At 47.9% G+C, this 144,179-nt stretch overlaps 1 protein-coding gene across 3 annotated transcripts; it reads right to left on the reverse strand.

Annotated features, from left to right (window-relative positions):
• Positions 1-33,760: 33,760 nt before the first annotated feature.
• LOC149327080 (uncharacterized) lies at positions 33,761-93,702 on the reverse strand. Of its 3 annotated transcripts, XM_089565133.1 has the most exons (12): positions 93,566-93,702; positions 82,901-83,043; positions 76,218-76,369; positions 70,456-70,883; positions 68,626-68,686; positions 65,437-65,524; positions 65,001-65,349; positions 53,597-53,748; positions 48,329-48,600; positions 39,512-39,927; positions 38,416-38,476; positions 33,761-33,934 (listed from the first exon to the last, which is right to left on the reverse strand). In XM_089565133.1, the coding sequence occupies exons 5-7, from the start codon at positions 68,682-68,684 to the stop codon at positions 65,257-65,259; spliced, it is 240 nt and encodes a 79-aa protein (XP_089421259.1). In that variant the 5' UTR covers positions 68,685-68,686; positions 70,456-70,883; positions 76,218-76,369; positions 82,901-83,043; positions 93,566-93,702; the 3' UTR covers positions 33,761-33,934; positions 38,416-38,476; positions 39,512-39,927; positions 48,329-48,600; positions 53,597-53,748; positions 65,001-65,256. The 3 variants fall into 3 exon arrangements, 2 of the variants coding, with proteins under 2 accessions (XP_089421259.1, XP_089421257.1); XR_016286592.1 differs by lacking the exon at positions 38,416-38,476 and having other exon boundaries at positions 65,001-65,524; XM_089565131.1 differs by lacking the exons at positions 53,597-53,748; positions 65,001-65,349; positions 65,437-65,524; ... (3 more) ...; positions 82,901-83,043; positions 93,566-93,702 and having other exon boundaries at positions 48,329-48,710.
• Positions 93,703-144,179: the final 50,477 nt, after the last annotated feature.

Below are 144,179 nucleotides of genomic sequence, written 5' to 3' on the forward strand. Positions count from 1 at the left end.
TTCTAGAGGCCCGTGTACTGTGCGATGTCAGTGCTCGTTAAAGAACCCCAGGTGGTCGAAATTTCCGGAGTCCATCACTACGGCGTATCCGATTGCCTGAGTCGCTTTGGAACGTTAAATCCCATAAACAAAACACAACCAAGCCGAGCTGAGCGCGAGGAACAGCGTTAGTAGTAAGCAGCAGGCTCAATGATAGCCCTGCTCAGGGCGTCACTTCTGTGAGTGTCATCTGTTTCGCTCAGCGGGCCGCAGATTATTAAGGCAAAAGCCTTTATTAGCTCATGCTCGCGGTGTCCGTCCATGCTCACGGTGTCCGTCCGCGCGCTGGAATCGTGCCAACTGTGACCTCCCCTCCGCGCAGCGGCACAGCCTCCTACGTAATTTCCTTTCCTCAAATTCATTTTCTTCATCCCTGCTCCTCTTTACTCTTTTACTCCCACTTCCTCCCTTCCTCCACAAACGGATGACGGGTGACCATCGAGATATGCGAGACAGTTACTCCGGAATTTCCTGTCCTCAAATGCAATTTTCATTTTCATCACTACGGACCCTCTTTGTCTTTCTTCTTTCACACCCACATCTTCCCATCCTGTACGGTGCGGCTCGGGTGTCCACCGCGACGCTTTCTAGGCACCGGCTCATACGGCGGCATCAACAACAAAACAGCGCGATTCAGGCGTCCACTGACCCAGGGAGCCAGTTTGGCACTTCCGTTCTTTATAAGGATCTGAGTGTAAAACGTCAACGCCAACGCCAATGAACACAATGACCGCCGAACGGGCAACGGCGACGGCTGCGCCGCGAAACAGGCGACAAAGAGCTGCGCACTCAAACAATACAATAAAAAAAAAATTGGCGGGGGCTTAGCTTTTCTTAAGCCTAGTAGGTTGCGAAAGCAAAACCGCGGTGCCTCCAACTGAAGGAATGCAGTGCGCCGCGTCTACAGGTCACGCGTGGCTAGCGGGCGCCGCTGCGCGACGATTCCAGGCGTGTTCGGTAATTTTATTAAGGCGTAAGCCTTTAATGCCTCTTACTGTCGTTAGCAGACGCTGTCGGCAGCCGTGTCGACAGACGCGTCGGCAGATTTGTCCGCCTTTTGGCGTCACTGCTTAAAAAGAAACTGCGCCGAGGGACGGAATCGAACCAGAGCCTTTGGCATTTGAAGCGGAGACGCTAACACTTCGCCACGAAGGCTTTTTTTTTTCTTCAGCATGGTATTTATTACAGTGATGTTATGTTCTATGTACATGAACTATATACAAGGCATTATGAAAACAGTGGTAATCAATACATATTCAAAAGACATACACTAGAAAAGGGGCAATGCAGAGCACATCACTAACAGTGAGTGCCACTCCGGTTCGTACTCAGTCTGGGCATGCACGTCTCTTAAATGAACAACCATTCGACTGAAGTGATCCTTTATAGACACAACAGGTTCACAGTGTCTGTCCATCATGCGGGTTTTCCAGAGGCTGTGCAGTCCAATCAGAAAGAACATGTCCAGGGGTTCATCAACAAATGGCAGCGCAGTGAGATAGCGAACAGAATGTGGAGTCAGATGAATTCTTTTTTTAAATGTGCGTTGCAGGATATCCCAGAAGAGTACTGCATCTTTCCAACTAATGAAACAATGCCCAATTGTTTCTGGTTCATCAGAAAGGCGGCGATTAACGGTAGACACAAAAATGCCCTTTTTATCTAGCCATGTTCAAACGGGCAACGTACCGGTGTGTAACTTAAAGAAAAAGGTCTTTGTACACGGCGAGACTGGCATCTTACGTACTCTTTTGAGTACGTCATGCCCCGGTAAACCAACATACAGAGAGCGGTACATGGGCGGAGGGAAGAGCATACTAATCAAATCCTTATACAACTTTTTCCTCGACACTAAAAAAAGGAACTCAGGAGAAAAACGAACAAGTAGGAAACGGACAGCCAAATACACCTCTTGCATTATGCCCCACAAACACAGACGGTCACAAACATTGTAAGACACAATGAGGTTGGGTAAAACATGAACTAAATTTGTTTGCAGGAATGAACGTACTATTGGGTGTGTAGTGTCCCGGAAAAACATGAAACGTGACACTATCTGTCGGACATACAGGTGACCTAGACGAAGGCCGCCAGCGCTTACAGGCCGAAAAAGGTTATCACGCCTCATGGATTCAAAAGACGAATCCCACACAAAAGTAGCGAAAACCTTTGAAAACACTGGATAGGAAGTCTTGCGCAATTAATAATTTGCAGTACATAATATATTTTAGTGGCGAGAAACAGATTACAGGCGGTCGCCCTGCTAAAAATTGAGAGGCCATGGGGGACAAACGTTTGAGCATAGCGCTGAAGAAATGACACGCGATCTTTCCAATAATGTGCGCTATGCTTATAGGCACTCAGAGGGACGCCAAGGTACTTTGGTGGCCTGCATGTCCATGTTATACCAGCATATTCAGCAGGTGTCGAACCCCAGCTACCAAACCAAAGACCGCAACTCTTAGAGCGATTAATCCGACTTCCTGACACCGAACCAAAGTCCTCCATTAAACGAATAACCTCATCGATGCTTGGCTTATCAGTACAAAAAAACGCAAGGTCATCTGCATAAGCCAATACCTTCAGTTCATGGCCCATTATTCGGAAACCATTGACAGGTCTACTGTTTATAACACTTATGCAAAGTGGCTCCAAGTATAATGCGAACAGGAGCGGAGACAGTGGGCACCCTTGTTTCCCCGAAGACTGAATTGGGACTGGTTGCGAGAGACAGCCATTAACAACCAAGCGCGTGGTACAGGATGTAACAGAGGCGTATGCCAGTAGAAAGTATTGAACCGAGATTGACGTGATTTAAAAGTGCGAAAAGAAATGAATGGTACGCTCGATCAGATGTCTTTGCCAGGTCAATTTGCAGCATTGCTACTTGTTCTTGAGCGTCACTGCAATACTGCAACACCGTACGCGCTACATGTAGATTAGATTGTATTGATCGTCCGCGCAAGCCACATGTTTGATGAGGCCCAATCAAAGTAGACATTGCAAGCTGCAGCCGATTTGAGAGTACTTTAGCAAAAATCTTATAATGTACATTAGAAAGCGTGATTGGTCTGTAGCCATCTACAAATCGAAGTTTTTCCTTATCCTCGGTTTTTGGTATAAAGACAATATGACTTTTCGTAAATGACTGAGGCAGAAATTAAACATAAATATTTGTCTCAAAAATTTGGAGCAGGACAGAGGCTAGAACGGATTTAAATGCCTTGTAAAATTCTCCTGAGAGGCCGTCAGGCCCCGGAGATTTCGAGAGCGGCAATTGATCAATTGCATCTTGCAATTCACCCAAGCTTAAAGAGCCACTTATTGCCTTGCACTCATCCTCATTGAGTGGGTTAATCATGGACACCAATCGCGCTATATGATCATCATCAGCAGTGCTAAACGTGGCAGCAAATAGAGAGCTATAGTGGTTTTCAAACTCGGTAACTATGACATCTGTACTTGTGACCAGGGCACCACCACAGTAGAGCTCAGAAATTCGCTTGGCAGCCACGTGACGACGCTCATCTAGCAAGGCCTGTCTAGTAGGCTCCTCAGAGTGCAGAGCACGGTTGCTGCGGGATCGTACACGGGCCGCACGATAGCGTTCTGCATCAAACTTCTGAAGGTTGCACTTAACAGCACCAATTTCCTCTGTGTACAATCCAGGAGCCTCACATTCAAGCGCATGCAGATTATTAAGACTCTGAAGTAACCGTTTCTCCTCACCATACTTAAGATAAGACTTCACGGAGCCGATCTCAATAGCTATGCTACGAACTTCTAGCTTAAACATCTCCCAAGCTGCAAATAATGAGACATCCATGACCAAGGAAGATTCCAAAGCTGTCATCACTCGCTGCTGAAAATACTCATCATTTAGAAGCTCGGAATTAAGCTTCCACAGTTCCCACTGCGGCTGAAATTTGGGACGGGCGCATTCTCCAATCCGCGCAATGACCATAGCATGATCTGAGAAAGAAACAGGCTTGACATCACATGAAATGTGCCGTTTAAGGAGATCTACGGAAACGTAAATGCGATCAAGGCGTGAATGTGAGGCTCCTCTGATGTATGTGAAGGCGGATGGCAATCCGGCATCAATTAAACCTGCGTTTTCGGTAATAGACAATAATATACCAGAGCTCTTATCGGCGTTTTGGTTAGGACCTGTGCGATCGCGTGGGTCGCACACACAGTTGAAGTCACTCATGAAAACGACATAACGATCACATCCTAGGAGAGTTGCAATGGCATGAAAAAAAAAACTGCTCGTTGCACCGGATTATTTGAAGCATACACATTGATAACCCTCCACGACTCGCCATGCAGTCGAAAGTCACAACATATCAGACGCCCTTCTATGTCAACCTGGTACTTAAAGTCAGAAATATGTAGACTCTTCTTTAAGAAAAGAAAGCAACCTGCCGAAAGACCCACTGAGTGCGACACACAGACGTTGTAATCTGTTAGGAAAGGTCGCAGGGCTATCTCTGTATCCACTTCACTTTCTATCTTAGTTTCTTGAATAGCGACAATGTCTAGCCGATTGCCCCAAAGCAATCGGCGTAACAGTACCTGTTTCTGCCTTGAACGGAGTCCACATATGTTGAGTGTTGCGACAGTCAACTGCTGGTTAGACGCCATGGTGGCTAACTGGCGCTTCAATCAGGCATCCACGGTGTCTGGGGGCATCACTCCGGAAGGTGAGACCTCCCTAGAGTTGACGCCCTTTGTCCTTGATCTGGAGCGCCGAGGAGGTTTCTTATTCTTTGAATTTCGACGGCGGGACTTGTGCTTGGCGGGGACATTGTCCTCCTCAAAGGAGGCAGAACTCGGAGACACACCGCGCTTCGAGGCCGCCCTTAAAATTTGCTCATCGGCATCACAGTTGCCGTCGAGGAGTGAAGTGCCAGGTTGGCACTCTGTTACCTGTGTGGCACACCCGGCAGGAGCCTCAGAAGATGTAGCAGTGCAGACACTCGGCACCGGAGCCACAGCGTCGTCCTTGTCTTCCTCTGGCCCACGCACAGCACAGGCACGTGCGCCAAGAGCGCCATCACTGACACTACATATAGCTGGAGCCTGCTCCGCCAGGCATCGACGCTCATCATCTGCAGACAGCTGATCCATCTGTGAAGGCTGGGTAGGCTAATGCTGCACAGCAGGAACGGGGCCAGACAGCGGGTCAGTAGTCGCTGAGTCAATGGGCGCAACGGCTGGCGTGCCACCAGCAGCATCCAAAACTTCTGTTGTGTCCATCAAGTGCTCCTGCAATGCGTCGTCCATGGCACGGGTGCCACCGCGTAGCTTATCAGCATACGACACTACGCACTCCTCTGTAGTATGGCCGAAATGCCGACAATAATCACACCGAGGAGTGCGGCAATGACGACGTATATGGCCAACCTTGTGGCAACGGAGACACAGTGGTGGCCTTCCTGGCACTAAAACCAGACATAGTACACCGCAAATTGTCAAAATTTGAGGCACGTCATTGACAGTGACGCCATCAGCAAGAGTCAAGGCAACGTCTCGATTCAAGGTGCGCATACCCTCCATTTCTGGAACCCTCCAGTGCTCCACTGTGATGGACGTAATCGTCCCGCAAGGGCGAAAGGCGTCCCGAATGTAGAAATCTTCAAGATGTTCAGGGAGCCAAAGTATCTTGAGCTTTACTGTCTTCGGTTCCGGGTCAATCACTAGACAACGACGGTTTTTCACTTGTAACTCCTGAGTGCTCACGAGCTTAGCTTTCGCTAACGCTGTCTTGCATGTTATCATCCATACGTGACACATCTGAAACTGTCCGATAGAGCTGATGTCACAGAGGTCAACGACACCCCGTAAGGCATCTCTGAAATCCTGGGCACGATAGGGACGGCCAGCAAGGTCCGCATGCAGAAATACGGAGTTAAAAACCAGCTTACCAGCAGGCAGACGGGGAAGAACAGTACGGTAAGTATTACTGGCAGAAGAAGCCGCAACAGTACCTCGGCCTAGGGCCGATTTATCCATTTCTGCGGAGAGCATCAAAAAACGCGACCGTTCGGAACGCCGTCTTCGTCTTTCTCCTCCGCCATGCCAGCTCGATCGCTTGGAATCTCCGCCACGAAGGCTCAAGGTTCGAGCGTGAATAAAGGCACATCTAGTGAATGCATGGGTTTCATAATTAAAATAAAAGGAATAAAGTGAAGGAAAGGAAAAATAAAAATAAGAAAGTAAACAAAAATAAAATCAAAATAACGATAAGATATGAAAATTAAAAAAAAAACAATAAAAATCAGAAAAAGAACAAAAATTAAATGAAAAACATAATATGAAAAATAAAAAAAAAACAAAGAGAACCAAAGTGCCCCCTGAATTTTTTATATTTTAAGGCGAAAGCCTTTAATGCCTCATACTGTCGTTAGCAGCCGTGTCGACAGCCGTGTCGGCAGATGTGTCCGCGTTTTAAGGTGAAAGCCTTTAATGGCTCATGCTGTCGTGACCAAGGCGTGTTAGCAAATTTGTCCGCGTTTCAGATTGGTCGAAATGGTCGTGACGTCACTGCGCGCGAATTTCGACCGGAGTCCACCGAAATATGTGAGACAGCCACTGTGCAATTTCCTTTCCTCAAATACAATTTTCGACTGCTCTCCACCGAGATATGTGAGATGGTTACTGCGTAATTTCCTTTTTTCAAATACAATTTTCATTTTTTTCATAACGGCCCCTCTTTCTTTCTTCTTTCACTCCGACTTCCTGTACGGTACGGTTCGGGAGTCCACCGAGATGGCAGAAAATTTCCTTTCCTCAAAAAGCGTTGCGTTCAAAGGGAAGGCATCGCGCGGAACGGGTGGTGGCGTTCCTCCATTCCTGTATGGAGCAGTTCGGGTGTCCACCGAGATGACAGAGAATTACTGCGTAATTTCCTTTTCTCAAAAAGCGTCGCGTTCAAAAAGCAAGGCATCGCGCCCAACGGGTGGTGGAGTTCCATGGACCGCCTGGCATCGCGACAACAGGCTGTCGCGTTCCACTCCTAAAAGCGAAGCTTAAGCGTCATTAATTAGCACTTAATTAGTATATAGTCATTAATCAGTAATTAGTCAATAATTAGTAATTTCCATTACTTCGTCATCAATTTTGCGTGACGTCTTCCAGTGGTGACGTCACCAGTGTGACATAGGCAAAGTGGTGCGGAAAACGCTTTCTCCTCTACGCACTTTAGACAAAGTGCGCCTGAATTTTTGTTTTTGGTATTGTTGCGAGTGAGAAAAAAATGGCTGAGGCTTAGCTAAGGTTAAGCCTAGTCAGATGCGAAGCATATTGATGGCTAGGCTTGGTAATACATGGCTTTCCTTGGTTGACGTTCATCCCGCTCTTGATCGGTCTCTGTGGCACGCTGAACCTTTCGCTTCCGTTCAAACCAGCCCTGCTTCTAGGCGGCATCCCAACACCTGGCCGCCTCGTAAGTGCCCGGAGATGTTGTTGTTGTGACTGAGAGAAGAATGAAAAGGAAATTGCACGGGCCTGCCTACTGGCTCGATCCGAGCCACCATCGCTGCGACATGAAGACAGAGGAGAGTTAAAAGATCAGAGGAAAGAGAAAAAGGAAAGAAAAGACGCGCGTCGCAGCAACAACTGCATCCGCCGGAGCGGACGCTCCTCAAAAAACAGATAAGCGGCCGAAGCCGCGCTCGCCGAAGCGAGAACAGATACTGCTTGCGTGCCCGGAGAGTGAGGCAAGCTCAGCTTTATACCGCTGCTGTAGCGTCACGTGGTCAGCTGCAGCGCCTCTGATGTGGAGCCTACACCGCCGCGGCCGACCGCGCGAGCCGGCAGCCCATCTCTCCTCTGCTGTGATGTCATGTTGTCACGTGGTCAGCCGCCGCGCCTCTGATGTGGAGCCTCCACCGCCGCGGCCGACTGCGCGAGCCGGCAGCCCATCTCTCCTCTGCTGTGACGTCATGTTGTCACGTGGTGTCACGTGGTCACGCTAAAAGTCAATGGTAGCTCCACCGCCGCGCTCGACGGGCTGTAGTGTAGCTCTAGTAATATGCTTCGCATAAAAGAAAACATAATTTACAGCTGGTATGACGTCACAGCGCGAGTAGCGCCACAGGCGCGCGGCGCGGCAAACACACACCGTAACTGCAGCCGTGCTCTCTGAAGGAGCGAGTTGGTCGCCCATAATCTACAGCTGGTATGACGTCAGAGCGGCAGTAGCACCACAGGTGCGCGGCGCGGCGTAACTGCAGCCGGGCTATCTGAAGGAGCGAGTTGGTCGCCCATATTCACTCCACTAAAGGTCAAACGTAACTGCGGCCGGGTCACGCGAAGGCTTTTTGATAGTGCGAGTAGTATTGCTTTCGCAATAAAATTCAGAGGGGCACTTTGTTGACCTAAATTGCGGTGAGGCGAAAACCTTAAGCGTGGTGTTGCTTGCTTGTGTGACTGATGTGTGGTTAAGATGCTAAGCTTCGCCTCAAAGAGTGGAAAGCGACAGCGTCATGCAACGCTGCCAGGGAGTCCACAGAACGCCATCTCCCATTCGGCTGTACGCCATGCTCATTCGGAAAATTGGTTTTTGAGGAAAGAAAATGTGTCTGTCTCGCATATCTGAGTGGACACCTGGACCTCGCCGGAACGGGAAGGGAGGAAGATGGGAGTGAACGAAAACACCGTATTCATTAGGCGCGCCTTTGTTCATTCCAAATCATCGAGCTGGCATGGCGGAGTCGTAAGCGTGCTTGTCTCGCACTACGGTGACCCTGGTTCGATTCCCCAACTCGACCAATTTCCTGCTTGGTTTTATTTATTTATCCGGTCTAACTAGAAAGGTTAGTTAGGCTAATTGCTTAACTATTATTACTCAATTAGTCATTAATTATCATGCAATTATTATTAAGTATCGATTAAGAAATGATTGGCATATGACTATATAAGACACGTAACCGAAACGAGGGCACATCTGCCGACACGGGTGCTAACGAAAGTATGGGGTATTAAAGGCTTTCGCCTTAAAAACGCGATCGCTGGCTCCAAAGACAACGATAAACTCACATGCGGAAAGCCCGCCACGCGCCAAGCTGTTCGAAGCAAGCGGCAGTGGGTTCTCCACAAGGCTTTCGCCAAGCACACTTAGAATTTCCTCCCTTTGGTAACTTTCTTTGTCCACACACCCTGTATTTGTGTCTAGGTTTTGTATGCACACGTGGCTGCAATGCTGTCAATAAAATTATATATAAACTCTGACTAAAAAAAGTGCCAGCGGTGCCAATTGCTGTCTTATTGTCTTGAGCACGTGAGGTTTAGCCGATGGAAATCAAATGTGTAGTAGTGAAATAATCCATACGCAACAAAGACAGAAAAGGTAGCGAGAAAATAGTCTCCAGTAAAGATTCTCCTTCATTCTTCAGCCCCCGGCATCTTCCTACAAGCAGCGCATCATATCACATCCAGTCATTGCCTCCCGTGAGCTTTTTGCGAATAACTGTATTGTTAGTAAACTTATGAGTGTGTAAAACACGGAAGTAAATAATCATATGAAACAAGCCGGTAATTTGCGGTAAAATAATTTATTATGCTTTCCCGGAACTACTGCGCAACTACGGGTAAATCAGTTCTTAAGGGTGGATGATGAGCTGCAAAAGCTGCACCACAACCTCTTATTTCTCTTGAACAGCTTATGGTTGAACAAATATGAAAAAAAAAGTTTGCAAATTCATGTATGTTATTTTCATTGCATACTTGCAGCATGTTTCCCTGAAAACGGGCTGTGAACACCGTTACCGGCACTTTGAGCCCTTTTGTACACGGCCCTGAACGCCCTCATTCTGAAAATATACCGTACGATAGACTAAGCTCGTGGACATGGCAGAACTCGTGGAACCGCAATGGGTAATTAATAAGCTCCAGGTAAAATGCTTAATAGAGTCTAATGTGGTTATGATAAAGCAGGTTGTAAAAAGAAGGAGGCACTCTACGAGCGGACAGCTGCAAGCTGGTCATTAGCGAAAAATCATGTGCATGCGCTGAGATGGAAGGATTGCAATTGAATTCTTAATTTGTTAAGGTACCTAAAGTAGCAGAAAAAATCAATGATATCTTGCGCAACACGAATAAGCAGGATGCCAGCGATAAAGTTGGTCGTTGAGATGAGTTCTACATTGCAGACTTAATGAAAGTGCAAGTAAAGAAAGCTTTGGAAGCAATGCAAAGGATTCGTTTATTGGTTTATTGGGGTTTAACGTCCCAAAGCGACTCAGGCTATGAGGGACGCCGTAGTGAAGGGCTCCGGAAATTTCGACCACCTGGGGTTCATTAACTTGCACTGACATCGCACAGTGCACGGGCCTCTAGAATTTTGCCTTCATCGAATTTCAGCCGCCGCGACCGGGATCGAACCCGCGTCTTTCGGGTCAGCAGGCTAGTGCCATAACCACTGAGCCACCGCGGCGGGGCCCAATGCAAGGGGGAAAAGCGTCAGGGGCAGGTAATTAGGCGTCCGCAAATTTTTTCCTGAAGAGCGGGAACATTGTGGTAGAAAAACTCGTTACTTTGTGGACCGAGTGCCATCCCGCGTCGACAGAACGTGAATATTGGAAGACCACAAGCATCACTGGAATCCACAAGGAAGGGACCTTCTGAAAAAACAACACATCAGCTTACTGGTCGGTGCTTAAAATGTTTTTACTAACATTGCACGTCCTGAAAACACGAGGCCAGTTCATCTGTGTATCGCGCTGGCCGAAAAAGAATAAAGTAAGGATGCTCGATAAGGTAGCTGTTATACCAGCCGGAAAAAAATGTAACCCTCCGACTGCGCAGGTGCACGAATTCACGGGGGAAAAAAGTGTGATCATAACGCACAAGGAAATAGATTTAGGAAACGCATTGAGCTCTGGCGTTCTGGGCACAAATGCGTGAGGCACGATCATCACGCCTGATAACCATGACCTGCGCATTTTATTTTTTTCTGCGCATATGCAAGTGCTGCTCTTAAGATAACCACGCTCGTTTCTTTCATAAGCTAACATCGGAACCATACAAAAACGAGGACAGCAGGCGTTTCCATATTACTGTTAGGGCAGCGTTCTCGGCTAAGGGTTTCGTGCGCGTCTTAAAACCACATATTTTACAAATGCGGCACTCTTGGGAAAAGGCATCTCGGCAACAGTGTTCGGAATTTCTCTTCAGATAGAAACCTTCAAAGCCTCCGGGCCAGCAGGCTGAGACGAAAACAACCGTGGCAGTGAACGCCTCATTTCTCGGGCCGCTTTGAACGGGGTGTGTATATTTCCACGCATCGACGAACGCAGTCTGAGGATCATCGCATCAGCATCGCAACTGTGCTTCTCCATGGCGTCTACGGCAGTGACTAGACAGACGCTCAGTCTTCGTTCTCTGCTTCGCAGTATCCCACCAGCGAATCTGCGACGCCTGGACGAAGAGTGTATTGCGTGGCTGCCGCGGCTGGAGCAAATGCCACTCTACGACATCCTGAGAAGCATCTGTCTAGGTGTACAGATGGCTGAGGATAACGAACGCTGCCTGCGGCGGATTGCTTCGCTGCGCTGCAGGCTGTTGCCTTTGCAGCGCCTCGGGGGGTTGCGGATCCACGTCCTGACTGATTCGCTTGCCTCGGACGAGTGTCTCGAGTTGCCGGAGCAAATGGCGTATCTGCTTCGGCTTGGAGACCACGAAGCAACGCTCGGTTGGAGAGTGTACAGAACAGCACTCATTGCCTGTCTGCTAACAGAACAGCAGGATCACCGTTCCCGGGACGAAAGCGCCGTGTACGTGGTCCTGTGGCCGGAGCGGCATTTCCTGGCAGTCCACTACGTGGGGTTCCACATCAGCAGCGAGTGCAAGCCGCTCTGAGTGAAACGTTGGGTTACAATCCTCGGCCAATAGACAGCGTAGATGTCAACATCGACGAGACCTTCCCCATCATTGACGACCTCGAGCGCGAGCATTTTGGCGCAGCAAGAGCATGAGATTCGTTTCCGAAACCCAAGACATATTCGTACGGATTCTCTCGGTGGAACTTGGGTGGCTGGTTTGCCGCAAGAAGGCAAGTACACCTTCGTCGCTTTCCCTTTATTCTTCTCATGAATGTTTGTGAATTGAAAAACATATCCGGGGAAAAAAGACTGACCATCGTCCCGCTTCTTCTGAGGTACGTTCTGTAGTAGAGTGTCGATCCACGATCACAAAATGTCAACGCAGTTTGCGAGTAAATGTTTTGTACGAGTCAGATACATCAATGCTAATTGCTTAATCCTAGTCAAGGCGATAGGTTTTCATTCGTTTCATCTAAAAATGCAATCGTGATGCCGTTATTTAGTGGCCTAAAACATTTTTTCTGAGGCACTGTGAGATTTTCTGTATGTTCTCTTTAGCAGGAAAATGAGCGTAATATCTGGGAGCAATTTGAAAAATTGCATTACCTGTCAGACCTTGTGGGCTTCCGATCAGTGCTCGTCAGCCGCGAAAGCAGCAGAAGTTTTTCAGAAGCTTAGGACAGAATGGGGGAAAACAGCAAAGCCCGGCTCAACATGGTTGACCGAAGTTACTCCAGCGAAAGCGGGGTTATATTTGGTTCGGCTTGGTCTTGCTTGACAAACTTGAATTACATGTCTAAACCTGGGTATGCCAAGCGAGTTGTCATATGAGGCTACACATCATAGCATGACGTCGCTGTGAGATGTGCGGATTCCAATTGAAGGTAAAGTGGCCACTGGTGATTGTCATGGCCAGTCATAGCTTTCCTAGGCATACGATGGTCACGCATGGCGTTACATATTCATACATTGCTAAACTTGCCTATGCTTGACCGTCCCTGTGAGTTCAAGGTCATACCGTGTGTACCCAGGCGAAACTCGGAGAAACCTAGCGTAGTAACGCTTCTGCTCTAAAACATTTTTAGAGCTTTTCAAACTCTAATGTATGTCGTCGTTTACCAGGTGGTATCATATTTATTCCGGCGCACGAAAACCTATGAGAAAAACAATAAGCAGGAGGGGCCAAACATTTGTTGTGCGAACTATTATGTTGCTGTTTCTATCCACACAGGATAGCCTTCTACTCGGGTTTCTCTGCATTTTTTGCGCATTGTGAAATACTCATTTTAAACAACCGGAAAAAAAAGATATTCACGTATTTGTACTTTGTGCCTTCTGCATCTTGCACTTCTTGTAAACACGCCCTGAGTGTGAGAGCAGGCATCTGTTCTTTCCCATGCTTGTACGAAACCAATCCAGTGCAGTGAAAGTAGTGCAACTTCTTCAGGACATTCTGGAATAACGATTACTGTTTCGTGATTGTTCCCATTACAGAGGCTGGCGCTTACACCTGCCTCAAGTCCGAGTGTTGTTTCTCATCACTTCAAAAACGGGACTGGCATGTGTGGCACGAACAAGCCTAGATGCAAGTGCACCAGCAGCGTTACATCGCTCGGAAGGACTTCTCTTAGCCATGGACCGTACAGACGAGCTCCGGCAGTTCAGGGGACAATTATTAGATGTCGAGCTCGTCTTCCAGCAGCTTTTATTTCTCCCGACACGACGATGATGTTTATCAAATAAAGAAGTTTTTAGCAAACCTTTCTGTCTATACGAATGTCGACTGTTTCTAAAATGCATGAAGGCCGCGGGGATCAGTAATTTTTTCCAACTAAATTACGCACGGCACTAGCGGGTCGTTCTGAAACCGCGCCTTTATTTATATGGCTGCACTGGCAGAGAAAGAAAAGAAAAATAGTCTTAAAAGTGTGGGTACACACGCTCGCTCCGCGCATGCACGCTGGTCTGTGCAAAATGGGGTGTGTGTTTAATGAGCTCTGGGCACGCTGGGTACAATACCGCTTAGCAGTAAAAAAGAATTACGCACTCTCACGGACAGATATTTAGGGCCATGATTTTCTCAGTCCAACGTAATATTAGTGCAGTTCAGGGCCACTCTCTATAGTAACAGAAAAATCCCCTGCAATTCATTGCATTTTTGCTCTGTTCAATTGCAGCGGGTAGAGACTGACCTCGTGCTTTTCTCGTGAGACAGCTGTGGTTGGGCGTTTTACGACAGCCATTGTACCGGTGCAGGAACAGTGGCATTCCTACCGTGCTTCGTCATTTTCTTCTGTGCAGCTTCGTACTCTCTCATGATTCTGAAGGGCACATGTTTCCAGCATGCTTTCTGCATTTGAAGGCATAACCGCGATCCGTTATGTTTCAGCAGATCTAAAAGACGCGACATAGATGATGGCTGACACTATCAAGAATGACTCTCAACTGGTGGCTTCTTTTATGGCGGGAGGTGATATGGCTTTGAATAGCTGCAAAGGAGGCAAGCAGAGTCATATAGGTTTTTGGGAGCCCTACGCAGCGATAGGAGAAGGACGCACAGAGAGAAAAGGAATGAATATCTGCTTGCTTTCCGAAAATCGCTTAACCACTCCCTCGATTGCCGCGGAGAACGCAACTAAGGGTTACGCAAGAACTAAACACGAGGCCAAGGGGATGACATTCGCAAGAGGCAAAAACAAACGAGTAAAAGAACACATATATCTGCCACATTTTGATAACAATTCAGACAGCACTTGAAGCATGCTTATCGTTATGAAGGGAAACGAAGTGCTTAAGTTTAAGCGCCTGTCCTAAACATAGCTATAATTTGTCGCTAAAAGGCGTGACATAAAACACGCCAGAAAGCTTTAAAATATATTCTCTTTTACGAGAGTATTCGCGATCAATTCGTATAAAGTAAACAGGTCACACGGAAATAAGATAATCCAGTAATGGTAAACTTAATAATGCTAAGCTTAAGTAGCTGGAGTACAGGTTATGAAGACGGTAGAAAGATGTGTCAGGATTGACGGAACACCAAATGTAAAGCGAGGCTCGTGAGAATGTAGGCATTACGAAAAAACCCTGCAATTACCAGGCCTGCAAAATAAAATACAAAAAAAGATCAAATCCGCACCGTCAAAATGGTGTAGGTATAAAAAGCGCACGCTCGTTTTCTTGACGTTGTGCATGTGTTCTCGGTATGGTAAAGGGAACAGAGCCATTCCGGCAATTGATGCCGAGCGCTGAGACTGCAAAATTTGCCGAGTCAGTTTTTCTTTAGCCCCGAAAAAAGTGAGAGCCGAACTTAAAAAAAAAAACGTTTTTGAAACAGGGTTTCCAGGCTGACACAATCAGGATACCCGCAAGGTCTCTGTTCTCTTCACAGAAAAAGATGTCAGAAAGCACCTAGCTCGACAAAAGCGACGCCTTAGCTCAAGTGCGACACCGAAACGCAAAGCCAGTCCTTTCTCCGCAAGCGCAGAGTGTTTCGTCGAATCTTAACCAAAACTAGAAACACAGAGATAAAATTGACATTTTCAGCCAGTCATGGAGTGCCTTTTCTCTTCCGGATTGTAAACGAGCATAAGAAGCAAAAAAGAGACACTATCGCGCAGCGCGGCAACAAAATCCCTTTGCCACATGCACGTAAGGCGTGCTCTATTCTAAATCACTATCGCATGGCAAGGCGTACATCGTCCAAACAAGTTTATAAAAACAAAAAGTCAGAGGAGCTTGATAAAGAACGAAAAAGCCCAGAACTGAGGAACTTCCGTGATGATCACATAAAATATAGCCGTGATCAACTTTTCGCCCCAATTATCACAGAGAACACAGATTTGAAAAAAAAAATGCCGGAATAGGTGGGCGCGCGTAAAGATTAAAGCTGCTAACATATCGAGTCTCTGAGCAGAATGCTTCAGCACGCCATCTATTTCGCTTTCAGGTAAAGCGACTGCTTTCCCTTCAGGTAGCATACGACTTTACGTTTTTTCTCTCGTTCACAAGCCCCTAGCTTCCTTTTTTAAATCATCACCTGCCTGTATAGCTATTTGATTGGTTTGGTTTATGGGGTTTAACGTCCCAAAGCGACTAAGGCTATGCGAGAAGCCGTAGTGGAGGGCTCCGGAAATTTCGACCACCCGGGGTTCTTTAACGTGCACTGACAACGCACAGTACACGGGCCTCTATAATTTCTCCTCCAAAGAAATTCAACCGCCACGGCCGGGATTGAGCCCGCGTCTTTCGGGTGGTGGTGGTGGTGAAAACATTTATTACGAATGAGCAGGAGGTATGTTTGGATCAGCCCGTAAGGGACCGATCCTTACAAACACTAGGTGGAGATCCCTAGTATGGGACCCCAGTGGCGGTTGCCGCCGCCCGGGCGTGCCCGACTAAGGCTTGTTGGGCCTGGAAGTCGTGGCAGCCGAGCAGGGTCGCCTCCCAGTCCTCCCGGGTTGGGTTGGGGATGGGGGGAATAGCCGGGTTGGAGGGGCAGGCCCACACCATGTGATAAGTGTCAGAAGGCACTCCGAAGAAATGGTTTCTTGGAAAAGGTCAAGTGATAACGCTGCAGGCTTGATCAAACTTATTCTTTTTCACGAATGTACACGGGAACAAGACTTAGAAATACAACGTATGATAGTACTGCATGATTTGCCAAGCTTGCGGATATCGGCAAGCTCTCCAGCACGCCACTGGATCTTGTTTTGGAGGGACTCACTGGTCTCTTGCTCGGCCACGGTGATGACACCGCGGCACACGTCTCCAGTGAGTTTCAACTGGCCGTACATAGAGAGCTGGCCCTTCGGTGATGTTAGTTGAAAATCCCGCAGAAGCTTGTCCGCGACGTGCGGCTCTCTGGTGCCTGCGACGATGAGGTTTTGCTCCCATGTGGGGAGCAGGCTGAGGGATGCTGCGGCCTTGGCGCCCAGGTAGGCCGCGAACGCTGCTCCCAGCTCGCCATGTTGGTAGACATCCCTCAGAGCGACGGTCACCCGGGGCTTCAGGATGATCACGATGTCTTCTGGATGAAGACGCGGCAGTGGCTTTGGTTTCAAGAGGGTCCCGTCTTAGACTGGGCCCCTCCGTGAAGCGCTGCAGCGCGCGCAGCAGCGTTGACCCGTGTTGAGCGGCCTGCCGACGTGGCGTCCGCTTTCTTCGAGGCGGCGTCCCGCTTGCGGGAGCGGCGTTCCACTAGTTTTAAGAGCCTCGGGTTCTCGATGGGCGCAGAATCCGGACTCTCAGGCGTTGGAGCTGAGGGAACCTCGGACCAGGCCATGGCGTCCGGGTCGTAGCCGCGTTGTACTTTTTGGGCAGCCATCTTGACACGGGTGGGCGACTCACTCACGGCCGAGCGTCGGTGTAGGCGTTAGGCCTAGCGCCGTCGCCACGAAACGCAAGTGAGGATCGGCCCTAAAATGCGTAAATGTTGCCCCACCTGTGTGTGAGTAGTGTCCACAGGTAGCTGTCGACTTCGCGAAGACAGACGCGGCTGCGTTGACGGGGTTCAGGCCGAGGAACCGTGGCTCCAGCCAGAAGTTGGCGGAGACGATGCGCTGTACGTCCACTCGCTCCGCGCGCTCACTGCGCCCCCGAAATTTCTGGACTCTTTCGGGTCAGCAGCCGAGCACCATAGCCACTGAGCCACCGCGGCGGCTGTATAGCTATTTGAGTATTTATACCTGCACAGTTCGGCTCTTGTTGTTGTGAACATTTGGTTATTCTGCAGCTTTCTTTATTACCGGGTTTTAATTTCCTCATTTTCAGACTCTCGAGCGCATTCCTTTCCCGTTTTTACTCTATGAGACCTAATTCTGCCCACTTGATATTTTGTGTTCAACACCCTTTGAATGTTTTTTCCAACCAACTTGAATATATAGATCTGTAAACATGCAGTACTATCATACGTTGTATTTCTAAGTCTTGTTCCCGTGTACATTCGTGAAAAAGAATAAGTTTGATCAAGCCTGCAGCGTTATCACTTGACCTTTTCCAAGAAACCATTTCTTCGGAGTGCCGCCGCGGTGGCTCAGTGGCTATGGTGCTCGCCTGCTGGCCCGAAAGACGCGGGTTCGATCCCGGTCGTGGCGGCTGAATTTCTTTGGAGGAGAAATTCGAGGCCCGTGTACTGTGTGATGTCAGTACACGTTAAAGAACCCCAGGTGGTCGAAATTTCCGGAGCCCTCCACTACGGCGTCTCTCATAGCCTTAGTCGCTTAGGGACGTTAAACCCCATAAACCAACTAACCATTTCTTCGGAGTTCAGGACTAGCATTTTTGCTCCGGCTTAGCAGCCTTTACCACTCGGTTGTTTTACAAAATGGTAAGTGGCATTCTCTAGTTACCTGTACTGATGTGGAGTTCTGGCGGAATATTTTCTGCTTTTTTTCATTTGTTTTTCGGCCATCCCTGGGCCCTTGCATCAGCCTCTTTAGAACCAGTAAGGAAACTTTTAGTGAGTATTTCAGCTTTCATTCGATAGTTTTCAAATATAAAGATGAAATAAAACGTGTGCGCTCCTGCATCGCCCTCCTAATGCTACCGCGGCTAAAATTTCTGGACAAAACAACAAAACCAAAACATTGTTCTTTTAAATGCAGATGGGAAGAGTGAGGAATGACACTGCCATAACTCAGCGAAGTTCGATTCGAGGCGGAAAATACAGGCTTATATCGGGAATACCTATAAACTAGATGCGCAAAAAGTAACCCACAAGAAGGGGCTGAAATATTCCCTGCCGCCTCCCGGCTAAACGAAGCAAAATTGCCCAGCATGTACTAACAAAACAGTCTGGGTGCATCCAAAATAGTTTGGAACGCACCACGAAAGCGCTGATCAGAAGTCAGTGGTCAACCTATGCGCATTATTTCTGAAACAAAGTGAGGTAACGCATGGTAATAAATGTTTACATGTAACTGTCACAAAATATCTGCCAATCAGATGCGCTTGCTGCGCAGAATATTTTCCGCTATAGCAGTCAAGCCCACATTCACTGAAAAATATGTTTGTAGCTGTCTCTGGTTAACAGGCACCTATGACCTGCCCCGGAGGGCAGGCAGCAATCACAACACATGTTCACGTGTCCGTGGTGGAAGGCGGGAGACTTACTTTTATGCGAAGCATACTACTTTAGCTACCACTTCAGCCCTTCGCCGTGGTTATGCGCCTCCAAATCACGTGACACGATGATGCCACACCACGTGACACGATGACGTCACGGCAGTGGAGAAACGGGGGCCCACCTCGCGCCGTCGCTGTGGTTGTGCGCCTCCAAATCACGTGATACATGACGTCACACCACGTGACACGGTGACGTCACGACAGTGGAGAAACAGGGGCCCACCTCGCGCCGTCGCTGTGGTTGTGCGCCTCCAAATCACGTGATACATGACGTCACACCACGTGACACGATGACGTCACGACAGTGGAGAAACTGGGGCCCACCTCGCGCCGTCGCTGTGGTTGTGCGCCTCCAGATTACGCGACACGATGATGCTTCGAATTCTCCAGGCTTAACCAAGTTAAGCCTCAGACGTTTTCTGCTCACAACGCCGCCACCGCCAACGAAACAGGGTTTTCTGCTGAATGGGAGCCGCGACTGATGTGCAGGCATAGAACGACGCTAACGTACAATGTGTCATGTATCTACTGCACTTCGTACATGCCACGCAATCACACAACACACAGAATACAGGTATACTTGATGCACCAAGTAAATTTTCACAGGTTTTTCTTCCTCCTTCCTCGCACCAGAGGTGCCCCGCCAGAGACGGTCTGTTTAACTCGAAGACTGAAGCTTACTTCTTCGCACCAGGGGTGCCCCGTCAGAGACGGTCTCAAGATGAGTTACCACGCAGGGATAGAGGAAATTCTTGAAGGTTTATATACAGATATTTACAGCATAAACAAGTTAAAGGCACTCGAGACAAATTAAACGGCACAAAGATACACAACAACAAAAAGGTGGAACTGGCTAACACTAGGGGAGGCCCCTACTCGGCATAGCCGAAGATGCATCCCTTAGCGAAAAAGAGGATGTGCTAAAAATGCATTTCAAACGTATTGTATTAATTTCATATTTATTTCGCATTTTTCTGTCCCGAATGCTTTCTAAGTATACTAGGAATAATATTTTAAACGTTCTTAAAAATGCGTGAAAAGTACATTTTTGCCCGCTTAGCATATTTATAATGCATTAAAAATATAATAAAAATATACATTAGAAATATACTAAAAATATACATTTAATACATTAAAAATGTGTTTACTCGGGCTTAAAAGTCTACTGGGCGGCTCCATGGAATGACACGGGTTAATTCTTCAACTGGAGAACAAATCGTACACGGATATTTATCATTAATCAACAGGAGTCTGACATTATAAGGTAACGTGATTGAATGGGAACGGCAGATACCTACACACAGCATACCAAGACGACAGTGACAGAGCAAACAACAAATCCTACGACAAGCGCTATTCTTGGCTTACCGTATATATACCCAGCGAAAGCGACGCACTATTTTGCACGGTGAGGCCTTTTTTTGCGCAAATACTGTGGGCTGCCAAATTATCGCAGAAGTACCCTACTGGTCGCGTTCGAATCTGGCGTTAACTGAGAACGGAATTGCTAGTTTAAACTTGCGTCAGGCACAGGTCAGGAGTCGAACTGTCAACCAACAGATACAAGGGTGTCTAAGGGAGCCGGTCTGCCCTGCCAGACGGGGTCCTTTCCGCTGGCTTATTCGGACCCAGAAGTAGCCAAGGCGCTTTTGCTGGTGTAATGCTATCACGTTCTCACACGGAAATGTTCGAATGACATTGAGTGGAATGACATTCGAGAATAGGAATGACATTCGGGCTCGACGGACTGCCGCGGTGCTGCACGACACTTTCGAAACGCATTCGAAAGCCTCAGCTCGTTTTCAGTGTACAGCGACGACGACGACGGCGGTCACACTAGTCCGACAACGACAGTATATATCACGCTGAACAACAGCATGGAATTATAGTGAAATATCTAGTTTACTATAATATGATTCTAGAGGGACACGTTTTTCAGGCCAACGACACCGACAAATCCGGTCGGCGGACGGTCAGCCTTGCCGGCGGCTGAGCGAGAGCACGGTGATGAGGCGGCGGTGTGTATATGCTCGCGCTTCTAAATGAGCGAAACGAACGGCTATATTTCACGTGTGCACACCTGAACACTCACCAGCGATAAGCGCTTGCCAAATAAATTTCAATCGACGACGGCTCTGTTCCCTTCCGCGACGACTACACTGTAAAAAAATTCCGTGACTTTACGGAGACTTACTACGTGGAAAAAAAGGACCATTTGCATTTTTAGAAAACACGGAGGAGGAGACCGTACTTCAGTTCAATAACGGAGGAATCGTCATTATTCACCCGTAGACGTTGCAGGGAAGGAAACTTGAACATTCTGTTAGGCAGCAAAGCTTAACACTACACAGCGGTTGACTCCTTCGGCACTGTGTTACCGCCAAACACATTAATAACTTAATTAACGACAACAGAAACAGAGCAAAGGTTGTCATGATTTGACGCCGCTGCTTACTTTCATGCCTGCATGATCAATAATAATTTGTTATTGGAAAGGGGGCAATATCTGTCTCACTGTTTCGGTGGGCCCCTGAGCCGTCCCAGCTAATACGGGAACCATCACAGCAGCGTTACGTTTTTCTTTTGGTCAAACGTTAATGACATTGCTGTTAAATTCTTTTTTAGAGCATTTGTCAAACGCTGCAAATGAGCGGAGAGAAGTCACTGGCGCGCTTTTTTAATATTCGCTTCGGTTCAGGGCTGCCCACAGAGCCGAAATACTCCAGGCCGTAGCATCTACTAAGACTTTTGAAAAGTGGTGTTTGGGTTACAACACATTCAATTCAATTTCAATTCTATTTTGCAAATGCAATATTGCCTCTGAAATCGATAATTATAACTTGAAGCATTTTTGTTAACTGAGAGCCTTTTTTTGCACGGTGCCACATTTCCAGGGGTTGCCAAGCGCTACGGTCTGACAGCAGGCGTGAAAATGGGCTTACGCAGCACCCTTTCTTTGCAAAATTGGTGCTGAAAAAAAATTGCATGTCTGCTACATTTGCGATCTCTGGGAACGAAATGGGGGAGGCCAGGGGCATGTGCGCAGCCAAGCAAGTTGTGCTGGTGCTCATACACCCTTCATCCCACTCCCTCCTCCTCCCCCGAAATTTTAGAGATACTCGCTTTGAACTCGGTAGGTGCCTTGGGGTCACCTTTATACCCCTACGCCACTGAGTGCGCTGCTGTGGTGGCGGCTCCACTTTGCTTCTCTTTTCAACGACAATTTGCGTTCTTGTAGACGCAGTGGCGCAAGTACGCTTTGACGCACGGAAGACCGATGTGTGAAAGGTAAGTGTGATTTCACTGCTCTGCATCAAACGATTTGTCGTGCCGGAGTCGTATTTCACCTTTCGCTGCGAAGACAGGCGCTGTCTCAAGCGCGCACAGCTCGGTGTTCCTGCGTAAACGACATTCCAGGTCCCAGGTATGCAAAAGCGTTGTCACTAGCCCACAAGAATCTCGCGTTCATTTAGTCATAGCCTCCTCTATTTTTTTCATGCCCGCTCAATCGCGGGAAACGCCGTTGTTAGGCGCCGTTCGTGCTAGTACGCGAAGCTGCCGACGAGTGGCGCGCGCAGCCCAGGATGGAGCAGACGACGCGGCAGGAGTTACACGCAGCGTAAAAGACGGCGCGTAATTCTGCTACTGTGTATACTACTCTCCGTTTAGTAAGATTGATGTGCGGACACGATCGTTAAAGTGCTAAATTGTTTTTGTCAAGCCATGTGCACATGTACTTTAGTAAAAGCTGCTCATCAAGGAAAATATGAAATCGGCGGCCGGGCATACATATCGAACGTTGCTCCAGTACCGAGATGAATGTCTAAGTTTACAGCTATATCGACGGTAATTGTTACTGTGCCTCTTTGTACAAAACACGTATTCTTAGCATAGGTCGTATCTGACCCAATATATAAGCAGAAACATTAAGGAAGCATTTTTGTGAGCGATGAGTGAATGGAAAAATTTTTACTGTCGTATATAGAATAAAACATACATGCAAAAATGTTTTCACAACTTCAAAATCTTTCTAGATAGAGGCTTTGATATCAGCGGTTTCACTACATCGTTCCTGTCCGTCACCGATAAGGCATAGTTCGCAAAAACAGGACGGAAAAACTTTCCGCAGATGAGTTTCAGAAGCTGGCTGTGGTGGTCATTGGACGCAAGCTCACATTTCAGTGCTCCATGTTCTGCAAGAGCCTCAACTGCATTGTTGACTGCAGCTTGCAGGGTTTTGATAAGAACCGTCTTTTGTTGAGCAACACCTTGACGTAGCTCTTGAGGGCGTACAGAATATACAAAAACTGCGTTGAAGGATAAAGGAGGCCTCCTCTGTCCTGAAGACGGATCAAACTGTCACTGGGCGCAGATGAGGCTCGTCGCGTGAGAAGAGCATTGCAGCTGCTGCAATCAATTTTTTCTTGAACGACGCGAGCCAAATAACCTCCTAACATCGCAAGTGCTGCAGTGTCTGGCGCTGGCAGCAACGTTTTCTGTGTCCTGAGAAGGTCTTCAAGGAGACTTTTCGCCTCCGGTGGAAAGTCGTCCGCGCGCTGGGTGACTGCAAGTTTCTGTGCACTGTTCAGTGCTCCAAGTGCTTGCCTTTCCGTTTCTATTACGTTGCTGTGTTGGGAAGCAGACACTAACACAGTTTTTAAGGCCTTCTCTACGCCAGCGAGTACCGCTGTAGCATCTGTCTGATCATTGCTTCCTGCAGACCGCCTTAACCAGCCAAATAACGACTCTATGGGGTCCGAAGAAAACTTTCTGGTTAGAACAAACTTGAACCCCTATTTAGCAATGAGGTATTTGACGCATTCAACGTTTGATTTTGTCGTCATCACAAGCGCTTGTGTTGTTGTTTTTCTTCGGCGCCTTGTGCAGGCCGTCTGCTTCTGTCACCGGCCGGGCTTCATTCAGCTAATTCGAAATCTGTTTTTAGCGCCGCTTTATTCCGGATTGCTGCGCATTTCAGTGCACAAGGATTAGGCGCGTTTTTGCTAACTTGTTCCGGCTCTGAGTGTGCTGGTTTCGTCGATGTTGATTGTGTATCTTAGGAATGTTCGGTTAGAGGACTGCATGCGCGCTTTCTTGCATAGTTGCGGACGTCGTTTTTGTGTTGCCGAATGTTTGCTTTTATATACTTTTGGTAATGTCTTAGGACGAGTTGGTCGTTTGTGGAGTAGGCAAAGGCCACATTTATTCCGCGGCCGCCGAAGCCCATGCAGCCGGCCGCAACTACGCGCACGCCCATCCATCCTGGGCTGGCAGCGCCGCCCCGCGGAGAAACACGGCGGAGTCAGACGGCGCTTCAGCAGCCTTTGACCAGGCACAGAAAAAATAGAGGAGGCTATGATTTAGTGCTTACTACGGAATGCCCTAATGCGTGGCTAGATTACCGAGCAGAGTGCAGCAGCTTCCAGCAACCTTCGAAAAAACGACCTTTTTTTTCGTAACGCAAAGATGTTTCGTTCGCTTTAGGTCAATTTTAAATACGGCTGAACTTTAACAAACTGATTTAATTAACGCATTGGAAAACAAGAAAGCAGTACGCAGAGAATTGCTCACTACAACTGCTCTTTGAGCGCGTCTCGCAGTAGTTGCATGCTACTGCTTTGGAGGGTGCGCGTCCAGTTCCGTTCTGCTTCTCCTTGGGTAAAGCTTTCTTTTTTCGCAGAGGTAGAGGCAGCAGAAAGGGAGGAATGGGCCCATTGTGAAAAGGAACCTTTCCTACCAGCGTTGAGGGAGCACGCCGCGCCGTTCGGGAGAGGGCATCCTCCTCTCAACCTCGGCGTCAATGTCCGCGGTGTTTTTTTTTTTTCCTTCCCCCTGCATTCCAAGGTTGTTGTCGACTGTCGCGTTCGTTGAACAAGCCAAGCTAAGCCAAGCACTGTATATGTTTGGCTGGCGGTGGACGGTGGTTGATTTCGGGCGGTGTGGACCACGCCGGCGTACGTCAGCCATTGCGCCACTTTCGTCGTTCCAGTCTTCGTTCCACGCGCAACCCGAGTAACCCTCAGCTGTTTTTGCGCGCGTCTTACGCCGACAACGTTTCACCGCAGCTCCTGTAGTGGCCCGAGTGGCTCTTCCTGCCGGGTGTCCGGCTGCCCGACACAACGTCGGCCATGGCGGTACGTCTCTCGAAGCGCTCGCCTCCCTCCCCATGCCTCTGCCGCGGTTCTTCTTCTTCTCTCTTCTCGACATGTTCTGAGCGCGCCCTTCTGCGTCGTCGGATTGTGTCCGTGCTGTGCTCCGCGCGCACCTTAGCGTGCCAGCTCGAGCTTCTGCCTGCTTCAGCCATCGTCGCCTGGATTATCGCCGTGCTGTATTGTTTTCAGCAGGGACCTTTGGCGTGCGCGCCTTTCGCGTTTCTTTCCATTTCACGCGCGCCTTAGTGCGCCCGTTTTCATAATCTAGGTTGCTCATCGGCTGCTGCATGTGCTTGGCTACATCTGCTTTGCGCTCACTTGGATACACTGCTTGCTCGTGTTTTTTGGTCGCGTCGCACACTCGGTGCAACCTATAATGTACCGCATCAAGGCAGTACGTGATCGAAGAGTTGGCGTTGACTGGCGGCCTGGTGCAGAGCGCGTGTGAATCGTTTACGTTATAATGACGACGTGGTAAATTAACTCTTATATCGTTGGCATTCGAACCTCCGTGTATTTGTGTCGCTGCACTGGCGGGGAGGCTTGCATTCCAAATGCATTAAAGGCTGTCTTCGTAAAAGGAATGACGAGAGGCTGCATGACTGGCATTGCTTATTTCATTGTTTGCTCAGAGAAAGCGTTTGTTGTAAGTGAGCAGTAGCCGCTATTTTTCATTGTTAAAGTAGCAACATCAGCCAGCATGCATTATCATTTTTACACTTGAATGACTGAAAGAGTATCACAGCATTGCCTTCATTTTTTGTTCTTGTTGCTTGCACAGCATGAATTGTTGTGCCTACAGATTGGACTTTTGCATGCGTTTCGCATTTTCGCGAGCAAATTTTAGGCAAGAAGTTTCAAAGGCACCGTGTATTGACCCGAAGTGCTCGCTATTAATGTGGCAGTATTTGCCGTGCTGAATATCAAATCTACATACTTCAAAGCGTGTTTAGCATCTTGTCTGCATAGACTCTTGCCTTCAAGGAGGGCTTGGAGGTTTCACTTATCTGCTTAGTGTTGGAAGTAACAGCCATCACTGATAATACTACTTATTACAGACATGTTCTGCGTGTACATTCAGGGCGGAAGGAAATGCAAACACATATATGTCGTACTTTTCTACTTTACAGCGAGATATTCATTTAGAAAAGGCTTGTAAATGAGTACTTCAGTAGATTCTTTACCCTGAAACATGAATTAGGCTAGCTGTATACTGCAGTTGAAAGCACACAGGCAAAATAATTTGTCTTGTTCATCCGCGTGGCTGATATTTCATTCCAGCCTGACTGTACACTACTCTCCCAGCAGGTACCCCAACTGAAGCATGCACTGTCTTGTGAAAAATGCTGCACATATGTTTTAGAAGGGTGCGTGAAACAATGTGCAGCTGCTGATATTGAACTATTAGTATCTGAGACCTGATATTCAACTGAATCATCAATCTGTCTCCTGCTAGGAAGGCACAAGCATCACGCCCATGGCTAATTCACTGCCCTTCACCCCTGTATTGGTTTCACTCCTTGAGTTATGGTATTAATAATTACCAATTTTACTACAAGGATATATGACAGCACATTGTGAGCTAAATATGGTTAATGAAAGTCTTCCACTCTGTACAGTGATGTGGTTGGTCTTGTACATCTTTACTAATGTCTTAATTTTGCTTTATGCAAGCCTTGCCTTCCTATTGTATCCTATGTCCTCCTATGCTATCTGCCTTCCTCCTGGTCCTCTCTTCGGCCATTTCTCCTGTTTCCTTTGCACTGGCTATTGGTCTGGCGCCTGCTGTGAAAATGACAGCCAACACTAAGTCCCTTCCTTTATTTCCATGAAATCTTCACTGCTACTACTAATGCTGATAGCACTATATCAGTATTTTTCTGATAATAATGTACAAGATAGTAGCTAAGCCAATGGTAGCTGAGTTGAATGTCATGCATATCTTGCATGCGATATATTAATATTCACTATTACAATACCCTCAATTTCTTTCAGTTCAGACATTTGGCCATAGATATTTTATGCTTTTTTTTCTAGTTTAGTCCACTCAAACAAACTTTGCTTTTTGCGTTGCAGGTAGAATCTACAATGAGTGCCGCCCTGTCTTATGAGCAGGAAGCAGTATTTATGGATCCTTTTCTTGGAAATGACAAACCTTCTGTCGCCTTATTATGTGCTGAGCCTTCACCATGGGGGAAGCAAATGTCATGACTTGGATTTCTACAGAGGTGAGACATCACACCCAGCCTCATTTTTTCTGCGACATGCTTAGGGGATTAGCAAACCTTCGTTTAGTACTTCTTTCACCTTTTTTCAGTGCTCCGGCATGGTGAATAGATATGGTACTGTGGCTATAACATAATGATATATGGCCACATTATAAAGGCGTATGAATTGCTGCACTTATACTATTTTGCATGGCCCTCTTTTAATGCTTTTTCAGCCTTGGTTTGTTGAAACAAGTAGCAAAAGTGAACACAAGAACGAGAAAGAACTAGGACTTTCTATATTTTACACACATTTTCTGGCTTCAGCGAATTAATGCCAAATAGCCCAGTTCTGCACAATAGTTCTTTCAGTTAAGCACAGCTGTATCTGTATTAACAATTTTATGCAGGGACAAAAGGCATTTTGCATTTATATTCTGTACCTCCTCAGTAGCTCAGGCAATATGAAAAATTAATTTCATTTTTTTTTGTTTTATACTACAAGACGTCATATAGAGAGCAAAGCTATCAAAACTGAATGCAAAATGTGCACAGTTCGCGTGTACTTGCAGAGGCTTGTGAACATTTATGCAGAATGGAAGGTTGAAAATTTTTTTGCATGATTAGATCGTGATTGGAGCATGAAGTTACATGTTAGAAGATGAAACCTGCCATATTGTACAGGGTCGTCCACTCTTAGTGCGAACACGCGAGCGCATGGCTGTGCTCTTTGAAAGGCTCATTGGAAGCCCATCGAAACGAAGTGGCAGATGAGGCGAAACACCACATTCAGCTCCTTCTCGAGCGCCACACTGCTGCGATGAGTGGCTGTGTCACTTGCAGTGGCTGTCTGAAAAGAGCGGCCATGTGTTCGCAGTAAGAGTGGATGACCCTTTACATTTTGTATGCTAGAGTGCCGACACTTGCATCCATCTAAAAACATTCATGCAGGTTATCTGGTTAGCCTCCTTCCTTGATACCACATTTCTAGAAATGATACTTAACTATGTCAGCTTTATTTTGATCAGAATTTATAAGAATGTATCACATACACCAAATTTTGTGATCATATATGACAAAATTCAAAAGGTGATTCATGATTGGTATTGTTTAGTCTAGGGCAGTAAAATGCCATGTACCTAGTGCAAAGTAAAATTAAATATGACCAGTCTAACAAAACGAACTGCTTTTTTTTAGAGGGAAATCTTTCGACCGAAATGCTGGAGTGGCTTGACGTGATGAAGACATTGACAGGAGTGCACTCAAAAGTACCCATATTTGGGATGGAACGAGAACTGGCAGACAGCTCTTCAAGCAATTGGTGAGTACCTTGGTGCTCTGCTTCTGCTGTTTCGTATGTGACCAGCTTTTGTTTTTCACCTAATAAGAGTGCGTATCCTTAAAAATATCAGCACAAATTGAAGAGAATTTCGATATTCTTGCATGAGATGCCACTGCGAGAACTTGCAAATAATGATATCTCGCATGTACACTTCACTGCTGAATACAGTAAGCACTGTTTGATAGCTAAGTGCCTCTGACGTATGAGAAAATAGATAGGTTGCTGCACAACATGTGGAACTGGCCTGTCGAGCACTTTGTCTTCAGGAAGTGGAGGATTAAGTAGTAATTTCTGAAAGAATTTCTAGAAAATAGCACAAACCACACGACCGGGAAGAAATAGCTGATGCAACACACTGACTCGAATGACACCATGTGCATGAAGGACCTTATGGAGTTGCCTGCTATGTTGCACGAGAAGGTCACGCAGGATGGGTGTCAAAGACGAGCTGATTCAGGTGCCTTCTTTCTGTCCCTAGTACTCACTGCAGAACTCAATGAACAAGCAGCAAAGGTTACAGCTGAGCATGGCCAGACTCTTGCACTTCCCTCCACAAGCAAGCTGGAAGCACAGTCCTTCGATACCTTTAATGCTTTTGCTCACAACATACATTGTTGCAGCACGTGGCGAGGAAAGGTACACATCCTTGATTTTAGTGCCAGTGCACTCACAGGCCCCAGTAACAGATCATTGAGGTATCCTGTCATATCAACAGGCATCTCATGAGGAATGAATTCTCAGGCTTCAGAACTTATAGTGCTCTTTGCAGAAAATGTCCCAAAGTTTTTTGCCACATGGACCTTTTAGAAATAATGGCCCAGAAAGGCGAGCCTTCCTTATGTATTTTGTGAAAAAATGCCTAAGACGTGGGTATTTCTGCTTCTTCATGGGTGCTGAAATGTTTGTGAGGGAGATGTTTTGCTGATATAGAACGGTTTTGCAAAAAGACAAAGAGACTTTGAGGCTGTGCGAAGCAGCAGGAATAAAGAACATTTCACAGCTGATGAAGAAGCAGAAAGACTCACGTTTTAGCCCTTTTTTGCACCAGACACATGAGGACACTTCATCTTTTTGGGTCATTTCGGTAAGATCCACATGGCAACAGCATTTGGTTAGATTAATGCAAAGAGCCCATTCTGAAAGCATGAGGATATGCTCCTTGTAAGGCGTACTGCAGGCTTATGAATACCTCAATGGGCAGTGACCGGTATCTATGACTGCATTTTTATTCGAAATCGGAGATCTGTACATTTTCTTGCCCGTGCTGAGATAATGGAAGCGGTGAGCGAGCATAAGACTTGGGGAAGTGCACTTGCACATTGCTTGTGGGCAAGTTTTCGGCCATACTAAGATGTTGCCATTGTTCCGTGCTCACTAAGATTTGCAGAGTACTATGGACAGCAAGACGGTATCTGCATTGAATTGTTTTTGGCACCCATCCTGAGCTACCTTCTTTTCGGCAGCTCAGGGCATTCATGCACACAGTGTTGTCCAGGTAAGCACGTTGTGTGTTTTTTCCTGGTCCTGTGGATTTTACTTTCTTTCCTATAAAGAAAAAGTGTATTTGGTCAATGAAACGTAATGGTTTGGTTCTCATTAAATATTTTTGCAAGACCCTACAAAAGCCAGTTGGTCAATAGTGAATAGTTTGATTGTGTTTGCTAAGTGAGGTCTCTTTCTTATGCTTTTCAGATGAATCTGACAGCAATATGCAGACGTACAATGTATGCAATTTGTCATGAAAATAAAACGTATGTGCCTTTACTCACCCAAACACTCTTCTTTCATTCTAAGCCACATGCTTTGTATGTATGCAATGCACAACATGCATAAAGGAAGAGCTTGTGTGTAATAGTACTTCATTTCTTCTGCACCTGGCCTGCTATTGTACATGATTGAACGTGAGTCAAGACATGTTGATCAGTTACACAAATTAAGAATCTGGATGCGGTTGACAGCTTATATTCAACTTAACACTCCACGCCATCATTCTGGCCGCACCATGCATCAGCAGTGTCAGTATGACTTCAGAGGGCTTGCCAGTATGGTCATCTGGCTTTAATGTTTTGTTCAAGCCATTGGCGACAAGCCGCATCACTTGAGTACACGGAAAAAGGTCCAAGAGAGGTTAAACGTAAGAATACGTAAACAAATTTTTTACGGTTGGCTTACGTATGAGTACACAGAGAAGGGTCCGAAAGAGTTAAACGTAGGAATACGTAAGCTAATTTCTTTTTACGGTTGATGTACGTACTGAGTCCTTCTTAAGGACTTGCCGTGTTTCTCAAAGTGTCCGTTTATGAATTGCGGAAAGTGCTCGGCAACGCATTGCCTCCAGGTTTCTACGTAAACTTGAGCAAATTTTTTTACAGTGTAGGCCCAGCGAGTTCGCAGGGTTGGATCTGTGATTTCGGCGGCTGTGAAGAGCGAATCACAAGCTTTAGCGAATGCAAATGGTCACCAGGTGTAGTTTTGGCAACAGTGACCTGAAATCAACTATTGCTTACATCGCATGGCACGCGTACGATGAACGGGAATCGCCGGTGTGACCCAGACTGCCGAGCCGTGCTTTACGGCCAGCAGCAGTCGTCGCCGTCGCTAGCTTGTGGATATCAAGTTAGGCCGTTTCAGTTAAAACGAAGAGTCGCCAAACATACTTCTGGATAAAGTAGTTTAAAAAAAAGTATTGGTCACGTCGGAGAAAGCCGGGACAAGAAGCGAGAAGCGCCAGTCCTGCGCGATGCCCTTTCTCAGGCGTGCGATCGCTTCATCGCTTCCCACATATTGTCGCACTGCGTAAACAAGCACGAACGAGTACAACCAGTAAAACAGAAAACAGATTGTTTAATATAACGAAAGCGCAGATTGCATTTTATGTTATGTAAACAAGCGATGTAAACAACAGTATGAGTGCAGTCGTCCTCATCGGCGCATTCCCGGGGAAATTTCATGCTGACGCGGTTAATATTTATTGGCGCAATATTATCTTCAAGCACTCTCTTAGACAGAACACGTGTAGCATCGTTCGATGACATTCGGCTGGAAGGCATTCGAAGCGCCCGTGTAGCAGGGGTATAAGTGGTGATCACCTTCCTGCTAGAAGTTACCATAAACGAAAGGATGACAAGAAAGGGAAAGTTTTCACTCTTCGCTGAAACGTCATTTCGAGCCCTAGGTTGTTCCACGGTAGCTTGAAGTGTAATGCAAATATGTTTACGCGGACAACCCATTTGTTAGAATTTAAATACACTTCATACGGATTAATTGCGTATTTACGAAACTACACTTCAAATACATTGACGACACGCAAGTGCCATTTCCCGAAACGCGATTTCGAGCACTCGACTGTTCAACGGCAGCTAGAAGTGTGCAAAGACGTTTAAAAGGACTGCCCGTTTGTTAGAATTGAAGTATATTTCGGATGAATTAATTTCATATTTACGAAAGTTCACTTTTAATACATTGACAAGATGCTAAAACTGCATACATATAAGTTTACAAGGGCTGCCCGTTTTCTAGAATTGAAGTATACTTTCGATGAATTAATTTGATATTTCCGAAAATACACTTTTAATACACTGACAAGATGCTGAAACTGCATACATATTTTTTCACGTATTTGAAAAGTGCTCGAAGTATGCTTTAAGTGAGGTATTTTTGGCACATTTTAAAAATATATTTCGAATACCAAGCATGAAATTTCAGAAACGTATTTCCTACATATTTTTAGTGCATTCATGAATACAAAATATGTTTAAAATACATTTTAAATAGCCCACCGTATATTCCAAACGTATAAGTTTTTGCTAAGGGATAGCACCTGACCTTAGCTCAGAACCCCGCTTCCGGCTCCGGGACCCGGTTTTAAAGCCCTAAAGGCCCGGCCCACATTCCGTAGCTTCCAATCATGTTGCCGTCTTAGCATCATTGGCTCATCCAGGGCATAGCCAGCCCTCCAGCTTCCGTAAGGTAGAGCACTCTCTCCACCACAAAATAAAGACAAACACAAATAGACATTCGTGCCAGCACGTGCGCGAATCGGTACCGCGGGGCGGGGTGGACACCCGTACTTCTTGGCGCGTTCGCGAGCCGCCGCGTTCCAAATAGGAGACGTTTCGCTTTGAGCGCCCCCAGCCGCGTTCCGATGACCCTGCGTACATTAAGCCGGTTGTGGCGTATACTAACGATCCCTTACACACCACTTCAATCACATAATATCGCGCACAGCAAAAAATAGCCACGGTAAAAAATCCGAAACAACCAGTACCACAGTATTAGCGCACCTACTTCGCATTTGATCTAACCATGAATACTGACATTAATTCCTTCCTCTACCTCGCGTTTCTTCAACGCTGAGAAGCACTCATAATCACTGTACAGAATACAAAGATGAGAGCCTTCTTTTGGGTTTCAGTAGAGATGTGGTCAAGCAAACTATCAATTCTTGATCTATCGGTTTGTAACACTAACCACTCGCCGGAAGGACATCTGTGCAGTAAACAGCTTTCTCCTATTTTGCACGGCGTTGCTTGTTGCTTGCCACACCGTGCGCATGTAATTACACACAAATAGCGTACGCACCCAAGAAGTCTTAAAGCGTGGGGGGGGGGGGGGGGGGGGGGGTTGCAGTAGTGCCATTTTGATAAGGAATGCAATTGACCTAACTCGACCAGATCAGCCGGGATCCAACTACGAAGTGAACAGGAGGGATGGTCGCTTAGAGCCGGGCTTTCTCGGGTCGCAATGCAGATAATGGTCCGGACTCAGAGGCTCACAAAACTACCAATATTACACAACAGACAGGCGATACAGATCAATTAAACTTCACGCATAAGAACATATGCAGAGTTGAGTGCGAGAGGGATTGCAATACACTGAGAGAAACCTTACAACAGTGAACTAGCCTTCCAGTGACACATACGTTCAGCTATCGACAAAAATCTGCAAATTATTGCTTGCGTATCTAGAAGTTTCTATTTCACAAAAAAAGCATGAAAGGCAAAAAAAGTTTCGGCATACGCGCATGCCGCACTCGCCCAGTTTCACAGAGATGCTTCCTAATACTTCGAACACATTTATGCGTAAATATTTATTTTCCTTAACATTCAAAGCATTTTTGAAGCAGCCAGTAATGTTGGCGGATGCCGTTCTGCCGCGCCGGGCAAGGCGTGTGTGTGTGTGACGAGACAGTTTCTCGACACCGATGGCCCCTCGGTCGGTCGTTCGCTCTATATGCACGTGAACCTGCAGGGATAGAAAAGATCGCATATTCATCGTCGTCTATAGGTGTAAGAAATATTGAAATTTCCTTTGATGCTACTGACGCGCCTGCGCAACAAAAAAATTCGCTGTGGCTTAGCTTGGTTAAGCCCGGTAATTCCACAAGAAATATCAGTACCTATGCCATGGTACAGCTGGTAGTGTAGCAGGTGGTGGTGCTTGTGGTTAGACTTGTGATGTTACAATCCAAACCTATCGGTTATACAATCCAAACCAATGCAGTTCAATCCAAACCAATCTAATCCAATCCCATCCAATCTAATCCAATCCATTACAATGCAATCCAATTCAATCCAATCCACTCCAATCCAATTCAATCCAGTGCAATCCAATCCACTTCAATCCAATCCAATGTAGTCTACTGTAATGTAATGTAATCTAATCCAATACAATACAATTTAATCAAATACACTCAAATCCAATCCAATTCAGTCCACTTCAATTCAATCCACTCCAATCAAATCCAGTCCAGTCCAGTCCAATCCAGTCAAATCTAATCCAATCTAATCCAATCCAGTCCAATCTAATTCAATCTAATTCATTGTAATCCAATCCAATCACATCCAATCCAATGCATTCTAATGCAATCCAATCCAATCCATTCCAATGCAATACAATTCATTCCACTCCAATCGAATCCAATCCATTCCATTCCAATCCACTGCTATCCAATCCACTCATCCAATCCAATCCAATCTAATGTAATCCAATCTAATGTAATCAAGGTCAAATGAAGGTGCCCCTGGTGCCCTCCATTTAACGATAAACAATGTAGACAAGTCTGTTTAGCGTTCAACAGCTCAAGGTCAAATAAAGGTCAATGGTGGTCACCGCCGCGGCACGATGGTGGTCACCCATCAAAGTGCAAGTAGTGTTGCTTTCGCAATAAAAAAAATCTAACGATAAAGCATGCACAGGTATACAAGACCTCCTGTTCGAAGTGCCCGGCGTCATATATTGGCGAAACCAAGCACATCGCCGAAGAAATGTAGTAGCGCAAAGCCGATGTCAAACAAATGATCAGGAACGGACTGCTGTGGCGGAGCACTGGGAGGCACGTGAGACCACAAGATCGACTTCGAGAGAACTATTATACTGGACACTAACCCGGGCCCGCACAGAAGGCTCTTACCTGAGTCATCACCTATTCAGCAAACGCGGGGCGATGTTAAGCGCTCCCCAGGAACCCCCTCTCCCTCCCACCCTTCCCCATGGTCTACGTCCACTGATCCGGTGAATGACTAAGAAGGCTTGAAAGAGGCGAAGAGCAACTCGCCCACTCTCGCACCAGATTAAGGAAGGAAGTGGATAACGAAATGTTGTGTTTTCAGGTTTTTCGTATCTTCATTTATGGTTGGCGTTCTTTGTAACTTAAATTCTTGTGCCAACCCGATAGACCTGTGTCGAATGTTTTCTTCTAAACCTTGGCGAAGAATGTGAGGGCAAAGCAGAACAGAAGACAGGTTGCGGGTGAGAGGTGGAGTCGGGTGGTAGATCTTTATTCCTAACAATGCCACAGAAATTACAATAAAGCTTCGCCCTTGCCCCTGCTTTGAACTGTACGCAGAATGGAGACAATGAAAATGCGCGGCTGCTGGTAGTTCCAGCAAGAAAATTGCAGGCAAGCTTTCACTGTCTGTGTGCAAAGCACCGTCTTTTGTTTGCATGCTCCGATTCCGATAATTGCTTTTGATCTCTTTTCTGCAACGCCTGAGGAAACTTCTGACCACTGAAAAGAAAATCGTCGCTTTGCCACTTTCAGTCCAGGAGAGCAGCCAAAGGCAGTGCGAATGAGGAAGAGCCTAAGTAAGACAATTTTAATTTTGCAGTTCTATTGTTACGTTCTGGGCGCGCCGAGTGAGACGCGCGCCGGCGTTCTGGGCCAGTGGAGCGACACGCGCGCCGGCGTTCTGGGGATGCTATATTGTTACGTGACGGCAAGCGATGAAGAAAGGACGGCATGACCGATGGCGATGATATGATTTATTGTCTGCGAGCCTAGCACGAGCGCTCCTGCCAAAGCCACTGCCCGCTTCGTCGTCTTCTAGACCATCACATGACTCGGGGCCACGAAGCGATCGTCCCGATGGCGCGAACTAGAAGAATGCCACAGACGATGACAAGCAGGACGTGACGATGGGCGTGGCAGAACGTATGAACAGAGAAGAAAAGATGAAGGGCTTGCCGTCACGATGAAAGCGATGATGAGCGCGTGAAGCCAGGTCCACGAAGACTGAGGAGCCACCGGTTTCTGGAAGTCAACGTCGAGGCCCGTGGACGCACCCAACGGCAGGGGCTGGGGTACTTGTTTCTCGTGTGAGTGTCGGTGGTCAATGGGTTGTCTGGTCAGTGGCGGCGGTCTCGGTTCAGTGGGGTCGTAGGTCGTTGGGTCTTCTGGGTTCTCATGTGGGTTCTCATGTAGGCGGTGAGTGGGGTGACAGGGCAGTTGCGGCGGTCGTTGTGTCGTCGTGTCTTCTGGTCGGGGCTTGGGGCGGGGCGGTGAAGAGCGGCGGCGTAGGGGCATTCCTGGCAGGCTGGGGAAGCGCCGGAAGGTGCGAAGCCGTGAGCTCTCCACAGAAGACCTCGGTGTACAGCAGGCTCCTAAGCTCCGGGACCGGGATGAAGAAGGTACCCCGCACCTTACACCAAATGTTACGTGACGGCAAGCGATGAAGAAAGGACGGCATGACCGATGGCGATGATATGATTTAATGTCTGCGAGCCTAGCACGAGCGCTCCTGCCAATGCCACTGCTCGCTTCGTCGTCTTCTAGTCCGTCACAATATGAACGCCACGGCAGACCGCTGCGTCGCTCTTTCCTTCCCGGCTGCCCAGATGGAATAAAGGCATTCCAGACAACCTTCGGTGTCGCCGCTTGCTCGTCGTTCGTCGAACCGCCAGAAACGTAACATGCTTCATGAAGGAATCCCGTTCGACGTTGCTTTTTGACGGCTTCCTGTGCAACTTGTGATACCCTCAAAACCGCGTTCAGCCGCTGTCATCCGACAGGATACAGATATATACTAGCTAGTATATTATATATATGTACTATTAGCTCATATTTTGCAATGAAAACTTTGAAACTTGAACAATATCGATTTTATTGAGAAATGTCCTCTGAATTGTTGGTGTAAACTTGACTTAAACTAAGTTGAAGTACTTCATAAATCAAGCGTAGAGGTAAAAGGCTTTCAGGCGCTTATTTTTGTCCTCATCTTTCTTTCAGAAGCAACATCCTTCGGCGTCGTGCTTTGTAACCAGCGATGTATGGGATGCTTTCATGTTGAAAGAAAAGGTTTTCAAGGTGCCCTCCTTGCTTGCAATTGTGGCATCTTTAGTTTGATTCCTTTGGGTAATTCAAATTGAATACCCACTGAGAGCGGGACTGAAGGCACTCAGCTTATTTTCTACAGGGGGCGAAGGCGTTGGTTCCTTTAAACATCTAAGCGAGCTGCCGACACTTCCCTCGAAAGCTTGGTACCCAACAAAAATATTTTTCGAAATGAGTCCGTAATGTAATTGATGCATTTATTCTAGGATACAATACTCTTCAGTTAGTCTTCCATAGGAGTACTGCATTTGAAATGGTCTTGCTCATCAAGTGAGATATACTCTACTGGGCAATAGCTGCCACCTCACAGTCAGCAAAATGGTTCCAAAAAGTTCCTATCAAAATAACCTAAAAAGAAGGGGCACGTACTCCTGAAATATATTATAAGGTCCGCTGCAAATGAGTATACAATACGTCTATTGCTTACCATGTTCACTACATTGTGAGCCGAACATTTACTCCAAGACTAAGTGCGCTTTCTTAGAGTGCTCCATTTACTTTTCCTCCGATGGTACATGTGAAGGATTAGCTAACAATCACTGAAACAAAGAAAAATATACGGGAACTTATATAATGGTCCAGTAAGTTGTGTAATCATTGCACAGAAAATTTTACAGAAAGTAGGAAAAAATGATGACGTGCCATCGGTGGCATCCAAACTTATCCTCAAGTAACATATGGTGCCCTAGGAACTGAGCTAGTGCGATGGCTGCCTCACGTTCTCCTTTCGCTGCCCATAACCTAAACGCGCGCGTTTCCCACCACGACGCCGCGAACATGTCAGGGTTGGCTAAGCATCGGTTGCGACGCCGCGCACATTGGACAGGCATCGAGTGTCGCCGAAACTACCCCCTTGGCTAGGAACTTAAACTGTTGTGACCGGTGCATATGTGCGTAAATTCCTATTTTTCACAAACGGTAGGCGCCACATCTACGCTCACACGCAGAAGGCTCGCGTTAATAAAGAGCCTGGGAGTCATAGCTCGAGCTCAAACTTAGGTGACATCAATGCCGAAATAATCCAGCATGTCACTTCTACCAGTAGCCGACATCACGTCTCACCATGAGGCTGAGGTTGATTCGAGGCTGATGTTGACCTCGTGCGACTACCTACCTGCTTCTCTTCGTCATCTCTGCCAAGCCCTTCCTCCGCACTACACGCGAGCTCCACACCACTGCGAAGAAGAGAGAGCACACGCCGTTGGCGGGCGGACACGCCGACGCTGCCACGTACCAAACACTGAAGGAACATTAGGCAGCACTAGAGCAGTGTACGCATGCTTATGCACGGGGCGCTTATGTAAGACACGCTTGGTGTGTCACGTGCTATTGCAGACGCAACGAACACATCAACATAGTGGCGCCACCCGAGTTTTAGAAGGAAAACATTTTTCTCAAGAAACCGACGCTCCTCTTCGGGCTAGTAGCGGCATAATCGTCGCTCGAAGTAAAAAAAATAAAGCAAATTTATCGCTCATCGCTTTTGTGGTGGGTGAGACGAGACACAACGAAAGCCCGATACTTCATTGAAGACCAGTGAACAACGAAGTTACAAAGACGAATTCACTGCGAAGCGAGGGATCCAGTTTCGAAGTGCACCGCCATATTGGAAAAGCTGCGTACTTGATAGTCGCGTACTCTAAACTCAGGAAGTGAAGTACGTAATGCGAGCGTACGTTATGGCTCCATTTGAAGTAGCGTTTGGCGCGTGCGCAGTATAAAGAGAGCTTTACAATATGTTCATTTGCCTTTTTTATACTTGCACTGCATTCAGCAGCGTCAGAATGTCGCCTCTGAGCATATTGCAGCCTTGGTACCGCTACGACCAACTACTGAGATGGAGTATACTGGAAGTACTGCATTTACGATAATGAGTACAGGCTTACCATTCATCATGGATACAGGGAATGACCGCTGAAGGCGCCAAGCAGCAACGCGAATGACGATGGAATAGAATTTAAACGGCTGGACACTTGCTGAGAAGGTCTCACATTGTTTTAGACTACTGTAGTTCTAGTTTTAGTTATACTTTTAGTTACACTTATAGTTTGCTTGTTATATTTATAGTTTGTTTTATTTTTAACTTCAGGGCAGTGGGAGGCCGTGCTGCTCAGCTCCGACCCGAAGATCCAACAACGGGCAGTGGAGTGACCAACGAGGTTTACCGCAGGCCACGGGGTGACGGCCATCTAGCGCGACCAAGACCTCACCTTGAACCACTTTTTGCTGCTGAATCAATGTTTTCCAATCCAATGCCGGTAGACCGGTCGCAGGGGGCGCTGTGTTGGCGAGCTCCGGCTCCAGCGCTGCGATGGTCTCAAAGAGCTCCTCCTCCGTTTCGGCTGGGTTTAATGCGCCTTTGCCTGCGTCGGCTTGCGAGGAGTGGTCCTGGCTTTGGCGTCGCCTCCCCTGCCGCGGGTGAACCAAGCCTTGGTGAGGCGGCGAGCAGATCTGCGGCAGGGTTCCTGGAGCGACATAAGCGGCTCCAGCGGGGCCTGCCTTGCTCAAGGATGTGGCCGAGAATTTAATCGCGTTCACTGACTCCTCGAATCTTGATACTATCAACAGGCGAGATCTCCGTGAGCAGGGCCACTTCTGCACACGTCGCAAAGTACAGCTGGCTGACCTGCACACACACCGGAAGAGGTAACCCGATGATTCATTGTACCACCCAGCTCGGCCAAATTAAGGTGAATAAATAGAGCTTAGCGCAAATGTAAATAACTTACATAATGAGATACATGGCGTTTCTTCATTGAAAGCTGTTGCGGATAAAAGCACAACATTTATGCATACGCATATCTTAGCTGTGGAAGATTACCCAACGATAAGTGCTGCTGCCTCCGTTTGTCTGATAAAGTGCTGTACTAACAGCTGCTTGTAGCGTATCGCAGGGTAGATTCATTTTACAACTATTAACAACACCGGGCTCTCTTACGTAGTGACTTCTTTCTGACAGCCTTTCTGGCGTAGGCCCTTGCAGTTTTAGGGTCTGGCTTGGTGCGATGAGGGTGAGGGAGGATAAGCATCGTGAGAAGAGGGTGAGGGTAGAAGACGGAGTAATACACCGCGGCAGCTTTTATGGGTAATGTACAGCCAGGGCTATAAGGCGAGGTGCAACGTCTCGGAGATCACAACGCTGCGGAATACGTTCCCTGGTTTTATTTTATTTATTTATTTATTCATTTTTAGGCAATACAAGTATTGCCCACGAGGCAAGACAAAAGGAGACTATTGGTCTCCTGACTAGGTCTTGGCCTCGCCGGGCGCAGCAGAGGCAGTAGTACATAACATATCGCCATAATCATACATCCTAATCACGATCAGATCAGATGATTATATAATTCTACATGCAATATACACAAGCACAATCTGCGAGAAATAAATGGCACTTTGCTTAATAGCGACATGAAGAAACATAGGAATATTTAATAAAAACAAAACAAAAAGACAAACCAGAACATCAATGACACAATAAGGCACGTGCTCTTTGCCTAAACTGATGTACAGATGTAACATTTTTTGCAGTAGCTATTATATCTGGATAGGAATTGCAGAACTTTGAAATTTGATATTCGATAGTTTGAGTACCATAATTTGTTCTTGGCCTTTCTGTCAGTAAAGTAGTATGGCGCAATGAATAACCGGTATCTCTATCAAGGTACTGACTACAAAACGCCGCAGAATTTGTTGTCATCTCTTTATATATATACAGACTCAGTTTCAGGTGATATGAATACATGAAATACGGTAGATTGTGGCGGATCATAAGCTCAGAAGCACTAGCTTGTCCATTTGCTGGCTGAAATAAACGTGTAGCTTTCCGAATGAGCACACATAGTCTTTCGCGATCAGTTTTTGTGGTAGTTCCCCATACCAACAGACAATAATTTATATGAGATTGAACAAGAGAAAAATACAGTCGCTTCTTGAGCCAAACGGGCAACAGATTACGAAGCCTGTATAGAATGCCAACTGATTTTGCAATCTTGATGCGGACATTATTAACATGATATGACCAACTAAGCTTCCTGTCAAAAGTAACTCCTAAAAACGAAAGATTTTCAACCTGTTCAATCTCAGAAGTTCGAAACGACAGTCGCATAACATGGGATATGGGCTTATTTTTTGCACAAAACAACATAAACTTCGTTTTATTTGTATTTAATTCAAGTTCATTTAGGAAAAGCCATGTGCTGAGTTCCAGTAGCCAAGTGTTAGAAATAATTTCAAGTTGTTTAAGATTTTCACCATGAAAGAAAACGTTAGTATCATCGGCATATAAAATTATATCATTGGTTAAAGGAATGTTTACTATATCATTAATGTAAATAATGAAAAGTAAAGGACCTAGTATAGATCCCTGTGGAACTCCGTATTTTATAACACTCATTGCGGATGAAACACCGTGCACTGATGTAAACTGCAGTCTCGACTGAAGATAACTACGCATTAGTTGGTGTGCAATACCTCTTATTCCATATAACTCAAGTTTTCGTAATAAAATGTTGCACTTATTTTTCCCCTAAAACGCGTTACAATAGTTATACTTGTTGGTTGCGGCGAATTTCTAACAAGGCTGGAAATTGACGGTTGAGCGTCATGGGAAAGACAGCTTTATAATTATTAGAACGTTCTTGCTGACTAGTTGGTTAATTTCCTTAAAGGGTAACTCTGTGCGAATGAGACAAGGACAGTGGACATAGGAACAAAAAAACTGCGCTGATGGTGTCTTTTTCGGTCCTACGTCTACTGGTCTTGTATCATTCACGCAGTTTATACATTTCAATGAAAGTTAGCTTCTTTGGTTATCTACGCTTTGTACGCTTACATTTCAAAGCTTACATCCGTCGTGGGTATGTGACACCCCGGCCCGGCTGAGGGAGTCTTTTCTCCACACTGAATGAACCGTCCCTTAAGGAAGAATAAAATGTATTCATGGAACGACAGAAGTGTGCGAAGGAAGGCAAGGTCGGTGTACACTGTTGCGGAGCCGTGGGTATGTATTACGAGCGATGAGTGTGAGAAAATAAAGTCATGTGGCTATACGTACTCATCTCAAGATGTTGCTTCGCGGTGCCATGGCCTCGCGATGTGTACGCAAAAGTTCTTTCGCTGTAAGGATTCTTCTTTTACATGGAGGAGAACGTTCCGGTTTGAAAGCTCTCGGTGAAGCACGCATTCTGCACTGGAGCTTGGATACAAGTTTAATGAAATGGCATGAGGAAGCCCAATATGTTTCGCTATATTTAAGCAAAACATCATAACCACATGCCTGTGTGATTGGCCGGGAAAGGCTGAGGAGGACACCGAGTGGGTGGACCAAGCGACACTGCGTGAACGTCGAGTGCGCATTGATGAAGAAATCTCTGGGAACATCAGTGCTCGTCCCGTTCCCTCAGTCCGTGTTCGTATTTTTTTTGCGCCCTTGTGTCTTTCCTGAATGTGCACCGACATGCCCAGCTACGAGTTCTTCTCGGTGATTACAACGTTGCGAAAGTTACTTTAGCGATATATACCCCAATCCAATTAAATTTTAGATGAAAGTTAAAAACGTAGATGGGTTTAAAATTTCCAGTCTATAGCGGTGAAGGTAGGGTGTCTCGCATTGCTATTACGTTTGTTGGATGGCAGCGCCGTCAGTTCGGTCGCCTCGTTATCCGAAACGTCCCCCAATTCGGTCCTTTGAATGGGAGGTGTGCCTACGTGCGATTGACTGTCGAGTATAAGTAAGAAAATTACTCCTTAAAAATAATTACATTACTAATCATGACTTTAAATCGCGAAAAAGTAATTTTGTTGTAAATTATAATACAGATTACTGCTTACGAACGGAATGACATAACGTTACAAATACACGCGAAAAGTAAAGCAGATACGTTGAAATTACTTTTCCATTTTCATGCATGTGAAAATGCAAGCTGGTCACCGCGCCTACAAGCATTTCAAGCTCCTTAATTTACTGCATCACAGAAGCAAGTAAGCATCAAGGGGGGCGTCGAAATTTTTGCCCTGATTTGAAAAAATCAGCTGCTGTTCTGTAACTGACAAAAAACCTTTCTCAACTTTTGTAAAACTAAAAAGGCGCAAAATCATGAGTCGGTGTCTCTATGTTCGTATCAAGCGCCAGAAGCTATGTAGCTTTCCCTTTTCCCAGCGCAAAGGCGGCTTCAACTTATCTGGCTTGCTGCCCCCGGCTTTCCGCATCTTTTCGCGTGTTGCTGCTGCTTTCTAGGCGCCCGAACCGAGACCGAGAGACCAAAGCTTTGACTACATAATCGCAGCGGTGCGTATCAAAAAACTTCAAAACAGTTTGATCGGTTTTGCTGCAGAACAGACGATACGCGAAACTGTACGGTAGTCTGGCAACAGCGCCTTCCCAGCATACGGTGGCGTTCTTCGGCTGAGCTGGCGCATTGTTTGCTAAGCGTGCTTTCTTGATACCGATGATTTTGCCATGAATGCACATCCGCGAGCTTCAACGTTACCGATACAGAGATCGGCGCAGTAGCAAATGTTGGTCTTCACTAGCATCTTGCGCCACAAGTCAAACGGGATGAAAGACGCCCCTTGAGTCGACATTCCACGTTATTAGTAACTGTAGACAAGTGGGAATGCAGGCGCATATCTAAAATGTTGATTTTATATCTCTTACCTTGCGGTATCGTCGATAGCTTCCTTGCTGCCAGAAAAATGCTCTTTATGAGAGAGAGCCCACAGAAGTCGCTGTACGGGCTTGATACGCACGGTAGAGCCGTGTGAGCAGATGTAAGGCTCTCCTGCTTTGGTCGGTTCCGACGCTTCATTGCGTCGCTCCAAAAGCTGGACAAAACTTAGCGATTTGGTCTCGGAGAAAGCTGTGTCTGCTTTTTATAACGATCATAAAATATGACGCAATAAAACGTTTTCAAAGACTGGTGTACGTAGTAACTTTGAACTGTATCTCACCGACACGAAAAATAGCTACAGTGTGCATTTTTTTGAACCAGCTTTGATCGCATGGATGTCGGCCGTAGTAATTCGTAAAAAAAAAAAAAATATTCGCACGCCAGGTCTTATACACTCCGTATGTTATTTCAAAATTGTTCCTTAACGCGCATAACGGCTGGCGCGATCGCCCATTAGAGGAATACGGTGTGTGTCACCTTGCGACAACGGCACGGAGAAGATGGTCTCGCTATGGACCTACAAAAATAAACGAACGCGAAAAAAAACAGCTGAATGCGTTAAGAACTAGTCTGCAATGAGCTGATAAATCTTTGAGTGCAGTGTAGTTCGCCATGGCTCGAGCGATATAGGTCTGTAGCTGAACTGAAGCGCAATGGACACGATTTGGCGCTAAATTAACGAGTAGCTGCTAGCTTAAAAACATACCCGAATCAATTTTGTCACTCAATCAGGTGTCGACATGCTAATATCTGACCGACCACGGGCGATATGGGCGGTTTCAGCCAGTTCGCAGCATATACTCTCAGAAGAAATTACCTTGGGCCCCTCCCGAAAGGCATTCCTGGCTACGTAGCCGACGTGGTGAAAACTGCGAATAAAACTGGACCAGGAAGTAGACTGTCTAATTTCCTTCAAGCAAGCGGGCCCTATGTGCCGGGAATGATTGGAAAGGGCAGTCTGTGATACGGGACGACGCCCTGAATCGCGCGTGCGTCTGGTCTTTTCTAGTGCCATCCTGCATTCCACCCGCAAGCAATGCTATTGCAGTAACGTCTGCGGCAACCGCGTTTGAACGTTCCCGCCCCCCCCCCCCTTTTTTGTCATCGCTTGGTTCAGGTGTCTATCGACAAAATGAGCCTGTTATGCGCCCTTCTTTTACTAAAACCTTATCTAAAACCGCAAGCTTGACAATGAAAAAGGTTAGATTGTGAACTGGACAGTCTTATTTGCTTCGTGCAAGCGGACCGTCGAGCCCGTGAAGTGTGCAGGGAACGCGATCGAACCGATAGCGCAAGCAGAAAACAGAGTATACGCTCGTCAGAGAAAATAAAAAAATTTCCACTGACTCCAATGCATGTGAGCGTAAGGGCGCCAATCGGACAGACGCCTGTTAAGCGTTTAAGCGGGACCTCCAGCTCCAGAACTCTCGGTCGCTAATGCCAATCAGATTTCGCTGATGAATGCGCTAAGCCGGCAAGCTTAGTTCCACTAACTTTTTCTTTGTTCTTGGGGCTAAAGACAGAAATGTTGTGATTAATATTTTCCAAACCAAACCAAACCAAACTTTATTTTATTTTACAAATGTGCATACAGTCTTTAGGATGAGCCACAGGCCAAAAGCTAAAGAAAATAGCTTGAAAATGCCTGTGGCTCATCTAAGAGCCATTACAAAATAATAAAATAAACACATGCATACAACGGTGGCAGATCGCATACGAGCACACTGTAGAAAGAATTTATAATATTTACGATTGAACTGATGGGTACACAGAGATGTAGTTTGAAACTAGAAAAAAAAACAATTAAAACTGAACAAATGCATTTGAAAGTTATACACTGCTGGGCTGATTACAAAGGGGAAAAGGACACCGATACATACACAAACTACAATATATGAAAAGAAGTTATGGAATATTATTTACAAAGTACACTTTTAAATCATGTGGTCGGAGGTTATACATGCTCAGCTGGTTAGATTCGTAGCTGTTTAGAACATTAGGTATAAGGAAGTTAAGTGCTTGTTTACCATAGTTAGTTCTAGCTCGTGGAAGTGTCCATTTTGCAGTTGATCGGGTTTGAACATACTTTTCTATGGGCTTTAACAATGCGATATTAAGCAAAAAATTACATATTGATGGTGAAGAAAATTTGAGATAGTATAATAGGCGGTACTCAAGAAAAACATTGACACGAATTACTTCATACTTAGTAAACAATTCAGCCGTATGGGCAGTAAAACTGGCACCTGCGATAATCCTGATAGCTTTCTTTTGGAGAATTAGAATTTTCTGTAGATTTGTTTTGGATGTGGTAGCCCAAACTATGTGTCAATAGTTAATGTGTGATTGGAATAGGGCATGATAAATCATTCGTTTTATACAGGGAGGAAATTCAGTGCGGTACCGAGCAAGAAAACCAACGGAAGGAGCTAATTTCTTGCGAAGATGTGTTGCGTGTGCGGTCCAGCTCATACAGGCGTCAAAAATTACACCGAGTGATTTGAAGGTGTCCACGATTTCTATTTTATGATTCCCAAGTTGAAGATCATCGTTTAAGTTAATTTTGACGTTTTTAGGCCTGAAGAAAACAGCTTTAGATTTATTGGTATTAATAGACAACCCATTTTGAACGGACCACGCATGCAAAGTTTTAAGAACAGCATTACCGCGATTTAATAACTGATCTGTTGAGGAGCCCGTTAAGAAAATACTGGTGTCATCTGCGTACAGAATGAATTTAACGTTACTGTCAATGTTTACGAGATCATTTATGTATACGTTAAAGAGAAAAGGACCTAAAAGGCTGCCCTTAGGCACTCCACAGTTTATAGCCTGAAGAGTGGATCCATGTCCATCACAGAAAACAGCCTGTTTTCGATCAGTGAGGTGCTGTCCTGATTCTGACGTACAATTATTGCTTATAATTGTCGCCATAACTGCTTCTCCGTTGAGTTATAGATATTTTTGGCGTATGTTATTATTCCCTTTTGTTCACACGACTATCAATGTGGTGACTAACTTTCGCGGTGCGCACAGGTAACTACGGAATATTATAATTTTAAAGCACACGTTTGCATGCAGCGCATGCCAGAAGATCCGGAGAGTGATATTCCCCGGCGTAACACGAAATTGCCCGGTTGTTTGGCATGCTTAATACTTTTATCATTCATTATCAGCACATGTCGGCAATGAAACCCGCCGCGGTTGTTCAGTGGTTATGGCACTCGGCTGTTGACCCAAAAGACGCAGGTTCGATCCCGGCCGCGCCGGTCGAATTTCTACGGAGGCACAATTGTAGAGGCCAGTGTGCTGTGCGATGTCAGTGCACGTTCAAGAAGCCAAGGTGGTCGAAATTGCCGGAGCCTTTCGCTACGGCGTCCCTCATAGTTGAAGTCGCATTAGGATGTTAAATCCCCATAAACCAAACCAAACATGTCGGCAATGAGGAAAAATAACTCGAATATTAAAACTGCTGAATGTGAGGGTGAGGATGGGTAAGGGTCCACTGGTGCATGGGCAATGGTGGAACAGAAAGCTTTTCAAAAGCGAGGGTGACGGCGAGGAAGGGTGAAGAATTTAATGGTGAGGGTGAGAGTTCTATGGAAAAAATAGGGCATCTTGCCACCTCTGAACACTAGTGATACGACTCGAACGTGCATTACCTTCCCCGCCGCGCAGCCTGTGCTCTTCGATGCTCTTCAATGTAAGCGTACGTGACACCGACCCCTCCAGTCTGCGACAAACACTCAAAAGGTGAAACGCAGCTCTGCAAAAAAGTGCATAGTCCGCGAAGGTGCATTAGTAGAGAAATTTCCTCTGTATGGGGCAGTAAGGCATCCGTAACTGACTGCATCTACAAGCATCTCTTCCTAAAATTTCCAAGTCACTGGAGGTCACCCAGGATCAGGGCTCGGCGAAGCATGTGCAGCTAACACACGACCAGCCGCCAGCGTTTTATCAACGTGCTCTGTCTCGCTGAGTTTTTTTTAATTTTTTTATTACACTTGCATTAACGACTATAGTGTCATCTCGAGTAAAGAAAATGACCAACGATGGCAGCTTGTTTTCAGCGGTTCGCACGGCCCGTCCTGCTTACGCAGGAGGAGCATGATTCTCAGGGCTCAGCGACACTTTGAGTGTTTGTCGCAGCGAGGAGAGAGTTTAGAATGTACGTTTCCACTGAAGCGTGTTGCAAAGCGCAGCGCAGAGTCCCCCATTTACAGCAGACCAAAAAATAAGCAGCGTACGGTGCAGTTATATTCCATAGCTATTTCTCCGACTGGACAATCAAGCACCGTGTCGCTATAAAAAGCGCCAGAAGGTAAGAGCGCGATATTTCTTTTGAGACGGCCGAGGTACCTGCGTTAGTTTGCTGTCTCGGAAAGGCACAGGCCCCATCTTGGTGGTGTCATCTTCCCAGCCTTGTTCCCAGCGGCGCCTCGGCGATGGACTTATTTCTCCTTGGGACGCACTGGATGCGATGCGTTTCGTCCGCTGAGTGCACGAGGACCTCGACAAGGCCCCGCACAAACATTCGTTTGAGGGCGTCCTCTCCACACGGCGCTGGCCCGGGTCCTTCTTTGTCTCCGGGTGTGGTAGCAGGAGATCGTAGATTCCGTCGTTGTAGACTTCTAAGGAAGAAATCCAAAGCATGGCCAGCGTGAAGAATGCCGTGGTCGAAAGTGTGCACTGCGCCACACCGCGCATCACAGCGCAGCTCTGCCCAAGTTCATTCCGGCGTGTGGAGGAGATCGCGCAATTCTGCTCCATTCGCTACGGGCGTTGGGCGGAATTGCAGTGCTCACCCAAACGCGTGCCCACCGTGACCCCCACCAAACGTAATTTTGCGGGTGAGGAGCGGGGATCCTTTGTAGCGCATCTCCCCTTTGCGTCCGCTCTCCCGCGCTACCACTGGGATCGCATCCTGCCCACAAACACCCTCAAAACATGATCGCGCTCTCTTCATAAGTACGACAGCGAAGAAGAGGTCGCGACCATGCACATCTGTAATGCGGCTTTGGGGGCCAGAAAAGCTGCAGTGATGCAAATACGGCGCAGGCGTTGGTGTGGGGGCCTCATTTACTGTCCACAGCTACTCAAGCCCTTTCCTTGCCCAGTTTCTGTTTGCTTCTTCCGGCTAACGTGAAGGGCGCGTCTCACCATGTGACATGCTTCCCCTTTGTTGCCACGTGTAGTGAAGAGGCTGAGGGTAGAGCCGCGTCAGCGAACGACGCAAAGTGAGCGTAACTGACCGTAAAAAAACTCATCGTTAATCGTCAATCACGGGAAACTACTCGCTCCAGTCGTTTCGATATCAAAAAAGTCAGCATGTTTATGGACTCAAGGCTTGTCTTAATCATGGCAGAATGAAAAAAAATCGATCTCTATACACCCTTCAGGCTTCTTTTTTTTTTTCTAACGGTCCTAATTAAATGGAGAGGGGGTTGGCTTCCAAAACATTGAGAGTGATTTTTCTTTGCGGAGCCGTTCAGTTTCTCTCCGGAAAATTTCATGCAATGCACATATGCATCACTGGGTGCACCTGAGGCCACCGAAGCCCCACATGCGTGAACACGACCACCTAGATCGGCCCCGTGGTGGTAGGCTGCCGCGCACCACGGCTTGAATGTCACGGTGTGGCAAGAATCCGTCACCTGTGTCATTTCATGCTTTTAGTAGCTCTGCGACATGATGTTGCGTCGCAAAATAGGTCACCCAACCACTGAGCCAAACAGCCGCTGGGAACTTGTTAGGGTCCTTTCTCTCTACCGCTCCCCTTTGTAATTAACCCGCTACCCTCTTCGTGTCCCTTTGATTATGCCCGTTGTGCCCTAGGCGGTGCGGGCTGGGCAACGTTATTGTTCTTTTTCTCTTCTCTGCCCACACTAATATAAGTACCGTCGTCAGCATGATTAACACGAACGCTCGACTGCGCGTCCTGCACTGATATTACATCCCCTGAACGCTGGGCGCTTAGAAGGAGACCATGCTGCAGGGTTTATATGCGGCGGTTGGAGAAAGTTGGAGAAAGCTCGTGCCCTGCTTCCACCGTAATATTGTCTCAGACGCAGCGGACGAAGCCCAGCGGCGCTAATGTCAAAAAATTCAGGGGCACTTTGGCTCTCTAAAGTGCTCACTCGGCAGCATCACATGAACCCGGTACAAACACCTGTTCCCGATGCATGGTGTCCTATGAGTTACAAGGGTGAGAGATAATAAGCTAGGTTTTGTAACAAAATATTGGGGCTGTGCATAAAAACTATGTCACGCACAATAAAAAGAATTGGTACAAAGTAGTGCTTTAGTACCACACAACTTTACTCTGCAGTGAAGCTCCGCCCACATTCAGGACCGCCACACAAAATTCCTCTGCGACAAAAGTGTTGTCCGTTGTTATAGCTTTTCTTGGTGCCTGAATAACACGTGAATTGAAAGAAAAAAATTTAAGCACAAAAACATTGAGCACAATGGCTTGTTTCACAGTGAAACATAAAAACGGATTGCATTTACTGATTATGATTGGTCCGCGGAGTAATACAGGACGGCTCGGATTTTGGTTCACTGTTACCAACAAGTGTTTTTTTTTTAAATTTGTCGTCTACTTTAGTTAAAGATAACTTTTACTGTAAGAACAGAATAAAATTTTAAATTCAATATTTGAAATAATTATTCCTATTGTTCGATATTTATGAAAGAAATAATAATTTTTTGAACATAACATTAGCATAATGCTTGTATTGAACGGTACTGTTTGCGCTACAACAAAGAAGAGACTTCTTATAACATTATAATAACATCTAACATACGCAGTAGCACAACGTTCGCTTCGAACGTGAATCTAACACACATGATACAATATACAACGTTATTTTTTTAATTTGGCGCATTAAAATTTGTTTCTATCTAACATGTAAAATTACCTCAAATTACACAATTTTAAAGCAGTTAATATTCGGTACTACCTGGGCTCTGGTGACAGTCGAATACATAGGTTCACCCAGCACGGTGCGAGGTGTGCTGTAAGCAGACTTTTTGGATTACCTTAAGATTCCGCAGCAATGTTGGGGTAATGTTTAGCGTCCCCAGATATCTCTGTGGCTGTAAACCCTGGCTTTTCTATCGCGAATTTCTTTCAAGTAGTAGGGGGAGTGCGAAAGTTACGCCTGTGATTAGATGCTCAAAATAAAGTAAAAAACCTTGGAAACGTTTATATGCTACGAATTGGTGTAGTGCAATGCCGTCTAAATCCCAACAGAAGGTAAGTTGAGACAAAGGAACTTGAGATCAGAGATCAGTCTTTTCGGGATATAGGACATCTTCCCAGTGCCGAGGACATTTGGGAGTCTTGAGAGTTCAGCGAAAAGTTCAAATTTGTTCAATAAGTGTATTTTCGCACCGGCTGCACATCGTGTGCTTTGCAGGCGTTTGCAAGCGAAGATGACAGAGACGTTCCACACAGGCGCACACGGGTGAAAGCTTCTATTGTCGAATGCATTCCCCTCAAAGGAGGCAATAAAGAACGCGGTTCTTCACTGCTTCGAGGTGGATGCTGATTTGGCGTTTGACACGAAGCAGACAGCCGAACGATCTAGAGTCTTGATTCGGGCTTGTTGGTCGGAATGCATAATAAAAAGAAGCAGCGTGAAAAAACAAGGACGAAACCTAACCCAGCGCTAGCCCTCTATTCGTCCTTGTCTATTCGGGTTGCTTCTTCTTATTACGCAGCCAGACGATGCACGGACGTTAACACGCAAACTGATATACACAATAGAAACAGAAGCTTCACTCTGCTGCTGACAAAACACATAACGCTCGGCCACCAAAGCTGCCGCAGTAAGCAACACTCGAGCTCAACTGTCGCTCTTCACGGCTTGCCGAAATCAGGAACCTGTGTACTTCCTTCGACGAAGCCTCATCAAAAGCTGACAGCGTTGGCCAACATACCTCAACAAATTATCTAAAATGCCGACATCCTATACCTTCAAAAATTGCATTTCCGATACCGATACAAGATACCGAACCAAATTTGATTTCCGTTACAGGTAGCATAACAACAAATCTGGACAAAGCACTTTTGAACGGGAAAGAGCTTTCGAAATATACTTTTCTATATCTTGCAAGATTTCGACTATAGCAATCAATGTATCCGCAGATCTCCCATCGACAGGTTTGAATTTTTTTATTTTTCTGTTTTTTCTACCGTGAAAAACGTTCCGCATTGCTTTTGTACGGCAGTCGAAATGCTCGATGCGAGCGGTGTAGAAACTTAAAAAAAAAAGATTTTGCTACGCATCTGAAGAATCAATCATTACCTTCAATATTTTGATTACAGTACCTTACAATTCTCCAATATTGAATATTTTCCTCACAATAAGTAGAGACTAGTTTTTTTTACAGCAGCACAGCATCTGGTATGGCAACAACTACTCTAAACACGACACGACCACGTGTACATTAACTACTTGTACACAAACTGTTGCTGCTAACAAAGAAGCTACGGTAAACATTACGCGAATTTCTAGTGCATAAGAGGGCTCCATATGTAACCGAAAAATTATGGTAACTGTTCCACAGCAAGTAGTATTCGCCGAAAAAAGTTCAAATTATCCTGCGAAATAAACACCGAAAAAAGGCAGCCGAAATTTCAAAGAAACGAAACTAAAAAATCCAACCCCTTGTTCTGATATAAATGGCATCGACCTGCGTACAGTTAAAAATATGCAGCTAAACCACAATAAACCGATTAAAAAAGAGGTGAAGTATACAATTTTTTAATTCTTTTAATTTGAATCCCTCCGCCCCCCGCATTTTTTTGCTATACGTAGATTGAGTGGGGAGACGCTGGAAAGAGCCTTTGAGCTTCAAACTGCTGTTCGCGAACATACATTGAGACGATGCCGATAGACTGTCTTTGAAAACCACCGTGTGGTATCACCAGATCCCCAATGAGCTCGATGATAACTGACTCGATGATCAATTGGGCACTGAAATTACCACTGCGACGGGCATCAGTGCGATGCAAATCAGAGCATTTAACTTTTACTCAAGGAAGAAATTACTCATTAGCGCCTACCCCAACTCAGCGACAGGTGTGGATTCATCTCGTGACTGAAAATTACTCCATCATGGGGAGTTTGAGTACAAATCGACTAGACAGGGCCAGCGGTGGACCCAGTTTGGGCACCGGACCCGAAAGGATTTTTCCTCACCTGTTAAAAATTGAAGAAAGTAGCGTAGCTCTTCTTTTGAGACCCTGGGTGCTTGCTAACGTGAGGGACCGGGGTAGTGCAATCAGCTTGATTACTCTTTCGATTATAACTAGGAGTGATATAGCCGCATAAGGGACCTTCGTTTGGGCAAACTGCTTTATCATCACCGTTGATGCCAGGAAACTTTAGCGCACACCTGCTGGCCAAAAGATTCTGCTGCCACGGCCGGGTTCGCAGCCATGAGGGACAGGCAGAAGGGTAATCGACCCTTTCTCTTTGCATCGGCGATCGTCAGTTAAGACCCTTGACGCTATCTGAAGCCCATCGTATGCACTGTTTTCAAGTTGCGATGCTCTACGTGACACGCCTTGTAATCACGCTTCCCGAGAACCCAGGCAGCCCGCAGTGCAGAACCCACCTTGTGGAACCAGAAACGCTTTTGCTTTTGGTGCGCGGTGGTGTTTGCAGAGGTAAACATGGTCCACACGTCTTGCGCGGCAAAGGCAGGGTCGATGTACAGAGCCGCGCCCAACCGTGGCCGAATACGCACGTAAACGTTGAGCGCAGCGGCTGGAAAGAAATTCAATGTTTCTCATTCACAGCATGGGAGGAAAGCATGGCGAAACGAGGCGGCAACACACGAATGCGAGATGCTAGAGACACGTTCAAGAGACAGATGACAACGATAAAACTCGCCCAACTCATCTTGAAGATACTTTCTCAGAAAAAAGTGATAACATTTGTAGTATATCGGGTTTCCGTGAAAACGAACAGTGATATTTGCGGACTTTTTCGTTAGAAATCTAAAAGGACGTGGTAAGTTTCCACAAATGATAGGCGAATTTAGACTTGCCGACCAAATGTAAATGTCGTGGTATGGGGTACGTCGTTCGACAGAGTGGAGGGCTTCCGATTAGTTTTACTTGGGTTTCTGTAATGTGCACGGACATCGCACGGAACTCATTCGTTTTGGCATATTGCCGCGAATCTTTGTAGCGTTTGTTTGTTGTGTTTATTTGTTCATGTTTCAAGGCTGCCGGCACGCCACTTTATCGCTTCGTTTGTGACGCGAGGCGCGCCTAGAATTATCTCGATTGATCGCATCCGGACGGAGCCGATTCTAGTTTGCGCCAGAATGTTCTAGTAACTTCTAAAGCTTTATCTCGAAGGTTCGCTATCAGGTTTAAAAATAGCACGGCCGACAGCGGCGGTCATTCTGTTCGACGACCGCCGAGCACGCTTGTTGCTACGCCGCCGCCGAGTGATTCAGTTCTTTGCGGGCGCTGTGTTCCTGTTCGCCGGACTGCAGTCACCACTACGTGACATCTGGTGGAGGTGCTGATCTGCTATCCAGCTCTGCGCCTCACGATGGAACCTGGTGCACAGCCAACGCCTGTTGTGCTTCGTCAGCCCCGGGAGCCACCGACGTTTCGTGGAGAACCACATGAAGATGTAGAAGACTGGCTGGACATGTACGACCGTGTGGCAGCACCGAACGCCTGGGACGACAGCTCTAAGTTCCGAAACGTTTACTTTGCATTGGACGGCCCTGCCAGAACGTGGTTTGAAAGCCGCGAGTCTTCTCTCACGACCTGGGCGACCTTCAAGAAGCAGCTCCTGGGTACGTTTACAAGCGTCGTACGCAAAGAAAGAGCACAGCTGCTTCTAGAATCACGCATCCAACACCCGAATGAGACTGTGACCGCGTACGTAGAAGACATGAAGCGCTTTTTTCAACGTGTCGATCCTGACATGACGGAGGAGAAGAAGGTCCAGCTTTTGATGCGTGGTGTTAAAGAGGCACTTTTCGGCGGTCTGACCCGCAACCCACCGACGACGGTCGCGGAATTCACCACTTAAGCAGCCGCCATTGAGAGGACCTTCTAAGCGCGAGCCCGTCAGTTTCCTCGACAGCCCCAAGTGACCTCGACTGCCCTCTCGGATCGCACAGCATTCGGAGGCAACCTGCGGGATGTTATCCGCGAAATTGTACGGTAAGAGCTGCGTCGCCTGCTACCATCTTCTAACCAGCCTCAAGTCGCCACCCTTGAGGAAATCGTACGTGAAGTGCAGCCTGCGCTGGGCACCCCGTCATCTCCGCCTCCTGCTGAAGCTCCAGCCTTAACCTACGCAGCTGCACTGCGCAGTCCTCAGCCCCAACGCGAGAGCCGAAATCCGCCTCTTCGACGTGAACCAGCTGTTCCGAACGCCGTCCCCCTGCCCCCGCCCGCCCAGCCTACGAACGCCGCCCAAGCCCCAGGCAGTGCGACGCCTGAAGGACTTCCAACAACCGCCCACTCTGCTTCCATTGCGGCGAAGCCGGCCATATACTTCGCCACTGCCCGTACAGACGCATCGGCCTGCGAGGTTTCGCCATCGACGCCCCACGACCATTCCCTGGCCAGCGACCACGGGAAATCGACGACTACCTGCTCAGAGGGGAGTAAATCGTCGAGCCGGTTTTCCCGTTCCCCGTCACCGTCCACCGCATGTTTTGCATCACCGGGCCGCAGCTACGCCGCGGCTGTCCGAGGAAGGTCCTCTAGCCCCCGTAGGGGAAACTGAACAAAGCAACCTGTGGAAGTCAGGTTGCTTGCCGAGGAAACCACGAAGATCCTCCAGCGACCACGCCGTATGAAGACGCCGCACCCACTACGCCGACGCCGCATACAAAGACAACCTCGACCACGACGCGAAACACCTTCAAAACGATGCCCCCATGAAGCAAGGCTTCGACCACATGAACCACCCACGATTCACATACCCGACGAAGCCGAGACCCGACGCCGAGGACGACGTTCAACTCCAGAACCAGGACATCCGACTTGGAAGTGGTTATCGACGGCCGGAAAGTCACCGCTCTAGTCGACACAGGAGCCGATTATTCGGTGATGAGCGGAGCATTCGCTGCGCAGCTGAGAAAAGTAACGACCGCTTGGGACGGCCCACAAATTCGCACCGCTGGGGGCCACCTCATTACGCCATCAGGACGATGCAGAGCGCGAGTTACTCTCAAGGGACATACCTATCCCGCCACCTTCGTAGCGCTACGGCAATGTTCCCGCGAAATGATCTTGGGCATGGACTTCCTTAATGAGCATCAAGCGATCATCGACCTGCGATCCAAGATGATCACACTTTCCACGGATGAGACCATCCCGTCGATGAAAACTCCGGAACATCGCGTTGCGCTTAGTGTGCTGGAGGAAGAAGTGAGTGTCCACCCCGCTCAAGCGTCATCATCACCGTAGGCGCCACGGAAGCGAATAACGCTGAAGCCATTATCGAGGGGAACATGCAGTTGCTTCTCGACCGAGGAATCGGCATCGCAGGAGGCATCGCACATTTCCGCATAGGACAAGCCGAAGTACTGCTAACTTCAGCGAAGAATACCGGCACGTTAAGAGAGGAACGACCATAACATTCCTAGACGAATTATCCGACGTACGAGACTTCTTCGCGCTCTCCGACCCGTCCGTAGAAGATTCGCCTGACCAAGAGAATTCGCCCACTTTCGACATAAACCCAGCCTTGCTCCGGAACAGACAAGACCAGATCCGCAATCTCCTTCGAAGCTACAGAGAGTGCTTCTCGTCATCGCCGAAAGTCCGACAAACGCCAATTGCCAAACATCGCATTATAACCGACCAGCAAGCCCGACCTCTGCGCCAAAGCCCCTACCGAGTGTCTCCGCGAGAACGACAAGCCATCCGGGACCAAGTGGAAGAAATGCTGCGCGACGACGTTATTCAGCCTTCAAAGAGCCCCTGGGCGGCACCTGTTGTTCTAGTAAGAAAGAAAGACGGTGCACTTCTATTCTGCGTTGATTACCGCCGCTTGAACAACATCACAAAGAAGGACGTCTATCTCCTCCCGCGCATCGACGACACACTGGACCGGCTCTGCAACGCTAAGTATTTCTCATCGATGGACCTCAAGAGCGGCTACCGGCAAATTGAGGTCGATGAAAGAGATCGCGAGAAGACCGCATTTATCACTCCAGGTGGCCTCATCGAGTTCAAGGTGATGCGTTTGGTCTCTGTTCCGCACCAGCGACATTTCAGCGAGTAATGGATACAGTGCTGGCAGGCCTTAAGTGGCAGATTTGTCTGGTATATTCAGATGACTTCGTTGTCTTCGCCTGGAACTTTGAGGAGCATCAGAAACGGCTTCGAACAGGGCTAGACGCAATCAAATCGTCCGGCCTAACGTTGAAAGCAGAGAAGTGCCACTTTGCCTATGAGGAGTTGCTTTTTCTAAGCCACATTTTTAAGAAGCAGGGAGTACGCCCAGACCCTCAGAAAACAGCTGCTATCGCAATGTTTCCGCCACCGACTGATAAGAAAGCTGTGCGCAGATGCCTCGGACTGTGCGCGTATTAAGGCCGATTCACACGACGGACCGTTCGCCCGCGGCCCGCGCACTACGTGTGCATACGTCAGCACTTTGAGGGGCGCGCTGTCGGCCGCCATCCATCCATGCATCCAGCGCGCCTCTCAAAGTGCTGACGTATGCACACGTAGTGCGCGGGCCGCGGGCGAACGGTCCGTCGTGTGAATCGGCCTTTACCGACGACTTGTTAAGAACTTTCGCGCATCGCCGAGCCACTGACCCACCTGACAAAGGCAGACGTGCCATTTAAATGGGAAGCGCCGCAAGTGGAAGCCTTCAAGGAACTTCAGCGTCGTTTACAGTCCCCACCGATCCTCGCGCACTTCGATGAAAACGCCTAGACTGAAATTCATACCGACGCAAGTAGTGTGGGCCTAGGCGCTGTCCTCGTTCAGAAAGTCGACGGAGTGGAGAAGGTCATCGCGTACGCTAGCCGTTCCCTGCCCAAAGCCGAAACTAATTATTCGACAACCGAGAAGGAGTGCCTTGCCATCATCTAGGCTACGTCGAAATTCCGCCCCTACCTGTACGGACGACGCTTCAAGGTGGTCAGCGATCACCACGCAGTGTGTTGGCTCGCCAGTTTGGAGGACCTCTCCGGCCGCCTCGATCAATGGAGCCTGCGGCTCCAGGAGTTTGATGTAACCGTCGTTTACAAGTCCGGACGCAAGCACTCTGACGCCGACTGCCTGTCACGAGCCCCTGTAGATGCACCGCCGCCGGACGACGATGAGGACGCCTTCCTGGGACCCATCAGCTCCAGCTCTTTTGCACAACAGCAACGCTCGGACCCCGACATAAAATGCCTCATCGAATGCTTGGAAGGCAAGGTTTCTTCACCCCCCGCCTCTTTCAAGCGAGGATTGTCTTCGTTCTGTTTACAGAACGATGTCCTCGTCCTTGATGGAACAGCGCAAAACATCGGGACAAGAGACAAGCGCTGACTTACAACTGGTTTTTATTTCGAAGAAACATTGCTTCTTATACCTTCTTCACCCTCTCAAAAAGCACATGCGTCGCAACCATATCGTTCAAGCGTCCACAAAAAAGCATAAGACAAATAATCACAGATATTTATAATCACATTTTTAACATGTCAAATTCTTTCTTAGTCAAAGCAACAGACGGCGTGCTGACACAATCGTCGCGCAGACTCGCTATCGAAGCTGCCTCGATTATTTCCCGGACTAACTGGTCTTTGTGATTAGCCAAAGCTTTGCATTTTTGGAAAACCGGTGCACAACTAGTTGAAGGGCAATCTCTGCAATGGATTCCCAGGTTCCTGCAAGCTTGCTCGAAATTATTTTTGTGTTCTAGCAGCCTTTCATTCATGCACCTGCCAGTCTGCCCAATGTACTGTTTACCGCAAGTCACTGGCAACGAATAAACAAGGCCTTCGGTGCACTCCACAAAGGGGGTTCGATGCTTTATCGTGCATCCCTGCTTCTTTTTGGTCGGATCGGAGTTGACTCGTCTGCACAGACTTTTGAGTTTATTAGGAGCAGTCATCACTACATTCACGCCAGCTTTTCGACCTATGCCTTTCAGGCGATGGGAAATATTGTGAAGATACGGAATTGCTACTACCGGCCTCCTTTCTTTCTGTTTCTGTGCATCATCTTGCTGCTCGGGCCTAGCCTGCATCAGGTGCTTTTTCATCTGCTTGGCAACAGATACCAACAGGTGCGAGGGGTAACCCGAGTTGCCAAGCCGTTCCGCCTGGCGAAGAAAGCTCACATTCATTTTGTGAACACAGGATTTCCTCAAGGCATTCGTGAAGCACAAGTTCACAATAGCCCTCTTGGTCAGCTTAGAGTGAGCTGATTGGAAGGGCATTGGCGCTTTCTCCGGTCTGGGCTCATAGGCCCAGCAGGCGTGCCCTCTAGTGAACTCAAGTCTCAGGTCTAAAAACCTGAGTGACCCTTGAGCAGGAAGCTCGTGCGTGATAATAAGTGGCTGCAAAGCCTGCGCAAAGCGACCCACCTCCTCCATTACTGCTTCTAGCGTATTCGCCCTTTGGCCATCACAAAGAACTAGGTAGTCATCAACGTACCTAAATACCTTATTAACACTAGTACCAGCAAGGGTTACGTTCAGGAACCTGTCTTTTCGCGCCAAGTACAAATCACTGAGTAGAGGCGCGATACATGAACCAATGCAAACACCGCGTTTCTGGAGATACACTTTTTCCTCCCAACAGACGTAAGTTGACCTGAGGTACACTGTTAATAGCTCCAGGAACCCTCTAATAGACATTCCGCAGGCGTTTTGAAATGCAACAGCACCATGCGTATCTATGCATTCTTCTACAGACACCATCAGCTCGTCATGCGGTATGGAATAATAAAAAAAAAATAATTTCGAGCAAGCTTGCAGGAACCTGGGAATCCATTGCAGAGATTGCCCTTCAACTAGTTGTGCACCGGTTTTCCAAAAATGCAAAGCTTTGGCTAATCACAAAGACCAGTTAGTCCGGGAAATAATCGAGGCAGCTTCGATAGCGAGTCTGCGCGACGATTGTGTCAGGACGCCGTCTGTTGCTTTGACTAAGAAAGAATTTGACATGTTAAAAATGTGATTATAAATATCTGTGATTATTTGTCTTATGCTTTTTTGTGGACGCTTGAACGATATGGTTGCGACGCATGTGCTTTTTGAGAGGGTGAAGAAGGTATAAGAAGCAATGTTTCTTCGAAATAAAAACCAGTTGTAAGTCAGCGCTTGTCTCTTGTCCCGATGTTTTGCGTTGTTCCATCAAGAATGAATAACCAACATGCCCAAGCTGCTGTCCTGGATGTCCTCGTGAAGAAAAACTTTGCAGCGAACAAGACAGCCTACCTCCTTGTTGTACCTGTAAGTCTGCGCGGAGAAGTTCTTAACGCCTCACACGACGAGCCGACAGCTGGACATCTCGGGTTTTCTCGCACCCTCCGCCGCATTCAAGACAAGTACTACTGACCCCTCCAACCCGACCAGCAGGATTTCTGAACCGCATTGAACCCCCCTCAAGGCCCTTTCAGCAGATCGGCATGGACTTGCTTGGTCCTTTCCCGAAGTCAACATCTGGAAATAAGTGGATCATTATTGCGACCGACTACCTGACCCGCTACGCAGAGGCAAAAGCCCTACCGAACGGAACAGCAGCAGAAGTCGCCAAATTTTCGTGGAGAACATTCTTCTGCGACACGGCGCCCCCGATGTGCTCATCACTGACAGAGGAACAGCATTCACGGCGGAACTGACGCAAGCCGTCCTCCATTACAGCCAAACCAGCCACCGGAGAACAACTGCATACCACCCGCAGACGAACGGACTGACCGAGCGTCTCAACAAGACCATCGCCGATATGCTTGCCATGCGTGTCGATGCCGAACACAAGACCTGGGACGTCATCTTGCCTTACATAGACTTCGACTACAACACCGCAGTGCAGGAGACCACCCAGATGACGCCTTTTAGGCTCGTCCATGGCAGAGAGGCCACGACCACGCTGGACGCCATGCTGCCGAACATTACCGAGGAAGATAACGTCGACGTCGCCGCCTACCTTCAACGCGCAGAAGAAGCCCGAAGACTTGCCCGATTAAGGACCAAAGACCAGCACCGGACCCACACCAGACGCTACAACCTACGATGACGCAACGCGGAATACAAGCCAGGAGACCGAGTCTGGGTTTGGACTCCCATTCGCCGCCGAGGATTGAGTGAAAAGCTTTTGCGCAGCTATTTCGGCCCGTACAAGGTTCTTCGTCGGCTAGGTGAATTGGACTATCAAGTCGTTCCTGAAGAAATGAATGCATCCCAGTTACGCCGCGTACGACCAGAAATAGTCCATGTCGTACGCCTAAAGCCCTATCATTAACGCTAAAGGACGCCGTGTTTCCACATTTGGTGTTTATTATGCGAAGCATATTACTAGAGCTACACTACAGCTCGTCGAGCGCAGCGGTGGATCTACCATTGACCCTGAGCGTGACCACGTGACACCACGTGACAACATGACGTCACAGCAGAGGAGAGATGGGCTGCCGGTTCGCGCGGTCGGCCGCGGCGGTGGAGGCTCCACATCACAGGCGCGGCGGCTGACCACGTGACAACATGACGTCACAGCAGAGGAGAGATGGGCTGCCGGCTCGCGCGGTCGGCCGCGGCGGTGGAGGCTCCACATCAGAGGCGCTGCAGCTGAGCACGTGACGCTATAGCAGCGGTATAAAGCTGAGCTTGCCTCGCTCTCCGGGCACTTACGAGGCGGCCAGGTGTTGGAATGCCGCCTAGAAGCAGGGCTGATTTGAACGAGAAGCGAAAGCTTCAGCGTGCCACAGAGACCGATGAAGAGCGGGATGAACGTCAACGAAGGAAAGCCATGTATTACCAAGCCTAGCCATCAATATGCTTCGCATCTGACTAGGCTTAACCTTAGCTAAGCCTCAGCCATTTTTTTTTTGCACAATCCGTTTTTCATTCTTTATAGCCGCATTATGTTCTAAAGCATCCAGTCGATGCTTCTTTGAGAGGGGAGTAATGCCGCGAATCTTTGTAGCGTTTGTTTGTTGTGTTTATTTGTTCATGCTTCAAGGCTGCCGGCACGCCGCTTTACGCTTCGTTTGTGACGCGAGACACGCCTAGAATTATCTCGATTGATCTGATCCGAACGGAGCCGATTATAGTTTGCGCCAGAATGTTCTAGTAACTTCTAAAGCTTTATCTCGAAGGTTCGCTATCAGCTTTAAAAAGAGCACGGCCGACAGCGGCGGTCATTCTGTTCGACGACCGCCGAGCACGCTTGTTGCTACGCCGCCGCCGAGTGATTCAGTTCATTGCGGGTGCAAGTCAGCCCGAATAAAGAGTTTCGTTTCCAAGACATTCTCGCTAAGCTCCTGTTCGCCGGACTGCAGTCACCACTACGTGACAATATCAACTCCATCGAAATGCGGTCGCCATTGCCGCAACTCGATCCAGTGGAGTCGCGCCCAGCTGCTCAACGGAAAATCCACCGCACCGGCGCCAATGGAAAGGGAACCATAACTCTGCTGAATGGAAGCTCTTACAAAGTATGCAGAATCATGCATAGGAGACAAAATATAAAATCTAAATGAGATGTGCGGAGTTGTTTGCATCAGATAATTATGTTTCAAACATAGCCTAGCCCAGAGCTGGTAAATTATATCGTATCCCTCCCTGTAAGGGTGGGTAGATTTTACACGATGCAGCTAAATATGCCATCAACTCTGCTGCCCCAATGCATATGACAAACACTAACTTTTTTTCGCTCTGCATTGCGTTTTTTAGGGCATTAGGACAATTCTGCCTTCCTTTCACTTTACTATCACTTTAACTCCGAAGCTCACGCTTCACTAGCAAAGAGCAGGCAGCCAGTGACTGATGCCAAGCCCACCTTATAGGGAAACATCCGAGTGAAAAAGAAAGGTCCTGAGAAAAGTGAGGTTGCCAAATATCCCAAGCGAAGAAAGTGTGCTTGCTAATCTGACTTGCAGCTACCGTTGATGGGGTTCCGAATTTGTGCTCCTGCATCTGTGGTAGGTTCACGACAGTTGCAGTTGTGGCAAGGGTCCCATCCCACGTTGCACTCAACGCCGTTCAGAATAAACAAACATATTACCCTCCTCTCCCCCTCCCCCAAAAAAGTAGAAAAAAGCCAGAATGAGCAGCAGGAGGCTTGTTGTTTCAGTGGGAAACCCATCAGTTAGTAGCCTGGGTGCGCTACTCCTTCAGGCTGGCGCCCGTCTGTCAGGAACATATAGCTGAGACCTAGTGGTCTGCTTGCGTGTTGTGGCATGCACGTTTACCTCATTTCCTTTGGCAGCCTGCGGTAAGCGCGTGAAAGCCACTAGCGTGTACGCGCGAGCCACCAGGCAGCGGAGACGGGCATAGGCGCGTTGCTCCCGTTTCTGGATGCAACCGCGACACTGCAGCGATGACGATGGCGCTCAGTTTTGTGCTTGTGCACACGTGCTTTTGACGCAGCTGTGGAACTCGAACTCGTGCTCAGCGTTCGGGTTATGCGTAGACGTGGAAGCAAAAATGTCAGCACCATGTTTTGTTCACTAGATGATCGGAGGTTTTGTCAGTAGCACGTTTCGGCACGCATACTGCTATTACGATGATGCTTTCGATTTACAAATGACCTGATTAATGTTTTATCGCTGCTGTCCTTGTTCTACCTTACAATTAGTTCTTGTAATTGCCGCCGCAACCACTTCTGCGTTCAGTTCTAGATGCTGCTGGAGTAAGTTATTATTCCCTTTTGTACACAGGACTGTCAAAGCAGCAACTAATTTTCCCGGTGCGCGCGGGTAACAACCATATGCGACAATTTTAGAGCACAAGTTTGCATGCACTGCATGTCAGAAGAGCCGGAGAGTGGTATTCTGGGGCGTAACACATAATTGTACCTTTTATTCGGCATGTTTATTACTTTAATCGCTCAGTATCCGCACATGTCGGCTACGAGGAAAAATAACAAGAATTTTAAAACTGCTGAATGTGAGGGTGAGGAAGAGTCCACAAATTGGGGTGAGGGCAATGGTGGAACAAACAGGAAAATTTTGAAAAATGAGGGTGAGGTCTAGGGAGGGTAAGCATTTCATGACGACGGTGAGGGGAAAGGAAAAAATGACGGCATTCTCCCACCTCTCAACATAGTCCTCAAACTCGAACGTGCATTCTCTCCCAGCAGCACAGCCTGTGCGTTGATCTTCAATGTAAGCGTACGTAACACCAATGTAAGCGTACGTAACACCCCCCCCCCCCCCCTCCCCCGTTTTCGTTCTGGCTACGACAAACACTCAAAACGTCAAACAGAGCCCCAAAAATAAGTGCATATAGTCCTCGGAGGGGCAGCACAAAAGGAATTTGTTTCTGCAATGGGCAGTGAGGCAGCATTTGTTAAAAACCACTGCATCTCCGTGCATCTCCTCCTAGCATTTCCATCGTGCAGGAGGTCACCCGGGATCAGGGCTCGGCGAAGCATGTACACCTAACACATGACCTTCGGCCAGCGTTGTGTCACTGTGCTCTTTCTCATAGATTTTTATTTTTAGTCATACTTGCGTTAACGACTCTACAGTCATCTCGACTAAAAAAACTTGCCAACGATGGCTCTTTGTTTCCAGTGGTACGCACGGCCCGTTCTGCTGACGCAGCAGGAGCGTGATTTTCAGGGCTCTGTGACAGTTCGAGTGTTTGTCGCTGCCAGAAGAGAGGTTGGCATATACATTTCCAGTGAAGAGTGTTGCAAAGCAAAACAATCTTCTGCAGAGTCTCCCATTTAGCAACGAACAAAAAATAAGTAGCGTACGCTGCAATTATATCCCTCAGCTATTTTTCCGACTGGACACTCTACCACCATGTCGCTAAAAAGGTGCCAAAAGGCATGCGTGCGATATTTCTTTTGAGTAGGATTGAAATACCTGGGTTAGTTTGCTGTCTCGGAAGGGCACAGGCCCCTTCGTCGCGGTGTCCTTGATGCTCAGGGCTTCAAGGCAGCGCCCCAGCACCGTCAAGGAGGCGTTTATGTGGCCGGCCTCAGGCAGCCGCGGCCCGCCAGTGGCAGCCTTTGGCGGCTTCTCTGAAGAAGCCCGGTCCACAAAGGTGAACACACTGACGTCCCCTGTCGGCGGGTCATCGTAGCCGGGTGCTCATGATGTCACAAGCGCACGATTAGCACTAAGTGGCTCCTTCTGAGCCTCGTTCCAAGCGGCGCTTCGGCGACAGTCTGGTTCCTCCTTGCGACGCCCAAGATGCGATACGCTTCTTCCGCTGAATGCACGGGGACCTCGATTAGGCCTCGTCCGAACACTTGCTTGAGGGCGTCCTCCCCAAGCTTAAGCTGCGCGCGGTGCTTACCTGGCTCCTTCTTTGCCTGCCGGTGCAGTAGCAGGAGATCGTAGATGCCGTCGTTGTAGACTTCGAAGGACGAGATCCAAAGCATGGCCTGCGTGAAGAATGCCGTGGTCGAAATTCTGCACTCCTTCGAACCGCGCATTACTGCACAGCACCGCTCAGGTTCGCACCGTCATGTCGAGGAGATCGCACGACTCCGCTTCACTCGCGACATGAAGTGTCATGCCCTGAACCAAACGTGATTTTGCGGGTGAGGAGCGGGTAACTTTTGTAGCGCATCGCTCCTCGGCGTCCGCTCTCCCGCGCTGCCACTACGGTCGCATCGTGCCAACAGCCTCTAAAGATGATTGTTCTGCTTTCATGAAAATATTAGCGAAGAAGAGGTCGCGACCATTCGCGTGTGTAATACTACTTTGGGAGCCACGAAAGCTGCAGTGATGGAAAGACGGTACCGGCATTGGTGTGTGCCCCCGTGTTTACCGTTGCGCGAAGTTGACAGCTACGCAAGCCCTTTAAATTCCCAGTTTCAGTTTGCTTCTTCTAGCTCACGTGTCGGGTGCGTCTCACCATGTGACAGGCCACGTGTAGTGAAGAAGCAAAGGGTACAGGCGCATAATCGAACGACGCGATGTGAGGATCACTGAATCGCACAGAGGTTTGCGAATTAGGACTGCCATAAAACATTTGGCAGACACACTTAACACTGCTTACGTGTAAGAATGCAAAAGCGCTACTGTGCCTGGGTACATTATCAGACACCTGATATTAAACTAGACGAAATTTCAGCTTTAATACCAACACACACACAGGCCCGCACGATACCACATGTAACGCTCTACGACGAACGGAAGCTTCAATATTTTGATATGAAAACTGGTTTTTGAATAAACAAAATGACAGTAACTATCCCACATCTCTGTGGACACGTCAAACGTGCGTAAATAAAAGTGGTAGAGAGTCTGGGAAAACATGTAGTTCGGTTCGAATTCCCTGTCGCTAGCTTCCAACGTGACTAGCACACTTGAGATGCATGCAAAGGGAAATCATATGACACCACCCTGAGCGCAATGCGCCAGACGGTTGCGTCACCATCTAGATAAGAATGCAGTCGAGAAAACTCGCACCACATTGAGGTTGGCGAGTGGAGAGTACATAAACATAAACGACATCTATACGATTGTATGAAATGCCGGTGCTCAGCTTGCTGTGTGCGTCCTACGGCCGCTTGATGACGTCCCCTTATTTTACCATCGCTCTTATTGTCTGTACCATCAATGAGAACACACACTAACACTCGCTGCCGGGTTTTCTATTCATGGGACTAGTGATGTTTTCGCATTAAAACAAATTAGGTTCGTTTTTGACAATAACTGTGGGCCAACTGCCCAATGGTGGAAGATATTGTTGTGAATATATCGACGGAAATAGTCCAAGCTGCCAATGCGTTCCAAAAACTTGGTTTAAAGTTCACCCTGCGCATGCGCCGAGTAGTTAAGACTGCCATAGGAAACCAATGGGGAGTGTTTTTTGACAACACATCGCAGAAAACCTCCAGCGACCCGAAGGGGATGTGCATATACATTAAAACGGTGACGGAAAGGAGACCGTGTTGCAGTAAAGCGGCCTCGCCGTACACCGTGAGCAAAAATACACGAAAAATTCCCGTTGAGCAAGTTAGGCGGCCCACCTATTGATGACAGGTGGGCCACCTGTACGTCACGTGACCTTGCGGCGTCATCACAACCTGCCCACCGGATTGTGAACAAGTTGCCCACCGTGGCAGGCAGCTGTTAAATCGATGCCTGGTCACCAGGCGTTGCTCGGGAGGAGCAACCTGGGTGCCACAAGCCTCATCAGTGGCACCAGTTGCTATCGCAGGGCATTGGCGCATCGCTTACCCTCTTCGCCATAGCGACAGGAGAGGTATGAGCACTACCAGGGATATTTGAATGTGAATTTGAGAACAACCCATAGCGCATATATAGGCATCAGCCCATTAAACCTATCGCGTCAAACCCTTATGGCCATCCTTAAGTGCCCCCTTCAATTTTTTTTACTGTCATGGCGAAATCTTATGATATGCATAAAAATAGCATTCATAGACCACTGAAAAAAAAATGACTTCGTTCATACTTTATAGGTTCATACTTTATACTCTCCTAACATACTAAAACAGTTGCCGTGTTTTCATGTAAATCAAACGTATTTAGGTACTCGTTCTTTCCCCATACTATCACTAAATGGAATGGTTTACCCGCTGGCGTTGTGAATTGCGAATCGGTAAATTTATTTTTACAAGCTCCTAATGAAGCATAAGGCTCTTTATGTATCCCTGTTTTGGGCCACGTCCGATGCCTTCGTTTGCTCCCTAGTTCGATGTCATTACATGTTCTCTGCCTTTTTAATTGATTTTAAGTTGTATGTTGTGGATTTTACTCTTCGTTAGCTGCTTGTTTTGCAATGTACTTGCCATCTTTAGCAACATATCTGTACGTCACTCCTCCCTAAGGGCTGTACCTCAGGCTGGCAGTATTCGGTAAATAAGTAATATAAATAAAAGCACGTGTGCGTACCATATTTGGGCAGCACTGGGTCCTGCAGTAAAATCTTTGGTTCGTTTACTTTTCCGGCCGATGGTACATGTGAACGATCAGCTAACTATCACGGAAGCCAAGAAGAATACTGGGCAATTTATTTAATGTCCCAGCGACTTGTGTAATACCTTCTACATAAAGGTTTGCAGAAAGTAGAACAAAATAATGCCGTGCATCCAAACTCATCCGCAAGTAACATATGGTGCCCCAGGAACTCAGCTTGTGCGACGGCTGTCTCACCTTTTACTTTCGAGTGTATTTATGCCACGCATAAGCTAAACATCGATTGCGAGGCCGCCCTAACTTGGGCAGGCAGCGAGTGTCGCCAAAACTACCCTCCTGGCTGACTGCCAATTAAACTGTTGTGACCGGTACATAGGTGTGCGTAAATTACCATTTTTCACAACCGTCTGAGGCAACATCTACGCGCATACGCAGAAAACACGCGGTAATAAAGAGCTTGGATGACACACCTCGAGCTGAAGCTTACGCGAGATGGGTGCCTAAATAATCCAGCATGTCCTTACTAACAGTGGCCGTCCTGAAGTCTCATCAGGAGGTTGAGGTTGATTCCAGGTTGACGTTGGCTTCAACCTACCTGCTTGTCTTCGTCATCTCTGCCAGGCGCTTCCTCCGCACCCCCTGCGAGCTCCACATCACTGCGAAGAAGGGACAGCACACGCCGTTGGTGCGCAGACACGCGGACGCTGCCACGTACCAAACACTGAAGGTACTTTAGGCAACCCTACAGTAGTGTACTCATGCTTATGCACGGGACGCTTATTTAAGGCAAGTTTGGTATGTCAGGTGGACTGGCAGATGCAACGAAAAGATCAGCATAGTGGGGCCAGCTAATTTTAGAACGGAAACATTTTGTCAACAAACCGACGCTCCGTTTCGGCCTCGGAGCGGCAGAATACTCACTCGAAATATAGAAAAAATAAAGCCAATTTATCGCTAACGGTTTTTGCGGCGGGTGAGTCCAGACACAACGAAAGCCCGTATTTCATTGACGACCAGTGAACAACGAAGTTACAACGACGAATTCACTGTGAAGCGAGAGATCATGTTTCGAAGTGCGCCGCCATATTGGAAAAGCTGCGTACTTAAGAGTTGCGCACGCTAAACTCGGGAAATGAAGTACGTAATGTGAGCGTACGTTATGGCTCCATTTATGAAGCGTTTGCCGCGTCCGCGCTTTAAACCACGGCATGCAGTATGTTCATATGCCCATTTTATACAGTAACTGCATTCCACAGCGTCAAAACGTCGCCTCTACACTTATTGCAGCCTTGGTACCGCTACGACTAACTACTGAGAAGAATACTCGAAGTACTGCATTTCAGATAATGAGCAGATGCTTCCCATTCATCGCAAGGTTCAGGGATTGGCCGCTGAAGGCGACAAGCAGGAACGCGAATGGCAATGGAGGTCGACTTTAAACGGCTGGTGACTTGCTGAGAAGGTCCCACATTGTTATGAATTTTTGAAGTCAGTAACTCACTTTGAGTTCATGAAAGAGAGGGAAAATAGCCAGGAAAGGACTCGCACAAAAAAAGGCTTCGTTCATTTCTTTTCCAGCACTGAAATGTTGCTGCAATCGACGAAGGCGAGATTCTTGATGCCCGTGTACTGTAAGATGTCAGTGCACGTTAAAGAACCCCAGGTGGTCGAAATTTCCGGAGCCCTTGACTACGGCGTCCCTCATAGCCCGAGTTGCTTTGGGACGTTAAACCCTTATAAACCAAACCAAACCAAATAAGGTGCAAGTGAGCGGGAGGAACGTGCCTGAGCTTGGAAACCGTTGTAATCGGCACTGTGTTTAAGCTAGTTCATTTTCGTTCAGACAACGTTCTTCATGTGGTTGCACGGCAAAGCTTCATTTGTGCATATATTATAAGCCAGACGTGTTAAGCTGCAGAACACAGGGCGAGATCACAAAATGATGTGCCCTAAAAAATCAACTGCCCCTCAGGAGTATGGTCTTGAGGGCTGCGAAGGTATAAGGACTGCTCTTCATTAGGAACGAAGTTCCAACAATCCACGCACTTATAACTCAAGGGTGTGCGAATAAACTAAATCCTTACACTGCTCTACCGCATAAATCGTTCACAAAGACCCAGGCGACCTCCTGGCGTCGCTTGCAAAACCATTCCCACAGCAGCCCGGTGGTACATTCACTCATGTACCCCGAGTAATACTCCCCCCAATGTACCAAGTGCAGCGACAGAGGCAAACCAGACCACATCTTGTGGAACTGTCCAGAGTACCCACCTCCCCCGGACCTAATTCAGCTCCTAACTTCCGAGCAGTGGCAGGCTGTGTTGCTCAGCTCCGACCCGGAGATCCAACTCCGCGCAGTAGAGCGAGCCATCGAAATCGCCGTAAGCCATCGGTTGACGGCCATCTAGCGAGACCAAGACCTCACCTTGAACCACTTTTTGCCGGTGAATATATGTTTTCGAATCCAATCCGGTTAGACTGGTCGCAGAAGGCGCTTGTGTTGACGATCTGCGGCTCCAGCGCTGCGATGGCCTCAAAGAGCTCCTCCTCCGTTTCCGCTGGGTTTAATGCGCCTTTTCCTCTGTCGTCTTGCGGAGAGGGGGGGGGGGGGGGGAGCCGGTCCGGGCCGTTGGTGTCTCCTCCCCTCCCGCGTGTGAACCAAGCCTCGATGAGGCGGACAGCAGCCCTGCGGCAGCGTTCCTGGCACTACATCAGCGGCACCAGCGGCCCCTCGGTCGAGAATGTGGGCGAGAATTTCAGCGCGTTCAGTGAGTCCTCGAATGTTGATAAAGCAGGCGAGATGACTGTGAGCAGGTTCACTTCTCCGCCCGTCGCAAAGTACGGCTGGGTGACCTGCACACACGCCGGAAGTGGTAACCCGATGATTCATTGTACCACCTACCTGGGCCAAATTAAGGTGAATAGAAAAAGCTAAGCACAAAAGTAAAGAACTGTCATATAATGAGATAGGTGGCGTTTCTTGATTGAAAGCTGTTGCGGATAAAGGCACACATTCAAGCATATATCTGAGGTGTGGAATATTAGCCAACGATAAGTGCTGCTGCCTGCGCTTGTATGATGCAGTGCTGGACTAACCGCTGCTTGCAGCGGATCGCAGACCAGATGCATACTACAATTAAGAACGATAAGAACGGGATTTCAGACGTAGTGTCTTGTTTCTGACAGCCTTTTTGACTTAGTGAGGCCCTCACCTTTTTATGGTCTCGCTTGGTGTGATGAAGGTGAGGGAGAGTAAATGTGGTGAGGTGAGGGTGAGAGAGGGCTAGATGATGAGTTAAGGGTGAGGGTAGAAGACCAGGATTATAGCCCGCGGCATTGGTAATGCACAGCCAAAGTTATAAAGCGAAACGCACAGTCTCGGAGCTCCCAACGTTGCGGAATACATTCCCTGGTTGCAGTTATTACATTTCTCTTAAATCACATTACAATCGCAATACGTGTTGTTTAGGCGTATTTCTAACGAGGCTGGAAATTCATAGCTTGAGCGTCAAGGAAAAGATAGCTTTATTAGAACGTTTTTGCAGGATAGTTGGTTAATTTCATTAAAGGGGGAAGTCTGTGTGAATAAGACAAGAACTGTAGACATAGGAACGAAAAAAACTTCGCTCGTGGCGCAATCTTCGTACCTGCGTCTACTGTTCTTGTCTTACTCGCACAGTCTATACCTTCAGCGAAAGATAGATTATTTGGTTATCGTTCGCGTTTTCTACGCTTACATCCGTCGGGAGTGTGAGACTCCCTGGCCCGTCTGTTCTCCACGCTTAGTGGACCATGTCTTAAGGAAACTAAAATCTATTTATGGAACGTCAAATGTGTGCGGAAAGAAACGCAATGCCGGTGTACACTCTCCCGGAGCCGTACATAGGGATTACGAGCTATAAGTGTGATAAAATAAAGCCATGTGGTAATATGTTACTTACCTGATGATATCTTCTTCGTAAAGAATAAACCTGAGTTCGAAATACTGTTGGCTTATGTAATAATAATTGGAGTAGTAACTCGAGGTGAGCAGTCGCTCTCCCGGCTTGTCGAAAGCAGGGGCCTGTCTACTTCCCTCGTAGAAGCCTCATCAAATGCTAACAGCGCTGGCCCCCATACATGAAAAAATTATTAAGGCGAAAGCCTTTAATGCCTCATCGTTGTAAGCAGGCGTTTTCGACAGAAATGTCACGCTTTTCAGTTGGTCGAAATGGTTTTGACGTCAGAGTGCGCGAATTTCAAACGGGGCCAATTGTGCTTTGGCTAATAACCATGCAACCAATTAAAGGAATGGTATAGTGATGCTCCAAGTAAGTGGGCATGAGTTTAGTTAATTAGTCAGTTAACCCATTACCGTAATTAACCTTTCTAGTCAGGCCAGATAAATAAATAAATCGGAGCAGGAAATTGGCCGAGCTCGGGAATCGAACCCCGGTCTCCGGTGTGCGAGACGAGCACCGCCATGCCAGCTTTTTTCTTTTTCTTTATTGCCTGGCTTTTGCAAAGAAAATTGGAAAAACAAACAATCAACAAAACACAATAAACGCTATGTACATACGACTTGTGGTCAGCCAGCATGAATCTGGCTTCGTCTAATTAAAATTCAGGCAATGTATAGAGCGGCTCTAGTTTTGAGAGCCACTCCAGAGGGTCCGCAGCGGCCTTCTGAATGGCCAGAAACATGTCCATATTTTCGCGCAAGTAAATCCTGGCAGGTCTTGCGTCTCGGTCACAATGGTAGCCTGCCATTCTGGAGCGCCATATACAGTGGAGGCCTGTCAGCATTATTAAGTCGAAAGGCACCCCATCCTCATTTTCAACAGATAAGTACCGAATTCCGTACGGGCCTAGCGGAATGCAGGTGTTGCACTGTTCACGGTTACGCCTTCAAAAGCTGCACAGAATTTTCGCCGTCTTCATCTGGTCGTCTGACTGGGAGCGCTGCAGCCGGACCAACCTGTTCAGACGGGTACAGGAAGGTGGGCTGGGACTGGGCCATTTGTTTCTTCGGCAGCTGGTGAATCGTTTCTTGTTTTTTCGGGACACAAGAGACCCATTTTTGCGCACCGTATGCCAAGTTAGGCTGCGGCGCCTGCTGCCGGAGTACGTAGTCGGAACTGCTGAGGTTTACAGTAGGGTCAGCGGTTTTTACCAGGTTATCGTTGCCAGTGTAAGGTTTCTTTCCGGGCGGTCTTCGAATGACTTTCTGTCCACTGTGAAACGAAAGAAACTGTACCGTGCTTTGTGCGATGTAGTTTTCCCCGTGCCCTTGTACAGGGCCTTGTACAGTGGAGGCCCAGGCAAAGATGTTTTAAAGAGAGTGAAAAAAATGCAGGTGCCGCCAGGAACAAAAACCTTCTTTTTTAAGCTGCACACCGGAACCTTATCGGTTAAAAAATTTTTAGAGGGTAAAGAATTCTTTTTACCCTGGGGATCGCACTGTTTGATTTGCAGGAAGCTGGAAACAATAGACCATGCTTTTTTACACTGTTGGGAAGGGGTTTATTTTTGGGATGTGTTGCAGTGAACCTTAAAGAATCTCCGCCATGACAGCTCGATGGTTTGGAATGAACAAAGGCGCGTCTAGAGAATATGGTGTCTTCGTTCATTCCCATCTTCCTCCCTTCCCTTACGGCGAGGTTCAGGTGTCCACCGCCATATATGCGAGACAGATACATTTCCTTTCCTCAAAAAAAAAAAAAACAATTTCCGACGAGCAAGGCCCAGAGCCGAACGGGCGATGGCGTTCCGTGGGCTCCCTGGCAGCGTTGCAAAACGCTGTCGCGTTCCACTCTTAGAGGCGAAGCCTAGCATCCTAACCACGCGTCAGTGACACAAGCAACAACAACGCGCTTAAAGGTGCACTGAAGAGGAATCTGAACTCGTCTTTTTGCCGCGGGAACTCAACCTGCACGTTCTGAGCATGCTTAGAAACTTCGATTTATTGCCCTGTGTGGCTGATTTTGCTAATTAAATCGAATTAACGTCCGGCTACCGCCTTTTTTTTTAATTATCCCTCGTACGGTGGGCGGAGTCGACCAACGCGTGGAGTGCCTGCAGCCAGCTCCGTGGAGGCTTTGCTTTCGCTTTATTTTGTTTTTTAGGTTTCCGTAAATAAATAGTTTCATTCGCAGATAATATAGCCCCAAAATAAGCCCGCAGAAATAAAAATACGCGCGGACTATTTGCTTCTACGGACAACTACGTATTACTCCGCCGATGGCAGACCGGCAAGCCGCCGCGGGACTGGCTGAAAGGCACTCCACGCGTTGGTTGACTCCGCCCACCGTAAGAGGGAGAATTAAAAAAAAAGGCGGGAGCCGGACGTTAATTCGATTTAATTAGGAACATCGGCCACACAGGGCAATAACTCGAAGTTTCTAAGAATGCTCGGAACGTGCAGATTGAGTTCCCGCGGCAAAAAGACGAGTTCAGATTCCTTTTCAGTGCACCTTTAAGGCTTTCGCCTCACCGTACTTTAGGTCAACAAAGTGCCCCCCTGAATTTTTTCGATGCCGATATGATATACGCTCAAAAATTGCATTACTGATACCGATACAAGATACCAAATCAAAATTGATTTTCTTTAGAGATACCCTGAAAATTCTGGACCAAAAACATTTTTAAACGGGAAAGAGTTCATGAACGCTACTTTTTTATATATTGTAAGATTTCAGCAGATCTTCCATCGACAGGATTGAATTTTCAGCTTTTATTATTTTTTTCTAACGTCAAAAGCGTTCCGCATTGGTTTTCTATGGCAGTCGTTAATGCTCGGTGCGAGTAATGGAAAAGCTGTAAAAGAAAGATTTTGCTGCGCATCTGGAGAATTAATCATTACATTCACTATTTTCATAACAGTACCTTGCAATTCTCCAAAATTACAATTTTTTTTTCAGATTGCATACAGACTAGTTTTTTTGAAGCAGTATAGCATCTGCTATTGAAAGAACCGTTCGAAACACCACACGACCGCGTGCACGTTAACTACTTTTACACGGACTGCGGCTGCTAACAAACAAGCCACGGTAAACTTTACGCTACTTTCGAGCGCACAGGAGGGGCACGTATGTCATAAGAATATTATGCTAATTCTTGCACTAGAATTATTGTTTGCCGAGGAAATTTAAAGTTACGCTGTGAAATAAATACCCCAAAAATTACGCCGCATTTTCAAAAACAGAAACTAAAAATCCAACCGCTTGGCCCAATATAAATGGCATCGGCCTGCGTGCGTTTCACAATCTGCATCTAAACCACAAAAACCAATTAGGGAATGAGTCCTAGTGGTCTCCAACTTAGAGCATAATGCAGAAACAGTTTATTAAAATTATTTTACTTTGAATTCCTCTCCCCGTCTTTTTTTTTCCACACGTACAGTGAATAGGGGGATGATCGCAAAGGCCTCTGAGCTTCGAACAGTTATTCCAAAGCACACATTGAGCCGATGTAGATAAATTGTCGCTGAAAATCACCGTGCGGAGTCACCAGATACCCAGCGAGATCGATGATCATTGACTTAATGAGCTCTGAAATTACCCTTGTGGCGGGTAGCAGAACGATGCAAAGGAGATCGTATTAATTATATTCAAGGAAGTAATTACTCATTAGCGCCTACCCGAGCGCAGCGAGGGGATGCGAATGGATCCCTTGGATGAAAAACTACCTCATGGGGAATTTCTCAGAGTACGAAATCGACTACGCAGGGCAAGCAGCGGACACAGTTTGGGCACCGGACCCGACAGATTTTTGTTCGTCTGCAAAAGTTGGAGAAAGTAGCCCAGCTCTTTTTTTGAGACCATTGGTACTTGCAAACGTAAGGGACCGGGGTAGAGTAATCAGCCCGATTACTCTTTCGATTGGAACTGGGAGCGATATATCTGTGTAAGGTACTTTCGTTTGGGAAAACTGCTTTATCATCGCTGTTGACGTAGTATGCCCTTGCCCGAAAACTTCAGCGCACGCCTGCTGGCCAAAAGAGACTGCTGAAAAGGCGGGGTTTTGAGCAATGAGGGAGATGCGGGAGGGGTATCGGCTCTTTCTATTTGCATCTGCGATCTTTAGTTAAGGCCCCCGACGCTCTCAGGAGCCCATCGTATGCACGGCTCGCAAGTTGCAAGCCTCTACGTAACACGGCTTGTAAGCATGCTTCCAGAGCACTGAGGCAGCCCGCAGTAAAGCACCCACCTTATCGAAACAGAAATACTTTTGCTTTTGGTGCGCGGTGGTGTTTGTAGAGGTATCCACAGTCGTCGCGTCCGGCGCGGCAAAGGGAGGGTCGGTGTACGGAGCCCCGCTGAACCGTGGCCGAATACACACGTATACTTTGAGCGCGCCGGCTGCAAAAAAATTAAGCGTTTCTCATTCATAGCATGTCAGGAAAGCATGGCGAAACGAGGCAGCAACACATGTATGCGACATGCCAGAGACATGTTCAAGAGACAGATGACAACGATAAAAGTCGCTTAAATCATGCAGATACTTTCTCAGAAGCAAGTTATAACTTTTCTGGTATACGCGAGTTTCAGCAGAAAGAAACAGAATGATATTTGCGGACGTTGTCGCGAAAAATTTAACAGGACGTGGTAAGTTTCAACAACTGAAAGGCGAACTTAGACTTCTCGAAAAAAAATGTAAAATGGTGGTAAGGCGTAAGTGGACGAAGCAGTGGAGCGCTTCCGATTAGTTTAACCCAGGGTTCATTAACGTGCACTGCCATCGCACAGAACTCACTCGTTTCTGCATTTCAACTCCATCAAAATGTGGCCGCCGTGGCCGAAACTCGATGCGGCGGACTTGCGCCCAGCAGCTCAACGGCAAATTCCCCCCGGCGGCGTATTCGCCAACTGCAGCCTGTACAGCCACATGGCTTGAAACCACGGTGAATTGATCACGGTGACTGAAGATTGTCACAACGGCTTACCTAAAAGGGATAATAAATCCTCTTAAACGGCGTTATATGCCACTAAGCATCATGATTTGCGACCTAAAAGGGAAAAAAATTGGAAAAAAAATGAAATTTAAAAAACAATAAAATTACAGTACAGAGAGCAAAGTCGAACGGCCGACCTTCCATACGCAACACGTGGCTCTAATCCACTGCGGCATAGCGGCGATGTCAAGCCGTCGTTCTGAATGAATGTTTATAACCAGCCTTAATGTGGCTGCTACCTGCCGGTGGGCGGCGCTGTCATCGCTGGCTGTACCGGCTGCATTTGGCGAACACGCCCCCCGGCGGGTTCCAATGGAAAGGTAACCGTACCTCTCGTGAAAGGAAGCTCTTGTTATAAAGCTATACAAAACTGTGCATAGGAGAAGAAATAAAAAATACATATGAGACGTGCGGTGCAGTTCGCTTCGAATATCTGTAACGCAGCGTACCCCAAATCTGGTAAATTATATCATATTCATGTAAGTGTGGGGAGCATTTGCGCGATGCAACTAAATGTACAACCAAATCTACAGCCCAGGTGCATATGACAAGCACTGTGGTTTTTTTTTCGCTCTACAGTGCGTTTTCAAGGCCGTAGCAGAATTCTCCCTTCGTTTCCTTGTCACTTCACTAGAAGCTTACGTTTTACTAGCGAAGAGCAAGCAGCCTGCGCCAAGTACCAAACCCACACTCTAGGGAAACTCCCAAGGAAAAAAAACGTGCCTAGAAAAGTGAAGCTGAGGAATATTCAAAGCGAAGAAAGTGCACTTACTAATGTGACCTGTGCTAGAAAGCTCACGCTTTACTTGCAAACAGCCAATAGCCTATGTCACATGCCAAGCCAACCCTATAGAGAAACACCCGAGCAAGAAAAAAAACGCGATGCTGTCAAATATTCAAAGCAAAAGTGTGCTTAATGTGACCTGAAGCTACGATTGATGAGGTTGCGCATTCGTGCTGCTGCGTCGCTCGTTGGCGCATGAAAGTTGCAGTAGTGGCGAGGGTCCCATTCCCCGCTGGACTTTACCCCGTTCTCAAGAAACAAACTGAACACCCTCCGACCCCGCCCCCCCCCCCCCCCCTCCCTCCCCGCCTCGAAACAAAATGAAACGTCAGAATGAGCAGCAGGGGGCGAGATCTTTCCGCCGGACACCCACCAGTTAAAAGCCTGGGTGCGCCACTCCTTCAGCCTGGCGCCCGTCTGCCAGGAACGTATCGGACACCTAGTGGTCTGTTTATGTGCTGTGGCAGACACGTTTACTTTGTAGCGCGCCTCGCGCCTCTTTCGGCTCGCAAGCCATGGCATGGGGCTCCGGAAAAGAAGGAGGAAGTCGGGCTAGTCCGCGCCAGCGCGAGCAACACAATAAAAAAGCAGTTCGAACCCCTACGCTGTTAGAGCTAGTTCTCGTCGCCTTAGCTCGGGCAGATTTGGCGACCCGGATTGGAACACTCAACCCCCTCCTCCTCCCCGGCTCTGCCGCCCTTCCGACCGGCGGGACCCGTTTCTGAACGCTCAGCCTCACGGTGCTCCGGTGGCCGCGTTAGAGCCAGTCAGCCTGCCGAAATTTTGGCAATATAGCCCCCGCGCCTTGCTTCTGCAGGTTGAGGCGCATTTCCAACTGCGATGTGACACAAGCAAGGACACCAAGTTCCTCCACCTTGTGTCGTCCCTGCCTGCTGACATCGCGGGTGGTGGTGGTGAAAACTTTTAATTGCTGAAATAGAGTTTGGGAGCCACAGAGTAGCCCCGCTACATGGTCGGCGTCCCTAGTCCGGGACACCACATGACAATGCCCCGTCTCTCGCCCGTTTCACCAAAGCCCTTTGGGACTCAAGCGAGGAGCAGTTGAGGAGGGCAGTCTCCCATGCCTCTCTGGAAGGGGCAGGGGAAGGGGGGAGATGGGGATTTTGAGTGCATGCTCACACCACGTGGAAGATATCACAGGTCTCCCCACAGTGCGGGCATCGCCCATCCGTGTTAGGATTGTATTGCTTTAAGATAGCAGGACACTAGAGTACCTGTCTGCAGGCGCCTTAAAGTTCGCTCCTCCGTCTTACTCAGCCCCTTTGCAGGGGCCGGGAAAAGGCGGTGGATGTCGCTATAATGCGTTATAATTTCCCTGAATCGCAGCAGCGGCTGGTTAGTCTCCGAGCCAGAAGAGCTGGGATGAGGAGCCCGGTGAGTAAGCGCTCGGGCAGCCGCGCCAGCGGCCTCATTACCTCGTAAGCCCTGGTGGCCAGGAGCCCAAATGATTCTTTTGGGTGTTGGATCAGTGGCAGTCCGTCTTAGAATACAAGCAGCGAAGGGGGAGATCTCCCCTGCCAAGTAATGATCACATGCTTTTCGGGAGTTCGTAATGATGATTCTCGAATTGCCGTGGGCGGCAGCAAGCGCTATCGCTACTTCCTCGGCTCGCATTGAATTCGGGGCCCGAAAAGAGAGTCCATGAACGTGCATTTCCTGGTGAACGACAGCGGCCGTGTAAAAGCCCGTGGGCGATGGCGCTGCTACGTCTGCATAATATACACCGGCTCGGGAGCAGTGTTGTCTCTCAAGAGCCCGAGCCCGCGCTTGTCGCCTGTTTTCGTGCATGTCGGTGTCCATGTTACGGGGAAGCTGGGAGACCCAGAGTATATGGCGCCACAGTACTGGCATACGCTCCGCCTCCTCTGGAGTGCAGTCGTGTTGGATGTGTAAGCGGTTTAGTAGGCGGCGCCCAGGGGCCGTCTGCATGAGCCGCGTGTATTGGTTCACGAGGTGGGCCTCCCGCAGCTCCTGGTAGGAGTTTAGCACCCCCAATGCCTTGAGTTTGGCATTAGAGGTAGCCACCGGGAGATCCAGGGCTCGCTTAGTTGGCTTGCGGATGATGACGTCTATCTATTCGCGCCTCGTCTTGCTTAGTAGTGCGGAGATATGGCACGGCTAGAGGATCCGGCTAGCCACGAAGGCATAGACGAGCCGAAGCGCGTCCCTGCCCCGCAGACCGCCCCGCCTGTTGGAAACGCGGCGGATCATGCGCCCTACCTGTTCGCCTACTCTTTTTAGTTTCACAATGGTGGAGTCCGGTCTGAGTCTGAGGAGTTAGTGGACGTCCCCAGCTGGTCTTTCGTCCATAAATAAACACAGTTGATAGTCAGCGCTCGTCTTGTGGCTGTCCCGCCTTTTTGCGCTGTTCACCAGTATGAATGCATACCAACTCGCCCAGGTCTCAGCTTTACTACAGAAACTTCGGTCGAGAACTGCTCGCTGTGTGCCTCGCAATGAAGCATTTTCGCCACTTCCTGGAGAGTGGGGCTTTCACGTTATCACGGACCATAAGCCCTTGACGTTTCCCTTCAAGAGGAAGGAACCGCAGCAGCTACTCTGCACGCCAGATCCGCCAACGGCTGCCGTAGCCCACCGGGGAATGAATGGTGATGTGCTATCTTTTCTGGTCCCAAATTCAACACCAGCGGAGGAAGTCGCAATAGCTCTCGCTGCCGCAGATCCAAAATCGAGAATAGTTATCACAGACTCTCGCCGGGCCTGTGAACATTATCTTGCAGGCGAAATATACCCTCTTGCCTCCCAAATTCTAAGACGCGCTCCCGCCGATCCAACTCGCACAAAAGTGATCTGGGCTCCTGGACACCAGGGTCTACGAGGCAATGAGGCCGCTGATGCGGCCGCCCGAGCGTTCACACACCGGGCTCCTCATCCTAGCACTCCTGGCTCAGAAGTTCATAAACCGCTTCTGCAGTTCCGCGAAATCCTAATTCATTATTACGACAGCCACCGTCTCTACCCAGTACCTGCCAAGGAGCTGAGTAAGGCGGAGGAGCGAACTCTGCGGCGCCTGCAGACAGGAACTCTTCTCTGTCCTGCCATAGCAAAACACTTCGATCCGAACACAGATGGGCGCTGCCCGCACTGTGGAGAGATCTGCGATATCTTTCACATGGTGTGGGCATGTACTGAGAATCCTCACCTTCCCCCTTCCCCCACCCTGACCCGAGAGGCATGGGAGACTGCCCTCCTCAACTGCTCCACACTGGCGTCTCAAAGAGCTCTAGTAAAGCGGGCGCGAGACGGGGCCTCGTCGTGCGGTGTCCCTGACTAAGGATACCGACTATGTAGCAGGGTTTTTTGAGCCTCAAACTCTCTTTGCATATTAAAGTTTTTCACCACCACCACCAACTATGTTTTATCTCCGTGTTTAGAGCGCGTCTCAGTCACGTCCATAGCCCAGAAAATGCTGCTGTTGATGCACTTCCCCGTGTTAGTGCAATGGCGCCATAATCTCGAGTAAACAGGGAGGAGCTATCGGCTGCACAGCGCAACGATCCAGAGCTGCATCGTCTTCGCTCATCATCCACGTCCCTTTCCTTCGCCGACTCTCCATTGCCCTTTTACTCCCATTTCATTACTTGCGAGACATCCACTGGCGTCTTGTGCCCCTACGTACCTTTGGCTTTCCGTCGCACCATTTTTGATAAACTTCACAGCCTGGGCCACGCTGGTAGTCGCGCGACACAAAAGCTGGTCACATCTCGTTTCCTTTGGCCACGCATCAATGCCGACGTCCGCCACTGCGCACGAAGATGCCTTCACTGCCAGCGCGTCAAAGTTCTCCGGCATAACGCCATGCCTGTTTCTCCTTTTTCGGCAGCCTGACGCACGGTTTTCCGACGTTCACATAGGCATTGTTTTACCGCTCCCGTTATCACGGGGGGCCTCTTGTCTACTCACATCGGTGGATCGTTTCAGCCGCTGGCCCGAGGAGTTGCCCACTGCTGACACTACAGCCGAGACCGTTGCTTCGGCCTTCATGGCTGGCTGGCTGGATCTCTCGGTTCGGCTGTCCGTCTGTCGTCATTACCACCGCCAGTATCAGTCGACCCTGTTTACTGCCCTTGCCAATATTCTGGGCGTCCGCCGCATTCATACGACCGCCTACCACCTACGATGGCATGCTGGAACGTATGCATCGACAACTGAAGGCTGCCCTTACCACTTCTCACCCAAGGGAACGCTGGTCGAACCGCCTTCCCCGCGTCTTCTTGGGCATTCTCTCGGCACTGAAGGCTGACCTCGGCAGCTCTTCTGCTAAGCTAGTCTACGTTGTTCCCTTGTGTCTCCCTGGGGAATTCTTTCCTTCCTCTCCTCCGTTAATCCATTACGCATCCGCCTACATCTGAGACCTACGCCACACATTTCGCCACATTACTCTAGCCCCCTCTGTCACCGCGTGGTGTCACCATATCCCCAATGTGCTCGATGATCATGGACTGAAAGGGCACTTAATTTACCCATGTGACGGGTATCAGCACGATGCAATGTAGAACATACAAATTTCATTCAAGGAAATAATTACTCATTAGCGTCTACCCGAGTGCAGCGACAGGTGCGGCTTGATCCCTTGACTGAAAATTGCTCCATCATATGGAATTTATCGGGGTACCAAATCGACAGCCCATGGAAAGCGGGGCACCCACTTTGAGCACCCGACCCGGACGAAATTTTCATCTCCTGCTAAAGGTTGGCGAAAGTAGCGTAGCTCTTCTTTTGAGACCATGAGTTCATGCTAACGTGAGGGCCGGGGTAGAGTAATTAGCTGAATTACTTTTTCGATTAGAACTTGGAGTAATATAGCGTCATATAGAAAATTTCGTTTGGGCAAAGTGCATATTCATCGCTGTTGATGTAGTATGCCCTTGCCCTAGAATTTTACCGCAGGCCAGCTGGTGAAAAGAGACTACTGAAAAGGCGGGGGTCTCAGCCATGAGGACATGCGGGAGGACAATAGGTCATTTTTATTTGCATCTGCGATCTTCAGTTTCACCCGTGAAGCTCTCAGGAGCCCATCGTATGCACGGTTTGCAAGTTGCGAGGCTCTACGTGACAAGGCTTGTAAGCGCACTTCCCGTGCACCCAGGCAGCGCGGAGTACAGAACCTACCTTGACGAACCAGGAACGCTTTGGCTTTTGGTGCTCGGCGGTGCTTTTCTTGGTCGTGCTGTCAGACGCGGCAAAGGCAGGGTCCTTGTACGGAGCACTCTCCAACCGTGGCCAAATACGCACGTAAACCTTGAGCGCAGCGCCTGTAAAGGAATTAAGTGCTTCTCATTCACAGCATGTCAAGAAAGTAGGCAGCAACACACGCATGCGAGATGCCAGATACACATTTCAAGAGACAGATGACAACGATAAAAGTCGCCCATTTCATCTTGAGATACTTTCTCAGAAGGAAGTTATAACTTTTGTATTATACGGGAGTTTCCGTGAAAAGAAACGGTTGTATGTGTGGACGTTGTCGCTAGAAAGTTAAAAGGACGTGGTAAGTTTCAACAAATAAAAGGCGAATTTAGACTTGTCGAACAAATATAAAAGTGCATGGTAGAGAGAAAGTGTGGTAGATGGTTCTTTGCGATCACAAAATGAACAAGGGAGGGGAAAACCTCAGGTTGCTGGAGCCAACGTTTCGACAAGGGGACTTGTCTTCGTCTGGGCAAAGCGTTCATCATTGGCAGGGATTAAATAGGGCCTTCGCTCCGAGGAGGAAGGCCCCGGGGGTGGGGAAGGAAAGTGGTGTGAGAGGGGATGCGTGTCAGGAAGGGGAGGGAGGTGAATCTTGATTCGTTAAGCTGAAATAGTGAAAAAACATATATCCCGGGGGTGTGTAATGAACAAAGGCTTTGAAGGGGCTGCGACGGGGCGTTGGCGCTGTATTGACCTGAAAAACTCAGATAAGAGGATTAGTCAGCGTGGTACAGGGAAATGAGAACAAGGCAAACAAAATAGGCTGACTCTGGAAGGAGAAAGAAAACGGGGGGGGGGGGGGGGGGGCATTTCCAAGGAAGATGACGGAACAAGGTAAGCCTCTCCCGCTTCTTTCATTGGCACATGTAGCGTTGATAGGTGATAGTCAATACAAGCACATCCACAATCACTTTTCTCCCGGAGAACATGCACCATACATTAGGTTTCAGAGCGGCGCCAAAACCAATGACATAAGGAAACTGATAGCCGCAGCACCACAGAACATCGCGCACTTCGTCATTCACTGTGGGACTAATGAACTGAAACACAGCAGTGCGGAACAGACCATTGAGGCCATGAATACACTGGTACACGAGGTCCATGCCAACAGACCAAACACGAAATTGCACCTGACAACCGTGCTTCCTAGGTTAGTCAACTTGCACCACAGAGACATGCCACAATCCCGCCAACTCGTAGCTCACGCACAGGACTGGTTTAAGCTCAACAATTTTTTGCTGGACATGGAACATTACCAAAAAGACGTTGAAATCATCCACCACGCTCAGATCCATCATGACCCTGAGGCACTCCTGGCCAGAGATGGACTTCACCCTAATTTTTTTGGCGTCCAAGTAATGGCAGACAACATAAAGTAGTGGCTGAGAAATACATTTACGCGGACGCTACAACCCACTAATGCTCCCTCTCCCACTCTGGCCAACACTCAACAACAGACCACCCACAAAAGCGACAACACCCAGGAACGAACATCGCTTACCCCTGCTAGGACCCAGGACACCTCCACGCAGTTCACTCCAGAGACTCGCGACGCTGGCACACAGACGGTAACCGTGGATCCCACACCAGCGGAACAGCACGTAGGAATCCCACCGAAAGTAGCCACTAAACAACAAAGCCACCACTTCACACAGACACCTACGCGATTAATGACGCACACTAGCACCCAGATTGTCACCGACGCGGACCTCGACACCGATACCTCCCCAAACAGAAGTCCCCTAAACACACAACACCCGTCAAGAGGTCCACTCGGCGCAAGCACAGATGACTTACATCTGGCAGCACCAATCGCCCCGAACCCAAAAGACGAATTTTCCTGGTCGCCAGAAAACTAGCCACTAAACAAACTAACTACCGATTCCACCTACACACTTACAAATCCTACTCGCAGCACAGGACAATACCCAAAGTACTTCGAGTTAATGTTAGGTGCTCCCTTGGTGCGCTCAGGCCTGAACTCCTCGCTCGATGGGAAAAGGTTTCAAAGGACGCATCCCTTTCATTCATAGCTATTTTAAAAGAACATTGTCAAAAGCAGTTAAATTCCCTTGATGATCAACTTAGTAAGATAGAACTAAATGCGGACGAAAGCCAGGCACTAGCAGATTTTGTAGCCAGAAAGGAACGAAAGCTGCACGATAAACAACAGGGTAAACAAATTAGAGACAAATTTCCGCTAGATACGAATACATCTGGACAGTTTAACAACCGCCCGCCAATTTTGATACAGACAAAAGATACGCCTTTTCCGCCGCAGGACACTGACAGCAACATTGTCGATATTTCCAAATCCGTAAGTGATAGCGACAAACGGATTCTGAAGCGTGGCCTTACATTTTGTCCAACTAAAAATAATTTTAACGAGTATGAACTTCACAGAGATATCACAGAATTTGCGCGAAGATTGCGAATTAAGGAATTCTTTGCCGAAAAAATCTCTGCCTCTCCCGTAAACGAGAGTAGAGTAAGCATGAAATGTTTACGGGCCTAATGTCATCTCGGTGGACACCCGAACCGCACCGTACAGGAAGGGAGGAACGCCACCACCCGTTCAGCGCGATGCCTTGCCATTTGAACGCAAGGTTTTTTGAGGAAAGGAAATGGCGCAGTAATTCTCTGTCATCTCGGTGGACACCCAAACCGCACCGTAAAGGAAGGGAGGAACGCCACCACCCGTTCGGCGCGATGCCTTGCCCTTTGAACGGAGCGCTTCTCCCCCAGATCACGTATGACAACGAAGTGTAACGTGGCATTTATGTGCTTTTTGCACGCGTTATTAGAAATCGGAAATTATAATTCCGTGCATTATCAAACCCAAAGCTCCACTGATATCTTGATAAACATTGAGAAGGCACTGGCAGCAGTTATTTTTTGTCTCGTTTGGAGACCAACCGGCACTTGCATGCCGGTCGCGTAGGAGGGCTTAGAGAGTCTCGTTAAATCTCGTTAAGTCTCGTACGGTGCCCGGATGTTCTCGTTTCAGAGCCCGGATGACTGGAATTCAGTGCCCGGATGAGTGGATTTCAGTGCCCGGATGACTGGATTTCAGTGCCCGGATGAGTGGATTTCAGTGCCCGGATGACTGGATTTCAGTGCCCGGATGACTGGAATTCAGTGCCCGGATGAGTGGATTTCAGTGCCCGGATGACTGGAATTCAGTGCCCGGATGACTGGAATTCAGTGCCCGGATGAGTGGATTTCAGTGCCCGGATGATGGCTCTCGGTCTCGGCGTGACGTCACCACACTGCCGACAACGGGAGATAAAAGCATTTCATGCTTAAAAACGAACACCCCGATTACTAACCTAGCTCTTTCCTGTAACACGTGGTCAACACGTGCTCACCCTAGTGAAGTAACCAGCCTTAATCCCATCCCTCTTAAAGCCGAAAGCACATGGACGCCGGAAGCGCAGCAGAGTCCCGAATTAGACTTGTACATTAAATCTGTCTCGAAAGAAATTATAGACCAAACAAAGCAAGCTCGAAAACGCAGAAACGTCACCCCAACGGAACTGGCTACTCTGAACCACTTAGCTTCTAGAACCGATATAGTCATTAAGCCTGCAGACAAAGGAGGTAGCATAGTTATCCTGCCGGCCGAAAAATACAAAAAAGCTTTTAGGCAACTCAACAACCCTTGTCATTATAGGAAATTAGATTCAGATCCCACTTCAGAGTTCTGCAAATTGATTCCGAACAAACTGGCAAACTTATTATCAAGGGAACTAATCAAGCAGTCCGACTACCACTTCTTAAATCCGCTAAACAAACAGGCAGGACGCTTTTACCTACTTCCCAAAATCCATAACGTTTCCGCAGAAGACTTGTTTACCGCAGATATCCCCGGTAGACCTATCGTTTCAAACAATAACACGCCCATAGAGAACTTATCAATTTTCCTGAACAACTATCTTGCAGATATTCCCACCCACCTCCCTTCCTTTGTCGAGGATACACCGCACTTTCTCCGCATAACAGAGTCTTAGAATGACGCTTCCATTATCCCAGCAGATAGCATACTTGTCACACTTGACGTCGCCGCTTTGTACATAAATATTCCCATAAATGAAGGTATCGACGCACTCTCCAAAATTCTAACTCAAAGTCCTCACCCGCACGAAACTAAAGTGTACCTCACGCTACTTGAATTGGTACTAACACTCAACTACTTTGAATTCGATTCTTCTTACTACCTTCAAGTATTTGGAACAAGCATGGGCACTCCCTTCGCACCCACATACGCGAACATTTTTATGGGGATACTAGAATCTAAACTTCTAAATTCATTTCTAAAAAAACCACTTATATACCTGCGTTACATAGACGACATTTTCATGATATGGGAGCATGGGGCTGAGACCCTGAAGACATTCGTCACACATTTCAATTCATGCCACTCCAGCATTAAATTCACCTTCAACTCCTCGAAAACGCAAGTCAATGTCCTTGACACCACTGTCCGTTTAGAAAATAGCAAGCTCAAAACCACACTTTACAGGAAGCCCACTGACCGACAACAATACTTAGATTTCACTAGCCATCATCCAAGACACTGCAAACAAGGTATATTCGTAGCACAGGCAACGAGACTAAGAAGAATATGTAGCGACGACGACGACTACCTGAAACACCTACACTCGCTAAAAAACACACTAATCACCAGAAACCATCCACAGACAACCCTCAATAATGCGTTCCAACGAGCAACCACTTTGAAACGAGATGTAGTTCTTAAAAAACGAACAAAAGCTAACAGTCAACGACCTCCTGCACTTATAACGAAATACTCAAACGCGCTTCCAAACATAACCAATATCCTGCGGAAATACCACCCCATTCTAACTCATAACGACCGTCTCAAGAAAATATTTCCCGACGCACCAAGGGTAACATACAGACGCAACACAAACCTGAAGGACATCCTGGTGCATGCTAGGCTCGGTAAGAAACCACCACCGACAGTAACTTCATGCTCTCGACCTAGATGCAAGACATGCAAACATTTACAAAGGGACACTACGGTTAAAAGTACGGCAAACGATTTCAGTTTCGATATAAAGACTAGTTATGACTGCACATCGTCCAATATTATCTACATGCTCCAGTGCTCCTTCTGCCAGAAACAATATATCGGGGAAACCGGGCAAACAATGAGTGCCAGATTAAACGGGCACCAGACTGACACAACATGGAATGAACAGAAGGCAGTGTCGACCCATTTTAATAAACGCCATCACAAATTCGACGAACTCAAATTGTTCATTCTTCAGTCAGGCTTCAAATCGACTAGAGACAGAAAATACAGAGAAGCATTCCTAATCCACAAATTTAAAACACTGCAACCAACAGGGATTAACACGGCTAGAGGAAACCTGGAATCTCTCAGGTACATTGCAGGGTTAGCATAATTTTAAATTAACAAATGTCTTGCACGTGCTCAGACCATTTCCTAGAACCTCGCATAAGTATATTATCTTTTCAGGAGGACACAGGGGCGGGATGGGGGGCACGGGCGTGGAGGTAGACAGGGACAAGGGCTTGTCCCTGTCTGCTTCTATGTCCGTGTCTTTTGTTGCGCCCCTGTGTCCTCCTGAAAAGTTATGAACCAACACGCCCAAATACAAGTACTTCTGAGTATACTATCGCTCTTTGCACCCTTCCCATGTCATATCTTCTACCACATTTCCGGCCTTCTCACCCGCTCCCTTTGTTAACCTTTTTTTTTCTCCTAAACCCCTACTACCAGTTCTCGGAAACCATGACATTCCTGTTACCCCCTCTGCCCCCACCTTTTGGATTTCTCTGAACTCGAGCCATTTCCCCCCCCTGCCTTTTCCTTCCTTGGAAATGCCCCCCCCCCCCCTTTCTTTCTCCTTCCAGGGTCAGCCTGTTTTGTTTGCCTTGTTCTCATTTCCCTGTACCACGCAGGTCCATCCAGCGCCAACCCCCCGTCGCAGCCCCTTCAAAGCCTTTGTTCATTACACAGCCCCGGGATATATGTTTTTTCACTATTTCAGCTTAACGAATCAAGATTCACCTCCCTCCCCTTCCTGACACGCATCCCCTCCCACACCACTTTCCTTCCCCACCCCCGGGGCCTTCCTCCTCGGAGCGAAGGCCCTATTTAATCCCTGCCAATGATGAACGCTTTGCCCAGACGAAGACAAGTCCCCTTGTCGAAACGTTGGCTCCAGCAACCTGAGGTTTTCCCCTCCCTTGTTCAAATATAAAAGTGGTGGTATAGGGTATGTGGTACGACGGAGTGGAGCGCTGCCGATTAGCTTAACCTGAGGTTCTTCAATGTGCACTGACATCGCTCAGTACTCATTCGTTTTTGCATGTTAACTCCATCGAAATGCGGCCACTATGGCCGATACTGGATCCGACCGGTGGTCTTGCGCCCAGCAGCTGATCGGCAAATCCCCCGTGTCGGTGCCAATGGAAGGGTAACCGTAACTCTGCTGAATGGAAGCTCTTCTTATAAAGTTATGCAAAACCATGGATAGCAGAAAACATAAAATCCAAGTGAGATGTGCAGAGCAGTCTGCTTCAAATATTTTTAACTTTGTGCGCTCCCAAGTCCGATAATATATATCTTATTCATGTAAAGGTGGGTAGCGTTTGCACGATGCAGCTAAATCTACAATCAAATATACAGCACAGATGCATATGACAAGCACTGTAATTTGATTTTCGCTTTACATTGCGTTTTCAGGGCAGTCTGAGAATTCTGCCTTGGTCTCCGATATCACTTTATTCCGAACCTCATGCTTTGCTACCAAAAAGCAAGGAGCCGGCGCCACATGCCAAGCCCACCCTATAGGGAAACTCCGAAGGAAAAAAAAACGTGCCTAAAAAAGTGAAGCTGGCAAATATTCAAAGGGAAAGGCAGTGTGCTTACTAATGTGACCTAAAGCTACGACCGATGGGGTTCCACATTCCTGCTGTTGTATCGGTCGTAGACACATGACAGTTGCAGTTGTGACGAGGGTCCCATCCCCCGTCGCACTAGTCCCCGTTCTCAAAAAACAAACTGATCAACATCCGCCCCCCGGTTCTCTCCACAATAAAAGGAGCTAGAGTGAGCAGCAGGAAGCGAGTTCTTTCCGTCGGACGCTCATTCTTTCAAACCCTGGGTGTGCTATCTCTTCACGCTAGCGTCCGTCTGTCAGGAACATAGCGGAGACCATGTAGTTTGCTTGCGTGTTGTGGCATAGACGTTTACCTCATTTCCTCTGCCAGCCCAAGGCAATCGTGTGAACGCCAGTAGGCGACGCGTGCGAGCCACCAGGCAGCGGAGAAGGGCGCACCTGCCTGTCCTCCCCTTTCTGGATGCAACGACGACGCTACTACGGCCGCGCCCTGGCGCTCACGTAAGGAATAGGGAAGATAACACTGCATGCTTGTGAGGAGAGCAAGCGATTGACACCCCCAGACGTAATCGCCGAGGGATTTTAAATGCGCTTATTGCGTTTTAAAAGACCACGGCCCGCCACACGTGAGTCGTAGGAAAACTGACGACGACGCTTGGCTTGGTGGCTTTGTTCTTGCTCAGACACCTTCCCGCGGGCTGCGCACAGTGTGGTCTCCATAGGGTGCACGAAAGCATGTTGTATGCGGGACGCAGTAGGTTAAACACCAGGTTCCCCGCGAGGTGCAACCGGGCTTTCACTGGTAGAAACGATGCTCACTCGGAAAACGGTGGAAACGAAAAGTATTCTGCTCAATCACTCGCACATAAAACAAGACCGCAGGCGCTTTCATACCATATTTACTGCCATCGAAGTTTGTGACTGGCAAAAAGGGAAAAGGCTTGGCGTGTCATGCAAACGAAATTTCTGCAAGTTCCGGCTGTCTACGAATCATAAAACATTCGCTTTGATTTCACTGTTGTGAGCTGGCTGTACAATTTCGACATCATAGCGAGGTGGCACTTCTGGTTGGCGTCATGATCAACAGACTTGACGTGACAACCTTTTTGCGCAAGCGTTCGGCAGATGTACGTTACTTGAAATTTCATGCGTAATGCTTATTTATCATTCTCGGCAAAAAAAAAGTTACAGATAACTGCGGCAACCCACTCTGCTTCTCATTGACACTCTTTGCTTCTTTTTACTTTTCTTTGATACTCTTCTCCCCGCTTTTCCTCCCTTTGTTTCTCTTTGATACTGTTTGCCCCTCTCTTTACTTTAAGACTTTGCCACATTCCACAGTTCGTTCTTGCACTGCTTGTGTTTATTTACTTGTTTTTTGTACTCACTTTAGCTATCTTTGTTGCTTTTGACATTGTCGTTGACATTGTTGGCATATCAATGCACAAATTAATTACAATTATTTTCTATCAGTTAATCTTCTTTATTGATTTTGTTATTGACTGAAATCACATTTCGTCATTTTCTATAATTATTCACCTTAATTTTTCCAGTAATTAATTTCAATACAATTACATCCCTTCACCTGAATTGCACAGTTTGGTTTTCAAATTTGGCGCCCACGCTGCTTTCCCGTCCACCCACTATATTCCACTCCAGCTTATTCAACTGTCCAATGGTTTTTGTTCATAATTAAGTCGGTGAATAAAATTTTGTGTTCGATGAATTAACACGCATCAAACATATTTTAATACATTTCAAACGTTATTTTCATTCCTTTGCCTATTTTTCCAGTATTTTGCAGTTCACGATTCTTTCCCGTCTTGTACGTATATCGATGTCCGTGCTATTGCGATGGTTTGCGACATTTTTGGCTGTAATTAGGTGATCAAGCTACTGATACCAAATGCTTTGCGCATCATCCTCACATCGTCTATCGATTGCAACCATTCGTTTGATCTACCTATTCTGAGAATGACACAATTACTGCGGACACGTTTTGGTGACACGACCTCGCCGCATAGCCTAGTAATGCTAACGCATTAATAACGCCAGAACTGAAATTTTTGATGTCCCTCTTAAGGGTCAACAGGGTCAAATGTTTTAAACCCAAAAAGTTTTAGCTCAACTGAAACAATTATTTTTTTACACGCACACTAAACACTCGGCAACACGCCGTGGCGTAGTGCTCGAGATGGATTTGGACCTGGACAACTCAATACTCGGGCGTTTATCTCTACCAAAATGTTACCGCCACTACAAAGAATCGAACCGATAATGAGACAAACACCCGAAATCCGTAGCCATGAGCCCCCTTTGACATGTTTGCAGGAAGTTAACTGCAAAACAGTGAAGAATTTGATCACGAAGAAAGTGTGGGCGACCTGAGGAAAGACGAACCACCCCACGAGTTAGAACTGAAAATCTGGAGAAAAATGGATCACATCTTTGAGCCGTAATGCTCAGCAAGGACTGCGTGATGTCAGTGGTATGTTCATGTGTTCTAAGGGATTTTCCCAGCTTTTTGTGCTTACGCGGTCACGAGACTTGTAAGCCTGGGCTCTTGGTCGCAGTAAATCACCAAAATTCAGAGGGGGGGGGGGGCACTCTGTTGGCCTAAAGTGCGGCGAGGCGATAGCCTTAAGCACAGTGTTGCTGCTTGTGTCACTGATGTGTGGTTAAGATGTTCAGCCTCGCTTCTAAGAGTGGAACGCGACAGCGTCTTGCAACGCAGCCAGGGAGTCCACAAAATGCCATCGCCCATTCGGCTCTATGCCTTGCTCGACGGTAAATTGGTGTTTGAGGAGAGGAAATGTATCTCTCTCGCATCTCTCGGTGGACACTTGAACCTCGCCGTAAGGGAAGGGAGGAAGATGGAAGTGAACCAAGACGCCGTATTAACTAGACGCGCCTTTGTTCATTCGAAACCATCGAGCTGACATGGCGGAGTGGTTAGCGTGCTCATCTTGCACACCGGAGACCTCGGTTCAAATCCCAACTCGACCAATTACCTACTCGGTTTTATTTATGTGTTCTGACTACAAAGGTTAATTAGGGTATTGGTCTTTACCATTGTTCTAATGCCATCCATCATTTCCTGTCACTCACCTATCAAGTGATAGCTCTCTCTAGAATGTTCGACACAATGTCTATGAAACGTCTAGAAACATCTAATCATTAACGATGGTTAATGATAGTTAAGCATGACTTGCACATTTCGTGATACTAGTTAATGAATGGTTAGTAAAGTTAACGTGACCTTAACTAGTACACTTATAAATTAGTGTTAGTTAAGGTACAGGCGCAGTGCACAGTCCCACATGCCACTTCTTAACTACTACTAATTACCAATTAGTCGTTATTAAGTACAATGATATAGTCATGAAATTTCTTTATATCATGCTCCGATGTGTTTCGATTGCACCCAATTAAGTATCGATTGGCTGTTGAGTGGCATATGCCCATATAAGGCATGCATCCGAAACACGGACACATTTGCTAAGACGTCTTGGTCACGACAGTGTGAAGCATTAAAGGCTTTCGCCTTAATATTATTCCCGACCGAGTCATCTTCCATGATATGACTGCTTTCTCATTCGTTAGGAAAGAAAACGTGGCGCAACAAATTTTGCGTCGTTCTAATGCCACAGCTGCCCTTTCAGCGGCTGAAGAAAATACTACTACTCACTCGCCGTCGCATATGTCGTTTCGGCCACAGAGCTCACGCGCTCTGCTTGCAGTCCTCGCTGTGGTCGGCTGGACGACAGCAAGGAGGTTTGAGTAGCCCAGCGCGACCACTGGTTTCCCGGATCCTGATGCAGGACGACAGTTCAGTTTCCGCAGCAACGTTTCACACCTGGCTGAAGCAAAAGCACCTCATTAGCCTCATGTACAAGCGACCAGGAACAACAGCTCCCCAAAACTCAATATATTTACACATGAAATATGTGCATATGCATGGTCACAACAGCGACTACGAGGCTAATAGATGGCCCGAAAGGAATAGCGTCAGTTAAGGCGGGAAGCATTGTGCTCAAGAAAGAACTCCTATACTTCTCAACCATCCCGGGGGGCGCTGAGTCATCCCGAGACTACTGAGAGCGCCTTGCCTCCTGCCCCTATCACAGGCACCATATTGGCCGTCTGGGCAGTATCCTCATCAGACATGAGGCGAATGCTGTAGCGTTCGTGAATGGCGCCGCTTCGGCCGGAGAATGTCTAATATACAGTCAACGCTGCAATCTTCCTTTTCAGTGACGTTGTCCCATTTTTGCAGGGTTAGTACAGTTACCCCTGGTGCAGCTGATCTCTGTGCCTCGTGCTTGGACGCTGCTAAAACTAATGCCAAATACTTGCATTAAAGTAGCCCTCGTAGAAATAACAGCGTCCCTTCTCTTAAGAGGCTGCGACCCCTTTGGCTTACTGGAGGTCGCCAGCTTACATTGCGAAAGGAGCACTTCACTTTCGCGATGAAACCTTAGATAGACAGCTCTGTCCTCTTGGCAGAGAGCAATGACTACTGCACTGCGTGGTTTTGAAAAGGCACGCTAACAGTACTCGTGTACATGCCTAACAGTTATAGCCCCTGTTGGCGCTTATTAGACTTCATAACAAGAGAGAATTGGCATACCATCGTCCCTGAAAAATATTCTGTGCCAAGGCTTTCTGATGGAAACGGAATGAGACTTGAAGAGCCGCCAATTTATTTTGTTATCGCGACTCACAGCGAGCAAACGAAAGTGATTTCAACGTGAAGGGAAGGGATGGAGCTTCGAAGATACCTTCATAGATACTAGATACCTCAACCGTGACCCTGGCCGCGTATGATCGAGGGGTGCGCAAGGCACGGAGCACTCAGCAGCAATGATGGCCGGGGCTGCCCGATCAATGCACCAAGCTCACCTTATGAGCACGAGGTCACGGAACAAAGCCGAACGCGGTCTTTTTTGTGGCCATCGCATAGGTTTGTTGTTGATGTTATTAGCCTAGCAAAAGATGGCACATGCTACACTTGAGGATAGGTCAGGATCGAGGGCTAATATGTACACAGCAAGCGCGTGCCGGAGCTCTTTTTTGCGCCTGCTGTCGCGTGCGCATGCGAGAAATACGACGATGAAAGTGTGTCATGAACATAACCTGAAATTCGGCAAGAAAATGACGGCAGAAAATGCATGCTTTGCTTACATGTGTGCTGAGGCAGTCAAGAAAAGCTACAGAGAATGCTTACTACATAGAAATCAGTGCGAAAGTGCGAATTTATTCTACGTACAAGACGGCAATAGGAGTGCAGTGCCGTCAGTGGTGGTGGTGAAAACATCATTTGCCTGCTTAGTGGTGCATTCCCACTCGTCTAAATATCGGAGGAAGCTGAAAAGTTTCTCTATTTCTTCAGACTTGGCACGGAGAGCAGCTGCAGGGAATCTTGAAATCACGATGTCTACAACTTTCATCAGTTCTACAAAAGCACAAGTTGAATCATTGTTACCATGCCTTCGCTTAAGCTCTTCTTTATACATAAAAAAGGACTCGGTGAACATCATCGGATAAATTGGGATTGGCATAATTTGCCATCATTTTTTTCAAAATCTCCTACTCTTACAACCGACTTTTGGACGTTCGGCATTGCTTTTAGGATAACGTTGCTTGTCTGATCACGCTTTCATGCAGCTTCGATGTGGTCTATCAATGCTGTTCTGCCAAATGCCGCGAAGCGCTGCCGCAGAAAGTTGTCTCTGACATTCCTAATGAAGTGCAAAAATTTTGAAATAAGATACAAATGCCGCTGGATAATAATGGGATAATGCACAGCTTTGCAAACAACTTGATCTAGCTCTCCTGACACACAGAAAAGGCACCAGATTGACCGGTTTCAGCTTGCAGTATTAGTTGTGACGAACATACGGGGCGAAGAATTTGCAGCCAATCTCACGTACTGAAATATAGTTTTTGCGAGGACGCTTTAATTAACTTTTGCCCTTAGATGCAACGGCGGCAAGAATGTTGGGTCACTTCTCTGAAAAAGTGGAAAACGACCAAGGCATGGTCCGCGAAAGGAAAGCTTCCACTTTCCATCGAAACCCTCGAAAATAGACGAGTCAGTTAACATGGCCGTACTGATCATAAGGAACATAAATAAGTTCAACAAGGAGAAAAACGAGCGTGCTCTCAAAAACGGAGGTAGCCTAAAGGCAGTCAAGAGGAAACTAGCCATAGGTAAAGAAAAAAACACATGTGTGAGCGAAGAAACATAGAGCGAAATGTCATTAGCAATGTGGAGAAGATAGTTAAAATAGCCGAAGTGTTCTGCACAACTCTATACTTCAGCCAGTGTATCAGAACGTTAATGAGAAAGGCAGTAGCGCAGAGCAGTGGGACATCCCGCCAGTAACGAAAGAAGTAAGGAAAGCCTTAGCAGCAGTGCAAAGGGGGAAAACAGCTGATGAGGATCAGGTAACAGCAGATTTGTTGAAGGACGGAGGAGAGATTGTGCTAGAAAAACTAGCCACCCTCTATACTTAATACCTTATAATAATAATAATAATAATAATAATAATAATAATAATAATAATAATAATAATAATAATAATAGTTTATTTTTCCTCTTTTACAGAGGAAAGGAGCAGCCACGAAAAAGCTGCTTCAGAGAGCAGCTTGACGGGCGAACCATAACCTCAGGCGAACCAGAAGCTTCGAAGAATGCTATTATTAAATTAGCTCATAAGAAAGGACATGTCAAAGACTTGAAAAATTACAGACCGATCAGCACGAGGCTATCCTGAAAGCCATGACAGACCTATAGGTCGACCAGCGAATGTGCAGTTACATAAGGACTTTCCTGCAAAACCGAACGGCATGCATGTGCGTAGACAACCCTTTGTACACGCCGCTGATCATTGGCGAACATAAGCACCCCGCAAAGCTTCGTGCTGTCATCTTTCATTTTTTAACGCAGTACTATTCCGCTCGCGCGGAATCTGCAGCACATTCCCCATCTTGGTCACACCTTGCACACGGATATAATCCTGTGGACTACGTATGGATCAGACGCGCAAATCGAAGACACACTAGAAACAGCCGCAACGGCAATGCAGGAAGAGGTCACCCGGGGAGCCAACAGCTGCTCACCGTAAGAATCGGAACTTCTCTTGATCCCGTACAGGGCAGAACGTACCACACTCCTGTCAATCTGAGCACAGGGCAGAGAGGCCCCACAGGTGCGAGTCACTCGCATCCTGGGCCCCTACCTCCGAGAAAATGGAAGAAATACTTAAACCATCATGCGTTGAATGAGCACGCTTGCAGCCACTACGCGGCAAATACGTCGAGTAATAGGTAAAGCACACGGACTAAGGGAAACGGCTACGCTGCGAATGGTACAATGGACACGCTGCGAGTGGATACGCTATGAGTAGTGAACTGTATTCTACGCTATATCTGAAACTCAGTGTAACCGAAGCCCAAGCAAGAAACTGTATAACCAGACAAGCTACTAAGTCACCACTCTGTCTGCCCAAAACCATCAACAACGAACACCTGGCAGAGTTAGATGTGCTTCCACATAACTGCAGCGTAAAAAATGACGAGAACAAAGGAGGAAACACCTACGACACGGACAAACGATGCATTCACAACTTATTTTATTTCGCCGGCAATGGGAAATATAAAGGTTCCGCCGCGAATGCGCGCGCAGGAAAGTCCACGTGCCACCATCAACAAAAAACATGGTCACATCGTGAGATACATCTTATCGTGTTGCAGAGAGAAGGTCACATTCGACTTTATAGAAATTAATAGAACGATCGCTTACGCAAAAAATCGCCCTTTTTCTTTACATGGTAAGCTTCCAGCAGTTCACGCGCAGTTTGATCTTTTCTTTTGCCTAGAATCCTTGCACCTTCAAAATGCGGCGAACAATCTCGGCAAGACCTGCAATGTTTTACCAAGTTGACATCTTCATCATTCTCTAAATTTCTTTTATGCTCCCTCAATCGATCGTTGACACATCTGCCAGACTGGCCGACATAGGATTTTCCGTATGACAGTGGAATTTCATATACCACTCCTGACTGGACTGTACATGGGGCTTTGTATCCTTATTCCCACATCCAGCTTTAGCAGCCTCCTTACCGGAGATACGAGGGCATAGTTGGCCGAGCTTTTTCGAAGCCGAAGAAACGAGTGGCACCCCAAACCTGTTCGCTACTTTTTTCAAGTTATGCGAGACTATGTGCATGTAGGGAGAAACTTGCGGACGCACAGTGCGCTCAACTTCCCTCGTCTTCGTGGACGTCGCGCTCTGCTTTACCTTTTTCAGGAGGGTCTCGGCAATAGCCGTCACGATCGACTAAGGGTAGCCCGAGTCCAATATTCTTGCCAATTGGGCGTCAAAGCTGGTATGCATTTTATGTTCCCATGATATCTCTAGTGCAGATTCTAGGCATAAGCTCACAATGCTTCTTTTAATTATTTCAGAGTGTGCAGAATCGCATGGTAAAAGTCGTTTCTGCTCACGTGGAGAGTACCGCCAACACATGTGATCCCCACCGAACTTGAAACGAATATCTAAAAACTGTAGCAAATTCTCGTTTGGAACTTCGCAAGTGAAGGTCAGTCCCTTTCCATGCTCTTTAAAAGCGTCCAAAATCTTGTCAACAATAGCGCAGTAGTGGAAAGGGCTCTGCTTATCCAATCAGATAAAAAAATCGTTAACATATTGGTACACTTTTGCGACCTCGTCCGTTTGAAAACAGTTGCTAAAATCTGGTCAATACTGGCTAAAAAAATATCACATAAAATGGGTGCAACGCGCGACCCAATGCATATTCTTTTGGTTTGTAAGTAGTGCTGGCTGGTAAAAGCGATAAATGTTTCTTGAAGGTAAAGTCCTGAAAGTGTTAGAAAATTGTCAACAGACATACCAGCCGAATCCTGGAAAGGGACGACGCCACTCTTGTCAATGCACTGTTTCAGTGACGCGAACAAAGCCTGGTGGGGTATCGATTTAAACAAATCTTCCACATCCACAGAGAATGCGAAGCCAATGCGGCGGTTGGTTTTTAGAAAATCAACAACTTCTCTAGAATTCTTTATATGAACAGGGTCACCCGCAAAAGTGAGCACTCGCAATGATCTCCGCAGGAACCGACTAACAAGCACCTGCCACGTACCGTTTTCACTAACAATAGTTCGAAACGGTATATCTGGGTTGTGCGTCTTGGCACTGAAAAACGCTTTCAAAGCATTCCCTTTACAATCAGTAATCTGCTTGGACAGCTTATCGTTTCCCACTTCTTTGCAAAGGTTGACCACTTTATTTTTTGCAGTGGTGGGACGGCCTTTCTTCAGGGTAAAGTTTTTTTCCGCTGGCTGAAGGGCTTTTTCGCGGAAAATACCGTCCGGTAAAACAACAAACCCTCCATTTTTGTCACCCTGGAGAAGAGAGAGCCCGTTATCCTGAATTCCTCTGAAAAGTACTTTTTCCCTCTTTTTCTTTCTGTAGCGTCTCTTTGAACGCGGATCGAGAGGTTCCGGGTGCAGCGTCCATGGGATGCCGGTGTTGCTGGCGCTTGGCTTAGGCTCAACCGAGACGGATGAGGGGTGCTTTGTGGAGGAATTCGAACCGGGGTCCGATTTCTATAAGCAAGGAACACAGTTTGCCACTCACCTGGGTTGTAGTCCAACGGGTTAATGGTCTCTTCATCCATGGGCTCTTCAATGAATGTTGGGAAGTGAGGAACGCGTTGTGCCGGTGAGGCTCGCCGCGATGAGGCGAGGCTTAGCGCAGCGGCGTGGCTGCCAGAAACGTTTTCACCGAGTATAGTTCACCGTGATGACCGGGCACATCCAAACGATGGTAGCGGTTATGATCCGTGTACCTTCCTGGCTCCGTTGAGGACCTTGCTGGGTTCTAGAAATGATTTAGTTTGGCACAAGAGCCAGCAGTTGGCGCAGCCGATACGATACGCGTTCGCTCACTCGGGCCCCCCATCTGGTTCTTCGCTGTAGTGGAGGGCTCCGGAATAATTTTCCACCAACTGTGGATATTTAACGTCCAGTGTAATCGCTCAGCACAATGCCGTTTTGGGTTTCGGCTGCATCGAAGCGCAGCCACCGCTGCTCGTTTCGAACCCTGGAACTCCTACTCCTGCCGAGCGCCCAAGATACTGAGCCACCACCGCGGGGAGTAAAAACTGAAAAAATGAAAATTGCTTTTGAGGAAGGCAATGACAGAGTAACAGTCTCACATATCTCGGTGGACACCCGAACCGCACTGTAAGGGAAGGGATAAAGGGGGAGTGAAAGAAGAAAGCAAGACAAATTGGAAGACGCTTAAGCTTCGCCTTAACGAGTGGAACGCGACAGTGTATTGCACCGCTGCCGGGAGTCTACGGAACGCCATAACCCGTTCAGCGCGACGCCGTGTCCTTTGGAAACAGCTTTGAACACAATTCATTTTTGAGGACAGGAAATTACTGAGTATATACCTCATCTCGGTAGACACCCGAACCACGCCTTAAGGAAAGCGAGATAGGTGGGAGTAAAACGACAGAGAGAGATAGAGAAAGCAGTGCCGTAATGAAGGAAACAAAAATTCAAGGGGGGAGGGGGGGGGCGGCACTTTTTTGACCGAGAGTGGGGTGAGGCGAAAGCCTTAATCGCGTTGTTGCTGCTTGTGGCACTGATGTGTTAAGATGTTAAGCTTCGCCTCTGAGTATGAAACGCGACAGCGTCTTTCAACGCTGCCAGCGAGTCCATAGAACGCCGTGCCAGTTCGGTTCTACGCCTTACTCGTCGGTAATTTAGTTTTTGAGGAAGGAAATGTATGTGTCTCGCATACCTCGGCGGACATCTGAACCTCGCCATAACGGGAAGGGAGAAAGATGGGAGTGAACAAGGACACCGTATTCCCTAGACGTGCCTTTGTTCATTCCAAACCATCCAGCTGGCATGGCGGAGTGGTTAGCATGCTCGTCTCGCACTCCGGAGACCGTGGATCGATTGCCGAACTCGACCAAATTCCTACTCGGTTTTATTTATTTATCTGGCGAGACTAGGCTAATTGGATAATTAAGCAATGAACGAAACTGATTCCCACTTACTTAGCGCATCACTATACGATCCCTTTAATAGGTTGCATGGTTAGTAGCCAAAGTACAATGAGCCCCGTTTGAAATTCGCGCACTGTGACGTCACGGCCGTTTAGACTAAATGAAAAGCGCGACATTTCTGTCGACAAATCCTGCTTACAACGATGAGGCATTAAGGTCTTCCGCCTTAAAAGATAAGAGGGAAGAGTAAAGAACAGACGTGGTGGTGCAAAAAATTCAGGGGGCACTTTGTTGACCTAAAGTGCGGTGAGGAGAAAGCCTTAACCGGAGTGTTGCTGCTTGTGTCACTGATGTGTGGTTAAGACGTTAAGCTTCGAGTGGAACGCGACAGCGTCTTGCAACGCTGCCAGGTAGACCACAGAACGCCATGGCCCGTTCGGTTCTGCACGGTAAATTGGTTTTTCAGGAAAGGAAATGTATCTGTCTCCTATATCTCGGTGGACATCTGAAGCTCGCCGTACGCTAGACGCGCCTTTGTTCATTTCAAACCATCGAGCTTGCATGGCGGAGTGGTTAGAGTGATCGTCTCGCACTCCCTATATTATCGCGAACCTATGGCTGAGAAATGAGCGGATGTATCGGAAGGTTTTTTATCCAGGGTTAATGTCTGATAGGTTCTGCAGAATGGCGTCGTGTGCCACGTTATCGAAGGCTTTGTTGAAGTCCAGGCCGAGTACATAACGGCAGGCGAGATAGAGTCATCGCCTTTTCGGCTAGGGCGCAGAGGGACCCCGCAAGGATCGGTACTGTCCCCGTTTCTCTTCAATCTCTCTCTCATAAAACTTCCACCCAGACTAGAGGCCATACACGGGCTGCGAAACACATTCTATGCAGACGACATCACCCTCTGGACCACCAGCGGGAGCGACGGTCAGATAGAGGAAACGTGCAACGCGCGTTAGATACTATCGCGGAGCTGGCAGGTCAAGCAGGTCTAACATGCTCACACTCAAAATCGGAGCTACTGGTCATCAGAGACAACCCCAGAGGTGCCGGTGCCAGGCGAAAAGCGCTCCCACTCCCTATTAACGTGTGCGTGGGGGGACTTATCAGTAAGGAAGTGCAGTCAATAAGGATCTTGGGGCTGTATCTACAAGCCAACAGAAAAAAAAACAAAGAAACCCTGGAAAAGCTGAAAACATCAGTTAAGATGTCAATTACGTTAATCAGATGGATCGCCAACCGCAAAAGGGGAGTCAAAGAAAGAGACCTCTGTAGGATAGTGGAGGCATTTGTTCTGAGCAGGATGGTGTATGCACTACCATATCTTAAGCTAGATGCCGCTGAGAAAGCAAAGCGGAGGCGATAATTAGGCAAGCGTACAAAGCAGCCTTGGGACTGCCGAACTTCACGTCGACAGAGCGACTCTTGGGATTAGGAGTACATAGGATAGGATAGGATAACTTTATTTGGCTCTAGCACAAGTGTTTTTTTTATATGTGGTCAGATGAGCCCATCCGCAACGGTTGGTTGCCCTATTCCAGGGCTCCGCTGGATGCTGCCGTCAGCTGAGCTCGCCGTATCAAACAGATCTGGTCATCGCGGCAGTCGCTGGAGAGCAGACCCTGCCATTGCTCCACACTTGGGTTTTGTATAACTGGCACGATGTCGACTTTTTGACATGACCATGTGATGTGATACAGTGAAGGTTTTTGATGGCACCACGGACAATTGAGTGCGTAAAGTGTGGGGTGAATTTTACTTAGTGTGTTTAGATTTGGATATGACCCCGTTTGAAGTTGTCTCCATATGAGAGCCTCTTCTTTGTTTAAAGATTTGTGCGGTGGTGGGTACCGAATCCTGCTGCCTTTGTAGTTGTTGAGTATGGCCGAGTATTCCTGAGGTACTGGCAGAGATTCCTCAAGGTCGTTGACGTTGGATGCTCGGTAGTTAGTATATCCTCGAGCTATCCTGTCTGGCTCTTGGTTTCATGCCACCCCCGTGTGCCCCGGTACCCAGATGATCTTAAGTTTGATCGGCTTGTGTGGTTTTCATGTGTTTGTTGCGTCTTGCAGTCTACAGAGCGGAGTATGCGGAGAGCTCTGTGACCGACTCTGCCGCAAAGACAGTTGCGGCAGGCTGCTTGTGAATCAGTAAGAATTGTCAGTGACCGCCCAGTCCGATAGCCCTCCGCTGCCGCTAGAGCGACGGCCGCTTCTTAAGCCTCAGCTATCGTGCAGTCTTGCAGTGAGGCGCTGGTAATCTCGTGTAATTCCGAGTTGACTACAGTTGCCACTGCGTTGTTGGTGCCTTGTCCCCTTGTCATGGCATATGTGGCAGCGTCGACATACCCTGTTGTATCCTGGGATGCGTGTGTTTTCTGTAAGCGGTCGGCCCTTGCCTCTCTTCGGTCTTTGTGGAGGTTGGGGTCCATCTTTCTTGGTATTGGTGCCACACTGAGCGTGCTGCGGTACTCATCGGGGATCGTTTCAGTTCTCAATATTTCTCGACTTTGATCAGTGTAGCCCAGTTTCTTTAAACGAACTATGCCTGTGGGGGTCTGCTGTAGTGTGCGCATTTGGGCAACATGCTGCGCTTCCCGTAATTTCTCGAACGTGTTGTGCAGTCCCAAGGCTAAGAGCTTTTCAGTTGAGGTGTTATGGGGTAGTCGAAGCGCGGTTTTATACGCTTTGCGTAAAATCGCGTCCGCCTGTTGTATTTCACTTTTGATATGATTGTAGTACGGGAGACTGTACGTCGCCCGGCTGACCACTAGGCTCCTGACCAGCTTGAGTGTGTCTTCTTCTCGCATGCCATGACGTCTGTGTGAAATGCGCGTAATCATGCGGGCTACTTGGAGTGTAGATGTCTTTAATAGCTCAAGGGTGTGAGTACAGCGTTGATTTGGCTGTATCCACATCCCTAGTACCCGTATGAGTGTCTTCTCTGGTATTGGTTCTCCTCCGAGGTAAACTTGTAGTCGAAGTTCATTACTGGCACGGACTATTCGGCTCTGTTTTCCTCTCCAAACCCGTAAGAGCTCAGATTTTTCGGTCGAGCATGCTAGCCCTCTTGCTTTGACGTAGTTTTCAACGCAGGTGGCCGCTTCTTGTAACCTATCCTCTTTCTCGCCGAGTGAGCCAGTGTTAGTCCATATTGTGATGTCGTCGGCATAAATGGCATGGTGGATGTCGTCGATTTTTTTTAGTTGCTTCGCCAGTCTGATCATGCTACGTTGAATAGCGTGGATGAAATGACCGACCATTGAGGTGTTCCCTTATTAGGCGTTCGAAACTTCTCGGACCGAAGTTCTCCTATACCGATGGCTGCAGTTCTGTTTGATAGAAATGCTTTGACGAAGCTGTGAATCCTGCGCCCGCAGTTCAGGTTGTCCAGGCCCGTAAGGATTGCTTCGTGGCTCACATTGTCAAAAGCCCCTTTGATGTCTAGGGCCATTATCACGTTTTCTCCGTCCCTAGGAACGTTCCGAAGTACACCTTCATATAATTGGAGGAGTACGTCCTGAGCTGATAATTTTGCTCTAAAGCCGAACATGCTGTGAGGGATCAGTTCGTTGTCTTCCATGTAGTTTTGAAGTCTCTGCGTTACCACTCGCTCGTATAGTTTTCCCAGGCATGACGTAAGCGAGATCGGCCTGAGGTTTTCTATCTGCAGTTTCTTGCCTGGCTTGGGTATCATCACCACTTCGGCATGTTTCCACTCCTCGGGGACAGTTTCAGCTTCCCAATGTTTATTGAGGAAGTCTGTCAGTTCAGCGAGCAGCGCATCGCTCAGGTTGCGGATGAGTGCGTTGTTTATTTTATCCGCTCCCGCGGCCGTATTTCTGGTGGTGTTTCGCACGGCCGCGTAGACCTCTTCTCGTGTGATGGGTCTGTCAAGATTAGCGTTATCGTCTCCCCGGTACTCCCCTGTATAGGTCGGCAGGTTCGTGCTGCCAAAACATTTGGAGCGCAATCTGTCGAGGAGTTCCGAGTCAGTGCGCTCGAACTGGTGAATGAACCGGTATATGGATTTATTGTTTTCAGCTTTTGTCTTAGTCGGATCGAGGAGCGCTCTAAGGATACGCCAAGTCCGTGTCGTGCTTAGCGTCCAACAAAGAGAATCGCTGAATTGTTGCCAAATTTGTTTTGCCAGCTGTGTGGCGTATTCCTCTGCTTTCGCTGTAATTTCGGCGATTTTAAGCTTGAGTTTCCTGTTATGTTTTTGTTTTTTCCATCTCCTGGTGAGACTTCGCCTAGCATCCCAAGGCTTGAGCAGCCGACCGTCCACCTCAGGTGTTTCCGCTGTTCGGTTTATGGTTTTGGTGTACTTGTCTTGCGTATCCCTTAGCATGCTTCCCCATTCCTCTAATGACTGTATGCCATTCTCGGTAAGGTTGCTGTCGCATGCTTCGCGGAACGCATTCCAGTCCGTTATTTTTGCCGCGCCCAACTGGCGTCTCAGCCTGTCTGAGGTTACTTGCGTCTTGAGTATGTAGTGGTCGCTGCCTAAATTTTCCAATAGGTTCTCCCATTGTGTTTGTCCGAGTCTTCTTACGAATGTGAGGTCGGGGCAGGTGTCGATGCTGACGCTATTTCCAACCCTAGTAGGGGTTGCTGGGTCCGTGAGTAGGTTGCTGCTGAAGTTATCTGCAACCTCGGCTAGCGTTTTGCCTTTAATGGTGGCCTTTTGGTACCCCCAGCTCTTGTCCATGGCGTTGAAATCCCCAAAGATGATTAGCGTATTGTTTTTCGTTAGTCTGTGGACACCGTGAAAAAGTTCAAAAAATTTTGCTTTTCTTTGCTTAGGGGGGCTGTACACGTTGAGGATGAATACACTTCCTCCTTTCCTTTTCTTTTTCGGTACGATCTCTACAATCACATGCTCAATGTCAGTGTCGGGTATGCTGCCGTGATTGATGGCTATGACTGCCTTGCTCACTAAGATGGCTGTCTTTCCCGTCATGTCGCTGTCGTAGCATGTGTATCCCGTGAGAGTGGGTGTCGCGCCCGTTTCTTGAAGTGCGATAACGTCAGGTGGTGTTAGCTGCGTCTGAATGAATTGTTTGATGAGGCCTTGTTTCTTGGGATAGCCTCTGCAGTTCCATTGCCAGATGTATGCGATGTCTTGTTTGCTGTAGTTCGTGTTAGCCATGATTTAGGTTCTTGAGCTTGTGCAATTGCCCGTTCCCTGGGATGTAGGTGGATTGGCGAGTGCTGCTAACGCAGGGCGGTTGTAGGCCTTTTCCTTAATGTTCTCTGTGTGTTTTTGTTTGCGGAAAGCACTCCGTAGCTCTGCTAGTTGTCCTTGTACCTGATGCATCGTCTGCTGCATCATCTGTTGCATCATCTGTTTTATTTCCGCTTTGAAGTTTGAGCGTTCCTCATCGCTCATCTGCAGCGAGAAGTTCGTTTGTGTAGCGTTCGACAGCGGGTGGCAGTTGGATTTTAGGTCCAAACCTCCATGCCAGCAGGAGGAGAGCCAGGGCAGAACAGTATGAAAAAACAATAAAGCACAGGGACAGCACGGTATACACCGACGCCTCCGCGTACTATGGTGAACGAGGAAATAAAATGGTGGCGGTAGTCGTCAACCACCAGGGAGAACACATAACGAGCCTCACGGCCAGGGCATCAAATGTAGCAGAGGCGGAGGAGATAGCGATAGCCCTAGCAATGAGGGAGGGCGATAGAAAGGGGAGACCCTTGAAAATCCTAACAGACTCACAAGAAGCGTGTCGAAACTACACAAAAGGAAGGGTAGGCAAAACGGCACTCAGGATCCTCAGCGAGGGGATACCCTCGGGGAGGAGAGAGAAACATAACATAATTTGGATACCAGGCCACGTGGGGGTCTGGCGCAACGAAAGAGCGGACGAACTAGCTCGCGGGCTTACTATCCGAGCTGGGGGGTCACAAGCCCCGTAGGAGCTCTGGACTAGCCTAGGGGCTGGGTACTCTGAAACACTAAGTTTATACAGGGGGCTAAGATACAAATACCCCCCACCACACAAAGAGCTAAGCAAGGAAGAAGCCGCAAAATGGCGGAAGCTACAGACAGGCTCCTTCCCCAACTTATATATACTAAGCAAGATGTTCCCGACACAATACCGCGCCACATGCCCTTGGTGCGAAGCGAGGCCAACACTATACCACATAACATGGGAATGCGATAGAAACATATCGTTTCACAAACAAGACACACCAAGTGCGGAGCAATGGGAGAGCCGGCTCACCAGCTGCGAGCTAGAGGCCCAAAGGGCACTCATAGCACACGCAAGCGAGGTGGCCAGACTCAGTGGAGCCCTGGACTAGGGTACCACCCAAGGCTAAGGAGGCAACCTCAAGACTTGAAGACGACCTCCACCGCAAGCTAAATCTTAGAAATCAATAAAGTTTCTACTCACTCACTCACTTTAGGTCTTGAACAATCTTTGCGAGTTCCACAATCTGGCGTTCCAACTCATTCTGTTTAACGCGAGCAAGTTCTAGTTCGCGCTTAAGTGCTGCTTTCTCTGCGTCTCCATGTTCAAGGTCACGGTTGCATGCGTTGTTTGTATTGGTGTTGAGTTTGCTACCAGTCCCACCCGATGTCCTACTCCAACTACACAGGGACATAATACGACCCACAGCCATGCAACAAAACGACAAGGCCATTCTCGCCCTCGATCTTAAGGGGGCGTTTGACAATGTTAAACATGGCACCATACTCTCTAACTTGAACACCACTAACTGCGGGGCGAAGGTCTTCGCCTATGTCAGAGACTTCCTCTCTGCGCATCAGGCACTCCTCCGGATCGAGGACGAGGAGTACGGCCCGTACTCTATGGGTACACGAGGTACACCACAGGGGGCGGTGTTATCACCGCACCTTTTCAACATCGCCATGATTCACCTGCCCGGCCGACTGGCTCAGGTGGATGGCATAAAACACGCACTCTACGCAGACGACATTACAATCTGGACCACCGAGGGGAGCCTTGGGGAGATAGAGGACCGCCTTCAGCAGGCCGCCTCCATAGTTGAAGAATATGCTGCCGACTGTGGTCTCCAATGTGCTCCCGCCAAATCAGAGCTTCTACACGTCAGGACAAACCACAAGGACAACACGTCTCTACACATATCTCTGTCGGGCGGTCCCATCAGAGAAGTGGCGGAGCTCCGGATCCTGGGTCTGTTCATCAATAACAAACTTAGGCCGGACTCTACTATAGCGAAACTCAAGAGCATAGGTGAACAGGTAGGGCGCATGATCCGCCGTGTTTCCAACAAGCGGGGTGGTCGGCGGGGCAGGGACGCGCTACGGCTCGCCTATGCCTTCGTGACCAGCCGGATCCTTTACGCCGTGCCGTACCTACGCACCACCAAACAACAAGACGAGCGCATTGACGCCATCATCAGGAAGGCAACAGAGCGAGCACTGGACCTTCCGGTGGCTACCTCCAACGCCAAACTGAAGGCGTTGGGAGTGGTAAACTCCTATCAGGAGTTGCGGGAGGCCCACCTCGTGAACCAATATACGCGGCTATCGCAGACGGTGCCTGGGCGCCGCCTGCTAAACCGCTTACACATCCAACACACATGCATACCAGAGGGGACGGAGAACATCCCGGTGCTGTGGCGCCACATGCTCTTGGTCGCTCCGCTCCCGCGTAACATGGACATGGCTTCACATGAAGGCAGACGACAAGCGCGGGTTCGCACGCTTGAGAGGCAATATGGGTATAAAGAGGGCGTCTATTACGTGGACATCACAGGGCCGTCGCCCGCGGGATTCTTCACGGCTGCCGTAGTCCACCGGGGAATGAATGTCGATGGGCTATCTTTTCGGGCCCCAAATTCAACACGAGCGGAGGAAGTCGCAATAGCTCTCGCTGCCGCCGATCCAAAATCGAAAACGGTTATTACAGACTCTCGCCGGGCCTGTGAACATTATCTTGCAGGCGAAATATCACCTCTGGCCTCGCAAATTCTAAGACGCGCTCTCGCCGATCCAACTCGCACAAAAGTGATCTGGGCTCCTGGCCACCAGGGTCTACGATGCAATGAGGCCGCTGATGCGGCCGCCCGAGCGCTCACACACCGGGCTCCTCATCCTAGCTCTCATGGCTCAGAAGCTCATAAACCGCTTCTGCGGTTCCGCGAAATCCTAATTTATTATTGCGACAGCCACCGTCTCTACCCGGCACCTGCCAAGGGGCTGAGTAAGGCGGAGGAGCGAACTCTGCGGCGCCTGCAGACAGGAACCCTTCTCTGTCCTGCAATAGCAAAACACTTCGATCCGAACACAGATGGGCGCTGCCCGCACTGTGGAGAGATCTGCGATATCTTTCACATGGTGTGGGCATGTACTCAGAATCCTCACCTTCCCCCCTCCCCCACCCCCACCCGAGAGGCATGGGAGACTGCCCTCCTCAACTGCTCCACACTGGAGTCCCAAAGGGCTCTGGTCAAGCGGGCGCGAGACGGGGCCTCGTCATGCGGTGTCCCGGACTAAGGATACCGACCATGCAGAAGGGTTATTTTTTTAGAGCGCAGCTCTTTGGCGTCCGTTCCTGGGTTTCGCGTCGTCGTCGGCGTCGGCGTCGGCGTCGGCCTCGTAACCAGCTCCGCCCCCAATGTCACGCTTTTCAATTGGTCGAAATGCTCGTGACGTCACAGTGCGCGAATTTCAAATAGGGCCAATTGTACTTTGGCTAGTAACCATGCAACCAATCAAAGGGATCGTATAGTGATGCTGCAACTAAGTTGGACTGAGTTTAGTTAATTGATTAATTAATCAATTAGCCTAATTAATATAGAGGAGAATGAAGAGGTCAGAAGAAAAGAAAAGAAAGACGCGCGCCGCATCGACAACAGCGTCCGCGGGAGGAGACGCTGCTGAAAAAAACAGATAAGTACGAAGCCGCGTTCCCTCCACCACCACGCACTTCCCCACTCAGTAAGATGTTGCTCGTTTCATATACGTTGTGTCGAACATCCTAGAGAGCTCCAACAATTGACAGGTTAATGACAGAACACGATGGATAGAAATACAATAATATAAATATGAAATAGCCTAATTAACCTTTCTAGTTAGACCGCATAAATCAATAAAACCGAGAACGAAATTGGTCGAGTTGGGGAATCGAACCAGGGTCTCCGGAGTGCGATACGAGCACGCTAGCCACTCCGTAATGCCAGCTGAATGGTTTGGAATGAACAAAGGCGCGTCTAGCTAATACGGCGTCTTCGTTCACTCCCATCTTCCCCCTTTCCCTTACGGCGAGGTGCAGGTGTCCACCCAGATATGCGAGAGAGATACATTTCCTTTCCTCAGAAAATAAATTTACCGTCCAGCAAGGCGTACAGCCGAATTGGCGATGGCGTTCTGTGGACTCCCTGGCAGCGTTGCAAGACGCTGTCGCGTTCCACTCTTACAGGCGAAGCTTAACATGTTAACCACACATCAGTAACACACGCAGACAGCCAATGGACGCGTCATTCGCTGGCAGCACTTGATTCATCATTCACAACCACATTCTTAACGTACGCTCCCTTGCCGCACATGCCAAGGACGTACACCACGATCACATTCTGCGCCATTCCTCTGTACTTTGCTTTGCTGAAACCTGGATGGATCCCGAAGAGCCTCTCGAAATCATAGATTTCCTATACTGCTGTAGTGCTCGCAGAGACCACAACAGAGCGGCGGGAGTCGCTATCTACTTGCGCACAGGTCTCTCTGCAATACCAGTCGAAATGTTTGGCACGTCACATGAAGTTGGCGAACTGTGCGCCGCAAAGTTGCCCAACGGCTTGCTGGTAGTAGCTGCCTACTTCGCCCCTACCGCACTCACGAAAGACGTCGTGCGCTTCCTGCAACTCGCATTAACCGTCCATCGATCCACACCGATGTTAGTAGTGGGGGACTTTAATGTTGACATAAAGACAAACAGCAATTTCCTAACACTTATGCGGGAGAACATCCCGTTCCTCTCGCTCGTAACGCGTCCCACGGCTGTGACAACCTCGCGAGGCACTTGTATAGATCTCGTCTTTGAGAATCAAGCATTGGTGTACCAAGCCGAACATATATCAGTCTATTTCTCCGACCACAAAGCTTCCTTCATGACTGTCAAGAACTGTTAGTGGAATCTTTGTTAAAGGAATACGTGTGAAAAATAAAAAAAAAACTCTGTGATAGCGCATACATGTGTTGCTCGATTTCTTTGCCTCAATATATCGAAAAGGTGAAACAGCTTATTTGCTGCGCTCAAATTTCGCATTAGGAAGTAACGTAATCGTCGGTAATTTTTTTATTGTTTTTAACCCTCAAGCTCTCTTTGATTAAAGTTTTTCACCACCACCACCCGAGTGTGGAGCAAACCCGGGAGCATAGGCGCTCCAGCTCACCTTGTTGCTGCTTTTCTGGGCGGACCCGGGGTCTTCGTTCTTCCGGTGCTGGTTCCCGGCATTCGTCCCCGCACGGGGTGCCAGGGGGGGGGGGGGGGAACGAATGGGACCGCGAGCGATGCCGTGATGAGCGGGATCCCCCTTAGCAAAAACTAATACGTTTGGAATATACGGAGGGCTATTTAAAATGTATTTTAAACATATTTTGTATTCATGAATGCACTAAAAATATGTAGGAAATACGTTTCTGAAATTTCATGCTTGGTATTCGAAATATATTTTTAAAATGTGCCAAAAATACCTCACTTAAAGCATACTTCGAGCACTTTTCAAACACATGAAAAAATATGCATGCAGTTTTAGCATCTTGTCAGTGTATTAAAAGTGCATTTTCGGAAATATGAAATTAATTCATCGAAAGTATACTTCAATTCTAGAAAACGGACAGCCCTTGTAAAGGTATATGTATGCAGTTTGAGCATCTTGTCAATGTATTAAAAGTGAACTTTCATAAATATGAAATTAATTCATCCGAAATATATTTCAATTCTAACAAACGGGCAGTCCTTTTAAACGTCTTTGCACACTTCTACCTGCCGTTGAAGCTCGAAATCGCAATGTATTTGAAGTGTACTTCCGTAAATACGCAATTAATTCGTCCAAATAACACTGAAATTCTAGCAAATTGGCAGTCCGCATTAGCATGTTTGCAGCGCACTACAAGCTGTCGTTGAACAATCTAATGCTCAAAATCGAGTTTCGGGATCGCATTTTGGTGCTGGCCATCTATTTAAAGTGTACTTTCGTAAACACGCAATTAATCCGTCTGAGGTATATTTAAATTCTAACAAATGGGTTGTCCGCGTAAACATATTTGCATTACACTTCAAGCTACCGTGGAACAATCTAGGGCTCGAAATGACGTTTCAGCGAAGAGTGAAAACTTTCCTTTTCTTGTCATCCTTTCGTTTATGGTAACTTCTAGCAGGAAGGTGATCACCACTTATACCCCTGCTACACGGGCGCTTCGAATGCCTTCCAGCCGAATGTCATCTAACGATGCTACACGTGTTCTGTCTAAGGGAGTGCTTGAAGATAATATTACGCCAATGAATATTAACCGCGTCAGCATGAAATTTCCCCGGGAGTGTGCCGATGAGGACGACTGCACTCATACTGTTGTTTACATCGCTTGTTTACATAACATAAAACGCAATCTGCGCTTTGGTTCTATTAAACAATCTGTTTTCTTTTTTACTGGTTGTGCTCGTGATTGTTTACGCAGTGCGACAATGTGTGGGAAGCGATGATGCGATCGCACGCCTGAGAAAGCCGGGTTGTTGGCATCGCGCAGGACTGGCGCTTCTCGCTTCTTGTCCCGGCTTTCGCCGACGTGACCAGTACTTTTTTTTAAACTACTTTATCCACAAGTATGTCTGGCGACTGTTCGCTTTAACTGAAACGGCCTAACTTGTTATCCACAAGCTAGCGACGGCGACGACTGCTGCTGGCCGTAAAGCACGGCTCGGCAGTCTGAGTCACATCGGCGATTCCCGTTCATCGTACGCGTGCCCTGCGATGTAAGCAATAGTTGATTTCAGGTCACTGTGGCCAAAACTACACCTGGTGACCATTTGCATTCGCTAAAGCTTGCGATTCGCTCTTCACAACCGCCGAAATCACAGATCCAACCCTGCGAACTCGCTGGGCCTAGTCGTCGCGGAAGAGAACAAAGCCGTCGTCGATTGAAACTGATTTGGCAAGCGCTTATCGCTGGTGAGTGTTCATGTATGCACACGTGAAATATAGCCGTTCGTTTCGCTCATTTAAAAGCGCGAACATATACACAGCGCCGCCTCATCACCGTGCTCTCGCTCAGCCGCCGACAAGGCTGACCGTCCGCCGACCGGATTCGTCAGTGTCGTTGGCCTGAAAAACGTGTCCCTCTAGAATCATATTATAGTAAACTACATATTTCACTATAATTGCATGCTGTTGTTCAGCGTGATATATACTGTCGTTGTCGGACTAGTGTGACCGCCGTCGTCGTCGTCGCTGTACACTGAAAACGAGCTGAGGCTTTCGAATGCGTTTCGAAAGTGTCGTGCAGCACCGCGGCAGTCCGTCGAGTCCGAATGTCATTCCTATTCTCGAATGTCATTCCACTCAATGTCATTCGAACATTTCCGTGTGAGAACGTGATAGCATTATACCAGCAAAAGCGCCTTAGGTACATCTGGGCCCGAATAAGCCAGCGGAAAGGACCCCGTCTGGCAGGACAGACCGGCTCCCTTACACGCCCATGTATCTGTTGGTTGACAGTTCGACTCCTGACCTGTGCCTGACGCAAGTTTCAAATAGCAATTCCGTTCTCAATTAATCCCAGATTCGAACGCGGCCAGTAGGGTACTTCTGCAATAATTTGGCAGCCCACAGTATTTGCGCAAAAAAAGGCCTCACCGTGCAAAATAGTGCGTCGCTTTCGCTGGGTATATATACTGCAAGCCGAGTATAGCGCTTGTCGTAGGATTTGTTGTTTGCTGTGTCACTGTCGTCTTGGTATGCTATGTGTGTAATCTGCCGTTCCCATTCAATCAAGTGACCTTATAATATCAGACTCCTGTTGATTAATACCCGTGTACGATTTGTTCTCCAGTTGAAGAATTAACCCGTGTCATTCCATGGAGCCGCTCAGTAGACTATTTTTAAGCCCGAGTAAACATATTTTTAATGTATTAAATGTATATGTTTAGTATATTTCTAATGTATATTTTTATTATATTTTTAATGCATTATAAATATGCTAAGCGGGCAAAAATGTACTTTTCACGTATTTTTAAGAACGTTTAAAATATTATTCCTAGTATACTTAGAAAGCATTCGTATTGCAGTTTAAGCATAGGGACAAAAAAATGCGAAATAAATATGAAATTAATACAATACGTTTGAAATGCATTTTTAGCACATCCTCTTTTTCGCTAAGGGCCCGAGCGGCTCCGTGATGTCTCTCCTTCCGAGCTGAACCACCGCGGCCGTCTGCTGCGGTCACTGCGGCTGCGGCGTCTGCTGACGCGTCCGCCGCTGTTGTTGGCGTTTCCACCTGTAGCGTTGCTGAGGGCGGTGTTGGTTTGCTGCCTTCTTACTTTCTTGAGTCGTTCGCGGCAGTCCTTCGACCCGGTTGGGTGGGCCTTACCACCAATCACGCACTTTGGAGTGCAGGAATGTCGAGTCGGCGGGTTTTGCGTTCCGCACTGGCTACACGCGCGCACATTAGGTGTGGGGCACACGTCGGAGCGGTAGCCTTGCTGGAAACACAAATAACACACTTCTCTCGTGGGGCGGTACGGGTAGCATGCCGTTTCGCCCTCGTAGTAGATAACATATTTTGGGACAATGGGACTGTCAAAGGTGATGACGGCCGTCTTGGTTGTTCCTAACATCCGGGCGCTGAGTATGGTGACTCCTTGGGTGCGCACTCGTAAATGGGCCTTGAGTTCTTCCGGTGTCGTCCCGGGATCAATTCCATGTATCACGCCACGTTGGACATCGTCCGGCTCGGCCACGTAGGTGTTCATCTCAAATGCGCGTCCCGCAAAGGTGAGGCTGGTAATGCGTCTCACGAGTTGGGCAGCTGATTCATGTAGGGTGCTTACGATTATGATGTTAGATCCTGGCCGGAGCCGTATGACGAAATCTTCGTCTTTGCATTGGTAGTTGCACGCTGCGACTACAGCGCGGGCTACCTGGTGGGTGTGAAGCTGTCTGACAGCAAGTCCTTTCTTCGGTGGTATGATAATTTTGAAATCGTTCTTAGGGAGTGGAGGCAGCCTGCGCCTAGGCTGGTGTCCCGTTCCTTGTCCGTAGGCGTTTCTGCCGGCGGCCGCTGACCCTCCGTCGGTCAGGGTGAGTTGAGTTGTCTCCGCCGCGGTTGTTTTGGGTGGTCGAATTGTTCCCCGCAGCGATCCGTCTGCTTTTCCTCTGGAGTTTCTTCTGGCGTTTGGACAATGCCAATTCCCAGCTGGCGTCGTTGTTGTAAGGGTTGGGCGGCTCCTGCGTGGCGGACGCCGCGTCAGCGTTGCTCACCGGGCTCTCGGTGTCAGTGGTGTTGAGGTCGTCCTCATCCATGTCCTGGGCGTCTGGCAAGTTTTGGGGCAATCCTTACATGGTCTGATCGAATGTGTAGTTCGCAGAGCGGGGTCCATTTCAGGCCGCACCACCGCTGCTTGTCAAGCCTAGCGGCCCATGTATTCCCGTAGTCGAAGATGTCCTGCCGGTAGGCTCGGCGAGACGCCGTCCCAATCGCAGCGTCCAAGTCCGATGAGGAGCCAAAATTCGGTTCTACCGTTCGGAACCTGGTGTCCAGGTGGGGCAGCTTGTGAGTTCTTTCAGCTCCAAATAAAATCTGGTGGCGCTGTGGATTGGTATGGTTCGCAAAGGTCAAAAACTGCGGAGGCGATGCGACACACGTCCGCACCTCTCGGCAGCCATGACGGATCTCCTAGGAGTACATAACACTCTGGGGGAGCTCAAGGAGGCCCATCTCACGATGCAAGAAGAAAGACTTAAGTGCACCAAGGCAGGCAGAACCATACTAGAGCGCCTAGGCATAGGCGTGGAGCCTCCACCCGCGGACGCGAAAACAGAGATACCCAAACTCATTACGAAGGGACTGAGGATCAAACCACTGCCAATGAATATGCACCGTTCCCACCACGAAGGAAGGCGGAAAGCTAGGGCACTCGCTCCGCTCAAAAAATACGAAACGGACGCAGGAGCTGTCTATGTAGACGCTGCACAATACACATCAAGCGGGGCGTTCGCACTGGCGGTGGTGGACGCGCGCGGGCGGCTGCGGGCCTCGGCGTCGGTAGTTACAAAATCTTCGAAAACAGCGGAAGAGGCGGCTGTGGCGCTAGGCATAGCTAGCACTGACGCGGAAACGATCTTCTCGGATTCCAAATTGGCCGTCCGTAGTTTCGCGGGGGGCAGAATCTCGAATGCGGCACAGCGAATACTGAAAGTGACCAGGGAACCTTACAAAGAAATTGAGGTGATATGGGTGCCGGCTCACTCGGGGAATCCGGGAAACGAGGCGGCCCACAACATGGCTCGAGGTTTCGTCAACCGAGTCGGTGGGTCGTCCGTGTCCATGGATTACTCCAAGGAGGCGCTGGCATCTTTTCATGATATTACAACTCATTACAAATTAGAAAGACACAAATTTCCACCACCTGACAAAACGTTGGACAAGGCGCAAGAGACCACCTGGAGGAGACTCCAAACTAGGTCCTTTCTTACCCCCTATCTATTATCAAAAACTTACCCGGATGACTATATCCCCGAGTGCAGGTTCTGTGGCGAAACAGCCACGTATGACCACATACTATGGCAATGTAAAGAAGAACCTCCACCGGAGAATCTAGTACGAATTCCTTCTGTTGAGCGATGGGAGGCCGTGCTGGTCAGCTCGGACCCGGGCATTCAAGCCTTGGCCGCCGAGTGGGCCGCTCAGGTCGCCGCCAGCCATGGTTTGGTGGCCATCTAGCGCGGACCGTCTGCATCGCATTTTTGACGGAATAAATGTTTTCCAATCTTCGCACTCGCGAGGCCCTGGTTCGATTCCCAAAGTCGACGAATTTCCTACTCGGTTTTATTTATTTATCGGCTCCTACTGAAAAAGTTAATAAGGCTAATTGGTTAATTAACTAATGAACTAAACTCGGTCCTATTTACTTGGATCATCACTCTACTATCCCTTCAATTGGTCGCATGGTTACTAGCCAACGTACAATTGGGCCCGTTTGAAATTCGCGCACAGTGACGTCACGACCATTTCGACCAATCTGAAACGCGGACACATTTGCTAACACGCCTTGGTCACGACAGTATGAGGCATTAAAGGCTTTCATCTTAAAACTTTATTTACAACAGGGGAGTTTGGGACACACAGGTCCTTGGGCCCCCGCATGGCCCCACTAAAGTTCATGTCCGGGAGGCTCATGACGCTGGCAGCTCGTCCTGTGGCGATGGCTCTCTTGGCCGGGACGTGCGGTGCAAGAACCGCGGCCGCTGAAGCGAAGACGCTGACTGAAACAACAGATACCCCCTGTGCGATGTCAATGCACGTTAAATATCCGCAGCTCGTCAAAATTATTCCGGCGACCTCCTCTACGTGATCTCATTCTGCCTTTCTTCTTTAACTCCCTCCTTTATCCCTTCTTTTCCGATCCTGTTCGGGTGTCCGCCGAGATATGCCAGACATTTACTTCGTCATTTCTTTCCTGGAAACCAATTCTAAATTTTAACATTTAAAGGAACACTTTCTGGTTTTTATGGGGTTTAACATCTCGAACCGACTCAGGCTATGAGCTCGCCGTAGTGGAGGAGTCCGGATAGTACCGACTACCTGAGGTTCTCTAACATGAGCCGACATCGGACAGTATACGTCTCGCTTGTATTTTAAGAAGGAAGCCGTTCTTGGCTCATGAGTGGCGTGAATGGAAGTTGTAGGTTAAGTTTGTGTACAAAAGTTGTCCGCACGAACTGTCAATCATAAGTTATATGGTATATAAATAAACAGCGGTAACTGATTAAGCAACAGCTGATAATCAATATATATGTATTACACAGAATGAAATGAAAATCAAAACGAAACCAATAGAGCGGCAGCTTGGAAAGCTAGGGAAACGCGCGTAGCTGCAATCTTGGAACAGTGGACACGTAGTGACAGTTGTGTTCTGCATGAGTTGGCATCGACAACGTTGTGGCAGAAATGCGGCTCCGAAGCCATAGGCCGTCGACGTTCATTGTGTTATTGGCTTTGGCGTTGACAATGTTTTACACTCCGATTGTTTTCAGGAAAGTAATTGCGCATAACTGGCTCCCTGGGTCAGTGGATGCCTGAATGTGCTTATAGATACGTGGGGTGATGAGAGAGAGAGAGATGTGGGCTGCATGCGTTAGCGCTGACAACGTTGTGGCGGACACGCCCCACTGGTGCAATGGACCACAGCGTTCATTGGGTGAGCAAACTCTCGCTATCAACCATTAGCTGCCACCTGCCAGGGTGGCAGGGTGGATGGGCTGCCTATCCAGTGAGCGGAACGCGTCAACATTAGACACCAAGCCGCTTATAGTAACCCGATACGCCATAGATTTCACTCTCTAACCAGGTTCAGTATAGTACGTGAACCACCGTTAATTTTTTTCTTTGCTTCCAGTTCGCTGACAGCAAAGGGTAGGATTGATTTACTGCCGCATCCAAGTATGCTTGAAGGCGAAGCCGACTGAAGAGAAGTTCGCGGAAGCGAGGTAGACGGGGTTTCGTCCCTTCTACTTTGCACGGGTGCCTGTACGGTAATGAGCTGCGTGGACACGTGGCGGAAGTTTTGTCCGAGTTCTACCATATCACAGCGCTGGGGCTGGGATCCCTTTGTGGTGCGTCTTGGCCGGCACGGTGGCGTGCCACTTGGTCTTTTCAAAGCAGTGAGCCCACGTCTGCCGACTCAAAACGAGTGAATGATCCCTAATGAAACGTGAGTTGGAATGAGCTAGTCGGGATGTGTCGAGAGTCTAATTGAACGAGCCCAGATGGGTCGTTAGCACAAATGAGTGAGCCAGATGAGTCAGATGTCGGAGTGAATTTCAGTTAGCTGTGAGCCTAAATGTACTTGAATGGTTTGATTTATTGGGGTTTAACATCCCAAAGCGACTCAGGCTATGAGGTACGCCGTAGTGAAGGCCTCCGGACATTTCGACCACGTGGGGTTCTTTAACGGGCACTGACATCGCACAGTACACGGGCCTCTAGAATTTCGCCTCCATCAAAATTCGGCCGCCGCGGCCGGGATCAAACCTACGTCTTTCAGGCCAGCAGCCGAGTGCCGTAACCACTGAGCCACCACGGCAGGAAAATGAACTTGAGTTCATGAGTTCGAGTGAGCCCGGGCCTAAAGTGAGTCTTAATTTGAGTGAGCCCATAGGTCGGCAAACTTTTGTGACCGAGCACTCGGGATTTTTCCGGGGTATCGCTGTAATGTTGTAGCAAGTGCTGCATTGTAGGAGGAAGAAGGTACTTATCTAACATAGAATGTTCGGGATTTCTCTGAGGCCCTATCATAGGCAGCTTGTGCGTCGACAGAATTTGTTGCTCCCTTAATAAAGTCTGGTGAGCCCGCCTTGCACCTATTAAGGCGATAGCGTTAAGGAGCTCGTGTCGCAAAAAAACCGCTGTCGCCGTCGATGTCGTCAGCTTCGTTGACCCTGAGCGAAAACTCTGCAGAGAAGGAACCTAGGGGGCAGGTGGGCCACCTGGGTCCCGTAATCTTGTGGCGTCATCACAACCTGCCCACCGGGTGCGCACAAACTGCGCACCGTGGCAGGTGGTAGTTAAATTAATGTTTGCACGCCAGACGTTGGTCGACAAGAGCAAGCTGGATCGCACAAATTACATCGGTGGCAGAGCCTGCGGTACCAGGACAGTAACGCCTCACTTACCCGCTCCACCACTGCGCCAGGAGCGGTATGAGGACTCCGAAGGATCTATGAATGTTAACCAAAGAGACCCAATTTCTGCATATATGGGAATCAACCCATTAGCTATCGTGTTCTACTCGAGGCGGGTATAACACGATAGCTAATGGGTTGATCGCGTTATATCGTGTTATACCCGCCTCGAGTAGAACACGATAGCTAATGGGTTGATTCCCATATATGCAGAAATTGGGTCTCTTTGGTTAACATTCATAGATCCTTCGGAGTCCTCATACCGCTCCTGGCGCAGTGGTGCAGCGGGTAAGTGATGCATTCCTGCCCTGCGACGGCAGGGGCTGCCACCGATGGAATTTGTGCTATCCAGGTTTCTCTTGCGGTTTCAAATAAATTCAATTAAGTTCTTTATTATCATTTCTTCGACACAGTACAGTACGGTCCACTGTTAAAGGGAACATGCGATCGCGTGGTCTCCGCGATTCGCGGCACGCTGCCGCCGAGAACTTGCGGGAATCGTCGACACAAGACGCATGCGCAGTAAGCATGACGACTGGTCACTCCGCGAATGCGCCTGATGCCGCCTATTCTCGCCACACCTAGGCGGCAGGGCTTCGTGAATCGCGGAGGGCACGCGATCGCATGTTCCCTTTAGCAATGGACAGTACTGCACATAACATCACTGTCTGTATCCTTAGCCAAAGGCTAGTTATGGATCCATGCAGTAAAGGCAAAGAGATTATTGAGGACAAATACTTTCTACTGCATGTCAAAATAATATACCTACCAATGGTGGAAAAATGCAAAGCTCACATGCAAGTTGGTTCACATTGCAGAAATACAGAAGGGCTAATGACAAAAATATAGAAGAGTGTGCAAGGGTTCATGACAAAAAAGAAAGATATGAGAGAAAGAGGAGCATTCTTTATACAAAATAAACGAAGTTTCCTTGGAAGTGATTATTCGACGATAAATATGAATAGCAAACCCAACATCGACAATACAGAGAAAAATAAGAGGCAAGCACTAAGCGATTTACGTTGTAAATGAGGTGACTATTTGTGACAGAAAAAAGGCCTTCAGTGAAATAGGAGGATTAGACGTTGCTTAGACTGCACACACGATTTTATTCTAAATTTTTATCCCTCGATACTCAAAGCGGCGCTGGCCATAGTCGTTGCGAGATGTAGGGACCAGAAATCTTCCCTGTTCTGCTGAAGGCTGTTAGTTGCGGCTCTATGGAATATGTTCAAAGGAAAGGGGGAGGTGCCGGAGAGGACTCTTAGTACGAGTAGTGCAACGCGAAAATCTAGAAGCTGCGATGCCGGCATTATCTTGCGCCTACAAAACAAAGGGCGAGAAGGCGTATTCGGTGTGGTGCAAGTAATTATTCTGAACGCCCGATGACGCCACAAGATTAGGGGACCTAGGTCGGTCACCTGCCTCCTAGGGGGCTTCTCTGGGTACCCGGTCGGTACCCACCAATCATAGCATGTGTACAAGCTTCCCCTGGTCTGTTACTCGGCTTATTGAGGGTGAAATGCTTGGCAAGTGGGTCTTTGACCCCATCTCGAGCAAACGGAAAAAACCTTTTGCCATGGCGTTCTTTGGCCGTAGGTGTCCTTGCACCAAAAAAAAAAAGATAGGCAGTGGCTTAGCTCTGGTTAAGCCCGGATATACAAGCGAAAAACTGCAGTTATGCTTGCTTTGATGTCATTGCTGTCGCAGTTCGCGCACAATGCACTGGGAGCACCACGATAGCGGTGGAGGCGTTCGGACGTGCACACACTGCCTGTGCAGAGGCGAAGGAGGGGACGGTAATCGGCGCGGTTAAAATTCAGGGGGCACTATTCCTCTGTAAGGCGAAAGCGCTGTAAGGCGAATGCGCTTCCTGGCGCAGTCTTTTTTTTGCGTATTTTATTTTTCTCCTTATTTATTTTTGTTTCTTTTCATATTTTTATTGTTTTCATATTTTTTATTTTTCGTATTTCCTTTTTCATTAATTTTTATTACCATTTCTTTCGTTGTTTTTATGTTTGTACATTTTTTTCTCATTTCACTTTTTATATTTGTTTCTTTTCTTTTCTTTATTGTTTCTATTAATTCTTTACTTCTTTTGATTGTTTTGTTTTAATTGTTCTTATTTTTATTTTTTTATTCCTTTTATTATGTTTATTAAACCCATGCATTCACTAGATGCGCCTTTTTCATGCTCACTGCTTCAGCCTTCGTGGCGGAGTGGTAGCGTCTCCGCTTGAAATGCCGAAGGCCCTGGTTCGATTCCCAGCCTCAACGCAGTTTCTTTTTGAGTAGTGACGAGTCGGCGGCGACAGCTGCGGCCACCTGCGCCGCGTGTGACGTCACTCGGTTTCACGCATGCGCAGAACTGGCAAATCTGTGCACCGGCTCACGCGAAGCTCGGCTCCGACCCTCGTAGTGAAGCTTTTAGCTTCAGAATTCATCGCCATCATCATATCACCTTAAGGTGGATCGCACGAAGATGAGAAGGGGTGCGGCATCAGATTACATCACGCGGCAGCACACGCCGACTGCGTTCACGAAGTGAGCAGGTGAGCTTACGCCTTCTCACTTGTAACCAGTCTAAGTGTCTCAGCCGAATTTTTTCGTGAGAGACTACTTTTCGTGAGAGCTTTCGTGAGCGATAAGGCGGAGCTTAAGTGTCGTCTCTAATTTTTGTGCACCAACTCGCTTCATGGTTCTTAATTTCCAAAACCGCAAACAACCCTTTACTGGCAGCTGTGCTTAATACGCGGCGAAGTTCTCATCCGTTTTTTATGATATCTTCGTGAGAGAATTTAGTGCTAATACATTCAGTTTCCTCACTCTTCGCTTTTCTTTAGAATACCTTTACAGCCTCTCCAGAAGGCAAATGGCAAAGGTTCTGATTGGTCACTACTTCCCTTACCCATATATGTGATGGCTTACCCTAGCCTTCTTGCCTCCAATGTTCATTGCTGCCTGTGCGAGGAACGAGAACCTATTGAGCGATGAAATTGTTTTCTGGTCGTGATACTGAGTTCTTCTGGAACTTTTCGTCTTAAAACTACTGTTTATCGTGTGGAAAAGCCTCGTGATGGATAAAAACGCAGAGCCGCCGCTTGAAACGAGGTCACTGTTCAGAGTACAGTCCATTTTATTGCAGGAAGTATATGCTGAACAAGTTCAACCCCCTGACAAGTTGCTCCTCCTTGACGTGCGCGTCTTCTGGAACTTTGTAATTACTCCGTGATGGTGGTGTGATACTGATGTAAGACCGCATGTTGAGACTGCTGAATTGATGCGGTCAGATAATGCTCGAGGAGGGTCAGGTAGGTTCTTGATATTGTTTGCAACAATAAAAAAAGCTTTGGAAATAGCCGAGTAGTCTAAGGCAAAGGAAAACGAAGCTCCTCTGTTGAGCCGCTTCCTGTATGAATCTCACTCGAGGTTAGAGTATGGGAGTTTTTTTTTTTGCTTCATTAGCAGTATATTCTGCTTTCCTAAAAATAACCATGGGGTGAGTGTGTGCGTGAGTGCGTTTATGCTTGTGCAGCCCTCACTCCTGGTGCACATTTTTGTGTGCAAGCATTCCGGCACCCGCTGGTAAAAATGCTTCTTCACCAACCTCTCCCCAACCACCCTGAAAGCCGATGTAGCCGAGGCGGATTGCCCTGAATACTCCACGTATGCCGTCGCGCCAGGGTTCTACGAAAGAACGCCAACAAGCATAAGCCTCTCGTGCCAGACACCAAGAACGTGAAGCACGCGACTGCGAGAGGCAGACATAAGCCCCCCGGCAGAGGGTTCAAAATCCAGCAGTCCGAGAATGGCCCGACCAAGCCAGCAGCTGGTGACTGGGGTCTATATTTTTTCAGAACCACAATTTCAACGCATCTGCATAGGCAAATCCATTCAATGGCAAATCCATTCAATTTCATTACAGTAGCATATTTCTAGGCGTAACCATTAGCGCGCTTGCTAGCGAGCGCATGCATTTCTACATTGCCCCTTTATACAGGCCCGTGTACTGTGCGATGTCAGTGCACGTTAAAGAACCCCAGGTGGTCGAAATTTCCGGAGCCCTCCACTACGGCGTCTCTCATAGCCTTAGTCGCTTTGGGACGTTAAACCCCATAAAACCAAAACCAAACCTTTCTATAATCACCTCAAATTTTTTTCTCTAAAGTATCTCTATCCCTTTAACAAGCCCGCCTTCCCTTCCTTATTTGCGTCAAGTGCAACAAGAAATGCTCGAAATCCGGGAAAAAAATTTGGAGGATGCTTAAGTTTAGTCTTTAAGAGTGGGACGCGACAGCGTGTTGCAGCGTTGCCAAGGGGTCCCGGAACGCCATTGACAGTTCGGCGCGACGCCTTGCCCGAAGGAAAGGAAATGACGCCTCTCTCTCATATGTCGGTGGACACCCGAACCGCACCATACGGGAAGGAAAATGAAATGAAAACTAGTTTTAAGGAAAGCAAATGACGTCTTTCTCTCTCATATCTCGGTGGACACTCGAAAAGAATAGACACCACAGTACGTCTCTAAAGCACCCTTCTAAGACAACACCGTATTCACTAGACGTGCCTTCATCCATTCCACACCATCGAGCTGGCGTGGCGGAGTGGTTAGCGTGCTCGTGTCGCACTCCGGAGGTCCTGGTTCGATTCCCCCATTTGATCAATTTACTACTGCTTTCGGGATTTATCGCGCACGGCCAATGCCGCCGACGACGACAATGGCTTTTCTTCGACACGGAGCCCTTAACCTTAACGCTGTCGCGTTAAAAGTAACTTGATCCAATTTATACATCCTTCATTTCCTAATAGTAGTAGTAACACCTACGGTTTCACGTGTCGAAGCGACACGGGACGGTGTGGCGGATCGCGGACACCGGAGTAACAGAGTAGCAGCGGTTTCGAAGCGAAATGCTTCACTACGAGTGTCGGAAGCGAGCGTCGCGTATGCCGTGAAACCGAATGGCGAGTTCTGCGCATGCGCGAAACCGAGCGACGTCACGCGCGGGGCAGGTGGCCGCAGTCGCCGCCGCCGCGTCACTACTTAAAAAGAAACTACGTTGAGGCTGGGAATCGAACCACGGCCTCTGGGATTTGAAGCGGAGACGCTACCGCTCCGCCACCAATGCTCAAGGTTTGGGCATGAATTCCTAGAATTAATCCCCTCCACTCACAGATCTCATCCCCTCTTCATCCTCAACTGTTACCTCCTTCCGAGGCAACCGGTCTCAGATTTAATTTCTCTAATTAAAGCTGCCTCCAACGCTGCAAAAAAGGACCCCCTCATTATATTAGGGGATTTCAACTGCTCACATGTAGACTGGGGGTACACACGCACTAACAAGAGAGGAGCGGAATTGCGCAACACCCTTCAGATGCACGGCCTGCCCATATATAATGATCTGAGCACACCTACAAGACTCGGCAATAGTGTCACTGCCGACACAAGCCCAGATCTTACTTTTGGTCGCAACCTTCCCACACCGGTGTGGACAAACACAAATGAGGCCCTGGGCAGTGATCATTATATCATAACTATACAGCTTTATTTCGCCAAAAAAGCTAAAAACTACAGTGTCCGAATTACCAGCTCGGATAATCTTCGGAAGCACAGCGAAGCCAAAACGTTAGAATCCCCCTTTAACCTCCACACATGGATGACAGAGCTGAAACAGGATGTCCAGGCATTCACGCAAATATTAGAGGACACCCCCGAGACTCCCGTTGCAGACAGTCGCTTAGCGCACCTACTCCAAGCTCAAAACAGTATCCTCACACGCTCGAAAACCCAGAAGCAAAATCGGAAGCTTAAGCTAAAGTTAGCGCAACTACAGAAACAAATAGAAGAGCACAGTGCCGCACTCAGTAAATCTAACTGGCACCAATTATGTGAGGGATTACGAGGTAATCTCTCCTCCACCAGGGCCTGGCATCTTCTACGGCATATGATAGACCCCACTGAATCTAAAAAGCAAACACGGCTTACACTCAAAAGACATACCCATAAAAATCGTCAAAATCATCAAGCACTGTTACGCCAACTACAATCAACTTATACCACTGTGGGCCAAGCTGTATCATATCCCGACTATGTAGGCCCCGATCAACCTTCCCTCGACGCCCCCATTATGGAGGTTGAAGTCGGAGCAGCCCTTATCAATCTCCGAAACTCAACCCCTGGGGAGGACCAAATCACAAATGTCATGCTCAGAAATCTAGATGACCGTTCAATTTCCCTTCTCACCGACTACTTCAATGAGCGCTGGGAAATGGGGGCGCTACCAGCTGAATGGAAGCACGGGAAAATAATTTTCATTCCTAAACCAAATAAGCCCATTAATGCCCAAAACCTCCGTCCCATTTCGCTGACTTCGTGCTTGGGCAAACTGTTTGAGCATGTCATCCTCATCCGTCTCACGCAACACATGGAATCCCATGGACTATATCCCCATACTATGGTAGGATTTCGAGCCCACCTCTCGGCACAGGACGCCCTACTGCAGATTTCACACGCTATCCTCAATGACATGTTACATCACACCAGAGCAATCCTGGCAGTCGACCTCACCAAAGTATTCGACAAAGTTACGCATAGCGCCATCCTGCACGGCATCCAAGAGCTGCAGTTGGGACCTAAGACCTACAACTATATCCGGGCCTTCTTAAACGGTCGCACAGCCTCACTGCATATAGACGATATACAGACCCCCGCCTTCACACTTGGTAATGTTGGTACCCCGCAAGGAGCGGTGTTATCTCCCTTCCTCTTCAACCTCACCCTCATCGCCCTGGCCAAGGCTCTCAGCCACATTCCGCACTTAAGGCACACACTTTACGCGGATGATATAACGGTTTGGACCACATACGGCTCGGATGGCGACATAGAATCGACCCTTCAGGAAGCCGCCACAACTATAGCTACTCATGCGGCAAACATTGGGCTTGAATGCTCCCCCACAAAGTCCGCACTCCTCATAATCCGCCCGCGGCGCGTCCCTACCTCCCCCATCACGGTCTACCTGCATGACACTCCCATACCGCAAACACCTACCCTCCGCATTCTTGGCCTGCATTTACAGGACACGGGGAAAAACAACCTTACCCTGAAAGCGCTAAAACAGTCCACTTACTCCGTCATCCATCTTCTTATAAGAGTTTCACATTCACGAGCGGGTCTAGACGAAGCAGAAAATCTCAAGGTGCTGCATGCCTTGGTGCTTAGCCGCATTCTTTACGCCACTCCTTACCTGAACCTCTCCTGTGCGGATAAAGACAAGATCAGTGCTCTAATCCGCATGGTTACCAAAGCAGCGCTAAACCTACCAAAGAACACTAGCACGGACAGGCTCTTCAAATTAGGAATGCACAACACTACACAAGAACCTGTAGATGCACATCGCTACACACAGTAACTTCGTCTGGCTGGCACGGAAACCGGACGATATATACTGGATTCTCTGGGAATTCGCATACCGGCACACACGACAGACTTCATCTCTCTCCCTCGCGCCATACACACCGCGCTTATCCTGAAACGCCTTCCTAAGAATGTGCACCCTGAATACCATCAATCCCGCCGAGTCGCGCGAGCCAAAGCTCCCCATTAAGAATATAGAACTTCAGAGGATGTGCGCTGGGTGGACGCCGCGTGTGGTCCCGACCGTTCAGTAGCTGTGGCTTACCATCCAGCAGCCACCCCATTTACCCATTTCATAGACCCCCCTTGTACCCCGGAAGAAGCAGAGGAAGCAGCTATAGCAATAGCCATTGCCGAAACCAATGCGGCTTATGCACTTAGCGATAACGCTAACATTATCTTAATTCATAAGAAAGGAGACGTCAAGGACTTAAAGAATTACAGACCAATCAGCTTGTTGTCCGTTGCCTACAAGGTATTTACTAAGGTAATCGCTAATAGAGTCAGGACAACCTTGGACTTTAGTCAACCAAATGATCAGGCAGGTTTTCGTAAAGGATACTCGACAATAGACCACATTCACACTATCAATCAGGTGATATAGAAATGCGCAGAATATAACCAAACGCTATATATAACCTTCATTGATTACGAGAAAGCATTTGACTCAGTGGAAACCTCAGCTGTCATGCAGGCATTGCGGAATCAGGGTGTAGAAGAGTGTTATGTGAAAATATTGGAACATATTTATAACGATTGCACCGCTACTATAGTTCTCTATAAAGTCAGCAATAAAATTCCAATACGGAAAGGTGTCAGGCAGGGAGACACGATCTCGCCAATGCTCTTCACTGCCTGCTTACAGAAGGTATTCCGGGGACTGGAATGGGAACAGTTGGTGATAAGAGTTAATGGAGAATACTTGAGTAATTTGCGATTCGCTGATGACATTGCCTTGCTAAGCCACTCAGGACAAGAACTGCAAAGCATGATCAATCAGTTAGACAGGCAGAGCAGAACGGTGGGGCTAAGAATTAACATGCAGAAAACCAAAGTAATGTTCAACAGCCTAGCAAGGGAACAGCAGTTCGCAATTGGTAGCGCGGTGCTGGAAGTAGTAAGAGAATATGTCTACTTAGGGCAGGTAGTGACCGCAGATCCGGATCATGAGAGGGAAATAACTAGAAGAATAAGAATGGGGTGGAGCGCATATGGCAGGTTCTCTCAGATCATGAATGGTAGCTTACCAGTATCCCTGAAGAGAAAAGTATACAACAGCTGTATCCTACCGGTACTCACCTATGGGGCAGAAACGTGGAGGCTAACAAAGAGGGTTCAGCTTAAGTTGCGAACAACGCAGCGAGCTATGGAAAGGAAAATGATAGGTGTAACGTTAAGAGATCCGAAGAGGGCGGAGTGGGTAAGGGAACAAACGCGGGTTAATGACATCTTAGTTGAAATCAAGAGGAAGAAATGGGCTTGGGCAGGGCATGTAATGCGAAGGCAAGATAACCGCTGGTCCTTAAGGGTAACGGAGTGGATTCCAAGAGAAGCAAACGTAGCAGGGGACGGCAGAAAGTTAGGTGGGCGGATGAGATTAAGAAGTTTGCGGGGATAGAGTGGTGGCAACTGACAAAGGACAGGGTTAATTGGAGAGACATGGGAGAGGCCTTTGCCCTGCAGTGGGTGTAGTCAGCCTGATGATGATGATGATGACTTAGCGATTCCTAAACAGCCATTCTTAACTTCGCCCGCGGACGCGTCCATCCCCCCGCGTGGCAGATATTGAGAATGTGCACCCTAAATCCCGATAGACGTATTGAGCTCGTGTGGGTGTCGGCTCACTCAGGCAATCCCGGAAATGAGGCCGCCGATAACATAGCCCGAGGACTTATTTGCCGGGCAAATGGCGACCCCAGCCGGGATTTCACGAGGGAGCGGGCACACACGTTTTCAGAACTAACTCAACAAGCACGCCTTGCCCGTCGACTCTATCCCCCTCCCAACCCCCGCCTATCCCACTCCCAACAAATCCTCTGGAGGTGACTCCAGACCCGACTCTTCCTACCCCTCAGCGTCTGTCCTACTTCCGCCATGTTTCCCTAGAGTGCACTCTCTGCGAAGAACCGCACGCCACCCTGGACCACATCCTCTTCGGCTGCCCTTCCGATTCTCCCCCGCAGGGGCAGCCCGCCATCGGTACATGGGAGGAATGGGAGGCCCTTCTTGCGTCGCAGGACCCGGACACGCAACTTCGCTGCGTGAACCGGGGTGCCAGTTCCATGGCGCTACGTGGCCTGGACACATGCGCGTAATGTGAGGGCTGTGCGGTGGCCCTGAGACCTTGCACGGTCCAAAGTCGCTTGCTTAATAAAGTTTTCCATCCGTCCATGAATAAGGGGCATCTAGTGAATGTATTGGTTTCGTAAATAAAATAAAATGATGTAAAATCAAAATAAGGAAAAAATAAAAGCATTAAAAAAATAAACAGCCGTAAGAAATGAAATGAAGAATACGTCATGTGAATAAATAAAACACTAAAGCTAAGAAAGAAAGGAAAACCAGAAAACCAAATAAAAAACTAAAATATGAAATAATTTAGAAAGAAACAGTAAAGAATATAAAAGAAAAAAAAAACAGATAAAAAAAGCAAATAAACAAAACTAAAAAATGAAATGTAAGAAATAATATACGAAGAAAAATAGAAGAAAGACAGTGCGCCAGGAAACGCTTTCGCCTTGCAGCAATTTAGCGAGCCAAAGTGCCCCCTGAATTTTAAAAACCGCGCCACTTTCCGTCTCCTCCGCCTTCGCACATGCAGTGTGTGGACGGCCAAACGCCTCCACCGTGATCGTGGTGCTCCCAGTGCATTGTGCGCGAACTGCGGCAGCCATTGCATCAGACCAAGCGTAACTGCAGCTTTTCGCTTGTATATCCAGGCTTAACCATAGCTTAACCACAGCGTTTTTAAAATTTCACCGCAATTTAAATGAGACCTCGCAACAGGATGGAATCCGTCACATTGATATCAGCAGGTCAGTGCCACAGCCACTGAGAGATTTTTTTTTCTTCATTGACAACCGGGCCATCAGGAGGGGTTCTGTTTAATACCTGCTGTCTACAACGAATGCCTCCGAAAGCAATTGTCGCACTATATGGTTGCGTCATTGGCCAGATATGTTACACGCGTTTATGGTGCACGACACAAAGAAAACGAAGCCATTCTTCCTCAGTGCATAATGCAAACAAAGTGAACAAATGAGGGGAAAGCCTCAAGGTGCTTGCGATCTTTCCGACAGGAGGACTGGTCTTCGTACGAGCAAAGCGTCCATGGTTGGCGGGATTTGAATAGAGACAAAATCTGATCCAAACAATAAACAAACATTTAGAAGCGGAGACTCTAATAAAATAATGTTTTCAAATCATTCTGGCTTACAATGCTTTAGAATCGCCGAAAGCGCACAACAAAAGCGCCATTTAACTCCTTTCGTAAGCACCAGCCTTCCTTCATTTTTGTTGTAGCATAGACTGGAGCCATTTTCGCACTGTCTAGCTTTCAGTGAGTAAAGCTGCGCAATAGCACACCTCATTTTGTCTTAAGAACGAAAAAGTATTGCAGGTTGCAAAGAAGTGGGACTGAGCCGAGTCCCGAACCGGTTCGGAACGGTTCCTTTGAATAGTTTGGGTTTGGCTTCAGCTCCAAGATGACCCAAAAAATATGGGTTTGGTTTGGTTCCGAGCAAAAATGCGTGTTCGGTTCCGGTTTCGCGTTCAGGTTCGGTTCCAGTTCGGCACCCTGAACCTAGTATCTAGCTGCATACGATACATGCCCTCCATGATGCGGTGTAAGACGATTGTTTCCTCCGGTAGGATTTCCATGATTGAAATGTCTCTGCAGACTCACCCATCAACTCAGGGGTTGTGTGGCGTTATTCATGCATTCTGCGCGGAGCCTCAAACCTAGAGCCTCTGTGTAGATTTTTATGAGCCATTGTTTGTGGCTCGAGGTTCTTCTAGAAGAGAACTCCTGGACGGGGCATGTCACTTTCCTTGACATGAGCACATAGTTCGTTGGATGTATCAGCAGGCGAAAAGCTGACGGTGCTCATGAGTCGCGTCTAGACTTGCAGCCTGGCTCTTCAACAAACGCTACAGTCGAAACGAAAGGAAGAGTCGCAAGCAGGAATCGAACTCATCGATCCAGCATCCTTCATTTAGGACCCTTGCCTGTCTGGTTATTCACTCAGGGGAAACCATCCCTTGCCGACACTAAAAGGTAAGTTTCCCTAAAGCTTTGCCGTAATGACCATCAAAAAGGCGCAAAAGTGCAAACGATTGCAGCATCATACATGAAACGATCGATAAGGTCCACGTATTTAGCAGAATAACAAAGAGCGTTTAAAAAATATAGATTTCAATTGTGCTCTCGCAAAGCGTAAGCAAGTATTCATAATTCATCAATACTCCAGAAGAAATCCAGAGCTGTCTTAAACAGCACAGATGTGGAATGATGTCTCCATCTTGTCATAATTTGTGTTTGTACATTTCGTGCGGGATATTCGTGGAAGACACATTCCTGTTTCGCTGTCTGTTTTAGCCTATAGCCTCCGTTACGAAGAATTCACCGGTGAAAACAGTTGACCGGTGATTGCGATAGTATGTAACGCGAGATTTGAGCAGAGCACTTCACACGTCGCTGAACCGCTGGCTGATGGCACAGGGCATGCTACGGTGCTAGCGCATCATCCCAGTTCTTTCGGAGGCTGCTACGTTTCAGGTGGCTCTTCATTCTGCTACTTGGACAACGCGCTACTCCGACAAGGCCAATGCCTACGACGACGCGGTACGCAGGAGCGGGTGCCGAAGAGCTGGGATCCAAAAAATTAAGGCCGGCGAGACGCGATGTCAATCCCGAAACGTGCGCGCCACATCAAGTGATGGGAGTGCCCTGTGCGTGGTCGCAATAGTAATTTTAATTTCTTCAAAGAGTTTCAATGGGCATCTACGGCAGCGCGAATGCGAGACGATAGGAGCTGAAGCTTGGAACCGATATAAGGAGCATTTGCTATGATTTCAAGCTCGAGGCGCTATGTGCTTAGTTTCGGGTAATTATCTTAACTCTCTTCGCTTTCCCAAAGCAGAAGGCTGACGCAATATAATTAACCTGCATTTTACGGCGCGTTTCAAAATCGCGGATGACAGGATCACGTTTATGCTATTTTCGTTGTCGCCGCGGGACTTTTACACGGCACATCAGGCAGAATTTTTTTTTTTAGAGTGCAGCTCTTTGGCGCTCGTTCCTGCATTTCCGTTCACCGTTCCGTCACCGTTGCCATCACCGTTGTCCGTTGTAAGCAGTTGTGGACACCTTACTCACGCTTTAAGCTACGAAACCAATGGAGCGGGACCTTCGAAAGCAGCGGGAAGGCGCATAACTGCCCTCTTGGAACAGTCGACACCTCAGTCGAGCTTTAAGCTTCGTGGCGGTAAAATTGTTAAATCGGTTTTTGAGGAAAGAAAATGGCGCAGTATCTGTTTCACTTATCTCGGTGGACAACTGAACCGCGCCGTAGGGGAGAGAGGAACTTGGTAGCGAAAGAACAAATTGACTGTTGTTTAGCTCTGGTTAACCATAGTTGAGTTGCGCGTTGTTCCTTCTTCGCTTCGTTCTTTCGTTGCCTTTCTTTCGCGTTCCCCATAACGACTAGAATCCACTGAGGCGAAGCGCATATGTAATGGCTCCTGCGGGGCGACACCTCCTCTAACTCTACCCCAGCGGAGCACATCTGGTGGAGCGAGAGGCGACGGCAGCGGCGTCGACGGCGGCGCCAATTCTTGCAGCGCGGCTGCGGCGTTGCTTGGCAACGGCGGCTCAAGATCGTTCATGGGCCACGGCATATGGCTAAAGTGCGACCACGCGACCAGCCGAACTGGCTGGTTGATGGTTTCCGGAATAATTTCGACCACCGGGGATCTTTAACGTGCGCTGACATCGAGTTGCACACGGGCGCATTTTGCGTTCCGCCGCCATCGAAACGCGGCCGCCGCGCTCGGGATCGAACCCCGGTACTCCGGCGAGACGCTTACGACACCCTTAACTCGTGAGCAACAGCGGCAGGTGCTGGTAGTGACAGGTGTCCCCTGCATGCGTAGGGATTTACAACGTTTTGCCAGAAAAGCCGCGCTGAAGTCACAGGCACTGAAGCCGTAGTGCGCATAACTGGCTCCATGGGTCAGTGGACGCCTCAATTGCGCTTATATATGTGGGGTGACGAACAAGACAGATGAGGGCTGGAGGCATTGACAACGTACGCTCTTGACGAGGCTCCCCACACCTTTGCCGAAATTAGCAACCTACACCGAGAGATGAGACGCCAATTCCCGCCTCCCCACCCCGACTTGAATCGAGCGCAAGCCACACTCCATCCTTAGCCATTCTATACTTTCGCTCATCACAGACGGCGAATACGACCCCGTCTGCCAAAACTGTTACCCCGGAGAAATCGCCACCCAGGCGCACATTCTCTGGGGTTGCGCGGGAATCCGCCCCCTCGAACCTGACTGCCAGCTCCCTCCGAGGAAGGATAGAACCAACTCCTCAGAAGGCCAGACAAGAGCATCCAACTGGCACTCATTTCGTGGGCCCAGGAAGTCGCCCCCATCGGGGGGGGGGGGGGGGGGGGGGGGCACACCAGGCCCACCTGTCCTTAATCCCGCCAACCTATGGCAATAAAGTTGTTTTTCTCTGTCGCTCTTGTGCCAGAAACGCGGCGCTCAAGCCGTAGGCCGTCGGCGTTCATTGTGTTCATTGGCGTTCCTATTGACAACGTTTTACATTCCGCGGCCGCGGTGGCTCAGTGGTTATGGTGCTCGGCTGCTGACCCGAAAGACGCGGGTTCGATCCCGGCCGCGGCGGCTGGAATTTCTTTGGAGGAGAAATTCTAGAGTCCCGTGTACTGTGCGATGTCAGTGCACGTTAAAGAACCCCAGGTGGGCGAATTTCCGGAGCCCGGAGTCTCTCATAGCCTAAGTCGCTTTGGGACGTTAAACCCCAATAAACCAAATCAATAAACCGTTTTACATTCCGATCATTTCAAGGAAAGGAAGTGCTCATAACTGGCTCCCTTGGTCACTGGACGCCTGAATCGCGCTGATAGGTACGTGGGTTGATTAGAAGGAGATGTAGGCTGCAGGCATTGACAACGTTGGTAAAGAAACGCGACGCTGAAGCCATAGCCCGTCAGCATTCACTGTGTTCATTGGCATTGGCTGCGGCCGCTTACCTGTTTTTTCGGCCAGCGTCCGCTTCGGCGGACATGGCTGTCGCTGCGATGCGCGTCTGTTCTCTTTCCTCTGATCTTTTAAGTATCCACTATCTGCACGTGGCAGCGGTGGTGGCTGGGCTTGAGCCAGTAGGCAGGCCCGTGCAATTTCCTTTCATCCTTCTCTCAGTCACAACAACAGCTACGACGTTTTACACTCCGAACATTTTACTGAAAGTGCGCATAGCTGCCTCCCTGGGTCAATGGACGCCTGAGGCGCGCTTATAGGTTCGCGGGGTGATGATAGAGAGATGTGGGCTGCATGCGTTATGCTGACAACGGTGAGCGAACTCTGGCGATGAACCATTTACTGCCACCTGCCAGGGTGGCAGGGTGGGGGACTTAAATCTACATATAGAGACAAACAGGAATTTGCTACCACTCATGCGGGAGAACATTACGTTCCTCTCGCTCGTAAAGCCTCCCACGGCTGTGACAACCTCGCGAAATACTTGCTTATACCTGGTCTTTGAGAACCAGGCATTGGTGCAGCAAGTCGAGCGTATACCCAACTATTTTTCCGACCACAAAGCTTGCTTCATGACAATCAACAACTGTTAGCCGAGTGTTTCTTGAAGAAGCAAAATCTGTGGAAAAAAAAACAAGCTGTCTGTAACTGTACACAGATGTCTTGCTCGAATTCTTTGCCGCAATCTATCGAAAAACTAAAACAGCTGATGAGCAGCACACAAATTTCGCATTAGGAAGTAATGTAATCGTCGGCAATTTTTTTCCGCCGTTTCATAAGACCACGTCTGGCTGCCCAAAGATGTTGGAGGTGGTTGTCAACTGCTGGGTGGTCCTCCATGGTGGCGAGGGGTTTTGTGAGCTTTTCTTTGGGGTCGAGAATAGAGGCTACCCAATCTTCGTAACTGCTTATTTGTAGCGCTGTTGCTAGGTTGTTGTCCTTCCTGAATGTCTGCCAGTCTGTAATCTGGCTTGCATTCGTGGTTTGCTATGCTTGTTAGTTTCGAAGATGGTCTGCAGCACGTAGTGATCGCTGCCTAGGGTTTCTCCCTTAATTAGCTATCATAGGGTCGGGCATTGCGGACAAGCGTGAGGTCAGGGGAAGTATCCCGCGTTGCGCTGGTGCCGACTCGCGTCGGGTGCTGCGGGTCCGTGAGTAGAATCGTGGTGGAGCAGCGCAAAGGACGGGACACAAGAAACAAGGAAGGACGTACACAGGCTCCCCCCCCCCGTGAGTAGAGTCAGGGCCATGTCAGCGATGCAACAAGCAGTTTAATGAAAAAGAAAAGGAAATTTCATTTATTTCTACCTTTTAGATTTAACTGAACGCCCTTGCAAGCATCCATTATAAATTGTTTTTCGTCCTGAAAAAATGTACCGGGCAAAATTTTGCTACACACCTTCTATTTCATTCAACCCTCGTGAAAAACCATGCGGTCAATGCCGGTTGATTGTAAGTCTATGGCGAGAATATCCTTTTTGTGTACTACATTTAAAGCTAGAGGGCTTAGGTACATGGTTCATTAATTTCAATAATATATTTTCGTTTATAACCCGGCAGTACTGACCGCGGAATTCGGTTCTGTCGGGAAGAAAGTACAACGAAGCATTAGAACCTGAATGAGGACCTGCTCCGAGATTGTTATCTTTAAATCACGCCAGTGAAATGACCGCATAACGATACTTACCGCTGGTCAGCGCTGAAGCATAGCCACGTTTTATGGCTGGCGCGCGCGGTTTAGTGAGGAAAAAAAAAACTGTCATTATTTAAGGCATATCAAAGCTGACTACAGAAACATTTAACGGAGTAAGGTAAAGGCAAGTGACACAGGTTAGGCGTGGCTTATTTGGGCTTGAGCAGTGAAATCAATACGAACTGCTAAACCTAAGGATGCAAATCTGCTAGAGGTAGGTGAAGACTCTGTAGAATACCAATACAGCTTAATAGAATGCTAGATCGTGTACGCGAAAGAAGAATAAGTTAACTTTACACACATCTTTTGGTCTCATGGCCTGAATTAGGGCCAAAACTCTAATACGGCCCAAACTCGAATACGCCGCGTCAATTTGGGATCCTAACAAACCTAACACAAGCTTTGGAAATGGTTCAGAATAACTCTACTCGCTTCATTCTTTCTAACTATACCAGAACAGCAAGCATCAGTGCCATGAAATCTAGCCTTAACTTACCATCCTTATCATCACGTTGCAAAATGTTTCGCCTTTCCATTTTTCACAAGTTATTCTATCACCCGCAGTTTCATACCGAACTTATCTCACCCCCTCAGTACGTATCATCAAGACTAGATCACATTCATAAGGTTGGCATCCCTTTCTGCAGAACAAAAACTTTTTTTCAGTCATTCGTACCACGCACATCGAATGAGTGGAATCACCTTCCTTCTTCGACGGCCACCATCACCGATCATCATTTATTCAAGAATGTTATAGCTAACATTGTTTACCTAGGATGTATTTTATACTGTTATTGTTTTTTTTCTTCTTTCCCTGAACGCCTTAGCTAACAATGTATGTGTAGTAGTCATGTTTGTACTTTGCCTGTTTAATTAACTCCTGTTTGTTAAATTTCATTTTTTTTGTAACCACTCCCCTCTGTAATGCCGTAATGGCCCTGAGGGTATATTAAATAAATAAATTAAATAAATAAATAAATGATGGGAGCTCAGGTTGGCACGTTTAATATCAATATTTTCTTGTTTTGTGGGCTTGATTTTACGTGCATTATCTCAACATACATTCCGATTTAGGAAATTATGAAGGCAAGTGTTGCCTTCGAAGTTGACACCTTCAATTCCGCACGAAATCTTCAGGCATAAAGTAAATATTAAAACTTTAGATTGGAATTAGATCTGTTAAAAATAGATCAGAACCAGCCTACCGTCAGATCAACACTGGATTTGGGAAAATTAGATCTGGTGCTCCACCACCGGTTCTTGTAAGAACTTCTTTGCCAATCCGGCGTGTATCTCAGATACTATGTGAAGCTAAAACGTATACAGTTGCGATAAAAAAAAAACATGAGCAGGTTTGTCACTTGTTACCTCCCCGGAGGCGACAAAGATGATTAAGATTCTACCCCTCATTTGTTTGTTACATTTCAGGACTCATAGAGTTGAAAGAATTCGCAGTAGAATACCTTGCCAAATATGCAGCGTCCAATTTAAACTACAGTCAATGTTAAGATGCTTTTAGTCCTTCACATGTCGTTTTTGCAAGGCATTACGTTAATCTCTGCAGGAAACTTACGCCACGAGCCAGCACATCATTCCGCAATGAGCACTTTCAACCCACACGCTCCTCTACCGGCTGCAGTTATGGACTTTCGCCGCAAGGTTCTGGCGAATCCAGGTCTTCACATCAATTATCCCGTGAGCAGACTATGCCTATAAAAAGACATTATTATTATAATTTGGTAATTAACGACATCAAAAAATGCGTTTTTTCTGTGTGTTAAACAGTAGAAATGCCAGTTTGGCTGGCCTATTTCTGTCTATGATTAAAATTATTTCTTTCGTTTATGTTATATCGCTCCTGATACCACCGATTGCATGAGGCCTTTGGTTAGGCTTAGTTGGTTTAGACTGAAAATAGAACCCTGAAAAACAATACTGAATTGGACACTAAGGTCGTTTTAAGAGTATGACGCGATAGCGTTAACGGGTTATTGATCAAATATTGGAAGTGGATAATTCTCGAATTCACATTTATAGATCCTTGGGAGTCCTCATACCAATCGTGGCGCAGTGGTGCAGCGGTAAAGCTACGCGTCACTGCCCTAGGATGGCAGGTGCTGTCATCCGTGGGGCTTGTGCAATCCAGGCTCCTCTTCAAGAGCAGCCTATCGTGGCCCATCATTATTTTAACTGCCATATACCACCGTGGTCAGTTTGCTCACAGTCCGGTGGGCGGGTTATGATGACACCGCAAGGGCACGTAGCCTAGGTGGCTTATCAAGGTTGTCGGGATGCAAAGTTGGTGCGGCGGCTAAAATTGTGCGCCTTATATTATGCGAAGCAAATTAGCCGCACAACAGAGCTCTTCCTTGCTGCGCCGCGCACGGCCGCGCACTTCACCTTCATCGGCGCACCACGTGATATGACGTCACAACAGCTGTGAAAGCTGTAGAGTTCCTGTATATGCTCCCGCAGGGAGCAGAGTTGCGCGAAGGTCCGCCATCGTGTTCCAAGCTGTGCGGGAAAGCCACTTCTCGTACGTACAGGGGCTGCGTAGGTCGCTGTGTAGGGCGCTTGGGCTTTTTTTTTTTTCTCCTTCAAATAGATTGACTTGATGGCAAGTTTCTAAACGTAACGCTGAAAACTAATCTGTGATTTGTCGAGGGTGTGCATACAGCGCGAAAAAAAAATCGCCAAAGGTTAACAGCAAATCGTAATCATGACAAACTGACGAAAAAAGACTGAAAACGGCCTGCGAGTTTTTTGTTTTTTTTTTCTGGAACCAGTAATTTCAGAAAAACAAGCAGTTCCGTTCCAGATGAGGCAGCGTCTGTCCCATCTGTCCCATCCTGTCTTCCTGCGTGCTCGTCTTAAGAACAAAAAGAGTATAGCGATGAATTACTTTTTTCAGAACTAGCACCGCCGCGTGTTCTGTACGAGTTATGCGCGGAAAATACGAAAACGCTTCTTTCTAGAACCACATTAAAATAATTGTGCAGCTTGTTGTAGGCAAGCAGACTAAAGCAACGCCAATGCATTGAACGAGGCGAGTCTGACATAACCAAAAAATTAACACTCTATTGCTTGCCCAACACATTTCACAAAATGTACCCCGTTGCTAAATGCAGTGATAGGACGGATCTTTAAAGGACCTTGAGAGTACTGTTACACGTAGATATTATTTCACTTTCCTCATTTTTTATCAAAAAGCCCTATCGTTTCACCTTAGTTATTAAATTATAATAGTTGTTGATTACTGTGGCAGGTTTTCCTGCCTGATTCATCCTTATTGTTCGGAAAAACTAATTTAATGTTCCGCTTTGCGTTTTCGTACTCCTTCTTCGTAGATTCGGGTTAGGTCACAGTGTCAAAAGATTTCGCGACTCCTGGATTTTTTTAAAGCCGAGGTTATAGGCAGATTTGCTGTCTTCTAGCTGAAATTATTCGCGGCATCAAGATTTGCGGCACTTGTTTACATGCGATTTTTGCCTATCCTGCCTGGCAATGCGTAAAACGCTTTGCCGTTTCCCGTGCGGTTCCTGCAGTTTGGCGCACTGCACCCAGTCATAGCTGACGACTGCGTCCGTCACTGCCACAGCAGAACACCAAACCTGACGCCACAGGTGTGCACGGAAAACAAATGAATGTAGCCGACAGCGCGGGCTCACGTGGCGCGTCGAGCTGACAAGGGTTCGCTCGGCGCTGCACCTGTGAAGTCAGCTTCTCCGCGGAGTGTAGAACACACGACGTCACGAAAATCATGTGACCGCCTCTCGGCGAATGGCGTTCGGAGCGGCGAGGGAAAACAGACGCGCAACTCTGCTACCTTTGGTAGCATATACAGTAACTCTAGAAAGCTGGGGCCTCGTGCGCTCCCTTGCGGACGCGCAGCCTCCGCCGGCGGCCTAACTACCGCTCCTACCGCTAGGAGATACTGACGTCACGCAAAAGGCGACGCACTCGTTGAGTCAGTTGAGCTGCGAGATGTTGGCCAGGGAGAGGGCGGCTCGCCAGACCGCAAAACTATGCTTCGCATCCTAGGCTTAACCATAAGCTAAGCCAGGCCATTTTTATCCATACTAGAGTATTATCCATACGGGAGCAAATATCATTAGTAAATAGAGCTAGCTGAGTTGACTGGAAGGCTTTTTGAAAAATCCATTTTGGTTAGGTTGAAACAGTTTGACAGACTAAACGTTTCATCTTGTGCGGGTAAATAACGTGCGCCATTAGTTTAGAGGGAATGTTATTGAGTTAAATTTGACAATAATTCTTATTTTATGACGGAGGGCTGTATTTGTGAATTGGAACAAGTTTGCAACTTCGCAGTCCTGATCCACAACACCGGATTGAGGTGACTGCTGGAAAATGTCGCTCAAAAGAACTTCTACAACGAGTATAGCGCTCTTGAGGGCTTTTGCATTAATTCCACGGGTGCTTACTGATGAGGACAGTTTCAGAGAATCCATAAAAGCTACTAATCCGCTGGTGTAACAATTTATGTCAGGCATGAGAGGATGGCCGCCGCGGTGGCTCAGTGGCTATGGTGCTCGGCTGCTGGCCCGAAAGACGCGGGTTCGATCCCGGCCGCGGCGGCTGAATTTCTTTGGAGGAGAAATTCGAGGCCCGTGTACTGTGCGATGTCAGTGCACGTTAAAGAACCCCAGGTGGTCGAAATTTCTGGAGCCCTCCACTACGGCGTCTCTCATAGCCTTAGTCGCTTTGGGACGTTAAACCCCATAAACCAAACCAAACCATGAGAGGATGGTCGAAATATCGGTATTGTGATATTTCACGTGCGGGCTCATCGGTAAATATGGACGAATATGCGCAATTAAACATTGCAGCCACGTTGTGTTCACGAAATGGAAAAACATCTTCGTCACGCAGCGATATGAATGGTACTGGTTTCAGGGTAATCACTGACCAAAGTGTCTAAGGTGCATGAAAAATACGATTTTTTAGCTAAGGCTGCGTGAGAGGAGGTTCTTTTCAGGGGTTTGGTATTTAACCATGCCTGTTGATTGTTAGGGCGTTTGGTGCTTCGATATCCTTTTTTTTTTGTCTTTTTAGCGTACGGTTAAGGGAAGGTGATGATGACTTTTTGGTGACAGTTTTGGTGGGGATGAACTTGCAGACGACTTCATACTTTTTAACTTTGAAAAGAGACCAGTTCGCTACAGCGGGAGGTTGCGCAAGGTTGCCAAGAAAAAAGTTATAGAGTTCGGTGAAATGGCTATTTACGCTCTGACAAACGCCATGATAGGCGGCTGTTAGGCGGCTGTGATAATTTCCACTAATTAAGGAGTGATCGCTCTGGCCGGGAAGGTGTGTAAGTGGTAGGACGTCATTAGGTTGTGCTGTGAACACGAGGTCCATAGTTTTAGATGATGGCTATGATTCAGGAATGGTTTTAAAATGATAGGTAAATTAATGTCCTTTTATATAAAAGTGGTAGCACATTTCTTAATGGCTCCTCTATAGTGGATGGCGTTCTTCAACATGTTGCACGTGATGGGCGGCCACGTTGTCAAACAGCGAGTCTCGCGGTAGAGTTCTTTCGAAGAGCGCAGGGATGTATCTACGACAACAGTTGCTGAGCGGCGTGATGCACTCAACTTCTCCGGACATGCCGCGACTGTTCGTTGTTACCCCAAGCTATGCTGTACACCAACGCAAGTCTAACTTTTGTTTCACTTCCCACTCTGTGAGCACGGCGTCGTCGGAGCTTCGCGAGGAGGGAATCTCCGTTACTCAGACAACGCTACGTGCTGTCCCTGATAATAGAAGCGATGTTCGCTGTAGACCAATGAGTTTAGATGGTGAAAAGGCGTGCCCGTCCCTTTACCATACGGCCAACACCAACCCACAATATGCAACAGCAATACAGTAGTAACTGCATGATCAGTGTTAAATTTAGTTGCCTTTTTTTTCTTTTTTAAGCATCCAGAAGATACTTATTGAAGATGCCAGTAATGCTGTTAGCGTCAGGTCAGCGAGGCAAAAGAAACTGAAACGAATTCCACGAAGAAAGAGCGCGACGGGAAAAATAATGTTTGTTCCATTGTTCTTTGGTCATGCTGGTTCGTTATCGTAAGCTGTGCTCAGCCTTATCACATTGTTGCTCAAAAGAAAGCCAGACTTCTCTTTAACTATCGTAGCTCTTTGTAGCCGTGCACACAAGCTCCTAGACGACTGCCGCTGTTTCATAATGCTTATCTCGGATGTATTCTGGTCCTGAACTTGAACATGGTCGAGAATAAGGAGTAGTGTTATCTTCGATGACTGCCTAGAGCCGTTGCTGATATCGTAGTCGCCGCGTTGCAATACTTTAAGGGCACTGGTCCGCCTAATACATCTTTTTTTGAAAGCTTTCAGCCATATTTCCGACTCGCCTCCACCACTTGCAATAGATCACGTTTGGTCCAATGTTTAAGGGGAATCCCCCAACGTGGAGTAGCTTTGTAAAAAGGGAGTAATTACTTATTGACATCCACCCGAGCGCAGCCATACGGCTACAAAGGAAAGCTTTCTCAGAAAGCTCGTAGTTAAAGAAAAATTCGACCTGGTTCGGGGTTCGAACCCGGGACCACCGGGTTCTACTCCACCTTGAGGATTCCCCTATAACATTGGGTCAACACAGTTCCAACTTCGAGTTATTGATCAATGCGCTCTCACCCTGCCCTGAGCTTGACGCCCAGGTTAGCTCAAATGGTAGAGCGTCTGCTCCGGTGAAGCGGTGGTCGTGGGTTCGAACCAAGGGACAGGAGGAATTTTTCTTTAACTGCGCGGTTTCTGATAAACCTGTACAGCTTTCCTTTGTAGCCGTATGGCTGCGCTCGGGTTGATGTCAATCCGTAATTACTCCCTTATTAGATAACGTTTGATTACCCTGCGCAAGTGCATGCATGTATGCAGTTTGTCCTGGCAACCTTCTAAAACATTGTTCGTCAGGCTACCGCTACTCGTGTATTTATGATAAAGGTGTCTCCTCCAGAGCGTTGACGACAGTTTGTGCAGAGAAATACATTGGACGAGCTGAACAGTTAGTTTCCGCGTTGGTCTTACATCGTGGCTGCCCATCGGTATCGTACACGCCGATTGGCTGGTGACGTCCTACATACTTCACTAACTGACAACTAAATAACAAAGAACTGCGTATGCACAAGAGTGATGTCCAACAGAACAGCCTGCGTGTGTATTTTGTATAACTGTTCTCTGCCGACTATTTACCCGCATATCGACAATGGATGTGATAGTAACTTCTCAACTGAAGTCCTAATTTTGGAACCGTCCAGATTTCTAATGTGTGCAACGTTATTTTGAGTTCAATTCTTTTTCCAGTATGGCCTCACTTTGGGGAATAAATCGGTTCAGATGCCAGCACCGTTGTATAGTGGTCTCACCATCCGTGCGTTCTTTTACGGTGCGGGAGACGCGTGAGTATCCCTTTTCATGCTGTTTGCTTACCTCTTCAAGCAATTCTTAACCTTAAAATTTGCTTGAACCTTTCGCATTGTTTCATACTGAAAGATTTACGAGCCATGTTATAGATGATTCCGATTACAAAGACCATTCTGTGGAAAGGTTCGTGAGATCGCGGACATAATGTCTGGAGATGTCCGTCTAGGCCGGGCAGAATAATAGCGGCGCGTTGATAGCAGGTAAACAGAAGCCCTCATTCAGAACGTGTGCCCATATCCTTCAATCCTGCCAGCTTATGATAAGGAGAAGACAAATGTTAACTTACGGATAATTTCTGAAAGCAAGTGTTGCAGCAAATTATTTCCGGGAAAGCTTAAAAAAATCTGCGGAAAATGGCAGATGCCTACGATCCACCTAAGTAGAAATATTCATGAAAACGAAGCATGCTCCAAACAATAAAAAATATTCCACCTTTGTGGCTCACACCTTGATATATTACATGTTCACGCGATATACCCTTATCATAACAAAAG

The sequence above is a fragment of the Amblyomma mixtum genome, chromosome 10 (genome assembly GCF_055824585.1).
Source record: "Amblyomma mixtum isolate Tamu chromosome 10, ASM5582458v1, whole genome shotgun sequence".
Lineage (NCBI taxonomy): Eukaryota > Metazoa > Arthropoda > Arachnida > Ixodida > Ixodidae > Amblyomma > Amblyomma mixtum.

Bases quoted from the DNA above. Each gene is read 5' to 3' on its own strand.
- LOC149327080 (XM_089565131.1), bottom strand. From the start codon at position 48,676: ATGCGCGGTGTGGCGCAGTGCACACTTTCGACCACGGCATTCTTCACG. The intron at 39,928-48,328 runs GTACCTCGGCCG...GTGTGTGTGCAG, and splicing joins GAGACAGCAAACTAACGCAG to GTCAGCCAGCTGTACTTTGC.